Source organism: Arachis ipaensis, chromosome B8 (genome assembly GCF_059453495.1).
Source record: "Arachis ipaensis isolate K30076 ecotype BB chromosome B8, ASM5945349v1, whole genome shotgun sequence".
Lineage (NCBI taxonomy): Eukaryota > Viridiplantae > Streptophyta > Magnoliopsida > Fabales > Fabaceae > Arachis > Arachis ipaensis.
Window position 1 is genome coordinate 4,357,149 of NC_142443.1, and position 144,179 is coordinate 4,501,327.

General features: G+C 31.2%; 7 protein-coding genes and 2 pseudogenes across 21 annotated transcripts; 2 read left to right on the forward strand and 7 right to left on the reverse strand.

Annotated features, from left to right (window-relative positions):
* Nucleotides 1-10,447: 10,447 nt before the first annotated feature.
* LOC107612746 (protein TOPLESS-like) lies at nt 10,448-22,190 on the forward strand (annotated as a pseudogene). Its single transcript, XR_015896438.1, has 9 exons — nt 10,448-10,909; nt 11,010-11,213; nt 17,135-20,224; nt 20,323-20,481; nt 20,567-20,672; nt 20,755-20,850; nt 21,029-21,218; nt 21,303-21,469; nt 21,804-22,190. The product of XR_015896438.1 is annotated as a protein TOPLESS-like (transcript).
* A 10,578-nt stretch (nt 22,191-32,768) lies between these two features.
* LOC107612745 (uncharacterized) lies at nt 32,769-40,803 on the forward strand. 2 transcript variants are annotated; one of them, XM_016314469.3, is made up of 19 exons: nt 32,769-33,134; nt 34,040-34,143; nt 34,280-34,366; nt 34,459-34,534; nt 34,635-34,709; nt 34,796-34,849; nt 35,062-35,121; nt 35,212-35,328; nt 35,750-35,844; nt 35,925-36,133; nt 36,390-36,487; nt 36,710-36,813; nt 36,941-37,106; nt 37,377-37,499; nt 37,757-37,839; nt 38,155-38,296; nt 38,454-38,483; nt 38,792-38,862; nt 39,522-40,803. In XM_016314469.3, exons 1-19 carry the CDS (start codon nt 33,096-33,098, stop codon nt 40,348-40,350), a joined length of 2,562 nt encoding a protein of 853 aa, XP_016169955.1. In that variant the 5' UTR covers nt 32,769-33,095; the 3' UTR covers nt 40,351-40,803. The 2 variants fall into 2 exon arrangements, with proteins under 2 accessions (XP_016169955.1, XP_016169956.1); XM_016314470.3 differs by having other exon boundaries at nt 32,799-33,134; nt 39,525-40,803.
* A 4,727-nt stretch (nt 40,804-45,530) lies between these two features.
* LOC107612526 (auxin response factor 18) lies at nt 45,531-49,604 on the reverse strand. Its single transcript, XM_016314220.3, has 5 exons — nt 49,067-49,604; nt 47,732-48,957; nt 46,472-47,406; nt 46,193-46,258; nt 45,531-45,905 (listed from the first exon to the last, which is right to left on the reverse strand). Exons 2-5 carry the CDS (start codon nt 48,824-48,826, stop codon nt 45,824-45,826), a joined length of 2,178 nt encoding a protein of 725 aa, XP_016169706.1. The 5' UTR covers nt 48,827-48,957; nt 49,067-49,604; the 3' UTR covers nt 45,531-45,823.
* A 10,995-nt stretch (nt 49,605-60,599) lies between these two features.
* On the reverse strand, nt 60,600-64,740 carry LOC107612528 (GATA transcription factor 11). The gene is made up of 3 exons (XM_016314222.3): nt 64,495-64,740; nt 63,775-64,035; nt 60,600-61,821 (listed from the first exon to the last, which is right to left on the reverse strand). The coding sequence occupies exons 1-3, from the start codon at nt 64,501-64,503 to the stop codon at nt 61,111-61,113; spliced, it is 981 nt and encodes a 326-aa protein (XP_016169708.1). The 5' UTR covers nt 64,504-64,740; the 3' UTR covers nt 60,600-61,110.
* Nucleotides 64,741-67,260: 2,520 nt separating this feature from the next.
* LOC107612527 (protein ENHANCED DISEASE RESISTANCE 2) lies at nt 67,261-74,161 on the reverse strand. Of its 4 annotated transcripts, none has more exons than XM_088496318.1 (21): nt 73,602-74,161; nt 73,322-73,396; nt 73,171-73,224; nt 73,022-73,087; nt 72,880-72,941; nt 72,640-72,746; nt 72,474-72,520; nt 72,292-72,392; nt 71,416-71,511; nt 71,234-71,298; nt 71,066-71,137; nt 70,690-70,836; nt 70,224-70,531; nt 69,857-69,902; nt 69,593-69,768; nt 69,139-69,240; nt 68,988-69,038; nt 68,767-68,910; nt 68,269-68,364; nt 67,776-67,877; nt 67,261-67,587 (listed from the first exon to the last, which is right to left on the reverse strand). In XM_088496318.1, exons 1-21 carry the CDS (start codon nt 73,776-73,778, stop codon nt 67,495-67,497), a joined length of 2,187 nt encoding a protein of 728 aa, XP_088352444.1. In that variant the 5' UTR covers nt 73,779-74,161; the 3' UTR covers nt 67,261-67,494. The 4 variants fall into 4 exon arrangements, with proteins under 4 accessions (XP_088352444.1, XP_088352443.1, XP_088352441.1 ...); XM_088496317.1 differs by having other exon boundaries at nt 69,857-69,905; XM_088496315.1 differs by having other exon boundaries at nt 69,857-69,905; nt 73,322-73,411; nt 73,602-73,982.
* A 22,253-nt stretch (nt 74,162-96,414) lies between these two features.
* Nucleotides 96,415-100,244, reverse strand: LOC107614179 (UDP-xylose transporter 1). Of its 4 annotated transcripts, none has more exons than XM_016316412.3 (9): nt 99,965-100,244; nt 99,794-99,874; nt 99,477-99,597; nt 99,004-99,188; nt 98,834-98,901; nt 98,601-98,733; nt 97,981-98,142; nt 97,417-97,689; nt 96,415-96,795 (listed from the first exon to the last, which is right to left on the reverse strand). In XM_016316412.3, the coding sequence occupies exons 3-9, from the start codon at nt 99,595-99,597 to the stop codon at nt 96,685-96,687; spliced, it is 1,053 nt and encodes a 350-aa protein (XP_016171898.1). In that variant the 5' UTR covers nt 99,794-99,874; nt 99,965-100,244; the 3' UTR covers nt 96,415-96,684. The 4 variants fall into 4 exon arrangements, with proteins under 4 accessions (XP_016171898.1, XP_016171897.1, XP_088352476.1 ...); XM_016316411.3 differs by having other exon boundaries at nt 99,477-99,603; XM_088496350.1 differs by lacking the exon at nt 99,794-99,874 and adding an exon at nt 99,713-99,793 and having other exon boundaries at nt 99,956-100,244.
* A 1,211-nt stretch (nt 100,245-101,455) lies between these two features.
* On the reverse strand, nt 101,456-105,829 carry LOC107614461 (uncharacterized). 7 transcript variants are annotated; one of them, XM_016316664.3, is made up of 16 exons: nt 105,709-105,829; nt 105,499-105,548; nt 104,988-105,047; nt 104,829-104,905; nt 104,572-104,664; nt 104,344-104,448; nt 103,803-103,886; nt 103,598-103,713; nt 103,318-103,419; nt 103,122-103,235; nt 102,955-103,011; nt 102,781-102,847; nt 102,566-102,619; nt 102,102-102,176; nt 101,978-102,013; nt 101,456-101,779 (listed from the first exon to the last, which is right to left on the reverse strand). In XM_016316664.3, coding segments are annotated over exons 3-16 (1,083 nt in total). In that variant the 5' UTR covers nt 104,989-105,047; nt 105,499-105,548; nt 105,709-105,829; the 3' UTR covers nt 101,456-101,677. The 7 variants fall into 7 exon arrangements, with proteins under 7 accessions (XP_016172150.1, XP_020964288.1, XP_020964286.1 ...); XM_021108629.2 differs by having other exon boundaries at nt 104,797-104,905; XM_021108627.2 differs by having other exon boundaries at nt 104,797-104,905; nt 104,988-105,197.
* Nucleotides 105,830-108,447: 2,618 nt separating this feature from the next.
* Nucleotides 108,448-115,389, reverse strand: LOC107614344 (cytokinin riboside 5'-monophosphate phosphoribohydrolase LOG1). Its single transcript, XM_016316557.3, has 7 exons — nt 115,149-115,389; nt 114,613-114,710; nt 114,422-114,452; nt 112,276-112,375; nt 109,227-109,297; nt 108,944-109,087; nt 108,448-108,865 (listed from the first exon to the last, which is right to left on the reverse strand). Exons 1-7 carry the CDS (start codon nt 115,278-115,280, stop codon nt 108,806-108,808), a joined length of 636 nt encoding a protein of 211 aa, XP_016172043.1. The 5' UTR covers nt 115,281-115,389; the 3' UTR covers nt 108,448-108,805.
* Nucleotides 115,390-126,627: 11,238 nt separating this feature from the next.
* LOC107610437 (uncharacterized) lies at nt 126,628-130,409 on the reverse strand (annotated as a pseudogene).
* Between the last annotated feature and the right edge of the window lie 13,770 nt (nt 130,410-144,179).

A 144,179-nucleotide genomic window follows, 5' to 3' on the forward strand; every position in this document is an offset into this window, starting at 1 on the left:
TCAAAATTCCTGTCACACATTAAGCCTTTCTTTGGACCGACTTAATGCGCACATGGAAACTTAAACTTCGCAACCTATTTATTACCGCATATATTTTCTATTAATTGGCCAAACAATAACCTTCCTTTGGGCCGACTATTGACCGCATAATTAATAGAAAATAAACAGAAGTGTGCAATGCTTATTATTTGGCCAAACAATAAACTTTCTTTGGGCCGATTATTGTTCGCATAAATAATAAGTATTACTTTATTCTTAATTAGTTATACCCAAACATGTATTTACTATCAATATGTGTACGTAATTCGGCCAAATATAAACCTTCCTTTGGGCTGAACAATATTCGCATGAATTACATAACACCATATTTCTAATATTTTAAATAAATCAATTTTCACAAAAGAGGCTACTTTGACAGCATAATGTTCAATCAATTTATTCTAAAACTAAATCTTTATAAAATAGATGGGTATACTAATCCAAATTGTTACTACTTTCTTTATGTAACAATTAAATAATATTTTTTATTATTCAAATATTATTAATATGTACACATAACTTGGCCAAATATAGATCTTCCTTTGGGTAGATCAATATTCGCATAAGCGACATATACATAATAATTTTTATATCTTATACGGATAATCAATTATCTTTACACCAAATTAATGGCACATACAATTAAATACCAATTGTATAGGGTTACAATAATATACGAAAAAATACATGATAAAAAAAATATCTATTTAATTAACCGTATAAAAAAAATGCAACCAAGACAACATTAACCTCTCAGTAATTATATATTGTATACCGTGAAGATTATATATAGTCCAAATATATACATATATAATAAATGGCCGACGGTAAACATAATGCAATATATATAAATAAAAGCAATCAAAACGGCATGGAGGGGATTCTTTTACATATATAACGTGAATATATACGTATCGATACACGCACATAATCAAGAACAATTTCATTAAGCGTGCATCAATTTCATATATAATGTAAACACGCATATGTATATCTATATTGATCTAATAAAATAAAATCGAATATTTTCGATGATTGAATTATGAATGGCTCTGATACCACTTATTGGAATAAATTAATTTCAATATTCCAGATCCTCCATATTGAATCATTAAAAATATATATCATACTCGAATGCGGAAGCATACCTGAATTCATAAACATAAATCATACGACCGGAAGAGTTTGGATCTTGTGGTTCTTTCGATCTTCCTCAACCAAAGCCTTCTGTATTCCTAGGAGGCTGAATAGCAACTCTTTTGATGGGAAAAGAGTAACAAAGACGGCTTTGGTATATTGGGGACCGAAACCCTGAAGGTCTATTTATATTTGAGCATGTCACCCATTAAACCCTTAAGCCTAAATAAAATAGTATCTAAAGCCCAAAAGATAATATATCTAAAATCCAAAAAGATAATTATCTAAGGAACAAAAGATAATATCCGGTTTTATTCTCATTTAATTTCAAATCAAAAGTAATAATGACTTATTCAATTTGCATTTAAAATAATAAATGAGATCATCATTATATAAGTCATTTAATTTGAAATAGCATAATTTGTGATTATAATTAATATATGTATTGCCCACAAATAAGTTAGGAAATCAAATAATTTTCTAGCAGCATTGTGTCCCCATCACCGCCGCTACTGCCGCCACCAAGTGTTGGTCGCAGCTACTTATGGGTGCTTTTATTTGTTCTCTAGTAAAGGTATTGATTGACTTTTGAGTTCTCATAATTACATTTAAAGATTTTATACAACTATTACAGTTACATATTCCTGATCCTAGACACGAATCTTCTTCTATTTCAGAAGGCTCTGAAGAAGATAGTATATCTAATTGTTGTATAAAATTTTCTGAATTATTAGAAGAATATTCTTTTTCCGTTTTGATTTCTGATTCACTGTCAATTAGTATAGCCGCTAAAGCTTTTCTTACTTCTTCATTACTAATTTTGTTTATTTTTTCTTCTGTTTTGTAGTTATTAGTATAATGACCTGATTTTTTAAACTTCTAATAAACTATTTGTTTCTTGTTACTTTTCTTTTGATTATTCCATTTTTGTTTTTTTCTGTAATTTTCTTTTGGTTTATTTCCTATTGGGTAAGGTTCTTTCGATTGATACTTATACCTATTTCCATAAATTTTTGTATTTCTTCTCTTAATGACTCTATTTTGATTGCTAGGTGCTTTTTCAGTTGTAATGCCATATTGTTGACAAAAGTTTTCTAATTCTCTTTTATTGTTCATATTTTCTTTTCGCATTTTCTCTTGTAATCTAGTGTCAGTACATATTTCTACTCCGGTTTGTACTACTATATTATGTATTTGGCCAAAAATTAGGCCTTCATATGGTATTTGAGTACCGAATAAAGATTGTAGTTTTTGTAAAAAATTTTCTGAAAAGAGTTTGGGTAGGACAGCTATAAATCTTTCTTTCCAAAAAGGGGCCGCTGCATCATCTCTCATCATAACTTTAGATATAAAAACATCTTTATACCATCGGTAGTGAGACATTGCAGGGCATCGTAAGTTCATTAGTTGGTTCCTATTCTATCTTTAAAAATATTTGGGTCTCCTAGAAAGTTTTTTATAATTGTAAAAATTAAGGTTGTTGTGGCGTCTTGTGATTGGTCTTCTGATTTTATACTACTTAAGATTAATTCTCTTTTTGGTATAGTTAAAAAGTTATCCCACCATCCTTTTCATTGCCCCGTGAATCCTTGTGTGATCATGACTGTTGCTTCTCTATCAGTAGCTCGTTTTGCCTTATAAGCAGTTGCTGCCATAGTCATACTACACATTAGATCTAAAATGGGTTGTTTACTTAAACCATCTAAATTCCACTCTACTAATTCGGATTTGGTAAAAATATTTTATACTAGCTGTGTTCTTTCTTCAAGGCTTATGTCAGCCGGGGTTGGTCTTGGATAATAATTTCTTAGCGTTGGATAATACTGATTCTTATGTGTCATTTTGTTAATTTCTATTGTATTAACAGCTATTTTTTCTAGACTTATAGACTTAAGTTTTTCTTTTAACTCATCAATGTCTGCTTCCACATTTGTTCTAAGTTTGATTACATCAGGACGTTGAAACTTATATATAGGTTTTTCTATGGGTTTAAGTTATTCATGTTTATGTTCAATTCTTTCTAACTGGTTTTTCATAATATCTAGGACTGTGTTAGTGTAGTTAAGTTGTTGATGTACCTTTTTAATGTCTCTTTTGTCTACACTTCTTTCTATTCCATTATCTTTATATGGGTGGCTTCTAATTCTAAATTGTGTGCTACCTGTAGTTTTATGGTTTCTCTTTTGGTAGATATTGGGATTCTACAGTTTGCCCTGTACTCGTTTTTCAAGTAGTGGTTGTCTTAGTTAAAGGACAAAATTCTTTTTTGAAATTATGAAAGTAATTTTTTAACCAATAGAAAAAATATAAATTGATTTTATTTTTTATTAAGTAATTATAAAATTCTTTTCTTATTTCTATAATTTTCTTTTCAGAATATCTAGCAAAATACCATTTTCTTAATCTGTATTATATTCTGAATAAAAATCTTGACTAATCCAATTTTTATTAATCTCAAAAGGTTCTTTTATTATAACTCTTAGGATTTGAGAGGTAGTTGGCGAATAATTATTTTCTGTTCCATATAAAGGAGTTGCTATATGTGGTCTATTATTATTTATTCTTATAACTCCATCGTTTATGACGAAATTATCTATATAATGTCTTGATGAAATTTCTTCTTTATTCTGGTAATTTGGTATTCTAATTGAATGAGACCTATTCATTCTTAGTCTAATATTTAGACCTTCTCTAATAATGTCCCTAATTTCTATATTTTCTATTTCAACAATGCTAGGAAATCAAGAGGGTATTAGCAAAAAACCAGCCAAATACCTCTGGATGAATCCAAAATCTTTACGAGTTAATATATATGGATGTTTCTTCTACTAAGTATCAGAATATTTCTTTTTCATACTAAATGGATGTTCTTTTATATATTTTTCGAATTTTTTTGTATTGCAAATGTGAATGTCTCTATTTCTTTAAGAATTTTATATTTTTTTAAATTTTATAGGTATTTAATTATTTTTGCTAAAATATAACTAGATATTTCTTTTGTTAAGTATTAGATTTTTTTTTTTCATATTAAATGAATGTTTTTTTTATATTTCTTTCCAAGAAGATCAATTAGGCATGCATAGTGCTCTAAGGTTAATTGAATTTTACAATCTGCACTCGCTTGTTTGAATACCAGTTGTGCCTCAGTTACAAGACCGGCATGATTACAAGCAGATAATACGGCGAGTAAGGTAATTGTGTCTGACTTCACTTCTCTCTCTTGCATTTCATAAAAAAGTTGCAATGCTTGGTCACCACATCCATGAAGACCGTAGGCACTGATCAAAGTGCTCCATGAAACAGAGTCTCTATTTGGCATTTCTAGGAATATATTAATTGAGCCATCCAGACAACCATATTTGGCATACATATTTATAAGTGCATTTCCTACAGAGATGTGTGAACTAAACCAAAATTTGATGACATAGCCATGGAATGGACAACCATGTTTTAGTGAAGATAAGTTTTTGCGGCTTCGGTAACACATCTGGTTCACAAAAGGGAAGCAGTTCTTGTCGACGGTGGCGAATCCGACGAGCCAGATGTCGGTGATAGTAGAGGAGTAGGTCGCGGTGGGGAGGCGGAGAGGGCCTGACGGTGAGAGAGAGAGGTTTGTGTGTGTGATTCTTGGAGGTGGGTAGGTTAATGTAAGAGAGAAGAGGAAGATTTTTATAGGCTTTAATTAGGTTTACTTAATCAATTTTAAATTTTTTAAATTTTGAATTTAAAAAATTTAAAATTAATTATTAATATAAATTAATGTGGTTTTGTTTAGTTTTTTGCTGGTAACATCTTGATTCCATATACTTTTTCTTTTTATTTTGTCTTCTTCTACTATATCTTCTAAAATCCATTCTTCAGGGATATTCTCCATTAGTTCTTCATGTTGAAATTTTTCAGGTGTTTGAATAAAAGACCTTTGTAAATTAGCATGAATAATAATAGTTTCGTCTTTTGATGATTCTCTTCTAGCCCTAAAGTTATAATTTACCCTTGTAATTTTATAATATATTCTATAAATTACTTCAAAATGATCATATTTTTCATCAATGATGTCTTTAGGTGTTTTAATATATAATTTGAGAGTTTTAGAGGTGTATTCATTTTTAAGACTCATGGAAAAATTTGAATAACAACTAAAAAATACTGGGCATAATGACAAATAATTGACAATTATTTTCTAATATAGCTATTAGTGAGTCTCTAAATTTTTTAAACCTTGTGTCCCGTAATACCATTAAGATAGGTATGTTAATTCCTAGTCTAAAGTTAGGTTTGGCGACTACTTGGATAAGTTCTATATGAATAAAATTATAACCTTTTTGTTGATGCTTTTTTAGTTTTTCTTCCTCTAGTATGTTTATGATGTGATTATTACTAGTTCATGGGTAACTGTACTCTAACATGTGTATTTCATTATCTTTTTATTCCCAAAATGCTTGTCTTTTATAAACTTCGTTTTCGCTTATAAGAGGTACAGACCAGTTATGAAACTTTTCTTCTAATTTTACTGCTTGTAATTCTGAGGATGAACTTGAGAGTTCAGTATCATTATTCCTTATTATTATTAAAGTATTCTTTCCTTTGTTTAATTCAGCTAAAGATCTTAGAATTTCAGCCATTATTTGTTTAAAGACTTATGCTACGGGACCACTCTAACTTACCAATGGTTTTATTGCCTTCAAAGAAGACTTATCACCACGGATGTTCTCTGAACTCTTACCGTTACACTTATCTTTAATAGATTATGGAATGAAGTTCTACAAGGTCTTTAGTTGTTTAACAAAGTTCAGAATAATAATAAAGGTATAAGGATACGAATATATTAAAGAAGTAAGATGTAACAAAGTTTAAAGATTGTAATAAAACCTAGTATAATAACGTAAAAATTTAATCGCAAGTAATTGATTATAAAGGAGCTCCTCATCTTGGATTATATAGTTTGTTTCATATAGATAACAATAAGAACAGAGTTTAATTGATCTTCTCATGGTATTATATTTATATGGTGCTCTCATGAGAAGATATCAGAATCAGGCTTTCACCTGGCTCCTGATACCAACTAATGATAATATCATATTAATAATAAAAATATTTAAATTAATAAGAAATAGAGTACTAAAAAGTATTGTCAATAGGATAATAAAATCTAATAAATCATTATTATTATTATTATTATTATTATTATTATTATTATTATTATTTTATGGACACAAGATTAATTAGTTAACAAATTAAATTTTAATTATTATGTTTTATTTTTTACTCATTTTTATTCATTAGTTATTTTATTTTTTATATTTACAGTAAATATTGAATGTAAAAAAAATAATATTGATTGTTATCTATTTTATTTATTTAGAGTCATAATTAAATTTAATATAATTGTAGCAAGTATCTATAATTAATAATAACATGATACTATAACTTTAAGTTGTATAATATAATAAAAAAGAACATAGTAATTTATATCTGTTTTTTATAGAGCAATAATATTATATATATTTATATATCACTTTTTTTAGTCCTTTCCTATAAATATTGGCACATAATTAATGTAGATAACATATATACTGAGCAAGTATCTCCATTGAATTAATCATAAAGTTTAATAAAAGATAATGGCATAATTTTTACCTAATTGTAGCAACTATCTCCATTAAAAATATTTGGCTAATTATTACTGTGTACAATGTGTGTGTATATATATAAGAAGTAATAGGAAATTGTAACAATTATTTATCATCTAAAAATTCGTACCTCAGATATAGTTTTTTTTTTGTTTATTATTTTTCATACATAATGGCCTATGATTCTATCAACAGTATTAACTATGGTAGATTATGTAATGAAAAAGTTTGAAAAATAAAGGCAAACGTAACGAATAAAGATGGTCTCCGAGTTCTGTTGAAATTTCATAGACACTTAGAAGATAACTGTACGATGAATATGGTATATAGAGAAGTTTTTCAGAACTTATAATGAAAAGATAATAACGAAATCTCTTAATTAAATTTATTAATTTATTAAAATTTATTACTATCAATTTAAAAAATTGACAAATTCTAGGTGGTAATGGATAATACATTCTTATTGTACATTTATAGTTTGAGAATATTAGAATCATCATAAAACTTCATATTATTTTATTCTCCTGATAAACAATTTTATAATTACGTTAATTATATAATTTTGTATACTAACATTGATATAGTATTATTTCAGATATATATTTTGCAGGCATTAAAAGATAGTGTTGAGTTATTATTTAGTGGGTTTAAATTATTTATTGTTTATTGGAGAACTTTCTGTATTAGAATTTTCTAATAATTTGTTGTTCATTTTCAGCTGATTTTGATATGTTCTTACACATATAATAATTTGTTGGTAGATTTAGGTATTACTAGATTATTTATGGTCACATTCAGTATATATGTCTGATTTATTGAAAAAAGTAGATTACTAAAACTAATTAATAACTATTTTAGAGTTAATACAATTAATACTAAATTAAGAAAAAACAAACAATGCATAACTCATTACTTTTTTATTAGTCAATTTATTATAATTTAAATTAATTTTAATAAAACAACTTAAAATTATAATTATAATTTTACCACGTACATGACACGAATAATTACACTTGTTGTCATAATAAAAACCAATTGACAAAAAGAAAGAGACGCATAAAAAAAAAAAGAAAAATAACTTGATTAAATTTATTTACAAAATTAACTTATTCGCTAATCATTTCTCTATATAAAGGAGTACCTGATATTTTTCTTTGTAGAGTTGAACAGCAGAAGCATGAGAAAGAAGTTGATGATGTGAAACTAAATAGGGTTCAGTAGCAGAATCACCAGCACCACAATTTGGATTCACCCATTTTGAACTTCTACCAAGTGTAAAACACACCCCTCACATAGCCACCTTGGCTATATGACCATGGTTCATTCAAAGTGATCCAATGCTTCACTCTATCTCCAAACAGGGGCGGAGCTAGATTAACTTTTAAGGAGGGGCCAAAAAAAACTTTATAATTAATAAAGAATAAAATAAAAATTTTAAGGGGGCTAAACTAAAATTTATGTAAAATACTTTTTATTTTTGATTTTAATCTGACCCGCTCGACTCAACCCTATATGTATGGTAAAATCAACGTGATTCCTACTTCAAGCATTAGATCTCATATCTCAATTAAGAGGAGTCATGGAAAGAACAGGTTCAAAATCGCGATCAATTCCTTTTTCAAATCCTGCGGCAGCTGCGCGAGCTCTTCCCGCGTGCCATAAATGACCTACGAATAGGAAGAATCCTAGAACAAAATGAGAAGTAGCTAACCAACATAACTTGTAAAGAAAACTTGATAGTTGGGGGAGGCCATTGCCCCCCTTAGCTTGTATGTGGCTCTGCCTCTGTCTCCAAATTCCTTAAAGTAAACCTCCGCATAGTCTTGAAAATTATCTCTAAAAAGCTTGTTTTATTATTTTGGGTGAAAATTATAGTACTTACATAATGTTAGGATTTAAGAAGCCACCGTACTCGTCTTCTAGCTAGGGACGAATTTAAAAATATTATTATGAGTGGCCAATAATATATATAATATTAAAAAATTATGTAAAAAATTATATAATGTAAAATGTACTATAAAAATATATCGATAAAGAATATATTTTAAAATACAAAAAATATGTATGTATTTTTTATTAACGAAGTGATTGATTTTTCGTATCATAAAATTTATTTAATTTGTGTTAAATTTTTCAGCAATTTTTTTTAATATAATTAAAAGACAATTAGCAAGAAATTCATCTTTCATTTTGTTTCTGAGTTATTTTTTACAACATTCATAGCTGAAAAAGATCTCTCAGTTGTAATAGTTGAAACATAGAGAATTAATACCAAATGAATCAAGAAGGACGCTCACAAAAAGAAAAAAAAAATCTAATTTATGAAATTTGAAAAATTTTATTTATTTTAAAAATATTAGATTTTTTTTATATTATTATTTATTTTTTAGATATTGAAAATTATTATTATTTAAATTTGATTAAACTTTTATTTATATTAAACTAAATACTAAATAAATTTTTAAAAAATTAAATCATACTTAATAACTTATTACTATTAATTATTTTTTAAAAAAGTTGGGGGCTCGAGGCCTCCACTCATCCCGTAAGTCCGTCTCAGTTTCCAGCCTCCAAAGAAGATCCCAATGAAAAAGAGTTATAAATGATTTTATACCTGTAAAAATATAATTTTATTGAGATTATTATTAATATATCAATCGTTGCAACTTGCAAATATTAAAAAGGTAAGGATTATAAATGATTTTATACCTGTAAAAATATAATTTTATTGAGATTATTATTAATATATCAATCGTTGCAACTTGCAAATATTAAAAAGGTAAGGATGCACGTGTAAAACTTTGGGAATAATAATTAAAATAATTTTTAAAAAATCAAATATTTGTCAATTTTGTCTTTAAAAATTAGCCATGATAAATTGATTCCTGAAAAAATATAATATTATAATATATTGCAAAATGATTATTTTACATATTATTATGTAAGTGATGCAAAAATTAATTTAATTCACAATTGTATTTTTTAAAGACCAATTTAAAATAGTTAATATTTCAAAAACTAAAAGAATACATATTATTTAATCTTTTGAGTAAAGGATATTATTTTGATATTAGCCCTAAAACTTTGGTTATTCTAACCATTTGATAGTAACTCATCAATGAGATTGTTGTAATATTTTGATTCCTTCTTGATTTATGCCTCCACTAAGCTTTCCTTCTGTTCACATTAAATTTATTTAAAATAGTTAATAACATGAAAGATCCAATCAAGTGAAATTAAATGAAACTAGCTAACTCAAGTACATATCATGACTTACTTGGGAGTATTCTGGACCAAGAGATAGAGAATCTGTAAGCATCTAAATTCATATCCTTCATGATCCCAACATCTTCCTGTGTATATATGGACAACATTCAATTTTTTTAATGAAATAATAATAATCAAGGAAAAAATAAACCTATATATATATATAGGAACAAATGTGATGATTTTCTTTTTACTCTATATTTATATCATAGTGTGTTACTTTATATATATATATATGTATGTTGCAATCGATTCATCACTATTATTTTATTTTTTGAATATTCTCCTTAAATTTGCTGTCATTTGGAATTTAATATATTATATATTATATATATCATACCTTGTAGTGGTGATATTCGTCAATTGCAAAATGCATCTCCATTGCTTCTATCTTTTATCCTTTCTGTGTGTTGCATGTAATAATTGTCAGATATGACTTATAATTAAGGGTCCTACTCCACTATTATAATAATAATCAACACACTAGGAGTTTTGTTCAATCTTCTCCAAATCCAAATCGAAGAATCTCTTTCTTCTTAGGAATCGTACCAAATCTACATCAAGTTCTCAATCTTCTCCAGCTGCGTACACCTTCTCCCGGCGCATATTTCCGTATTCAAAGCACTCTTCGCTCCCCGCACCTGCCTCCATTTCTAGGGTTCCGCCTTCTCGAAGCTTCGCCACCGATTCGGAGGCCAGAGACTCCAGTGAGTACGATGTCGTCGTCGTCGGAGCTGGACCTGCTGGCTTATCGGCCGCCATACGCCTCAAGCAGCTCTGCCACCAGAAAGGAGCTGATTTATCGGTGTGTGTGGTGGAGAAAGGTGCTGAAGTAGGTTTGTTCCATGCTACTCTCAGTTTAATTGCTTAATTAACTTTGATGTAATCGTGAACTGTTAATTATTAAGTTAATCTTTATATGTTATATGTAATTAGGTGCTCACATTAAACGGATTTGAACCTCTCCCACAGTGGAAGCAGGAGGAGGTGCATTCTGTTTGTTGAATTTAGTTACAGTTTATGAGTAGTTTTAATTTGTGAATCAACACCCCGTTTTCTTGACAAGCTTTGGTTTCTCACCAAGAATCGTGCTATTGCTCTCCCGTCTCCTTTTCACAACAAAGGCAACTACGTAATAAGGTTTTATGACATTCAATTCATTCCATCCTTTTGCCTTTTATATTTATAAAATCATGGATTCTGTTCTTTCCTTTTTTTTTTTAATGAACTAAATAAGACAAAGATTAAGGGTGTGTTTGGCAAATACGTTAGAGAAGAAAAAGCACGTTTAGACTTTTTGAAAGTTTCAATTTTTGGTTTGACAAATTTTTTATTCATGAATGTAGAAGTGATTTTACATTTAAAATTACGTTTTATATGAACCTCTTCTTCTATTATTTATTATTTTTATTTTTTGTTAATTATTTGTTTGACATTATACATTTTTATACTTGTGATTTTTTTTGTATTATTTTTTTATTATCTTTTATAATATAATTTTTTATCCCATTAAATAAAGTAAATTAAATAAAAAATTAATTATAAATAATAATAATAATAATAATAATAATAATAATAATAATAATAAATTATAGCATATTAAAAAAGAGTACTAAGAGTACTAAAAATATACTATATAAAAACTATCATAATTTTTTTTTTATTTATTTCGATCATTACCAAGGTAAATATTTAATTTTTTTTATTATTCTTAGTACTCTCTAAAATTTACATTTTGTTAGTTTTAATTAAAAATATATTTTATCAACTTTTATATGTTACTTTAATTTAGTAAATAAATATTAATTTTATTATAAAATAAATTAATAATATTTATTCAAATATCTAAAGTAAAATGATAGAATAATATAAAATATTATTTAAATTGATGTCTCTTTTTAATAATTTTTTATCTAAAAGTAATTTTGAGTAGTATAATCTAAACAATATTTATTTTACTATAATCTATTTTTATATAAAATCACGTTAACACAAACTTACTTTTCATCAAAATCAAGTTTACAAAATTAATTTTATCAAACTTCCATTTACAAATTATAATCCAAACACACGTCAGGTACACCATAATAGCAGAAAATCTTCTTAAAGAGACTATGTACGTAACATGAAGTATGAACTTATATACAAGCATCATTTCACTACATAGCTATCAAAAATAAGTTCAGCACAGGTTCCAACAGCATTCTCATCCATTTCACTACATAATAGCTATCAAAATAAATTGAATAAACTATCAAAATAAATTGAAAAATAATTTAAGCTAGACTCAAAAAAATATGAAATTGAGTTTAATCCAAAACCAGCTCAAAAAAATTTATTTGCAAATCAAGAAATTCTGTACATCCAAAAAAATATGAAATTTTGATATGGAAGTAAAATGAGTAATATACTTTAATATTATAATTTTTTATTTTTTTAAAATTGTAGGAGTACACAAATCAAACCATCTGATTTGTATTTAAAAAATTAAAAAAATTCGGAGTACACAAATCGGACCCTCCAATTTATATTTAAAAAGTTGAAAAATTTTTAAAGTATACAAATTGGACCCTAAAATTCGAGAGTACATAAATCGAACCCTCCTATTTGTGTTTAAAAAATTGAAAAAATTTAGAGTACACAAATTGGATGGAGCTCGAGATTCAGATTGAAACCCTAGAGAAAATGAGATGCACAATGGGAAAGATAATGGAGGAGAGAGATGGGAATTTGTTCGGAAAATGGAAGCGAAAGGATAAGATAGGGTTTCTGTGTGTTTGAAGAGAGAGAACATGAGATCTGAATTTTCATAAAAAGAAAGAGAGGAAAAAAAAAAAAGAGAAAACAGATAGGGAAAGCTTCCAACTCAATACATCAAATTCATGGAGTGAAGAAATTGTCCTAAAACTATACCCCAAACTAAACAAAAAAAAAGTAAGAAAGACGACAAAGAGACCGAAACCCAAGAAAGAAGAAAGAAAGAAAACAAAACAACGAGGAAGCCAACGAAGAATGACGACAAAGTGTGTGTTTAGATTATCGTTTGGTATAAAATTGATTTTGTAGAATTGATTTAGATCAAAAGAGAGTTAGTACTAACGTAGTTTATGTTTGATAATTTTTATTCAAAATGAATTATAATAAACTAAATATTGTTTGGAACATTATTCAAAATCACTCTTAGATAAAAATTACAGAAAATGACATCAATTTAAATAATTATTTTATGTTATCTTATAATTTTATTTTAAATATTTAAATAAAATTTAATATTTTTTTAGTATTCTCAATATTTCTTTAGTACTCTAATAAAATTAATAGAATCATAATACAAAATTAAAAAAACTTTCAATTAAGAGGTTCCGGGTTCGAATCTCCTATCTTTGGTAAAAAAAAAAGAACTCATATAAAAGAACAAAAGTTTTATAAAAAACAATAATATGCATAAGAGAGTATTAGAAAAAAGTATTATAAAAAAATAATAAACATATAAATAATGAAGGACATAATTAGTACATATAACATAAATAAACGTGGATTGAAGACAGAAATCACTTCTCCGTTTACCAAGTCAAAACGAAGAAAGACGGCTTTTTTACCCAAATCCCCCCAAAAAAAAGAACGAACAAGTTCATCACCAAATGGTTGAGGGGGAATTCAACTCTAGAGTTGTAGCTCCGGCGTGCCTGGGTCTTCATTGTTCTCGGCAGAGTCTTCAGCCCGAGGGTGTTCATTCTCCTCCTCACTAGAGAAGCAATGTCCAAGAAGCGAGCCCAAGTGTAAGGCGCATCAATGAAGCCACTGGGTAGGCTGAGGACGCCGAAAAATCGGTAGAAGTGGTCCGAAGCGCTACCTAACGCGGTGGCGAGACACCGCAAGTAGAACTCCTACGAAGAGCCCGAAGAAAAACTTCAGTAGGTCTTCATCTTCCATAAACGGCCACGTGAGTGTTATGTTGAAAAAGCCGAGCGGTGATTCCGACGCGCATGGTGATACAGACAACTCTAGCAAGGGATTTCAAAATCAGTAACACTTTCTAAGGATTCGGAGTTGTTGGAGATGATATTAAGATGGTATCTAATGGCTCACAAAAGCAAGCTGTAACTGATTATGGTTGAATAACTATAGTTAATTTATTTACCATATTGAGTTAGGTTTTAGTAAAGTTAATTTTCTAATAGCTATAAATAATGGATAACAATATGTACTCCCTTATACTCAGTGGTTCGTTTTCAATTTTAGGTTTTGTATTTGTTCATATGACAAATCTACTGAGTCTTCTTCTTCCGCCTCAATATTATTTTCTTCACTAAAATCAGATCTAGACCACGATTTCTTCATGGTGCGATGAGCGTGGAAGATCGTGAAAGAGGTGAAGTTTTGGCCACAAATACAGTATTGAGTTAGCATCAATGGCCGACACTCCTTCCGACCTAATGTCGGGGATAAATCACGGGTCACGTGAGAACCAGGAGCTTTCAGCTGGTGAGCTTCGAAATCTAGCTCGCATTCTAAGCCAACTCTCGAGTTTGCAGCCACAGAGCGCTAAATCGAGTACCAATCTGCTTGCGGATCCAGCAAGTGTTTACTTCCTACATCCACGTGAGAATCCTGGAGTTTCTATTGTCCCAATTGTGCTGAATGCTAAGAACTACAATTCCTGGTCAAGAGCTATGAAATTAGCGCTGAAATCAAAGAATAAGATAGGCTTTGTTGATGGAACCATTGTGAAACCAAATAAAAATGATCCTGCATATGTAGCATGGGATAAATGTAATACTTATGTTGTTTCTTGGTTAAGTGCATGTTTGGGCGCCATTATTTTGTTAAAAAAAGATCTTTTTTCAATGAAAAAATATCTTTTTTTTTTTTAACGTGTTTGGCAAATTTCTAGTAGTAAAAGTAAAAGCACTAGTAAAATAAAAAAAAGATCTTTTTTGAGAAGCTGTAATTTACATCTTTTTTTAAAAGATTTTTTTTCCTTAAAAAAAAGATGTTTTTCATGTAATAAATGAACAAAAAAGTACTTTTATACTGTTATACCCAAACATAATTGATAGATAAAAAGACCTTTTTACATGAGATATCCAAACATAAAATTACTTTTACTTCTCTATAAGATCTTTTAAAAAAAGATAACTCAAAAAAAGATCTTTTTTTAAAAGCTCACCCAAACAAGTCCTAAATCTATCATTGAGTGCTGAGATTGCACAGAGTGTTTGAAGCATAGGTATTATCATGGAGACAGATATAGGATTGCTGAATTAGAAGAAGAGATGTATGCTATGAAACAAGGGAATCTAAGCATAACAAATTATTTTACCAAGTTGAAGGCTATTTGGGAAGACATTGACAGTTTCAAACCAGTTCCACAATGCAAGGAATGCTATGAAAAATGTGACTGTGGCTTAGGAACCATGAGAGATTATGGCTTAGGAACCATGAGAGATTATCGAGATGAAACTTATGCAGTGAGATTTTTAAGAGGATTGAATGAACAGTATGGGACTGTGAGATCCCAAATCATGCTGATGAAGCCTCTTCCAGACATCAATGAAATTTTTTCTCTACTTATTCAGCAAGAGAGACAGTTTAATGGATTAGATTTGGAGACTCAGAACTTTACAGCTTTGGCCAATTCAATTCATAATTTCAACAAAAATTCAAGCAATGTTTCTAGAGGAAGAGGACGAGGAACCCGTGGAGGTAGAGGTGGAAGAGGAGGAAGAAATTCAGCACCTAAGACCTGTTCTTATTGTCACAAGTCAGGGCATCTTGTGGATACTTGTTACCACAAACATGGATTTCCACCTCATTTACAGAGGCAGAAATGGCCACGAGAGACTAGCAACGGAGCTATGGCTAATCATATTGTTGCTGGAATTGAAGAGAGCAGTACCAACAATATCAAGCAGGACAAGGAAGCTGATGGTCCATCCCAATTCAATCAGAGTTTGAGAGATGCACTGATTACCTTTCTTCGGCAGGAGTGTGCACAGTCATCTCAAGGAGCAAGTGTGAGAGATGTCAATCAATCAAATGCAGGAAGTGGAGGTATACCTTTAGAGACTTATACACTTTGCATGAGCTCTCATATTGCACGATTATTGTCAGTAAAAACCTTTTTCTCAAATTCTTGGATGCTTGATACAGGAGCTACTGATCATGTATCACACTCATTGCATTTTTTTACAAATTTTAGATATATTAGGCCGACTCTGGTAAAATTACCAGATGGAACACACACAACTGCAACTATAAGTGGAACTGTGGTATTTTCAGCTACATTCTATCTCACGGATGTGCTGTACATACCAAGTTTCAACTTCAATCTTTTATCTATTTCGAAACTTACAAAAGGCCTGCATTGTGAATGTGTTTTTACTGACAAACTTTGTAAGACAAAGAATCGGACCTCTTTGAAGATGATTGGCACAGCTAGAGCAAAACATAGATTATACATGATGGATTTTCCTGCATTAGAGTTAGCACACAAGGACAACATGAAAAATACAACATACAATAGGAGTACTAGGATCCTAGATCCACAAAGTCATAGTGACAAGATTTTACTTTCTTCTAATCTTAGGACAGCAAATTTGGTTACACAAACTTCATGTTTTTCTGTTGAGAATTTATGAAATTTTAGATTGGGTCATGTACCACAAAACAAATTTGATATTATCAAACAAATATATTCTTGTGTGCAGTTTCTTACATCTACTTGCTCTAAACCATGTGATTTTTGCCATTATACCAAGCAAAAACGGTTACCATATACCCTTAGTGAAACAACAAGTTTAAACAGTTTTGATTTAATACATATTGATATCTGGGGGCCAATGTCATTTATTTCTCTACAAGGTTATAAATATTTTTTAACTGTAGTAGATGATAAAACCAGATTTGTATGGATTTATTTCATGAAATTAAAGTCAGAGGCCAGCAGTTTAGTTCAGAATTTTGTTGCTTATGTGAAAACTCAATTTAATTCTCAAGTAAAGATTATTCGAACTGACAATGGTCCTGAGTTTAAACTTGATATTTTTTATAATTCACAGGGTATAGTGCATCAAACATCATGTGTTGAGACACCTCAACAAAATGGTATTGTTGAGCGGAAATACCAACATATTCTCAACATTGCAAGAGCATTAATGTTTCAATCATCCTTGCCAAAAAAATTTTGGAATTTTGCTATTGGTTTAGCTGTTCATTTAATTAATAGACTTTCGACTCCAGTTTTAAAAAATAAAACCCCTTATGCTACCTTATTTGGCAAGGATGCGGACATCAGTAACCTTAAAGTGTTTGGATGCTTGGCTTTTGCTTCAACGTTAATTCATGGACGAAAAAAATTTGATAAACGAACACGAAAGAGTATTTTTCTTGGTTACCCACCTGGCACAAAAGGATATATTTTGTTTGATATTCACACTAGAGAACTATTTTTGTCTCGAAATGTGGAGTTTTATGAACATTATTTTCCTTATAAATCCTTTCATCATGACATGACCAAAAATTTTATAAGTGCTTCTTCTCTACCTATTGCTGATTCTAATTTTAATGAATTTGATCTTTTCACTTATGATTCTTTAGATGCATTTCATCCATCTCATGTAAATATTGATTCTTTTCATGATCCTAGGGACCCTACCTCACTCACTGATTCACATGTAGTTTCTACTAGTCCACCAAATAATGCATCATCTAATTCTCATTCAAATGATAACATGCATTATCAGGATCTTAGAAGATCAATTCGTACACATAAATCACATTCTTATCTTCAAGATTATCATTGTATGTTACTTAGAACAGGAAGCTCTAGTAACCAATCATGTTCTAAGCGATACGGTCTATGTCACATGGTGGATTATGGGAAGCTATCCCCTACCCATAGAGCCTTTTCCCTAGCAATAACCACAACAGTTGAACCGAAGACTTATGAACAAGTTGTGCAACACGAATGCTGGAGAAATGCAATTAGTGCAGAATTGCTTGCTCTTGAGACGAATAAAACTTGGTCTATCACTTCTTTGCCTCTTGGAAAGCGCCTCATTGGATGCAAGTGGGTTTTTAAAGTGAAGTTTCACCCAGATGGTAGTGTTGAACGCCACAAAGCACGTCTTGTGGCTCAAGGTTTTCGTCAAAGAGTTGGCTATGATTACTTTGATACATTCAGTCCGGTTGTAAAAATCACTACTTTATGACTTATTCTTACTCTTGCTGCGGTACATGATTGGAAACTTCACCAATTAGACGTCAATACAGCGTTCTTGCATGGTGAGTTGCAAGAAGAGGTTTATATGAAACCCCCCCCCCCCCAAGGTCTCGATATTCCAAATGGTGTTGTTTGTAAGTTGAATCGTTCTTTATATGGCTTGAAATAAGCAAGCGGTCAATGGAATTTAAGATTAAGTGGTTTTCTTCAGCAACATGGCTTTATCAAGTCTCCTCATGATCACTCTTTGTTCACCAAGCACACTAACCTCGGCTTGGCTATTATTATTGTTTATGTTGATGATCTTGTTTTATCTGGAGATAATCTATTTGAAATTGAAGCTATTAAAAAGGCTCTTGATGCTGAATTTAGTATTAAGGACTTAGGCCGGTTGAAATTTTTTCTTGGAATAGAAGTTGCTCGTAGTTCTGAAGGGATTGCTTTGTATCAACGTAAGTACACTCTTGATTTGCTTGAGGAATACGGTATGTTGGAAGCTACACCTGCTTCAGTTCCTATGCTGTATAATGGGAAACTTTCTAAGGAAAGTGGCACAAGATTACAAGATCCATTACAATATAGAAGACTGCTCGGACGACTCCTATATCTCACCAATACTCGTCCGGATATTGCTTTTGCAGTTGGGAAGCTCAGCCAATTTTTGGATTGTGCAACTGATGACCATTACAAGGCAGCACTACATGTTCTTCGATACATCAAGAAATCTCCTTCTAAGGGTCTTTTCTTCTCTTCAAATAATGATCTCAAATTGACTGGTTATGTTGATTCGGATTGGGCAACTTGTTCCGATACCCGTCGATCAATAACTGGGTATTATTTTTTCTTAGGTTCTTCATTAGTGTCTTGGAAGAGTAAGAAGCAAACAACTGTAGCATGTTCTTCCTCAGAAGCTGAATATCGTGCCATGGCACAAGTAACTCGGGAAGGTCAATGGCTTCTTTATCTTCTTAATGCCTGCCATGTATCTCATCCTCACCCAATCAATCTCTATTGTGACAATCAATCTGCGCTGTACATTGCAGCTAATCCGGTTTTTCACGAAAGAACCAAGCACATTGAAGTAGATTGTCACATTGTTCGTGAAAAGTCTCAAACAGGGGTGCTGCAATTGCTACCTATTAAATCAACTCATCAAACGGCTGATTTACTTACTAAAGCGTTATCACCGGGTGTCTTTGAACCTTTACTTTTCAAGTTGGGCATGCTTGACTTACACGCCCCACTTGAGGGAGGATATTCTGATGATAAGAGGATAAATGTTTCAACAAGCCTTAATTCAAGGGAGGATGATAATAATGTTGCTGAACTTGCAACTAATTCAATCAGTTTCAACTTGAGGGAGGATGTTGGAGATGATATTAAGATGGTATCTAATGGCTCACAAAAGCAAGCTATAACTGATTATGGTTGAATAACTATAGTTAATTTATTTACCATATTGAGTTAGGTTTTAGTAAGGTTAATTTTCTAACAGCTATAAATAGTGGATAACAATATGTACTCCCTTGTACTCAGTGGTTTATTTTCATATGACAAATCTACTGAGTCTTCTTCTTCCGCCTCAATATTATTTTCTTCACTAAAATCAGATCTCGTGAACAAGGTATCGCTGCTGCATGTCTTTATATATATATATATATATATATAAACAAAAAACAAAAAAACAACAAACTAAGACCGCGTATTTCTAAGTGCTACCTTTGGTGGATAATGTTAAGCCCTCCCTCGAGTTTCCTTCTTCTAACCCCCTTACCCTCTTCAAACTAAGTAATCTAATAACCTCTATCCCTAGTACGACAGATATCAAGGTTGATATACACTAATTCAGGCAATGCTATTCTGGCATTAGCTTCAAATGCCATTCATCTGCTTTGGAAGTGGCCGCGAAGTGACCGTAATTCTTCTGGTAAGGTGTGATAATATGTGAAGTTACTTATGCCAACTGATTACTTATGATTTGGGGACTTGGGAATGAATACATGATGTTTACATTTCTTTGTATAGGCCACTGCCAGTGTGCCACCTCAACTATGGCAACCTTCAAGTGGCATCCTGATGACAAATGACATTGCTGTTCCTTGCTTTGCTCTTTCTAAAAATGATTCTTATGTAATGTCAGCATCAGGGGGGAAGATTTCTCTGTTCAATATGATTACTTTTAAGGTGAGCTATAAGTCCTAGTCATTATCGTTATTCAAGACTGTATTTGGCTTGTAACTGATCAATTTCAATCTTGGCCCAAGTGCAGACAATTACTACTTTCATACCTGCACCACCTGCTGCAACCTTTCTTGCTTTCCATCCTCAGGATAACAATATCATTGCTATAGGCATGGATGATTCGTGTAGATGAGGTATGTTTGTTGTTCATAAATTGTTTCTTCCAACTTATGATTTGTGTAATTTGGTGTTTATGCATAGCCTTCTTATTTGCAGGTTAAAAGTAAACTCAAAGGCCACACTAAAAGAATCACAGGTCTTGCTTTCTCTCATGTATTGAATGTCCTAGTTTCTTCTGGGGCAGATGCTCAGGTAATAGTCGTTCAGTGTAGATTTGCCTCCAGAATGTGTTTGATGATTAAATTGCATTAAAGGAACTAGTTTTGGAGATCCAAATAGTTCTCATCAATTAATGGCCTACTTTGAGCTTGATGTTGGCAATGTGATTCTCATTAGTTGTCATATGGGAATTTATTCATCTACTGTGCAGATTTGTGTGTGGAATACTGATGGATGGGAGAAACGGAAGACTAGATTCTTGCAACTTCCTGCTGTGAAGGACTCAACCAGTGCAGGCAGATACACGTGTACAGTTTCATCAGGATCAGATACGCTTCTTGGTTGTACATGAAACGCAGCTTGCAATTTATGAAGCAACAAAACTAGAATGTCTAAAGCAGGTAAATTCATTTAGCTGAGTTTTATATTTACTGCACATATTTATTTAATTGGTCTTTTATCCGATACATTTTGCTAAATTGCAGTGGTTTCCACAAAGTTCTGCTGCACCTGTATCGCATGCAACTTTCTCATGCGATAGTCAGCTCATATACGCCAGCTTCTTAGATGCAACAGTCCGTGTGTTTAGTGCTTCAAACCTCCGATTACGCTGTCGAGTCAATCCTTCTGCATATCTTTCTGTAGGTGTCAGGTAATGCCCTGTTTGATGGATGTTTTATCTAAGTTTGCAAGACATTTCTTTCCTTGCATTATTAATTTGTTTCTCAGTTATAATTTTGTAAATACAGAACATTTTATAGGTACAAATTTCATGTAGAATTGTTTAATTTGTAATCGTTATTCATTCTCTATTGGAAGCAAGCAGCTTGAATGCTTGATACTCCGCTTTTAAGTCCTTCAAAGTCCACAGTAGTTGTATTTCAACCTGTATCATCAGTTACCTCTTTTCAGCTATTCTGTTTTATGGTATAAAGACGATCTGGTTGAGGTCGGTAACATTTTACACTTGTTGTCTGTGCCAGCAGTTCTAACGTGCAACCGCTTGTAATCGCTGCACATCCACAAGAACCAAATCAATTTGCGGTTGGACTTTCAGACGGTGGAGTGCATTTGTTTGAGCCCTGGAGTCTGATGGAAAATGGGGCGTGCCTCCACCCATTGAGAATGGGTCAGCAAGCAATGCAGCAGCTGTCTCAGTTGGTGCTTCTTCAGAAGAAGCTGCCCAGAGATGATCCAAAGTCACAGCCAAATGATGATATTTATAGATGTAGGATATGTTGAGTACTTCCGCCAAGTAACATTGGTTGGTCCATCTCCATCCTAACTTGTTCCTTTTTGTGTAGTCATATTAAGTATAAACTACCGTTGGTTTCTAACTTGGCTAATCTTATCTTCATCTTCTTTATTGCCAACACTGATTTGATAATTTAGCAATAGATTTACACTTGCAAACCCAGATGAATTACAATGATTTTACATGAAAATAAATAAAGATTTGCGCCAAGCAGTGACGACTCGAACAATAAGTCAACAAACATTATGGTATATACATGTAAACGTACGTACAATCAGGATATAATAATCCTAAGTCCCAACTAGTCTTCGGGGCGAAAGCTTATGAGATTCGGTAGATATTTTGATTGAAGTTCCTTAATGTCATTTGCTGTCACCTCTAATGACTGCATTGACAAAGACCTCATTTGGTTGGGTAAAACAAACAACATTAGAACTGCTGGCACAAACAACTAATTTTTGGTTGGGTAAAACAAAAGCAACAAATGCAATGTATGAGATAAAAATTTTGTTTGAAGTTCCGAACTTTTTATTTGGTTAGATATATTAATTTTGGTAATAAGTTAGCCAAGTTAGTTTTACAGATTTAAATTTTTTTTAAAAAAACTTTTGAATTAGTTTTTTTTCTATATAGACGAATAATTTGAGTATTATTTATCAAATAATGAGGCCTAAAGATTATGAATTACTATATTTTTCTTTTTCTTTTCTTGGGATAAAAAATTGTTGCGTATATAAATTAAAGCCATTTTCTTGTATGATAATATCGTTACACAATGCTGCTACGGTACTAGAAGGCTGTAGGGGTACGTGGATGGGAAAACATTATTGTAGTGTGGTGGAGGAGGGAGGCCGAAAAACCTAGTGACGCCGGGTAGCTTAACATAAACGGCACTATAACAATATCTTTCCAGCCACGAGTACAACTTTCTACTACAATTCTAGCAGCATTGTGTCCCATCACCGCCGTTACTGCCGCCACCAAGTCTTGGTCGCAGCTACTTATGGGTGCTTCCTGGATTATGATGTTAACGGGCGTCATATATGATATCATATAGACTAGAAATATGATTACATATATATCAATTATTAAAGTCAATTGAAGACAGATTTATTTAATTTCTTCATATATATGTTTTTGTGCAATTGTATGATGCAAAGTGCAAACAAAAAGCTTGCAAATCGCAAATCAAGCAAAGCGAATGATGCATAACATGAATTTTTTTGTTTCGAAAAATCAAATTAAAATCATATTCCCGCTAAGTTTTATTATTATTATTTTAATATTATTTTATTTTATTTTATTGATCCAAGAGATAGCCACCACCAGGCACAAGCCCACCAAAACATGTGCCCTCCAACCCCTTTTATGCTATGCTGTTTAGTGAGTAGTTCTTTTTTGGCGGTTATTAATTATTGTTTATTAAATCCTGTCCTTTGTTTTTGTTTATTTGTAGCGCGTAGCATATGGCAATTAAAAATTAACACTAGAGTTATATTAGAGTATTTATTAAGAATGTACAAGCATAAACAGTTAACGAAAAAAATAATATATAAAAAATTATTATTTGTTATTGTTCAATGAATTGCTATATGCATAAGACCGAATTTAAACTTCTGATATTTGTTTAAGTGGATAAATGAACTAACCACTAAACTAACTTAACTTGGTTTATGAAAAATTATTTTCTTTAAGATTACTTGTTAATCAAATTCAAATCGATAATATTGGATTCTTATTAGGGCTGCACACGGATCGGATCGGATCGGATATAGCCTAAAATTCTATCTGATCCGCACTGCACTCATCGGATCGGATTGGATATCGAGTATATCCGCATAATTAAAAAAAAAAAACTATTTTAAAATTCTATTTGGCTATTTTTACAAAAAAAATATCTATAAAATTCATTTTTCACCTGTTTAAGCCTATTTACTCCTAAAATATTATCAATAAAAGTTCTCTTGAATAACCAAAAAAAATAATAATAACACAAGATTTAAGTTTAATTATTCTAAACTGAAGTACAACATAAAAAATAAAAAACAAGATATCATAAAATTCATAAAACAACACACTAAAATTCATATCACATTAGGGTTTACTTTCTTAAACTATGCTATTTATATGAGATGTGCGGATATGCGGATTTGCGGATCGGATCCGCGGATATCACTTCTAAATCTGCAATCCGATCCGATGGCTCTGCGGATCAGATAATATCCGCAAAATTCGAATCGAATGCGGATAATTACCGCAGATATACGAATATTATCCGATTCATGTGCAGTCCTAAATTTCTTATCTTTGTCCTAGAAAATTCAACAAATTAATTCCCTGGTTAGGAATAGTAATGGAGTTTCGTGAAACTATTATGATATATATATATATATATATATATATATATATATTAACTATTAAAATTAGTCACCAACATAAATTACAAATTAGAATATAAATATATATTAAAAATAAATTAAAATACATATATATTCATACATAAATATATTGATAATTAATTTTAGTATATAAATAATATTTTTATGGTGAAATTGTGTACTCTATTTCCGTCGCATATCTATTAAAAAAAATGTATCGTATCTTTTTTCTATCTCCATTACAGGTTTTTATTTTTTAGTCATCATAGGAGAACCGAATCTTCACTAATGTCATGGGTATTAAAATTAATCTTCAAAAAAGATTAAAAAAAAAACGTACAAAATAATAAACATAACATTATATAATTTAACATAACATTATTTAAAAAATCAAAATTCATAATCTATTTATTAAATCATGATATTACATGTACAAACATTTTTTATAATTAAGTTTAATTAAATTGGCGCAAATTTAGCAGAAAAAAATGTGTACATACGTCATCACTTTTCCTTTTTCACGTTTTTTGCAACACATAAATTTTTGTTCGAGAGCATAAAATTTTATTGATATAGCAAAAAAAAATTATATATAACACAAAAAAATTTACACATGCACAAATTTATTAATATAGCATAAAATTTTTTGCACATAATACGTAATTTTTTGCTACGAATGTATTTTGTTAGTTGGGCGAGTCAATGTTCTAAGTATGTGATCTTTTAAAAATTTATGTACTGCACATCAAAATTTATATGATATGCACCAAAATTTTTGTGGTTACATCAAATTTTATGTGATGTGTGTATTTCTTTGGTTGAGTGTCAATATTTTAAGCATGTAGTCTTTAAAAAATTTATGATGGATACTAAAATTTTTGTGTTGTGTATCAAATTTTTTGTATTGTACATATTTGGGATAAGTATGGTTTTGGTCCCAAAAATTTTCAGCCAGAGTCGAAATCGTCTCTCGTCTAATTTTCGATTTAGAATCATCCTTAACGTTTTTTTTTTGTATTAAAATCGTCCTTTTTATTTTTTTGGACAAAAATACCCTCACCACTACCAACACAATTACATCCTCTTCCACCACCACCACCAACACTAACACCACCGCCACAACCTCCACCAACAGCACCACCAACACCATCACCAGCACCAGCACCACCAACACCACCACCAACGCCGCCGCCGTCCCCCTCCCCCCTTCCACCTCCCCCTCCCCGCCTCCCCCTTCCCCCCACCCTACGTCCCCTCCCCCTCCCCGTCTTCCCTTCCCCCCACCCCCATCCCCCTCCACCTCCACCTCCACACAGAGAAGCATAAACAGAAAATTAACAAATTCAAGCACAAATTTAACACAAGCAGAAATAGAAAGCAACAAATCAACAAATCAGCAACAATAATATTCCACAACAAATTTCACAAAAAATCTAATTCATAGAATTCACAGAAGAAGAAGAAGAAGAAGCGGCGGGCGGCGGGAAGAAGAAGCGGCGAGCGGCAGCGGGAAGAAGAAGCGGCGGGCGGCGGTGCGGCGGTGGGGTCGGCGGTAAGAAGAAGAAGAAGAAGAACCCTCTCCCCCCCTTTTCTTTCTTTCTCTCCCCACCCACCCCGCTTCTCTGTATCTCCCTTTCTTTCTTTTTTTTTTATTTTATATTTATTTTATTTTAAAATTTTATTTTTTTATTAAAATAGGGGTAGTTTAGGAATTAAGTTAAAAATTTTATTTAAAAGGACGATTTTAATACGAAAAAAAACGTTAAGGATGATTCTAAATAAAAAATTAGATGAGAGACGGTTTCGAATCTGGCTGAAAACTTTTGGGACCAAAACCATACTTATCCCTACATATTTTATTAGTTGGGTGTTAATGTTATGTGTATGTAGTTCTTAAATTTTTTTGTGTTGTATACTAAATTTTTTTGTATCATGCATCAAAATTTATGTGATGTGCATCAAAATTTCTATGTTCTAGTTTTCTTAACATATATAGAAGAAGAAAAAAGACAATAAAAATGATAATAATGATAATAATAAAGGAGGATGGTGAGAAAAAAATAGAAGAAATTAAACAAAAACAATAAAAAAAAAGGTGGTGATAACAATGACAATAATAAAAAAAGAAACATATAAAAAAAAGAAATAACAACTATGACAATAATAAAGGAGGAGAAAGAAAAAAAATAAAAAAAAACAACAGCACCTACTTATGTATACGGGAGAAAAAAAGCGTGTGATAACTTTGTTAAAAAACAACATAAAAAAAATATATTCATTTCAGGGTCAAATAATTTAATATATAAAATTTTTTCAATGTATTATTAATCACATTTTTTTCATAGTATTGTATAAATTTCATATTAACAAAATTAATCGTAACTAAAATTTTAATTTTAAGTTTTTATATTAATAGAATTTTTAAAGAGGCTAACATGATGTGGATTGTGTATTATCTATTATGTATTTCTAATTTTATAATTAAAATGTGTCATATGTTATTCTTTTATTGTAATTGGGATCAATTTTTTCTCTCCAAAATTAAAGAATTTTCTCCTCTTTCTTCTTAATTTTACAACCAAAATGTATCACATGTCACTATCTCATTGCTTGGAATCAAACCTTTCCCTTCAAAATTAAAGAATTCTCCTATCTTCCTTACTAATTTTACAACCAAAATGTGCCACATGTAACTCTCTCATTGCAATTGGAATCAAATTTTTTCCTCCATAAGAAATTCTCCCCTCTTCCTTTCTAATTTTACAACTAAAATGTGCCACATGTCACTTTCTCGTTGTAATTGAAATTAAATATTTCCCTCCTTCTTACTAATTTTACAACCAAAATGTGCCACATGTCACTCCCTCATTGCAATTGAAATCAAATCTTTCCCTCCAAAATTAAAAAGTTCTCATCTCCTCCATCTTCTTTTCTCTATCTCTTTCATTCATTCAACCACTCTATCTCTTTTATATATCATTATCAATACCAATGACTAATTATTAATTTGACAATCAAAATGTGCAACATGACATTTTGAAATATACCTATATTATATATCATATATTACTATCTAATTTAATAACCAAATGTGTCACATGACACTCTCTTATTAAAATTGAGAAAAAATATTTATCTTTAAAATTAATAAATTTCCTTCCTAAATTATTTCATCTACCTTTTTCACTCTATATATATTTTATATTTTATATTAGTAATTTGACAAATAAAAATATGTCATTCAATATTTTTTATTACAATTAAAATAAAATTTTTCTTCTAAAATTAACAAACTCTTACTCTCACTCTCACTCTCACTCTCATTCTTCATCTTTATATTTCTCTCTCTTTTCTCTCATTCTCTATTTTTTCTACCTTTCTGTTTTACAGAAAACAAAATTAACAAAATAATATAATTCAAATAAAAAATATTATTATTATTATATGCATATTTTTTAATTTTTTATTTAGTTTTAAATTTTCATCGCTTATCTTTCTAATCTATATTTTCATTTCTCTTCTTTCAAATATTTATTATATATAATTTGGAGAGAATACTAATGTTATAATTAAAAGTTAGAATCAAGATTCAATTGTTAAAAAAAAATTTTGAGTTAATTTTATAACTAGCAGTATAATTTTTTTATGCTAATATCTAATTATATTTTTATATACATAGAGAGAAAAATATTATTTTTAAATAACAAGTATAAAAATTAATTATTTCTATTTGTGCAACAGACTTAACACCTAATTAAATGTAAAAGTATACATGTTAAATTGTTTCAAAGTTTAGATAATGAATATTAAAATTAATTATTAATAAAAATTAGACTTTTTTATATAAAAATAATAACTAAAAATCTTATTATTTGATTTTTATCTATAGAAAAATTGGTCTTCTTAGCCGAAAATTTTTGTCGACGTACAATTTTTTTTGTAAAAATAGTTTGATTTTATAAATTTTTTGTACTATGCATAATTTATACTGTTAGAATAAAGTAGATCGTAATTTTAAAAAAATTATAGTCCCATAATATTATTACAGATAAAAATATTAATATATTATATTTGTTATACATAAAGTAAAACCGTGCTATCTCTGCTAAGTATATATTTTTTAAAGTAATCATGTTAAATATACATACAAAATTGTTATGAGCACACTTACTATTCTTAATTGACAAAATAAAATAAGATAAGATAAAAGTAAAAGTATGCCTCATATCCATGACATGTTGACAAGACAGAGATGCACAACTCCATCTGGCTTGAAGCTGCGACAAGGACTGGAACTGCCTCCGCTTTTGGACAAGAATGCGTAGCGAGAGAAAGTCTTATCGACCGATAGCGACAGGGTTGACTTAGTGTTTGGTCACTTCCTTGCTTGGCTACCTCAGTAGGCCCTATCGTAGGGGTGAGAAAGCAGAACTCCTAGCTTTTCGAGAAAGGCCCCGGAGAGCAATCAGCGATCTCACTGAATGATAGATAGAGGGTCTCCGGTATCTAGGATGGATGTCAAGTGTTATGATCCTCCATTGCTGCTCGGTAGTGGCCTAAGGATGTTTTCAGTCAATCCTTGCACTACTTTCTAAGGCTTTTACGGCGTGCAGGTGGATGTACTTATAGTATAACTGTCGTTGGAAGGGACTTCTCGTACTTCAGGCACTCCAGGAGCCGATAGACGATACGAACTAGGGATCTCACCAAGAGAGAACAAGCATCCAAAACCATCTATAGGCTGGCAATGGGTAGAATAGGATAGGATACCTTAATCCTATATGCGGGTTGAAAATTTTATTAAAATTCTATGTTATTCTATTCGCGAGTTTAAAATCTCTTAACCCTAACTCTACTTACATCCTACAGTTCTAAATCCTACTCTACTTACAGAAATATCAAATTTTTTTAAAGTAAATATAAAATTTAATCATTTCAAATTTTATATATATTAATAAATGCTTTAAATTACTAAATTAACTAACTAATTTAGTGGTTGGTCACTTAGGTGTGGGTAAGATAAAGTAGGGTACACCCTAAACCAAGGTTGTCAAACTCGCGAGTTTAGGTAAACTCGTGGAGCTGACCTAGACTCGACTCGTAGACTCGTACGAGTTTACCTGTTATACATTTTTTATAAAAAAATATATATATCATTTATAATATATATATTTACTCAGATATAGACATTCAAACTTAACAATTTCAACATCAAAAGTCAAAACACATAATAAATTAACATATTACTATAATTACAAGTTACAACAAGTACTTTAGATCACACATTTAAATCCTTCATAAGTATGTATCTAGTTCAAGTCAACATAAAACACACAATCAAAACTTCATAAGACACAACCAAAAAACAAAAGAAAACAACAAAGCAACAATTAAATGTTCTAATAAAGTCTAAAACTCAAGTCTTCCGGTATCTTCATCTTCCATGGCATCAACATCATCATCTTCACCATCTTCATCAGAAACATAATTTCTTTCAGGCTCAGGTTCAACCAACAAAATCATCATCATCATTCACATGTTCCTCTATCCACATGTTCATCTTATCCCTAAAAATCAACAACCCATATAATAAATTCAGATTCAGATTATATTATCCACTAACTAAATTCAGATTTCAGATTCAGTTGATAAATAACAAATTTAGATTTCAGATTTCAATTGCCAAGTGATGAGTGATCCATTATCAAAGTTGAATTATAATTATTCATAACTAACACTAACTAAACTAACACTAACATTTCAGTAAACCACACATTTTAACCATGAAGCATGAAGCATGAAGCAGCATCATTTTACTAACTTATTAAAGCATGAAGCAGCATCAGTTTAATTTTTTTTCCCATCATATCAAATCTCATTAACCTATTCTGTGTATGATTTAAACTAAACTAAAAAAATTTTAAAAAGTTAATATCAGAAGTTCAAAACCAAAATTGCAGAATTCAGACCAAAATTATTAATATTTGAATTTGTTTAAAAAAATTACCTTGGAGAACAGGAGCAGAATTGAAGCAGATTGGCAATGCAGAACAGGGGCGACAAACAGGGGAGGCCGGGAGGCAAACGCAGTGAAGCAGAAGTAGAATTGGAAGTAGATCGCAGAAGAGGGGCGACGGCCGACAAACGCAGAACAGGGGCGGTGATGAACAGCCTGCCGTGAATCGTCGAGTTCTCCGACGTGGGTGGTGGGCTGGTGTCGGCGATGTAGGCTGTAGCACGAGGAACCTTCACCAGTTCAGGACATCAGGACACAACGATGGGGGGTGGTGGGCTGGTGGGCGATGTCGGCGATATACCACGACTCCACGAGGAAAACTGGTAGTGGTTAGGCGAGGCGACAGGCGAGAGCTGAGGGATCCGTCCGCCCTTTGCGTGGCGGCGCAGACAACGGTGCCGGTGGATGGTGGTGGCCTCAGCGAACGTTGGAGAAGAAGAAGAGAGTGAGGGCTTGGTGGTGGTGGAGAATGAGGGCGCCGTTTTCGAATTAGGGTTACTGGGTTAGTGGTTTGGTTAGCTGTAATTTTTTTTTTTTTGGCCCAAAATGACGCTGTTTTGGCGAAAATGGGCACCCAATTCAAACTCGCTGACTCGCTAGTAAATTCGTGAGTTTGAGCGATTCTGTCCGAATCTAGCTAAGTCTACCAAAAAATAAGTTTATGTCCGAGTCAACTCGATTCCACTACCTAAACTCGTAAATTCGTACGAGTTTACGAGTTAACTCGTGAGTTTGACAACCATGCCCTAAACCCTATCTGCCGGTAGGTTATGTATTGTTAATCCTGTCATCCATGCACCCGCACTTGACTATCACACGAAGCATAATGCCATATGTATTGTCAGATATGATAATTTGGATTTCTTTCTCTAGTTTCTAGGTTAACTATGCTTATATGCTTATGTTCAAATTGTATTTTAATCTAAGTTAAGCCATTAAAAATTCAAAAATTGAATTGATGTGAAAATTAAGCTGAAATCACGTGCTTTTTTCTTTCTTTTTTTTTTTGGACTGGGCATGGGCCAAATCAGGTGCTTTAACTCACTAATGGCGTAGGTCGTAGTCTAGATCAAGATTAATACTAATTGCTAATCCACGTGGATCGGTCACCTTCATAGCTAGTTTTATTTCAAATACTTTTTCAGCTAAATTATTTTTTCTAAACACTCTTTTACTTTATTTTATTTTTTGAACAAATGAAAAGTTTTGTCTATTACAAATTAAATTTTATATTTTTATTCTTTTAAAAATTGGAGATAAATGGGACACTTTTTTCTTAATATCTTTCGAATGTAATTATCAGCTCGTACATTTTTCTTTTCCATACTAAATACTGCAATAAATTTAGCTCAAATTTAAAATTTTGTGTTGTATTTATTACTTCCAAATTAGATCTCGCAACAATTAATTTACTCTAATATTTTTTTTTGGGTATAGAAACACAAACACTCAAGTAATCAAGTTCATTACCAAAGTTAGTAGTAGCATTTCTTAAAATTAAAGAACTCAAACTCTTAGGACAAATATAATGAGAATTTAGCTAATATATTTTTATTAGTATAAATTTTTAATTTTTAATTTTAATAAATATATTAAATGTATTGAAAATTTTTGTAAAACAAAATTACTAACTTTAACATATGTTATTAGAAATGTTAGTTAAATTCAAATAATAATTAAATATTAAGCCATTTTTTTAATTTAAAAGGGGTCAAACTCTACTCCATATGACAATCAATTAAGCTTGAAGACCCATTAATGAAAATAGAATCAAACCAACAATAATATACCGACTCATTTTATGTAGCTTTTTATAACTTCAAGAAATTTAAAATTAAGAATTATTTTTCTAATTTCGAAAGGTTACGCATTATATTAAAGGGAACAGGGTTATGTAGCGTGGGATGATGTTGGCAATTCTAGAGTACATCGTTTGTACTTTAGCGCTTCCGATTATTTCAGTGTTGCAAACCCACCTAAGATTTTTTGTTTTCAATGATTTATTTATTGTTTTAAAAAATGTCATATGTTATGTAAATATTAAAAGATTTAGTCAATACTAAAAATATATATTTATATAAATTATTTTATATAAATAATTCATTTTAGTGCGCATCTAAATAATTATTTTATTTTATTTTCTATTGAGTTTATTATTTTTAATATGTTGTTAGTAAAAAAATTTTTAATATTTATTTTTCTACTAATATTTATAAGATATTTTCGTTAATACTACAATAGATTATATAATTTATATGTTATATTTATATATATGTAAAATATTTTGGTACTGAAGGTGACTAGAAATTAAAATTTTTAATTCCTTAATATCATTGTTATTTTCTTGTCTTCATAAAAAAAATAAAAATTCTTATTTTCTTCTCTCTTTCTTTCTTTCTCTTTTCTTTTGTATGTTTCCCTCTATCGATCTTCACGGCCCTGTTTCTTTTTCGATCCCTCTCCCACAAAATTAGGGTTTACAAAACACACTTTCTTTCTTCCTTTCTTCTTCCCTCTTTCCGCCATCTCCGATTTTATGTCCCCATCACGGAACCCTCTATTTCAGCTATTTCCAGATCCATTCTCCTTCTGCTTCAGCTCAATCTTCTCCTTCTGCTTCTAGACAGACATGTTTTGGAAGCTCGCTTCTCTCTCTTCCTCCTCTCCCGTGAGTTTCCTTTTTTTTTTTTTTTCTCTTTTTTCCCTTTTCGTTTCCTTTCCTTTAATCTTTGGGGTTTATTTTGTTAATTCCAGCTCCGTTCTGCTGATTTTTTACTTTAATTGCGTCAATTATGCTGCATTTAAACTTCGCCTTCAATTATTGTGCCCCCTTTTTCTCCCTTTTCAATGATTTAAGCGTCACATAGCTCCCATCATCCCTTTAGATTAATGTTATTGCTAATTATTTAGCAGTTTTTTTATGGAAGCAATAAATTAATTATATGTTATCTAATAAACTGCGCTAACAGCTCCCTGTTTTATTAATTTCCCGTTGGATGTGGATTGAGTTTAACTGTAATGGGTTTTGCGCTTTTCTGAAATTTGGCATGAATTATGTTGCAGCAGCTGATGATGTTATTTACCACCCTGTTTCCTTTTTTTGTGGAGGATTTCAATTAGAAACTGTAGATGCGTTTAGTCAAATTAATTAATCTTTTTCTATGTAATTGACCACTTTTATGTATTCTCTTATTGCCGAAAGGGCGTGTTTGGAGGTCCTCTACTGTAGGATTTTAATTTGGCTTTGGAACAGTGAGCAATGAAAAACCCTTGAGCATTATAAAGCTAGCTAGCACACTCATTTTACTGGGGAAATTGAGGCCTATTTATTTTTCTAGGACTAGAGTTTGCGCTTTACCCTTTTTGGTAGATTTTTAATTCTGAAACAATTTGTGCCTGCAAACTTGCTTTACATGGTTAGAGTGGACTTCCATTTTTTGAGTCTCGTAATTGGAGGTCCGGCTGTTTAATTGGCAACAGCAAGAGTACCTTAAAGCTTGCGTGCCTTACTTTCTTGTTCTATTACACTCTTTGTAACCCTTGAAGCGAATTTTGTGTTGCCGTTCTGTACAGGTGGAGGCAATATTAGACAAGGAGAATTTCACTTTGGAAGAGCTTCTTGATGAAGAGGAGGTGATCCAAGAATGCAAGGCCTTAAACAGTCGACTCATCAACTTGTATGTCTCATTTCCCTTCCAGAAACAAATTTCATAGTGTTGTACATGTTTTTCATGCTTACCCAATTTTCATGCCCACCATTTTCATATGATTCAACAAAATTAATTGATAATTTGCCATTTCCCTCTTCTTTAGTCTGAGAGATCGAGCTCAGGTTGAACAGTTGTTGCGCTACATTATTGAAGAACCACCAGAAGATGCTGAAAGCAAACGAACCTTCAAGTAAGCAGTAATAGTAGAATTTGTTGCTAAAGTACTTCATAATCACTGCTTAAGCCTTCTTGTTTACATCTGATCATCTTTCTTGTCCTTAGGTTTCCATTCATTTCGTGCGAAATTTTTACATGTGAAATTGATGTCATTTTAAAGACCTTGGTGGAGGAAGAAGAGGTTTCTATTTCATTACATAAATGAAACTTCTATTTGAGTTTGAATTTATGCAGAAATTTATTACTGTATTGATTTTCCTTTCATATTCTTGTACATTCAGCTGATGAACTTATTATTCTCCTTCTTGGAGCCTAATCGTTCTCATAGCACCTTGTTGGCTGGCTACTTTAGCAAGGTATATGTTTGACAAAGTTTCAACTTCGGCTTACAAGGATAAGATTTTTTAGTTGTGGCTTATCTGATTTTTATGCTGTTTTACAGGTGGTTGTTTGTTTAATGATTCGAAAGACAGTGCCACTTATGAATTATGTTCAGGTAAGTAAAACTTTGTAATACTATACTAGTTTGATAATTTATCTTGATATTTAAAATTTAATGTAGTGACAGAAAAGCACAAGCAGATTGTTTACTTGTCAGCTTCTTTATTTAAGGATTTCTTAGTGTGCACCATAATATAATTAATGTATAGTATATGTTGTCTCCTTGTGAAATCATATTTCATTAATGATTCAGAACACTCTTTTCAGGCCCATCAGAATGTTTTTCGCCAACTGGTTGATTTAATTGGAATTACTTCCATTATGGAGGTATACGATTCATCTACTTGTTAGTAATATTAGCAATACCGTGATCTGATGATATGCTGGAATGGAATCTGAGATAAGTTCTTTGCACAGGTTTTGATTCGATTAGTTGGTGCTGATGATCATGTGTATCCCAATTTTATTGATGTGATGCAATGGTTGGCTGACAGCAACCTGCTTGAGATGATTGTAGATAAATTAAGTCCATCTGTAAGTGAAGCATTTATCTGTTTATGTTACTGTAGCCAGCTTTGCTCATTAGCTGTATTAGTGGTGCTAATGCACTTATTTGGCATATATCATAATGTTCACCATGTCAAGAGGAGACTAGTTTGTTAGTTATTGGTATCTATGAGATATTATTTAACCTACTATAAGAAATCATTTTGTACTTTCACTTTTTTAAGTGGTTCATGCCATGAATGAGTTTGTGTGTTGAAGCCTAACTAATGGATCAGAGGACTCTTCAACAAGCTTGATATTGGCCAGAGCAAATCTAGATAGTTTGTGAAAAGTCCAATTTGTTGATATAAACATTTTGCATCATTGTATGCATTTGATATTATAAGCTTTCTTCTGCCTTGTATTTTGTTTGCAACTTATCTGACATCTACTTTTCTATTTGAACCAGTGTTCTCCTGAACTTAATGCTAATGCAGCTGAAACTTTATGTTCAATAACTCGAAATCCCTCATCTACTTTAGCAATTAAACTTTCAAGCCCAAGGTTTGTATTGCAAGGCCTTAATTTTTCTCCTCCCCTAATATGTTCTGAACCTGTGAAATAATATTTCTATTTGTATGCAGTTTTGTTGCAAAAATCTTGGATCATGCATTGGAAGATTCACAGTCAAAGTCTAGCCTTGTTAACTGCCTTTCAGTGTGTATTTCCTTGTTGGATCCCAAAAGATCAGCTATTTCAGCCCCCTTATTTCATTCATTCCGAAGTCAACACATGTATGAGCCACCGATTCCTGTGAACCCCGAGACTGTTGGTGCAATGCTTGCTAAACTTGGTATATCTGAATTCATGTCTTTTGTTATATATAAGGCTATTTAGACCCATCTTGTCAAGAATTTCTGTTTTAAATAATAGTTTCAATTTTTTTATATTCCATCTATTTTAGAACGTTATGGAAGAAAATGAACAATCACATTTCATTTGAAAGGTTATAGGTTTCAAGAATGAAATGGTTGTTAGGGTACAAAATTTATCATTTATTCAAAAAAATCCTTACATCATACCAAAAGTTACGTTTTTCCTGTTGGCAGGTGATTTGCTAAGGCTTTTGAAAGTATCATCTGATGAAAAAATATTGCCTACAACATATGGAGTATTGCGACCTCCACTCGGGAAGCATCGATTAAAGGTTGGTTATTGTGTTCATATTTTGAATTTGATATGCTGGATATCCGCATTAGAACTAGGTTGCAGTTGATCTGTTGAGGTTGAACTCTTGCTCTAATGATCATTTTCACTGTTTCCTCAAAATTTAGACATTTTCGCACAAATGTATTCCTACCCAAGGGTAACACTGATAATTGAACTTTGAAAGTAGTTTCTTTTCTGACCTGTCTGCAATATATTTCAGATCGTTGAGTTTATGGCAGTAATTTTGAAAACTGGAAATGAAGTTGCAGAAAATGAAATGGCCAACTCAGGAACCATTCAAAGAGTTATTGATCTTTTCTTTGAGTAAGCATATTTCATTTTTTTGATAGTTGATGTTTAGAGAAGCCTTGATACCTTGTGTGGATCTTTTAGAAATTGTTTATTGCACTAACGATATTTTATTTGATCTATGTGTGATATACTATTACAGGTATCCATTCAATAACTTACTACACCATCATGTAGAAAGTATCATATTTTCATGTTTGGAGAGCAGAAATGATGCAATTGTTGATCATCTTCTTCACGAGTGTGATTTAATTGGAAGAGTTATTAGTGCGGATAAAGATTCTATTCTCTCTGCTGACAAAAATCTGGTAAATGGAACTTACTGATTGGAGATTGTCTTGGTCATGACTTAATTGTTACTGTTCAAGCCTTATTTATGGAACTCTTCAAAACTTTGGATGCAAGAAACATAATTTGCTTATACTAGATCCTAGTTATCCTGATTTTCTATTGTATTGAATCAAACTGGAAAATGACGCATAGATAAGCTAGAGTGATAATGCCTAGTTGTACACTTAATCTCCATGTTAACTTTAAGCTTATTATTGCCTCTTCATTAAACTGGTGCTATATTGCAGCCTACTGTACCTGCTACCGGGAAACGGGCACCACGCGTGGGAAATATTGGGCATATTACTCGAGTTGCTAACAAGCTTATTCACTTATCACATAATCGAAGCAACATACTTTCATGTCTTCAGGTTGGTTATGTATTTTTTCTTATGTATAGAAAATTCCAGCCTTTTTGCACCGGAACTCCTATTTCTTTCTGATGAGTAGTTAGCCTGTGCATTTTTAAATTATAATTTCCTTATGAAATCATGGACAAGCTAACAATTTGAAGAAATATCTTGCTGCTGCTTCTAAAAAACCATGTGGCTGATCTCATTGATAGAAAGTTGCTTTCTAATATATGTAACTTCCATGGAAATCTTGCAACTTGATTCAACGTCTGCAGGAAAATAATGAGTGGAATGAATGGCAAGCTAAAGTTCTTCAGGAACGTAATGTGGTTGAGAATGTTCATCGGTGGGCTTGTGGGTAAGTTCTGATCATACTCAACCTGTTCTAACACAGTTACTGTTCCGGAGAGGATCAAGATATTTTTGGCATTTAAGAAATTTTGGGTGCTGACTATGATATGCTTAGTAGTACTGTGATCAAAAGTTAGATTTTATTTTTTGAATAAGGGTTCTGGATTGCATATTTCATTGAATGAAAATGAATCATGTCTGTTGTGTTACCTTCATTTTAACTGTTAAAATAAAATTTAACCACTGAAGTGAGGTTATGATTTATGTGTATACTTAGTTATCCTGTAGGTTGATTGACATTTCTTTTTTCCTATATGTGCAGGCGTCCAACTGCTTTACATGATAGGATGAGGGATAGTGATGATGATGACATTCATGACAGGGACTACGACGTTGCAGCTTTAGCAACTAATTTGAATCAGGCTTTTGGATATAAAATTTATGGAACTGAGGATAATGAAGAGGTTTGTAGTTGGCATCCTCCCCTGGGTGCATTCATGTTCCCATTTTTGTGTGTATATATGTCTATTTTCTATTCCTTTTTCCTTTTACAGTGTGCCCAAGGTGGTTTGGGCACTGAACTTAAATGCCAGACTAATTCTTTGATTGGTTTGGTTGCAGGAAAATAACGGCATTGAGCGAGATGATGAGGTAGATATTTTGTTTACTCTTGTTAAGTAATGTATTTCTTACTTTTGAGAACCAGTATTCTGTCTCTTAAAAATGTGTCCATTTGGAGATTGGATGGCTATCTATTTGCTATTCTGGCCCTGCTGGTCTTTTTAGCACAGCTTGCATGTGCTGTAGTTGTTTTACCACTGGATCATTAGTTGCCCTTTGTCATTGTCACCAAGTGATATGGTCATTGTCTTGTGCATACTGCATAAGCACAAACTTCTGTTTACCGTGTACTCTTGTTAAATAATTTGTGGCTAATTTATCTATTGTACAAATTATAGGATGTCTACTTTGATGATGACTCTGCCCAAGTAGTCATATCGTCCCTAAGACTTGGTGAGGATCAAGGAAGGTGAGTCATTTTCATCTTACAGCAATTTTGTTTGGTTGGATCTGATTGTCCTATGGATTAATTGGTGATTATGATATTATTTTTAAGAAGTCTTGTGTGCGCATGTTATATTAAGTTAAAAAATTCTGTTCATTACTGGCATGCTGTGCATATATGTTTCTAGGTTTTCCCATTCACATGGTAACATTGGAACTTCTCTTCTTGATGTGTCTTTGTTACTTTGCCTACCTATGCTGTTCTTTCCCTTCATATACAAAAATTAATATCAGGGAAAGGATAATACAGGTGGACTGTGTAATGACGCTAAATCACATTTCAGAATTCAGAGTTTGGAGCTATACGTGATATTGCTGCAGAGTATAGTTTACTTGGGTCCTATGCATAGTTCTATCTGCATTTGTGCGATTCTGAAATCGTTATTGAAAAAGTTTGACGAAAGGAAGCACATTGCTGTTGCTCAATCTGAAATTATGATCTAATAGCTTCTTTTTTTCAAATTTATACATTCATCGTTTTTCTTTTTCTGAATGGATATGCATCATTGATCATCAATTTATGCTGTCTGTATGTTAATGCAAATGCATGGAAGTCGATTTGCATTTAACTATGATGCAAAAAATTAGAAGTGGATATAACATTTTTTATTTTATTTTTGGCAGTAGTCTGTTCACAAACTCCAATTGGTTTGCATTCCAAGATGACAGAATTGGGGATGCAGCTGGTGGTGCAACATCCTCAGAGATGATGGATGACATAAACCTGAGTGGTGCTACAAATGGTGGCAACAATAGTAGCGATGACGAGGTAGTGGTTGGTGAAGATGAAGAATTAGAAGAAAGCAAAAGTAACGTGGATGGTACATCTAGCTCAAGTATGAACTACTTGAATGGATTAAACGTTAGCAATTCCATGAATGGAAGTGAAGGTGCTTTGAACTTTGATGGTGAAAAGGCAAGTGCATCCCACGATATGGGATTCTTCAGGTTTGAGGCAACGGACAATGAGTTGTTTGGGGACAGACCTGAGTGGGGGGGATGGGGTGAACCTTCCAATATGCAAGTTGTTTGCTCAAGCTCAAGCACAAATCCCTTTGTGGACCACGATGAGACTGATAGCAATCTTTCTACTAAAACTCAAGCGGGCAGCCCTTCTCCTAGTTCCCCTGCCAACGGAGAATCTCTTCCTTCAAATGGATCGCCAGCTACCAATGATTCGATTGAAGAGGGTGTTGACGCAAGTCAAAGATCAGCAGCAGTACCCTCTCTATTTGAAGAGGATGTTGAATTTGTAGGTGTAGAAGTAGAAGGTACCGAGAAAGCTATGGATCAGGCTCTGAAAGAAGGGATAGTGGGGGAAGCAGGGCCATTAAAGAACATGGTTCCTAAAAAGTCAGAAAAGGAGAACTCTGAAGAGGGTGGCCCTGGAATGAAGGAATTTAATGATGCAAATTACTGGAGGGTTGATCAAGAGGTCGCAGTTCTGGAGTGATGGTGGAAATCTGTCTTCAATGTGTATGAAGAGTTTGATCTACACCACTGGACCTCACAAGCAAGGGCGTATGCAGCAATTACTGTACAGTATATTTTTGTTTCAATTATGTCCTGTTGTTTTGTATTTTACCTTTTTTTTTTTACTTGTCATCGCTTATTATTAGATATTAATCCTTGTTAATTATTTGAAGTTTTGCCCTTTCCTGTAAGTGATATATGGGTTCCCACTTCCCCATATTTATCGAATTTCATTTAGTCTGGTCCTGGTTCCATGTTGATTATGATGGTGCTCATATGTTACGATGCTCAAGTGTTTCTTGTAGCTTATAGATTGAAAATGCTTCAATGAGACAAGGACCATATACCCTCCCAATTCTCTTTAATGTAAATTACGAATCAATGTATTTGTAGACACAATATTTATTAGACTGGGTATCTCATTTATTCTTCATATAATTTCTCATTGTTAGGAAATATAAAATCCTGAAAAAAATATAATGGTACTCGAAATGGATCGAATTTCATAGCAATCCACCTATAATATGTAATATTAGGTTAACAATATCAATTAATTCCGCATATTGCTGAATTGTGCTTGTAGGAGGAATAATTTGCTTTTAACAAAATTCGGGCTAGGGACTTTAATTTAATATATTTTTGTTCCTATCATAATCCATGGCTAAATTCAACATACTACAAAACACATGAATCGTTGTCGGCTGCACATTTGAATTATTACATAATTCTGCAAGGCCACAATCCATTACAAGATGCGACAACTGCAGTACATGAAAAGAAATATTGGTTAAATAAACATTGCTCAATACAATAAGGTTGTAATATTAAGTTATTGCTCAGTTTAGCATTTAACCTTTTCTCAACTATGGCATTAAGTTACTTTTTTCTAAGAAAAAAAAATATTGATAAAGTGGCCATTATTCACCCCCAATATTATTATACTACGGTATTTTGTGTAGCTTTTAGTTTATCTTTTTTTCTCACAAGCCATGCACAAAATACTAATTTAAAAGAATAAATAAATCATTTTCATTTTTCAAAAGAAACAACGAAATTGATTATGAAGGAGATGTTTCATAATTTTCGTGAAGGGCTAAGCCAATTTCTCACGAGAAGTTCAATTGTGGTTAATCCATATAAGGTATAATTTCATGGTTGAATTGATGTTTGATGATCAAAATTCAAAGTCATATCCCACTTTTCCACGTAATAGGACTCACGGGACTCCTGAATATTGAATTTAATCTTCACCTCATTTTATAGAAGTATTTCTTAGGTTGTATATTTATTTAATTATTTGTAATTTGGTAAGAAAAACAACTAAAATAAATTGAGAGAGAAAGGGTCCACCGCACGGGTTGGTGGGTCTTGGAGGCCAATTTCACCATATCTCTGTCCCTAACTCGCTATGTATCAAGTTGATAGGAGAAGGCACTTGAGATTCTGATACCATGTCATAAAATCACTCATCTTACAAATTTAAGTTGATATAAAAAAGTAACAAATAATTTTATTCCTAACAAAGTTTTTCCATATTAAAATTCGTCAGCCTAATGTTGTTATTATTATTATTATTAATTATGAAGAGTGAAATGTGGGAGAGGGAAATGGGAAGATGCCACCCTATCCCAATGCAAAGAAAACAAGGTCCAGAAAGTACGCCATGGTGGCTGAAAACAAGGCACTTCAATTCCTTGGAACTAGTTTTCTGTCTTTGGTACCTTGTGAATTGCCATCACTCCCTCATATTTTTACTTCCTATTTCCACACAAACTTTGAATGCATGCCCCCCTTTGACCATTTGACTCATTCTATATTTTTCTTCATTTGCACTTTGGTTAAACCCCAAGCTACATTGTTTTTGCAAACTCACTCACACTGATCCCTCTTTAAATCACATGTATTACAAACTAAATACTTGGAATATGTTATAGTTATAAGAATTAAAATTAATTTACAAATTTACTACCCTTTTTACCCCTTAGATTAGTACAATAATAGTTTTTTTTAATTACTTTATCTGTTTATTCTCTGTCATCACTTATTCTAAGGCTGCTAAGAGTAGTACTAATAAGGGATATGACTGAAAATAAAGATAATAATGTTACATTTTAATCGGAAATACTTATTTGAGAGAATATTTGATTCTAATTTGATTAAAAATACTTGTTTAATAAATAAATATATAGTTTAAATATTTTTGGAGAGTAATTGTGTCACTCTAGAATTGATAATGTCACTCATCTATTGTATATTAATTCCAAATTACACTGAATATAAAATTTTATAAAAATAAAAAATAAAAAAGATGCATAATAATGTTATAAAATACACAAAAAATGACTATTAATTTTGAGAGTGACAAAATCATTCTTTATCCAATATTCAGTATTATAAATGTACAGAAAACATTGATACAACACGCAAAAAGCGTGTTGTTGCAGCTTGACACATGTCCTATACGCATTTTATGTGTTGATTTTTCGCAAAATTCATCCATCTATAATTACACTAAATAATCTCATTTTTAACTCGTATAAAAAAAAATTAGCCGGACAAATATGATGAACCATTAATCTTAAATGAAGATGAAGAAGAAGGAAGAGATGAAATAGGCATTAAAATTGGGAGGAGTCAAATCCCAAAACGCCATTAAGATGAGGAAAAGGCACAAGCATCAAAAAGGCATGCACGTGAAGCTTGTCTGTGAATGTGGTCTTCAAATTCAGGTCTCATCTGTTTAGGTATTGGTCTGGTCCCACTCCCACGTGTGGTTTGTTTAGGACTCTACACCAAAGCACTCTTGTTAAGGTGGTTTTCTTGGGATTGGGTTCCACCCTCTTTGTCCCTACTCTTCTATTCTAACCTCCTTTATTACAAACAATCAAATTTATTTGTGTTTTCAGTTTACAACACCAAACATCACAATTTGCTTCAACTTCAAAACCCATATCATGTTTTCTGCTTTTTCCAGATCCCAACCTCTGAATTCCGAACCCCCTTTTTTTATTTTTTATTTTTTTTATTTGGACTCATGAGATCAATCAATCCTCATCAAAGTCAGCCAACTGATTTGATCGGTAGTCTTCAACATTGATGACATAATAATTGAATAATCCTCCTCCCCATTAATTAATTCACTTAGCCAAATCAAACATACATTGTGAGTTAATAAGGCATTTTTCAATTTCTGGCTGAACTAACAACTTAATTAATTATGCAACTCACCACTCTAAAGAATTGGTTTTGGTCCAAACATATGTTCACACTTTGCACCAAAACCCCAAACCACGTTTGATCAACCAATACCCTAAGATTATGTTTGGTAACTTTTTTTAGAATAAAAATATCTATATCTATACTTTTATATATAATGAGAATATAGGTGAGAGTTACTGTGATATATATATATATATATAATCTATAAAAAAAAGGTTGATTTTGTAATTTAGAGAATTGAACTCATGATGTTTCAGTATAATATACTTACCATCGCAATTAATTTTAAATTTGTTATTATATATTATTCATATCGTGTCCCAAACAAATAAAGATAGGCCCACGAAAAATAAGGGGCCCAATCCATAAAGGAGACCTCTAATTCGTATCTGACCTCTTTAAAGAGATAAAAAGATCAGAAGCACAAATAAAAGTCTAGTTCTATTTGTCCAAACAAGTAAATTGTTTCCGTGAATTTCTCCATATATTTCTAGCTCCTTTTTAAGAAAAAGAAAATGGTCATCCACCAATAAAGATAGAACTACTCTAACAAAAGTGGTTAATGTTCTACTATAAATACCCTGACATTTCTCAAGTATAATTTATGTTCTAATCTACTAAAAAATCTGCCTAAAGCCCTTATTAACTTAAGTATCGGAGTCTCTTGCAAATACTACCCCCACCTCTTCAAGAGGAATTCGGACGGCAGAACCTCGGCGTAGGAACAAGTTGGATGCTGCCCCAAAAAGAGTCTGGATCTCACATCCAGGCCCAAGATCAATGTTTCAGAACATACGTTATTCTATTTAATTAATAAAAAAAATAAATTGATAAACACGTTAGCATTTATTAATAATATATATAAAGTTGTGCAATTTTGACTTTAAAAAAAAAAAGGTACGATGTTTATGTTTCAACATCTCTATATTTGTCTTCTCAAATTTAAATAGTCATCAAAATGTGACCTAATTGATCAACATGCATACTATTGGGTATTGGCATAGGCTAGGTTTAATAACATTTTGAAGCTTTTCTTTGATAATTAGGTTATTAATTGAGTGTACTAGTGATAGAGATGGGGCTAACCTACCATTACTATATGTCTTGCTAGTGAAACCAAACCATGCATATAATGAAGTAAATGAACAATGACGGTGACGGTGATTGTGGGGAGTTCCATGTTCCATTAATTGATTAATAACAAATAATGAGTGTGTGAACAACTTTGAAATTGAAAATGTTTTGAGGAATTAGTCAGAGTGTTACTGTTACGTTTTAATGTCTTGTTTAGGTAGATGGTGCACATATTCTACCCTGAATAAGTAGCTTGCGGGTTGTGCTAATTCTTTACTGAAATTTCCTTACACATAACTCACATAATGATACTTCTAATTTGACAAACAGACAAATCTTTCCTTTTTAACTTTTTTGTCTTTTAATTATTAATGTCAATGTCATTATCCTAAAATAGCAGAGAAGACAAAGTTTCACATTGTTCCACAAACAGTAAAACTATGACAGTAGCCATGCCACTATTTTTCACCTAAAATTTGAAATCAAATCAGCAAAATTTAGAAAGTCAAAATCTTATACCACAAGAAAATATCAATAATCAATTATTATAATAAAAATGCATATACCGGGTATCAATTGGCATTAGTTAGTAAAATTATTTTGTACTAATAGATTTCTTATAAGCTTTGTTACAAATTTTCATCTTTTTTTATAGTCAATTTATCATATATTTTTTTACTATTAAATCATAGATTATGACATTTACAGGATTATTTCTTAGTGTACTCTGTTGAATGTAATCATCATTACGTAATTTCCGCATCATATTTTATAGCTGTAGATGATTAATGCGACTGGTTGAACAAAATGGCGGTTAACAATAAAGAGAAAACATTAAAATCCACTAAGAACAAGCATATAGCCATGTGACAAAAAAAATGGTGGATCTTCAAACTGATGACTTCATTTTTTTTCTTTTTTCGTTTGATCATTAAAACTCAAAAGGTTCCCAATTGTCTTCACATTGATGCAGGAAAATAATGATATTATATATTTGCACATAGAAAAACAAAGACGGCAATGTTGGTGTGAATTTAAAAATGGCTCAGTTCATAATTGGAGCCCCCTCTATATGAAAGTTCGTCCTTCAATTCAACTCGTCAAATACAAAAAAGAGGGTATTAATCTCATTATAGTGAGACAGCAACACCATGTTATTATCAAGCAAATATGCTAAGAGGACCTGTCTTGTTTGATGCATCCAATCCATGTTCACCATTACGAGTACCTGTAATCCATGCCCTGCAATGACACACAACACTCAATGTCACATGCACTTACACATTACATATAATAATAATATAACACAATAATAAGAGTTTAATTTTGATGTCTTGAAAGCGTAACATGCTTTACATCGCATTTCTTTTGGATGATCATTTCCGCGATTAACGTAAAAGAAAGCTATTTTTACTGACATGACATTATGTAATTAGATGCATGTGTAAAACTGTTTTACACTCGCAGGACATCAAAATTAAATTCATATAATATAATATAATCTTTAGTGTTCTCAATAACTCACTCACCTCCTTGCATCCTTGTTGCTTGGATCCGTCAGAATTGTCAATCTTTTTGCTGTCTTCATGAAGTCACTGCAATGTGATGATGCAGAAAAAACATTAAAAACCAATAACATTTACTTATTTATGGTTTCAAAAAAAATATATTCTTTTTATATACATGCATGATGCATCTGATAAAAGAATAAATTCATGCTGGAACTTCATGGAGGTGTCAGATTTTAAGTAAAAAGTAGTAGCTCCACGAAATTAATAAGATGAACAAAGGAATAGTAATATGTATACCTGAAGGGTTCTTCACCAGTTTGCTTGACAGCACCAGTTGCATCACGGTAGAGTACATGACTCAACAACTCAGATCTTTCGATTCCAAACATGTTGCTGAGTCTCCTATACAGTTCATCATAGGAGCTAAGACGTGACAGGTCAAGTGTCCTTCCAACATCTTCTGACTCCATGAACACCTTGCAATGACCAGTATCCAACCCAATTTGCCAAGATAACTCTGTGCTACAAGATGATTTTGATTTACCAGGTGAAAATTGTTGTGAAAGAGGAGATTGAGAGTCATTGAAAAACCACTTCTCTTTGTCTTTGTCTTTGTTCTCATTCTCATCTATTGAAGTTTTCTTGGTACCATTCTGAGGCAACACATCATCATCACCACCAGAAGAAGAAGGCCTTCTGGAGATTTGTTGCTCAGTGAGTATTGGTTGACCAAAAAGCAAAAATTGGTGTCTCTTCACATTATCAGACTTCTCCAAACTCTTATTGTGAGAATTTCCCATGGTTAGCAAGCATGACAAGCTTTCTTTACTCTTGTCATGGCCAGTGAAGTTGCCGCCACTGGGAAACCCCGAATGCAAATCCAGTCGCTGAACATTCGCGGCCGGAATCACCCCCAACTGCAGTTTGTTGTTAAGGTAGAGATCTGAAAGAGATATTCCAATTTGAGCATGCCTGGCTCCCTGTATGCCTGCAGGAGCATTATCAGATGGACAACACAAGGGGCTGCTATGAGGCCCTAGGGGGTTGCCTGAAAACGACGGTATAGGAAATTGAACGTCGAGGGGGAAGTCGGGGTGTTGTGGAAACCGGAGTTTCTTCCTTGGCGGAGAGAAGGGCGATAGATTGATGGCTGGCATGCTTGATACCAATTCAACCAACCATGGGCTTACACGCTTCACATTATGTAACAAATCTGGCTCATCCCAAGTAACCTACAAGTGATTAATCAAACATGACATGATAAGCTTTTCTGCTAGACTAGATTGATCTGAATTAAACTATGGTGGTTTGAATACAATCAAATCAAGCATACAAAACATAAAAATTGACTTAAATTTTGTGTTATATATGTTGACAAGAAGATTTTCCAAACAAAGACCATAAAAGTCAACCATAACAAATCACAAGCACAACTCCAAGGAAAACAGATTAGGAACTTAATTGTTGGAAACATGCTCAGACCAAAAAGAATATCTAGAGTGTCAAATTTTATGCAGTATAATAAGGAATAAGCAACACAGGATGGAAGAGTAGTACCTGAAGAAGTCTCCAAGGGGAATTAGGCCAGCGGATAGGATCAACAACCTGAACAGAAGCAATGGTCCCCATGAACCAGCTGATCCTAGAAGAATCCTCAGTCTCAAAGGCCATCTTGAACCTCATCCCAGTGCTCCATTGTATCCTCATTGCTGCCCTCACAGCCGAAGCCTTGATGCAAAACTCCGGTGTGCTTGCCCTTGGATAATAAACAACTTCAAATGGCTGATTGCTAGCAGCCAGTGTTATAGCCTCCCTCACAGATTCAGGACTTACTTTAGCTTTTCCATTCAAACCACTGCCGCCACCACCGGGACTCGAATTCCCACAACCATTCCTCAACAGCTTGGTCTCCTCTCTCAAGAAGGCAGAGAATGCTCCATAAGAGCCAAGGCCACAACTTCCATTCCCGGAGCTCCATCCCGATGGCGCCTCCGATCCTCCACCTGTTCCCCTCTTGGCACGCCTAATCCCAACACAGAGATCACCATTTTCGGCCCTCAGGAACACAATTGAATCCCCTGCAACCAGTTTCTTCTGGTTGACAAAACTGCTCCACCCTGTTGTGAGCAAGTGCCTCCTCGGTGTGCCCCTATATATGTGCCTGAACTTCCAAACTTCACCATGAACATCCTTGGCGATCACGGTCTGAACCGGCGGCTCTGCGGAGTAATCGAGTCGGGGGAAGATTGTTTCTGCACAGTACCTTGGAACAGAGAACCCCCCACCATTGTTTGCATCGGATTGAGTTAAGGTCTTTGCAAAAGAAGCAGGCTTTTCTGAATTCTCCAAAGCATTGGCATCAAGGACACCGCCATCATCAGAATCAAGCTCTGAATTCCTCAGGGGAACCAAGCTCATCCTTGTAAAGACTTCATCGGTTTCAGGGTCAGCAAGGAATTTCACCTGCGCCACGCGGCAGAGGATGAAGGAAGGAACCCTCAGGGGAGCTCCCAGATCAACGTTAGTTTGTGCATGCTCGGCATGCCCTTGTGGAAAGTAGAAGACTTTGGAGTTCACCGGAGGCATCTGAACCATGCCACCGGCACAAGCATGCCATAGCTGCGGATCCAAGCTCTTCTCAGCTTCCTTCATTTCTTGGCTTGGCAGAAAAACAGAGTGTAGAAACAGGGGAGCACAAAAAGTTGAAGTTTTTTTGGTATGGTGGTTTTGCTATTTCTGGTTCTGATGCTGATTCCGATTCTGATTCTATCCTTCGGTGAATGCTGTGGAAAAATGAGTGAACAATAGGAAGCTAAGTCACTTTCTTCATTGATTTACACAGTGGAAAACCATTGGATTGGAAGTAGGAACATAACAGAGTAAATGTTTTACCTTTCTTAGCAGCAGACAAGTTTGGAGGGTGAAAATTTGCAGCTGAGGGATTTTGATTGATTCCAAAGTTCTTAGCTTAGAATCTTCGAACCCCCAACAAAGATAGGAACTTCAGCTTCCCCTACTCTAACAGAGAACAAAGCGGTTGCACATGAGGTTTCCAAATTCGATCACGTTTTGACCATGCAGGAACATTCAGAGCAAGAACTCAAAGCCACTTTCCTCAAACACGTTGAGATGAAGAAGAAAATAAATCAGAAAAACCAACAAAAGAAAACACTGAAAAGGGACCTAAGAATTGGATTTGTTCTTCTGGCTCACTCAATCACAGTAACCTCTTGCTTCATTCTGAGTTTTCATGAAAGGAAATAGAAAGAAGAAAGAAAGAGACACAACTTTTTGAGTTGCTTACAGAGAGTCACAGAGACATAAACACAAACACATAAGAGGCACAGACACAATCCTAAGGCTATAAACAACAACAGAACCAAACCTATTGGTGAGGCTAGCCAGCCAAACCAAAACAATTTCTCTAATTAATATAAACAAACAAATAATGTATAAATAAATCAACTAGTGGGAAGAGGAAATGGAACTGTTTTGGTCCCATAATTATGACGATATAATAATAAATAATAAAGCAAAGTGGTAATTTCCAAAAATAATAAAGAGAGCATTATGTCAGAAAATATCGCGAGTTAATGAACAAAATTGAAGGCTTTTAAAAAAAAATGTGCGAGTGAACTTTTGCCACTGTTCAGTGCCCACTCTCTGCCTGCAATTACTCGTAAGGTGACAAAATAACGCATTTTCTGGAACTGCCTTTTTAATATTGCAATTAATTTTTTTCATGGTAATAAGCACAAATAAAAAAATTATATATTTAAGTAAGGTTATATTAAGTTGAGTTGTTCTAGATTTCTAGTGATTAACTCACTAATTTGTTTAAATAAGTGTTGAAAATTCGAATTTCGAGTTATACATATAATAATTTATTGGTCAACGATAAACCTCGAATCCCATTTTATATATACATCAACAAATTGGCCGATTACAAACTTTTAAATAAAACTCAAATTTACAATAGATTAATTATTGTCTACTGGATTGAAGAATACAGTAAAATAATAAAAAAATCCAAGGGTGCATTTAAAAGTATAATAATAATTTTCTTAAATTTTTATGTATTTGATATATTGAAAATATAAAAATTTATTTCCGTTAACAAAAATAAATTTAACCTAATATGATTAACAATATACATATCTTTTAAAAAACTATAATTATTAAATATAAAGATAAAAAATACTATAGATGAGATAAATATTTTAAAAATACAAATAATGTGTTTATTTTATTCTAAAATAGAACTAGTTTTACCCCCCTGCCTCGGAATAACATCAATGCTTTCACCCAAGTGACAAAAAAAGAAAAGAACAAATTTTAATTAAAATGCATTGTTGTTAATATAAACAAGTTCTTTTTAGAGTAAATAATAAATAGATTTTAATTTTTTATTTCAAAAATAAATAAATTATTAATTAATTAAAAATATAAAAATATTATTTATTTTTTAAAATATAGAACATTTAAACCTCTTTAAAAGATTAATTTATTTTTTTATATTTTCAATCAATCAAAAAATTATATATTTTTGAATTAAAAAATTAAAGATTTATTTGTTTTATATATATATATATTGTTATTCAATTAAAACATCTCATCACGTCAATTGTTATAATTAACTTTGACTATAATCACGGGAATATCCTATAAATAGAAAAATAATAGATAATAATGTAAAATATATCACAACCAAGATATTGCAAGTGGAGAGGCATGATGCGTGGAATACACGCGCAATAAGGGAGAGTGGGAATGGTGTGGGAGGGAAGTGAGGGCCCGCGAGTGTTTGGTCGGACCATGCTAATAAAAAAGCGGTCCTTAAATTGGTTGGCTTTGGCCCTTTCTTTCACACATTATTTTCTCCACGCGCTCTGCATTTTTTTTTTAAATTAAAAATAAAATTTGAATCTAAAAATTTTAAGTGAGTATAAGAACACTATTCTATTAATTAATATATTTATCAAAATTTAAATTTATATAATTATTTATTTTTTAATGTTAAGATAATATTAGTTATTTTATTACTTCTTTTAATTTAATTAAAATAAATAAATTAACCATTATTTATTTATAATATTTAGGAATATTTTTTAATTTTATATAATATTAAATTAGTTCATCTTCTTAATTTAAATATATTTTATCCTTTTATGTATGCATATTCTCTAATTTTGGCGATGGATAATGTGAGGAGACATGAGGATAAAAAACTTATACAAAGAATTGCACAAAGTAATATATACATGGACAAAGTAATTAATTAATTAAAGAGAAAGACAAAGACAAAATAAAAAATGGGGGGCCATGCTCTTGGTTACGGGACAATAATTCTCTCATAAAACTTATGTTTCGGTTATGAAAGGGAATGGTTTGTTTTTAAGTGATATTTTTTATTATTAATTATGTTTTTTTTGTGGGACTTATATGTTAAAATTCAATTTATTAATTTACAGTAAAAGTCTATGTTGAATATATGATCCGTGAAACTTTTCTGATTGAGATGAATTACTTATTACTCCGTCCCATTGTAAAAGGTGAGTAGTAATAATCAAATTATATCAACAGCCAAATGTATTGTTGTTTTTCCTTCAAATTTGAAATTTTAATTTCCTCCTCCTTTTTTCCCATAAAACAAGGACATGTATATGATTGTAGTTAGGTGAGAATCAAAGCTTTTTTTAATATATATATATTTGACAAATAGTGTTATATATATATGACATGCAATTATAACAATTTTTTTATGATTATTTATATCGTTAATATAAAAAATAATTATTTTTATTAATATAATATTATGTGAGTAAAACGTTTAATACTAAAAATACATTAAAATTAAATTTATATATAATAGTAATCTTAAACCATCATGATGAAGTCCTATTTTTATAAGCGAACTAATGTCTCATGTACTATCCAAAAGGGTCTCAAATAATGAGACTACTATTGTGTTATTTATTTATTGGCAATATATATATATATATATTAGATAAAATAAGGAAGAACATGTCACATGTGAAAGGATACCGGAATGAAGAAGGAAGATGGAAATGTGTTGATATGGTGAAGTTAAAGCTTTTTTTTGAAAAAATGATAAATAGGTCCCGACCTTTTGTTCTGCGGATATTTTTATCTCTAACCATTGAAAAAATACTTTTAAATTTTTAACTTTCACAAAATTTGGATGGACCAGTCCCTGATAGAGGCATTTGGACGGATCAGTCCTGACAGAGGTATTTGGACGGAAGGACTGATCCGTTTAAGTTTTGTGAAGGTCAGGGACTTAAAAGTATTTTTCAATGGTTAGAGACAAAAATATCCGTGAGACAAAAAATCAGGGATCTATTTATCTTTTTCTATTTTTTTTTTTTTTGTCTCATTGCTGACTCTTTTTTTTGGCTGGTAAAACGGTGCCTTCAGGTCATGCAAAGATTTGGCTCTCTAAAACCTCGTTTGGGTATCACAAACCAACGGGACACGGAAAGTTTTTCTTGTTCTTTTCTTGCATTTTATTCTTACGCCCTAATCATCACTTTAATTATACACCAAACAGATATCAACAAAGAACCACTCCCAACAACACTATTTTTCTTTCTTTTTTTGTCATTAAGCCAATCAAATATTCCTACATATATTAATACTTCTTATTCGCTTGGAAGTTACTACAACTACTATACTTTACAAATTATAACTGATATTCCGTGATGACCCTCTTTGATGTATAACTATATTAGATATATATTAAAATTAGTCACTAATATAAAATATATATTATAATATAATATATATTAAAAATAAATTAAATATTTATATATAATTACATATATAAATACATAGTGACTGATGTTGATGTTGATAGTTAATTTTAGTATACATAAAATTATTATACTTTACAAATTAATATATATATATATATATCAATTTTTAAAAGATATACTTTACAAATTAATATATATATATATCAATTTTTAAAAGAATTAAACTTATGAGGACATGGTATACTTTAATTTTGCGAAGAAAATTGAGTAGATGCATATTAATTAAAAGACACTGACACTCAAATTAGCTCAAATAGCATTTTATCAAAGATTTCTTAGAAGTGAAATTCAAAAAGTATCTAACACGTTTCTTTCATAATATTCTTATTATGTGGTCGGTATTGTTACCATTTTAAAATCTTTAGTTACTAGTACGAGGATTAATAGTTATAATAAAAATTATATACTGTATTATCTACTATTATATTATTTAAACGTTTCATATGAGATATATCTCGAATTTAACCGATTTATAATACAATAATTACTGTTAATATTTGATTGAATCATGCTATTTGTATCTTATATTTTATAACAGCGTAAAAGGCTAATTTTTTTTTGTTATGGAAGTAGAAATAGTGATATACTTTAACATTGTAATTTTTTGTGTTTTTTAAAATTGTGAAAAGTATATAAATCGGAGGATCCGATTTCTATACCTCAATTTTTTTAATTTTTTTTCCACAAATCAGACGGTCCGATTTGTGTACCTCTCACAAATCGGAGGTCCAATTTCTGTACTTCAAATTGTTTAATTTTTTTTACTACAAATTGGACGGTCTGATTTGTGTACCTCTACAAATCGGACAATCCAATTTGTGTACCTCTAAAAATTAGACGGTACGATTTCTGTATCTCTAATAAATCAGACGGTCCAATTTCTACTTCTCTAATTAAAGGATTCCATATTTGAGTATAACACCCCAATAATCCACATTTTAAAAAATACCACTACCAATCCAATATTAAAAATAAAAAATTCGCTTAAAAGCATTCATGATAATAAAAAAAATAATTATGATGGAATATTAAAATATATAAATTTGATGGTCTAAAACTAGGCAGAAGGCGACAATAGAAATAGGTAGAAAGAGAAAGCACCGGCAAGTACGATACATAGCCGATTTTAGAGTTGATTGTCAACGCACATACATACACGTATATATATACACACTATATAGAGTACAGTATATATAGTCATATAGGATCATGTATGTAAGGGTTAAAAGGAATAACTATTTGATCTTCTTAGGAATCAATTGGATTGGACTTTGGCCTTAAATACAATCATCTTGTTATGTTAAATCAATATCTTCTCTTCTATTCTATTCCATTCTATCCTATTCTCTATTTGGTTATTAAATAATAAAACTAAATTAAGTTTGATGCGTGCTTTTGTACGAATCTTATGATAGAAAACACACCAACAACAACAACAACGTCGTCGTCATCATCATCAATATGAACGAATATAAAAAAAAGAGGAGAATAATAATATATAATAGTAGTTAGTAGTAGTAGTAGTATTGAATATTGATAACCCAGGCAAGAAGGTGTGGTTTGGAAAAGGATATTGGATTGGTTGGTTAAGAATCAACATTGATACCGACACAAAATGCCGAGACAATTAAGACATGAAGATGAAATGATTGACACATGGAGAAAACGATCATACATAACATACATAGATACATACATGCACAACAATTTTTTTTGTTGGAGAGACAAGAAATTAAATTATATTAAATTAAAAAGAATTGAGAATTGAATAATAATTATGGGGTGGCCCCTCCTGCACCAAATGCAAGCTCATTCTTATCTTATGCTGAAAGGGGGCCATAACTTTCAAAGATGTCCCATTTTTGCCGTCCCAAATTAATTTGTATTGCTATACTGTGCCCATATTCATCCATGCTATCTATGCTCATATGGTAAATAATTGTAAATTTGAACACACTCATGCATTTGGTTTTTTCCCTCTATGGCCTTTGTCCTTTTCTTGCAGTACCATTTTATGATGTGGTCCCTTTCACCATCTCTATATACTCACCTCATTTTCTTCACTATTCTTATGCATCCTCTCTCACTGCCAGAATTTGTCTCCTTCAAATCCCATTTTATTTTTCCTTTAAGACGGATTAAGTTAATTAAGCCATCCAGGGTATGTTGTTGTTAGTTGCTGACATGGTAGGATTGCATGCAAGACCAAATTTCATAGGGCCCTACCCACCATGGCAGGAGGAAAAGGGGTCCCCAGAAATTGACAAAAGAACCCAACTTTTGGCCATATGTTTAAACAAGATGCCTCTATATGAATCTATGATGATCATGATCGACATGAAATTAAAGAATGGACAGCTTGATATAAGAGCATCTTGCGTTAACACAGAGTTTAAAATAAGAGTCGCACTCAAAGAATATAATGAACGTATTAATACGATATTACATTTGTGGTTGTTTTCACTACTTAAATTGATAATCACACGGAGACAATTTAATCGTAATTATCTGACTCTCTTTTATCATCATCATGAATGAGAAAAAAAAAATTAAAAAAAAAAAGAGGAATCTATTTGTCCTGCAGACATTTTTATTTTTGACCATTGAAAAATATTTTTAAATTTCTGATCTTCACAAAACTTGGACAGATCAGTCCCTCCGTCCAAATACCTCCGTTAGGGACTGATCCGTCCAAATGCCTTTGTCAGAGACTGATTCGTCCAAATTTTGTGAAGATTAGGGACTCAAAAATATTTTTCAATGGTCAAAAACAAAAATGTCCGCAAAACAAAAAGTCGGAACTATTTATCATTTTTTCAAAAAAAAAAAGTGAAAATTGAAAAGCGGGTAGGGCAAGGCAAACAAACCCTAAAAAGGGGTCAGTGTCCTCTCCTGTGAGCTGGTCTGGTCTCTGTCTATGAGGCTGGCAATGGTAAGTGATGAAGATGATAAAAGACTAGTAGCTAGCTCCTACTAGCTAGTAGGTGTATAGCTAGGGTAGTACTAGCTTTGAGTGCATGCATCAATTTGATTTTATTTTTACATGTCCAATGTCAACTCCTTCTTCCCTCCACTATTATTTACCAAATGGACCACTCTACCCCCCTCCCTTTGCAGTGAGACTCAGAGTTTATTACAGCAGTGATGAGGCCAATGTTATCTTGTCTTACTAATAATGTTGGTAACTTTGGATTATAATTATTGAAGGAAGGGGATGGTGACAGCTAGAGACAAGTGTAGGCGTTGGTTGAGATTGGACACGTGTCAAGATCAGAGTGGTTGGACACGTTAGCTATGGCAAAAGGAGGGTCCCCACCATGCATCGTGATGATGGATGGGGACACTCCTCTCTCTTAGGAATCTCTGTCGTTGTGTTCTGTTCTCTCTGTTTCTCTCTCACTCTCACGGGTTTAACATCCCCCATTTACACTATTTATATTTACATACCACACCACCTTGCATCTCTGCATCTTATTAATTAATTACTTTATTTTTACAAACATGTGTTCAATCAAACATTTTGGTGAATGCTGCTCCCAAACAAACAAGGAGTGGAGTGCTATCAAGAATTTAAAGAATTTAATATCTCTTAAATTTTAAACTTTAAATTTTTTAATTCTAAATCTTAAGTCCTGCCAACTAATTTTAAATTTTGAATTCGAACTATTATATAAAATACAATAAATAAAGAGTTAAAATTTGTTGAAAAAAATGACATATTTTTCTCTTACAATATATCTAAATGATATTCTTTCTATTTTTAAAATATACACTTTCTCTTTTTACAATAATTAAATAATATACATTTTAGTCTATTTAACTAAAATACTCTTTAATAATAATTATTATAATTATATATAATAGTAATAATAATATAAAATATATATTTATTATTACTATAATAAATTTAATTTATTTTTAATATTTTTATACAAATATTTAATCTAAAATTTTTATATATTTTATGATTAATGATAAAAAAATTAAAAATAAAATAAAATATATAACTATTAATATAATAAATTTTAATTTTTTAAATTTTTTTATTAATCATAAAATATATAAAAAATTTTGAATTAAATATGTTTGTAACAAGTTAAAATATTAAAAATAAACAAAAACTATTACAATAATAATAAGTATATATTTTATATTATTACATCATTTTTTGAAACAATAAAATAATTAGTGTATGTAAAGTTAATTATTAAAAAATATTTTAATCAAATAAATTAAAGTGTATGTTATTTAACTTTTACAGGAGATATGTATATTTTAGAAATAGAAGAAAAGAGAGTATCATCTAAATATCTCGTAGAAGAAAAAAGTATCATTCTCTCTTAATTTAGTTAATAAAGAGTGTATCACTCTTTATTTAATAAATACAGTTTAAAAATGAACAAAATTTTTTTTATATTTAACTAAATTATCTTAATTATCATTTTTATATGTAAATATTATCAAAAAATATATAATCAAATTAATTAAGTAGCTAATTAACTGACATATTCGTTTAAACAAATATCAAGATTTCAAATTTCATAACTTAAATTCACGATAAATTAGTTTAGTCAGAGGATATATTGAAAAATAAAAATAAAATATCAAAAGATATATTAAAACCCTAATTAATTTTATTTATGGTTTAATTTAAAAGATATATGTATGGTACATGGTAAAAGTTTGTTAAGAATTGAATGTAAAATTAGAGATATATAGGAAAGTGGAAAAGTGATAGAATTGTTATCCGAAAGTGAAAGTTGCATTGGATATTGAGAAATGAGAAGTGAGTATATATGGGATGATGCTATAAAGACGGTCGGTGGTTGGCGGGTTGGAATGGAGTCAATAGAAAGCAAGCAACCATCTGCCGCTGCCACCATCAATTCATAATCTCCCCCAATTTCCAAACTCACATGCTGTCATGTTGCTACTTGGATTTAAAATAAATAATCAAATTTACTAATTAGGAGAATTTAGTAACAATAATCTCATCAAGGTTTCATACAACTTTCAAGCTAGGGAAACATATGTTCCCAATTTATAGACTCGTCGAAGATTCAAATAATGTAATGTGGAAATAATAATAATAATAATAATAATATTGCGTTTCTAGTTTCTTGTGATGTATTGGGGACGAGCTACTGAATGCTGTTGGTACTTACTCTTCTTTGGGCTTCGGCCCTCCATTGCAAAAAAAAAAAAAAAAGAACCATGCGATAATTTTTTTAGGTTGGTTTTTTTTATTAACTAATTTAGATTAAACCAAGTTGGGTTGGTGTAGTGGTTAGCTCACTAGTCCGCTTAAGCAAGTGTCGGGGGTTCAAATCCCGCCTTGTGCATGCAGTGGAGCTTAGTACCGCGATGGATTAGTCCTTGGCTTGCCGAGCTAGGAGATACCGTAAGAAACCAAAAAAAAAAAAATAACTTAGATTAGTTGAATAATTACCTCACTTATTTATTAGTTTAAATTTTGTCTTGTGCATACAATAATTTATTAATCAATAACAAATTTTTAAATAGAACTCAAATCTATAAGATACTATGGAAAAAAATAACTTGTTATATTAGTATAATACCTTTATTTCACTGGAACCTTAAAGAATATTTATTTTTTGATAAATTAAAATAAAGAGTAACACAATACTTGACACTGTAAAAGTAAAGAGTGTTTAAAACTTGTAAAAGAAGAAGCGGTAGAACAAAATCCATTAGAGGAAAAAAATACTATATCATATATATAAGGTGTTGTGCAATGCATTTGACAACACCACGTGTCACATTTCAGTCTCAGGAGAGTTAGAATGTCGGATCAGCGGTTAACGTTTGTTCTTGGCTGCTACTTACTTTCGTTTTAATTAGTTAGCCACATTATTTTTCATCTCCAACACCGTTCACTCATTAATTATTCTCTTTTGGTTTTTGTTTTCATGGTTGAGTTTCTAAACTTCTAATTTAGAACTCATTTTCTTGAGTACCCCCAACAAAACATGCTTTGCGGAAAAGGACATCATATATATGAATAAATATAATAATATAGTGGTAGGAGCTTCATTGAATTCAACTAAATTAATAAGTGCTTGACAAGCTACAACCTATTAAAAGCTATGTCTTGGTTTGAATTCAAATTTAATTACGTATGTACTAACCAATGTAACGAGAAATGGGATAAAGATTTCGGTTCCCTTGGTAACTATTATCCTTTAAGAATTGAGTAGGATAATAAGTATAGAAATATAATGAATGGGTAGTGTTGGTGAATGATGTGTAAAAGTAGAATGTTATGGCATGCGTATGGACTAGGGAGGATGGAAAAGGTAGATGTCCATTCACATACACTAGGTTTAATTAATGGCATGTACTTTGATTTCATTTCATTTCTAATACCTAATATATGCTATGCTATTATCCTTAGGTATTAGGGGAATATTCAGTCCTTTTTAGACTTTAGAATCATAGGTTTTTCACATGCATGGTTAGCTATTAGGGTGTGGGGATGCATGGGCGAGTGAGTGAGTGTGAGAGAATAGAATAGTAATGCATGCAAACATCATATCACAGTAATAATTAAGACCAAACTCTATGTATCTATTTTAGAGTGTATATAAATGTAGGTATATAGGACCACTATTAAATCATTCATGGCCATTCCTTTAAAATAAGGCATGTACAAACATGTGGAACAAGTATATCAATAGGGCCAATAAATTCAACAAATTAATTAACCTATTCTATGCTATTGTTTTAATCCTTTTTTCATTTAGCTGATGCCCCTAACCGCCGCTACCTTACCTGTTTGGACTGTTATTATGATAATGCGCCATAATTTGTGCATGTTTGCTGCTTGATAATCTAGATAGTAATACTTTGATTAAGAGTGGATTCCAAGGCTAATAAGTTGATGCATACATAAAATAAGATTTAAAATTTCTAACATTTATTTAATTAGTTCAGTGAACTGACCACTCAATCAACCCAAATTTATTGTTAGAGGGGCACTGTTAATTGTCTTGATTCCTGAACTTGTCACTTGAATAAATTCAAAAACAAAAAAGCATTTAAAGGTGAATTTCATTAGATATGCTTGATGGTGCTAAATTGTTTATTTTTTGTAATCTTGGATAAACAGAAATATTTGGTAATAAAAAAAATTAGTTAAAAATAACCAAAATTTGTAAGTTTTGTAAGTTTGAACCTTTTTTTTTGTCTCCTTTAAGAAAATGTCATTGTGGGCTGCTTTAATGTTTTGGGCCAACTCCAGTTAAAAAACAAGTTACAATGCATACAGTTACAATACATTACGATTCCGTTGAATTATTGTGGAATACCAAAGAAATTACCTTAACAAAAAATCCCTAAGCCATTTAAAAAATTATAAGTGTACATAATGAAGAGGGTAACCAAAAAAAAAAAAAGAAGAGAAAATTAGTATTATTGTTGAGAAAAACGTTACAAAACATCTCATGAATTGTTTTAAAAAAAATTTGAAGCCAGCCCATAGAAAACAAAATGGGCTTTAGGAGGGCCTAACTCTACTAAATTAAACAACTTCAAATAATAACAATAATTAAAAAGAACAGTAGGACCTGCAGCAAAGGAATTAGTGATGGATACTCTTAATAAACCAAAATATATTATAAAATATCAAAAAACCTAGTTCTCATATTTGAGGTTGACTAGGAAAGGCACCATTCCAGCTTGCAGATCCAATGCATGTGGCTTTACCCTGTAAATTTGTGTCATGTTATAATAGCCATGTGATATATCATTGTACTTTGTCCCTACTTTGATCCCTTCAGTTCATGTACCTGTTCTGTTGCTTCCATGTGCAGAAAGAAAGCAATGAAAATACATATTTGGAAATTTATATACCAAATCCTAACCTCAGATAACATGTTCCCTTGAATGCCTAACAAACACTAATCAGTGATCTTGTACTTGTACCCTACTACCTTCTTATTTCACCAAACAATTTACATTAGTAAAACAAATGATGCTAAGGAATATAACATAAGACTAAAAAACCAAATAAATTAAAACAAGGAGGGTTCTGTCTGGGAGGGACTACTTCCCTTCTAATTATAAAATCCAAAGGTAATATTATCCTACAGAATTTCCATGAAGGTTTGACATCGCCGACAATGGATTCCTAAGGCTTGCCTGGATTCCTTTGCTTCTCATCTCTATGACCTTCTTATGACAGTTTGAATGCACTGATGGTACAAAAGTGGGGCTAGCTGCTGGCCGGTATTCGGGGAAGAGGCGACCAGACCTGTATCGAACACCGCAGGCATTGCACAGCGTCTTTGGACCCATCGGTCCCTCTCTCCACTGTGGGGTCTTTGTCACCTCGCAATGCATGCATTTTCTGGTGGGAACTGGCTCCTGTGATGAAGATCTTTTCATGTCATTGTGAACTGAAAGCACAGGGAGATCCTTTTTCCTCTGTTTTTTCGTGTTGTTTAATGATTTCCCGGCATGGTGTGTCCCTAAATTTGATTCCGGGTCAACTTTCATTTCATAAATTTGCCAAGCCGGTGAAGTAGGAACAGAAGGAATCACAAATAGAGGACTGAAGCTCGATGCACGCTGGCGCTTGCTTCGAGCACGCTTTACCGGGATGGCAGGTAGATCAAAGTTGGAATTCTCAGCTGAAGAAGTACTACTGCTTTCAAAAACAGAAACTGGGCTGTAGGTTTGAAGTTGATGCAAATCTTTTCCATTGAGAGATGAATTCTGGTTCAGAATGGTTTTTCCAACATCCAATCCAGCAGTCTCATCCAGCTGTTTTATTGGAGAAACCTCATTACTCTGCAATGTAAAATGATCATCAAACCCAAAAACAGAGAGTTCAAATCAGATGCAACATTAATTATATGATTGATTATCTTGAAATCACAGATCAATTTACCTAAGCACATTTGAAATTAATAAACAAATAAGGAATCTAGGTAATTTCTTCTAACATTTACATCCATATTCCACTCCACAGCCATCCTGTAAGAGGCTGCTACTGTTTGAATGCATCTCGTAGTGTTATCATTTATAAGCTTCTGCTATGGAAAATTGTCATATCAGGGACCAAAGAGCCTTTTTTCACTCAAACTACTAGGTCTGCAAAGTCTTGCCTCTAAAACATGTATGACTACACACTGCAAACTAACTCTTTTTTCATTAAACAGATCCACCGAGGAAAACTTAACCTATAATCACCCAGGAATAGTTGCAGCAGACAGCTTAACAGAGAGAAGTTTAAACAATTTAAATCTATGCAGAGACGCAAGGGGCCAATAATTATGTGTTTATCTGGTCATTGACCAGATAACAACACACAGGAAGATATATCTCTATTCATCCACTTCTTCAAGAACACAAGAAGATATTCTACACATGCTGCCATATATTCATCATCCAAAATGACTAAAACTTCCGCATTTCAAGCACAGTCTAAATACTGTTGCCAGATAATTCTCACTTTCTGAGGGTGACACTCCTAAAATTTAAGGCATGACTACTGAGATTTTCTTGAGTTCTTTTGTGTGTATATAACAGAAAGAAGGGCACCCATTTTTTAGAACCTAATGATTGATAAAGCTTACCATTTATACAACTAAAAATTTACCAGATGATACATTTCCCTCCCTTGTTATTTCTTTCTATATATATATATATATATATATATATATATTTTTTTTTTTTTCTGTGTTTCTTTCTCTTTGTTTTGTTTTAGACCTTCTGGTGCCATCCAAAATACTTTAACTACCAGCTTTGTGTATACCAAGAGGAAAGTTTGGGCAACCTGAATAGAAGACAAAGGAATTTAACTTCCAGCTTCCTCCCTTTCTCTCCCCTTGCCATGCAACTATGCAACCCTGTAAAGTTCCAACTTCGGGTGCATAAAGGCGTGCACTACAGAGTACAAACAGAATAATAGCAGCATCTCTAGGAGATTTTGGATCAGTATCAGATGAAACGAAGTAAATTATTTCAAAACTAAGTAGATATCATTGCTCTTATTATGATCTCCGCTACTGTGAAGAATGAGTAAACGGCAGTAGCAGCAAAGTTTTGAGCCAATTTAGAGTTGCACACTGCAAAGTCAGTACTGCTGGGAGACATTCTAATACTTGTGAAATCAGCTCAGCAGTAGACATTAAATCATGTGCCATGTTCTCCCAATATACCACCTAGGAAGTAAATTTATGAAAACTGAGACTCTAATATTTATTCTTTCACATTTTTTCTCCAATTTCCCTAAACCAAAAACCAAGGTAATTCTACAAGTTCCTTCTCTTACCCATGAAGGAATTACAAGTATCGCCTCTTGCCCATTCTACAAATGAGTGCCATAATTTGTTTTGTCAAATTGGCAAAGTTTCTACACCCACTGTTCCACTTTTCCTTAGAAGTCAAAGCTTTGGCAAAAATTCTAACCATTGAAAGTAAGAGCCGACTAAGTATAATTCTTAATCTTTCCAATCAAACGTTTACAATGAAATTTCAGGACAAATATTTTACAAAAGACATGGATCATATAAAACAAAGTTGTCATCGCCAGTAACACAAATTCAAAAAAAAAAAGCAAGAAATAATCACAATATATCCTTCAACGTCAATGGATTCATATTACTTCAGTTGCACATGATAACAGCATGAATATATTAAGTACATGCAACATAAGTGCATTGTGAAAAAAAGTTACACAGATCAAAAGACATCAAAGTCTGCATTCCATACACCATAATTGCAAATTAAAATACTTACAGAACCAGAGAAACTTCCCCCAAGTTGTGGCTTTTCATTTTGGGTTTTATCACTACAGAGCACAGTCGATGACACCGAAAAAACATCATAACATGGCTCAATGCGTTTAAACTGAGCATCCCAGTCTTCTTCAACAACATTCGGTTCCACATCTTCCAACGGGAAATCTAAAAAGCTGAAGACATCATCAAAAGCCTCGTCGGACAGGCCATTAAAATTCTTCTCGAAAAACCAAGAGTCCTTCATATTATTACCAACATCCTGCTCCACAATATTACAATTCATACAAATGACATCAAATTATAAGCATTATCATGTCTTGCTTTATTACATTATATCATACCTCAAACGAAAAAGTAACAAGACAAAGTTACAAACTATTGATTATCCGTAGAAAATTAGCTACAAATTAAGAACTTATTCTAAAAGCATGGTATAAATGTAAGGGAATGTTATCTTGTCAGGTCCAAATTGGTTCACCTTGAAATTAACCTAGTCACAGTGAGATTATGTGTTTTTTATATTCATAAAAAATACAAAAAGCAAAATAAAACCCAGCTAAAAAGGACAGTCTTTCACATTTGCCATCAATTTGCAGGAAAAAATAATCTATGCCCACATGAAATAATGGAGAGCGCATGCAATATATAGTGATAAAACAGAGGGAGGAAAATAAAAAGAACACAAAATAAGAAGGAAAGGGAGGCGCTTTGAAAGTACCTCAGACATGGTTTTGCTTCAGTGAGGAAATGGAGCACATTGCTCAGTGAATCAGTGATAATGAAAATGGCGACAGAGTCTGAAGATTAATCTGACAGAACGCACAAAAGATCAAAGGGAAATGAGATTCCTTTGAATCTCTTTGTGTCCGAATTTGGTAAATTAGGTTTTGTTTTTGTGCAGTGCTGTGCGATGCTACCATGCGGAACACCTTATCCTGCACCCTCTGTTGCTCTCGTGAGTTAAATAAATATTTCTCTTTCCATCTATATTATTTATTACTAGAAAATGGTGAAATTCATGCATGAAATATTATTTATTTTTTAAATTAGTTATATTAATTATTTTGTTATTTTTGTTTAATGTGCTATATCAACGCATCGTAATAAAAATGACGAAATAATTAATATGACTAATTTAAAATATTTTAAAATTTAATTTGATTAAAAAAAGTTTTAAAATTAATTTAATAATAAATAATTTTTTAGAAATAAATTTGACCATTTATTATTATTATTATTATTATTATTATTATTATTATTATTATTCCATTAAAAAGGCTTTCTCTTTACAAATAATTTCTTTCACTTTCCTTTTCCTGTATCATTCCATCTATTTCAATTTTAAACCTTGATTTATGTTTTTATTTACTTGTCACATTTAATTCTTATATTCACTTTTAATTAATTAGATTTTTCTATGTTGAATGTTGTATATTTAAACAATTCTATATATACATCAAATTACATTTATTTTTAGATAATCATTTATGTTATAGTTATAACTTATAAGACGTTATTATTTTTATTAATGTAGCGATGTATAATTAAACATATTTATAATTTTTTTATTATTAGTAAAATTTTATATAATATATATATTTGCATTTTGTTTTGACCGTTTGGATGGAGCCAAAAGCCATTCTTTATTCCTGCCAATGCTCTTGAAAATGTGTAAATACAGGATTCTACAATGTAGAACCACAAATAAATAAAGAATGAAAATGTGAAGAAACCTAAAAATCTTATTCACTTGTTAACTTAAATAGTTGATCAAGCTAGTAGCTACAAGAAAAATCCTATTTTTTTCATTTTGGTAAAGGAACTTTTCTCCTTACTTTTGGAAAGAAGGCCAATAATTCTTTTTCTCACGCATAATCAAATTAAACCTATATTTCATTTCTTTTAGAAAACTAGTCTTATGATATGATTGATATCTTTGAAATTAACATTTTTTATGATAAACTTTTTCTCTAAAAATGATATAATTAGCTGCCATTTTTTGCTCTTCTACCAATAATATAAAATAGTAGTTATATATATTAGATATGTCAATAAAACAACGTAAATAAGGAGTGGGGAAAATAAATAAATAAATAAAGAAGGTTGGTCAAATGAGGTGGTAAGGGGGTGATGAAGCACGAGATATGGATCTGGGAGGAATTGTTTAAAGCAAGAAAAGGTGGATCTAAATGGAAATTAATATATGTGATTTGAATGAATGTATCTTAGAGAGATTTGTTGGAGTGATTTGAACCAAAAAGAAAAAACCAAAAATTGATTGGAGCGATCACCGACGATCACCACGGGACCAATGAGATTTATTTCATTACCTGTTACGTCCCAATGAGTATGGGTCCTTTCAAATTTAATAATTCCTGGGACTCTTATTTCCACGTGGGACCAGCCCTGTTCTCATTATTATTATTATTATCATTATTATTATTATTATTGTGCAAATGCAACAATTTTACGTGTTTAAGGGCAATAAAAATGCTGACACTTAGTGCACAAAGAAAAGTAATTTGTTCATTGCTTATAATTAAAGGAATTAGTTTTGGGCTTAATGTAATGTAAAAGCGTGTTCATAATTCTAACTAGTGGCAGAATTGCACATCATTTAAGCGAAGGAAAAGTGGAAACTTGAAAATAAAAAAGACACCACAGGGGGAAAGAAAACGTTTTAACCACATAAAAGGAAAAGAAACAGCACCTACGGAAAACAGAACAGAGAGACCAAGATGGGTAGATTTTAGATAGATGGTCGATCTAAATATAAGGAGACATAGTTGTCAGATCTACCATCGAGAAAAATGGATCAAAGGAAATGATTAATTATTTGGAAAAAAGCAGATGAAAGTATAAACTAGCTATTAAGGAACTATAGCACGTGCTTATTTTATTAGATTTGTACTTAACCTAGTGTCACTACTGTCCAATAAAAACCGCGGCTAATATAAGTTCAAAAGTACAAAAATACAATAGTAACGAGGAGTACTGTCATAACTAGTTAGATCTTAATAATTAGAGCATGATCAAGTGACGATGGAAGTAATCAATTAATACTGGCCTAAAGTTTTTTATTTATATTATTTTCTCATTTTTCTCAAATGCTTCGTGGCACCGACATAGAATAGCGGTGAAAATATGTGACCTCGGGCACACGGAGATGAAATAGAAAAAAGCATGTACTTTATCTTGTCTGATATCTTTATCAAGTGAGGTATACACACCCAACTGCTATCTGTTAACAACTATTGGCGAAGTCGTTTTCTTGCACAAGAAGCATTCTCGTTCACTACTAGTTGTAGCATAGTCTATTTTTTGAAATAGAATGGAATGAATTATTAATGTTAAAAACACCATTATGAATGTTTAAGTATTTTGGCAATCATGAACTGAATTGCTTCTGCTCTTTTCTTTCAGTCTCTCTTTGCAAGGGCAACAGTAGAATAATGACTTATTTTAAATTTTACATGTACATTCATTTCTACCGAACCAATGCTACTTTATTATTTCAAAAAGATTAATCCTACTACATATTCATCCTCCTCCTAACAATGCTCACAGTTCCAGAACTGGTTCAGAGAATTAAATTGATTGAATAAAAAATAATGACTTGTTGAAGTAAATTTATGGAGGCAAAGAATCTAGAATTTCAATTATCTACATTTGCAACTTGGAAGTTTCCTCCTCCACAATGTACGAGTCTCATCGGAAATCATGGTTTCAGTGGAACTGATTTTGAAGCATCCAGATGGTTAAGCCGGACGGTACCAAGAAGAAATTCAGGGAGCTCTTCCCGAGTATTTCCCTGAAACAGGATGCATGTCACACCTATTAGCACAAAGGCATATAAGAAACTGATCTGATAACCACCCAACGGCATTGTTCTGAAGATGATTCAAATACGAGAATTTAGGAGTTTTTTAATGATATGGTATTTCAATTTTTTTTCACAAAACTTAATTTAAAGAAAGAAAAAGAACAAGATCATTCTACCTGTACTAAAAAGGCCATCTCAATAACCAGATGACTGAGGTACCCAAGGACAAGACTCACCACACCTCTTGCGACAGTTGATGATCCAATATCAATCCCAAGCTGCAATGGATATCATGATTTCAAGATGAGCACTAGTTAAAAGTTTGATCACTTCTATGCATGATGCACACATCCACATAGCCTCTATTATTTCTTGAATTCCTACCATTTTTTTCAGTAAATTACACAAATATCCCCTGATATTAAGTGATATTACATATGATACTCCTTAATTTGTAAGAGTATACACAAACCTTTTCCTGATATTTAAGTAATATTACTCCTAATACTCTTACTCTTGAATTTATAAAATGTGAGGGAGTTTAAATCGATGGATGTCGTGTAGTATGATTTAACCTAAGATATAGCAACCAAAGATCATATGCTAATTGTTTTAACTTTCTAAATTAGTCACAAACCATGTACTCTCCATTAGTTATGCAAAATTTACCTCCAAATAGTTCTTCCCCTGAAAATAGTGGATTTCCAATGCTTGACCAACTAGGCATGCCTTCTTCCCTACACTCTGCTTTACAATCCATGAACCCTGAAACAAAACTTGTGTAACTCTTAGTCTCTTACTATCCATGGATTAAACAAATGGAAAAATAATAGAGTTTTTGCCTCCTTGAAGAGGACCTTATCGACATAGCTATCGCTGATCACAGATTAAAAAGGAACATTACTCAGAGACAAGTGATTGGTTGAAAAAGAAAATTAGGAAAAGGCACGTTCACATTTTAAAAAATGTTTCTACAAAATCTGCACGGGGTCAAGAAATGCCTAGGGTCAAATGCAAGCTGCAATGTGAGAGGATTCTAACCCAATGCATTATTTGAGATAATCTTAATTTTGGATTTAAAAGAGAGATTCTTATACCATTTACTTATTTTGTGTATTTTGGGTTGTACAACTAGAGTTAATTGTGCCCAGCAATTACTATACTAACCTTAGATATATATGGTATAAGTTTAAATCTCGAATTTCTGAAGGCATCATCACCCTTTATAAAACTCTCTAGCAAGGGAGCATCTTCCACAGGGGTATTCATCATATAGTATAGTGCAAGGCTATATGTAGTAGAACCTGGAACCTGGATCATAGAAACACCTAAATAAGCGTTATGAAAATATTTATGTTAGTAAACATAAGCACAACCTACTAACTAACCTGAATGTTTATAATGAAGAAGAACTCAGGCCCACCCTGTGCTGCATATTTCTGCAAGTATATACTTCATGTTTAGTTGATAATCAATGACAATGACAAATCATAATGAACATTCAAGAAATGAAGACCACAAGAATGGAAATCAAGCAACCTGCACAATGCTCCCAGGACGGCCGGCAAGATCATCTTCCCTTCTATCAGATCTCAGCCAATCTGCAGCAACCAATTGCATCAAGGTTCCCTTTGCTTTAACCTAGTGATAAAAAAAAAGCCAACCAAAGAATAAACATGAAAACTAAGCATGTCATACCACTTCGGAAATTTTGAAAGGACTGCAGATGTTTGGCTTGATTAGTAATTACATCACTAGCAAAAAACCTAACACCTAAATCTAACTGCTATTTATTCGGTAGATTAGGAGTTAGTGTATTTCAACACATACTGTAGGAGGGAAAGACAATATCTAATGCTTGATCAGCCCATAATAGATTGTTGAAGTAATGGAAAATAGAAAAAGGTGAAAGCAAGGAACTGCCAAAACAGCTTTTCCCACTTTATGTTTTGTTGATAACATCATGTAAGTGATAAGGAGTTGTTGCTTATACCTTCTTGCCGTCAACTAGATAATTTTCTCCACGAATCAGGAATGTAGAAGGATCTGTTTCTGTCAAACTGCAAGGTAAAGTACAAGTAGGATCTTTTGGAAGAGTGGATCCATAGGCACATGAGATACTCTCTTCCCTGGCCATCTCATGCAAGTCTACATAACCCCTCTTCTGAACTGTAGTGGATTTGTTTGTAGTCATTGTTAATCAAAGAATAATTAAACCTGGATAATGCGATATAACACCAAAGACAAAACTAAGTACCTGCAAGGTCATGCAATCTTCTCACGAAACTAGCTGCAGTTGATAACTTCTGGTTTTTCCAGTAGAATATGTTAAAAGGAGAAAAGCCGCAAATGAGATGAGCAACCCAGCATCATAAAAAGTGTTTATGACATACAAAGTTAAAATTTCTCAAACACAGCCCTGCCTGTATGCGCATCTCTTGGAATGTCATGGGTGGTGGTGAACCCAATGGGTTTTGACAAGATAAACGCTAAATTGCTGGACTATATGGAAAATGCATATTAAAACATACTTAAATAGTAGCATACACCCCCGGCCCTTGAAAGCTTCCCTTGGAATGTCGTAAGTGTCAATTATTAAACAAACTATTTCAAACAGCTTTTACCTGAGTCTTTTGGTGACTACATTCGGCCATCCATTCATTTTCTGGCTCATCACAGTCCGATGGTTCTAGAACATCGTAAAACTTGTCATCTGCATCATTCATACTAACAAGGCTTGCACGCTCTTCTTGTGTTTGATCTACTTCTTCATCAAAGTTATCATTAGCGTCCTCATCTCCAGCCTGAATTTCGGTATCAGAGCTTATTTCTCCTCCATTTAGACGAAGCCCACTTTTTCTTATCAATTCTCCAGATGAATAATCAGAAGGAGGACAATTTCCTAGCTTAGCTTTCAATAACTCCCGTAATGCTGCAAATAATAAGTTAATATGAACTTTAATACTAATGTTCCAATTAACTACGCTAATATCTATTATCTGGTGACATAAAATAAATGTAGACACCTAGGTAAGGATATAATACTAAGTTATGTCCACTAGTATAAACTTATTTGCAAAATAAGACTACCAGCAACTCTGCCAAGCATTTTAATCGTAATGGAACGTGCTGAAGAAGGTTTAATATAAGATCTCCATGACTTCCAATCAATAGCAAGCATATGCTTTACAACCGATTGCTTTCCTTTGTTCACTGGTGATACAACATAACCTCCACCTACAAGTGAATGTAAGTTGTCACATTCAGCTACTTGTATACATAACTTTTCCTATAGATACCATACCAACAACTTCCAGAATTAAGATAACAGAAAAAGAAAACAATTATATGATTCTAGATTTCCAATATTAAGTTATATAATATCCGATTTGCTATAGAGTACCAAACAGGCTAATAGAATAGATTTGAAGAATAGGCTATATCAACAGTTTTCAGCATACATTACTTTTAAGGCAGGCACGAACGTAGCCATTTTGAGGAGGACACTTTTTGTGAAACACAGAGTGGTAAAGAATAACTGCAACAAGGAGAGTCAAAGAAGTTACTTTTATTAAGAATGTAAAACCATGTGAGCTTTTCATGAGCATATATATTTTCAACAAATCACTATTACCATAGGTTCCATCATCTTCTCTCCTCCAATAGCGTCGCAACAAGAGATCTCTCCGTTTCATTCCCCTAAAAAAAAGTGACAGCCAACAACAAAAATATTACTATAGAAAGAGCATGTAGGATGATATTACCTAAAAACAAGTAGTGATACATGATCAGCACTGAAAGCTTATTGGGTCTTACCAAGGCAACCAATCACTATATAGCTGTTTGTGAATAATGTCAGTGTGACCATCTAGGTGTTCGACTACACTCCCCTTGTAGAAACAGAAATCCCATCTGCAAGTTAATGTTTATTGATAATAGCAACAAACATGGTTAGTAGAATTGTGCCAAAATTTCCGCACACAGTACACTAAGCTATTATATCTCTACGACATAATATTTAGTTTGCATATTGAATTCCTAAAGTTAATATATACAACTCACATTCCCACAAACTACTTTTTCCAAACAAGGCACTCCCTTCCACCTTTCCCCAACACCGCGATTATTGACCATAAAACTAAATAATCATATGCTCGGTGTCCAGGTAAATTGCACGATGTGAACTTGATATGGGTTTTGGTGAGTGAGACTTACAGATAGAATCTCAAACACTTACACAAATATCACACTTCACGTGGTTTAGGAAGAGCAACATGGGAAAGTCCCTTTGGAGAGTGACAAACTTAAAAGATAGAAGCTGGAGCAATTTCACACATTTCACTTCCCAACTCTTGGGAGAATAACATGGGAAAGACCGTTTGGAAGTTTAAATTTATGCTATGTTATCTTATTTTTTACTATAACAGTTCATCTTTTATCCAATCCAAATAATAACATTGATGTATTAATTTTTTGTGATGTATTAATTTTATGTATCAAATTAACAATACTATGTTATGTTGCACAGTGTAATGCTATACAAAACAATTGAGACATATGCAACATCCCTAAGCTAAGATGTCAGAATAACAATTCAAAGCTGCTTCCTAACAGATATCCAAGCATCAAATAAGGAGATATCTTTGGGTTAATACAACAATGCAACTGGTGGATGTGCATTAATGCACTTACTCTGATCTTGAAGGACCAAGAGACATAAGAGTCTGGAAAACGGCTTCTGAAGTTCCATCAACTACTCCAACTGCCATTATTGCTGGGTGATCATCCCATTTCTAGAGATAGGAACATATTCAAGAACTCAAAAGTCTAACATAATTTTATACCAAAAGTTACACGGGAAACAATCTGCAAACCTTTGCAACCGAATCTCTGTCCTTTGCTTCCTTGAATAGTCGTAAACCTACATTGCACCCATAAAAACATATGTATTATATTTTGCTAGCTCTTGTGCTTCAGTAAAATATCCAAAAAAAATTAAAAAAGAATTCCTAACTCAAACAACAGACACTGAAGTACTACCATTCTGGCAACCAAAGATTGTCCAGGGTGAAGGGGCAATAACGTCAAAAGAAGAAGCTGTCCAGTCTACAGAATTTGGGTGACATCTACTAGAAGATCCACTTAGTCTGTAAGCCAGGTCCCATTAAAAGAAATCAGTATGATGTAGCACAAAATTGTAATTAAGATAACTCATAATTCTATTTTATTTTATTCAGCACAAATTATTTAAGCATCATATGAAAATTTATGTTGCTTTACCTAAAGGATTGCCATCTCCTCTTAGAACAACCTATAGCCTCATCTCCAGTATCAGGGGCACCCTACACAAGTTCGTAGCAAGAGCTTCTTCCATGGGTAAAACAGTTCCTTTGTATGCTAAAAAAATTTCAGATGTTTGTACCTTCAAAGATGCTTCATGAATAGACTGAATCCACCTGGCTGCTTCTTCAGGACGGCTTGCTCCTAACTACAAATTCACGTTTCGTAATTGAAACAAAAGCGAAACATCAAACAAGAAGTTGTATCTGAAAACCAAAATAACGACCTCACCTTTAATCGATCATTGTGATTTGAAGAATTATACAGTGTGAACATGAAGAACACCTGCAACAACACGTGCAAACAAACAAAATCAGCATTCCGGTGGTTTTGAACACATTAAAATTGAAGGCCTAAAAACAAATTAAAGGAGTACACATACTTTTCTGTTAATGCTCTCCCTCCCGTTATCCATCACACGAATGCAGGAATCTACAATAGCACTTCTAACGGGATCCTGCCAATACAAAAACTATATAAATGTTCATATACAGAAAAAGGCTTACGTCAGCATTCAGGAACTAACAAATAAATGAATAAAATAGATTCATGAAATCATTCAGTTCAATAGCATAACAAAATCGAGAGTAACTTAATACGAATGGAAGGAACTGAAAAATTGATATTAACTCTTAAGAAAGTAGTGGTCCTATGGAACGAACCTGGTTGGCGGAGGATTTGAAGCTGCGGAGGTTGTTACCGTCGAGAACGAAGTATCGCTTCCGTGAGAATTGGAGTCCAATACGGTTGGAGCGTATGAGATACAACCATCCTTCCATTCTTCCTCCGGCGGCGGCGGCATCTCCGTCAGTGGTAGTGGCACTACTGGTACTTGCCATAGCTGAGAAGCTGAGGCAGCAACCAACTCCGATCCCTCGTCTCTGACTGTGTCTGACTCGCACTATTCTCTAATCATTTTAGATACAGCTGTCAATTTATTTCAAATTAAAAATAAATTAAAAAAGTGAAAAGGAAAATGGAGATCGTGAAGTAGTGGTGGTGGGAAGTTAGAAGTAACAGAAAAGTATGCAGTGTGTGTTGTTGCATCGGAATTGCGGAATTTCCATTATATGTGGGTGGCGTGTGTTTTTCTCTCTCTTGGCTCTGCTGTGCTGTGAGCCTGTGACTTGAGACCAACTCAATTCCTTTCAACTTTCTTCCTCTCTCAAAAGACAAAGATTGCCTCTCACGTTACTACTTACTAATACTATTTTTATTTCACACTTTTTTTCTTTTATCTCTCTACTTTAACTTACATCATTTATGAGGACTAAAACGTAATTCAAGATATATTATATATTACTAATTTTATAATTAAAATATGACACATATTATTATTTTTATTATAATTAAAATTATTTTTTTTTAAACTAAATAATTCTCTTTTTTTTTATTTTTTCATTTTTTCACTCATTTTATTTTTTTTATATATCATTATCAATAATTAATTATAAATTTAACAATTAAAATATATAATATAATATTTTTTAATTACATTAAAATTAAATTAAAATTAAAATATTAAAATTAAAATATAACTATATTATATATTATATTTATATATTACTAACTAATTTAATAACTAAAATATATCGCATGACACTTTTTTATTAAAATTTAGGAAAAATATTTTTCTCTAAAATTAATAAACATCCTTCTTACATTCTTTTATCTACCTCTCTCTTTTTTTTTCTATTTCTTTCTATTCTTTTCACTCTATATATAATTTATAATTTATATTTTATACTAGTAATTTGACAAATCAAAATATGTTACCAGATTTTTTTCATTATAATTAAAATAAAATTTTTTCTTAGTTTTTAAAATTAACAAACTCCTTCTCTCATTTTTCTTCTTTATCTTTCTCTCTCTTTTCTCTCATGTTATATTTTTCTCTATCTTTCTATTTTACAAAAAATAAAATTAACAATATAATATAATTTAAATAAAAAATATTATTATATATTTTTTTATTTAATTTTAAATTGTTACTACGTATCTTTTTATTCTGTTTTTTTACTCGGTTGTTCTTAAATATTTATTACATATAATTTAGAAAAAATACTAATGTTGTGATTAAAAATTAGAATCAAAATTATTTATTTTAAAAAAATAAATTTGAGTTAATTTTATAACTATTAATATCAATTTTTTTATGCTAATACCTAATTATATTTTTATATATAGAGGGAAAAATATTATTTTTAAATAGACATAAAAATTAATTATTTCTATTTGTGCAACAGACTTAACACCTAATCAAATATAAAAGTATACAAGTTAAATTCTTTCAAATTTTAAATAACGAAAATTGAAATTAATTGTTAGTAAAAAATTAAACTCTTTCATATGAAAATAGTAACTAAAAAATTTATTATTTAATTTTTTATTTACAGAAATCTTGGTCTTTTTAGTCGACGAAAACTTTGTCATTTACAACCTTTTTATAAAAGTAGTTTAATATTATAAATTTTTTGTATTATAATCTATAGTGTCATGGCCAATGTAGTTTTAAAATATTTAGATTCTCGTAATATTATTATGGATAAAAATACTAGTTAGGATTCTGTCTTGTTTATAATTGTGGTCATTGCGACTACTTGTGAGCCTTTATAAACCACCTCAACCAAATGTTATTGCTGGTGGTGGCAACATATATCCTATTTGTGGGTATTTAATATGATTGAGTAGGATTATCAATTCGATTCGTTGCAGTAGGGTTGAATGTGGATTGAATTTAATTTTGCCTAATCAATTCACACTTTATATATGTATAAATAAAAAAATATTTAACTACTAAACTAAAATTATTATTTGATAATTTAATATTATTATTTATATAAAACTCAATTATATTTAGTAATATATAAATACCCACTTATAACACAACTCTAACTTCTTCACTCACATCACTTAGTGGCCAGCCCTAATTTTTCCTCTCCGGACTCCATTTCTCTATGCTTCTCAACCAAAAATTTGTGCTCCTCTCCGACTACTCTCCTTGTTAGTACTCCGTGTCCGTGTTCGCATTGAGTGTCGTATTTGCGTTTATAGACTAGTGATAGTGTTGTTACTGTAAATGGAATGTTCATAGACTTTCAATAATTTTATTTGTATTTATGTTATTAATTTAAGTAAAAAAATTTATGTAAAATTAAACATTTGATAATTATATTATTTATATTAAATTTTTAATTTGTATGTTTATTAGGTTATATAATAATATTATATTTTTTTGTTAACTCAGATAAAATTGAGTATCGCAAATGAATAGAGTTAGAATTAGCACATTCTCAATCCACAGATAAAATTAAAGTTAGATCAAAATTCTATCCTAGTCTACTCATTACTACCCTCATTGTCCACCTTTTTATCCCTATGTCTCTTTCTTTCTTTCCATTATACCCCTGCTTCTCTGCTATACTTCATATTTAACTATTATTATAGTAAATAGCTATTTATTCAATTATATCAACCTTTTTATTATTATTTATATAATATTTTTAAAAAATAATTATTTTTATTCATGTAACTATACGTAAAACATTTATTTATATTTTAATACAGCAAAATCAAATTATTATTTTAATTCTTCTCAATATTTTTCACACAATAAATACTTTTCATTACAATTTACTTTAATTTTGATATATTTGAACATGAATCTAATTATATATTACAAAAATCACTTCATTTTATAAGGATTTAATTAGAAAATTGTGTAAATATTTTATATGTGTGTATATTTATAAAATTAAACTCGTTAATTAATAGTATAGAATATAGATTGTGTCTTATCATAAACCACATAAAAAATAAAATAAAATAAAAATTGGAAGATATTAATCAAGTTGGCAATAAGACGCGTCGCCCATGTTATATGTAGAGGTTTAGTCACACACTTAATATATACAGAGGACAAAACTTGCTGTAAGATATGGCCACTTCTGTCGTTGATGGCTGCCTTAACTCATTTATATTTGGGAAAGTACGAGGAGCCAATGGAATATTTGTACAATGTGTACAATGGAGGATTAGGGAGTATTAGAGATATAATAATTAGTGTTATTTTTTGTTATCAGTTAAAATTTTTTGGGATGAGTGGTATCATGACATGGTATTAGAGCTCTGGATGGTGAATCCCAAAATCAATTTAAGCTTTTGGAAAGATGTTTATTATTCATAGTACTCGGATGATTATTCTAGATAGTATGGAGAATGTTCATTTTGTAATTCAACAGCCCATTATACACATTATATAAATAATCCATTGGCTTCTTAGCAGGATTCTTTATATTTTGATCTAATTTGATTTATCAATTTCAACCCATAATATATGAAATCACACCAAACTTCTTGTCTTCATCACACCATTTTAATTAACCATTAACACTACAATAACTATATATATAACCACCAAAACCATAATAACTACATAAGCCACTCTAATATATATGTATAAGAAAATCATTTGTTGTAGATTCTTATGTATATCTACAACAAATAAACATTTATAAGATAATTAACTTACAAATTATGGATTAAAAAATTACATACATATGTGTGTGTGTCTAAAAATATATAAAATGGATATAAAAGGTTGAAAGGAATATTCCAAGAGAACAATAATAAAGCATAATCCGTCTATATTAAATTTGAGTTTATTATTCAAGCAGGCATAAAAGCAGAAATAGTGATACAATAAAATTTAGCATTATCTCTTTTTCTAAAAAAAAAAAAAGAAAAGAAAATAACATAAATAATCATCATATTTACAATTAAGAAAAATAAGGAAAAAATTTGAGGATAAAACTTGTTAAGAACCTAAGATCCAATGGTGTAGATTTGGGACCATTTAAATTTATCGTTGTCATTTAGTTTTGATATAAAATTTAGTAGTAGCTAGCATGGTGAATGGGACCTGCTGGATAACCTAACACACATGTATATGCTTTTGTATGTATATTCTTCTTAAGATGCCTAATCCCACTTCCTCACAAATAATATATATATTAAGAATAATAAAAAATAAAAATAGATTTTACATAATCCAATATATATATATATGCACGCTCATGAAAAATTGATGATCAAAATAATTTTGTATATTTATGTATATTATTTTTTATTTTTAATATATATTTTATATAAATAATTGATTAATAATTGATATATATTTTTATACACACGTAATATATAATATATAGTTGATCTCTATTACTGATGATGATAGGACTGAATGTGATTATTATGGAGTGTGACTAATTATGCCATATATGCGTTGCTACCTTTTTATTGGGTCAATTTCAGTAATCCATCATATCCCTATATATGTTTAAAGTATTTTACGTAATTATATGCTTAGAGTGATTCAAAAGGTGTTTCAATGCATCCTGGTGCATGCAAGGATTTAAGGTTAAGAATACATCTTAAATAATTATTTTATATATATATATTCACATAGGAATTATCTTTTACGTTAATTTTCATAAAAGTTAAGGATATATAAACTAAAATGTAAGATTTGAAAGGAAAAAAAAAGGGTTATATTTTATTAGTGGCGGGTGGAGTTGTTGGAAGATGAGAGGAGTCCAAGAATTGGAAAAAGAAAATGAATTGATTGGATTGAATCAAATTTTTGTTGGTGGTATATATACAAGCACAAAACAGTAAGTGAATTCTAATTAAATATAATAAATCTAACTAACGATAGTGAATAACCTAGCTTATACTGATATCTCCCATCAAGGTGGAGCATAGATATCATGTATGTTCAGTTTGGCTATCAAAAATCTGAACTGAGGCAAAAGAAGTGTCTTTGTTAAAATATCTGTTACTTGATGCTTGTTGGAGATGTGCACGAGTTTCACTGTACCGGATGCTATCTTCTCACGAATGAAATGGTAATTCATTTCGAAATGCTTAAACCGCTCATGTAAAGCAGAGTTAGTGACCATGTGAATTGTTGAAATATTGTCACAGAAAAGTATGGCTGAATCGAGATCGATGTGAAAAAACTTTAGCAATCCAAGCAGCTACACAATTTCATAAGATGCATTCGCGATAGCCCTGTATTCAGCTTCTGTGGAACTTCTGGAGACTACTGCTTGTTTGTTGCTCTTCCAGAATACTAGAGAATCACTAAGGAAGGCACAGTAACCAGTTGTGGAACGTCTTGTATCAAGGCAGCTTCCCCAATTAGCATCAGCGTAAACAGATAGATTGAATTTGTTTGTTGCTGAAAATAAAATGCCTTGTGTCGGAGCCGACTTAAGGTACCGAAGAATTTGGTGAACTGCATTAAGATAAGGGACACGAGGGTCAGACATGAACTATGCTAGTTTGGTGACAGCAAAGGCTACGTCTGGTCGGGAGATTGTTAGGTAATCTGCCAATGAGTCTGCGATAAGCAGACAAGTCAGCCAAGGTCTCCCCTTCACCTGCGCGAAGCATCAAATTTGTATCCATGGGAAAGGAAGCAGGTTTGCAACCCAAGAAATTGGTGTCCTCTAGTAGTGAAAGGGTGTATTTACGTTGGGACAAAAAAATTCCCTTGCTGGATTTCGCCAACTCCAAACCAAGGAATAATTTTAAGTCACCGAGAACTTTGAGCTTCAAGACTGCCTTCAGTTTCGCTTCAACTCTTTTGATGTTGTCATTGTCGGGTCCAGCTATGATGATGTCATCGACATAGACCAAGAGGACAATGGTTGACAGACCGTCACCAAATGAAAATAGGGAGTAATCACTTTTACACTGTGAATCCATGCTAGAGTAGTGTTGTACAGAATTTAGTGAACCATTGATGTGAGGCTTGCCTCAAACCATAGAGTGATTTCATTAATTTGCACACTAAACCCTGATTTCTCTGTGGATGCCCAAGTGGGACTTCCATGTAAACCTCTTCGAATAATTCTCCATTAAGAAAAGCGTTGTTTATGTCCAGTTGCAGAAGATTCCAATTCTTCGCGGCTGCTATGCTTAAGAGAACCCTGATTGTGGTAATATTCGCCACCAAACTAAAAGTGTCTTTGAAATCGATCCCTGTCTACTATGTATAGCCTTTTGCAACCAAACGGGCCATATTATACCTATCGAGAGAGCCATCAGTTTTTAATTTTGCCTTGTGTACCTATTTGCAGCCGATAGTGTGTTTGTCGGGTGGTAGAGGGACTAGTTGCCAAGTGTTGTTCGTCTCTAAAGCTGTGAGTTCTTCAGTTATAGCTTGTCTCCACTGCTCATGTCTTACGGCCTGATGATAGAAATGTGGTTTAGGTATTTTTGGTCACATTGGCAATGGTGACTTAATAAGCATGGTTAAGTATGTGGTGACTAAGGTAGTTGGAAATTGGTTATGGAGTGTTGGTGTGATGCTGGACATAGTCTCGAAGATAGTGAGGGGTTTGATGGGGTCTGGTGGACCTTCTAAGAGGTTGGGGGGCTCAGGACCAGGTATGGCACTATTTTGGCACGGAGGTGGTAAGGTTTCAGTAGTTGTATTTTCTAGGAGTGGTTGCACATAAGGGGTGGGGTCTGGATCCGAAGTAGGTATTGGGAGCAATGTGTCATTGAATAGATCATAATTAAGGTCAGGGTTTAATTTGTTGGTGAATGGAAGAATGGATTCATGGAAAACAACGTCTCTAGATACGAAAAGTTGTTTTTATTTTAAATTGTATAGTTTGTATCCCTTGTAACCTATTGGGTAGCCAATGAACACTAATGGGTCAGCTCGAGCATTAAATTTCGGTCTTCCATTTAAATTAGTAGCTGCATATGCCAGGCAGCCAAAGACCCTTAACCTCTCATATGTCGGTTGTTTATTGAACAAGATCTCGAATGGTGACTTGAAGTTGAGCAGTTTCGATGGTGTCCTATTAATCAGAAATACTGTTGTGGCGACACACTCTCCCCACAACCAGATAGGGGCCTTGGATTGGAAATAGAGTGCTCTAGCTACATTAAGGATGTGCTGGTGCTTCCTTTTAATCAATGCGTTCTGCTGAGGCCTGTATGGGCAAGAGAACTGGTGGAAGACTCCCATTTCATGCAAGAAGTCAGTAATGGCCAATTCTTTTGCATTGTCCGATCAGATGCATTTGATCTTGGTATTGAATTGAGTTTCAATTAATGTATAAAACTGTATGAGGTAACCTGCAGCTTCACTTTTGTTATGCAAAAAATAAATCCAGTAAAATCTTGTGCAGTCATCAACAATACTAAAAAAAAATTGTAACCATTATATGTTGGCACATGGTAATGTCCCCAAACATCACAATGAACTAAATCAAATGCATTCGGATACATGTTGTTATGTGACTCAAAAGGAAGCTTTTAGAATTTTGCTAAAGGACAAATTGAACAAACAGAATTGGAAAAGAATTTATTGAACGGGGATAAACTTTGTAAGATTTTATTAGATGCATGGCCTAATCTAAAATGCCAAAGCTCAGATTGACAGAAATTGACTTTAACAATGTCAGGTATTGGAACCTAAACTGGTGCAGTGATCTTGGAAGTTGGCTTAGGTTTCAGGATGTAAAGTCCATTGCTTAAGTCACCCTTCCCAATCTTCCCCAGTGAACTGGGGTCCTGAATGTCAAAGAAGTTGTGGCCAAATGTGATTGTGATTTGTGTGTTTCTTAGAAAAGAGGAAATTGATAGTAGATTAACAGAAAATTCAGGTACATATAGAACATTATTCAATGTGATTTTATGACTGACAATCACGATACCTACATAATTTGCTGTGAAAACAGAATTATTTGGGAGGGTTACTGAAAAATGTTTAGAGGTATAAAAATTGGAAAAGAGGTTCAAGTCACATGCTATGTGAATTGTCGCTCCACTGTCAAGGATCCAACAATTTTGAGACATTTGATTTCTTGAAACTGATGAGTTGAGGACTATACATGCAAGTGTGGCCACATTAGTGGAATCAGCTACTGGTAAATCTTGGATCTGCTGATTGCTGAGTAACGCAATCAATTGCTGTATCTGGTTCTGGTCCAGGTTTAGTGTGAACTGTGCCTCTGAGGCTGCAACATGATGAATTGATGGCTTTGTTCCATGTCCTCTGCCATACCCAGGAGGGAAGCCATGGATCTTGTAGCATTTTTTCACTGTGTGGCCAAGCAATCCACAGTAGGAGCACATAGACCTGTTCTTCTTCTGTTGTCCCCTGCCTCGTCCAAGGAGCAGTTGTTGAGGTTGATTATTCTTTGCCAAGAAAGCTACCTGATTTGAGGAGGAGGAAGCGCCAATTGACCTGTGCCTCTCTTCTTGAACTACAAGAGAGAGAACCTTGTTGATGGATGGTAGAGATTCCATAAGCAGAATTTGAGCACGAATTTGTGCAAAAGATTCATCAAGATCCATGAGAAAATGTACGTATTCAGATTGAAGAAAGTCGTGCATTGAGCAGGCATCACCGCAATTACATAGCACTGGACGATAGGAACTGAACTCTTTCCACAGCATTTTGATCCTGGTGAAATACTGAGACACAGTCATGGCACCTTGGTTTAGGTTCATGAGTTCCCTTTTTAGCTCGAAAATTCTAGGTTCGTTACCATGTTCGAATCTTTCTTTGAGATCATGCCAAAGTTCCTCAGCAGAATTTGCATAAACCAGTGAGGTTGCAATTTCCTTTGAAACTGAATTAAGGATCCAAGTGCTCACTACATCATTGACACATTACCAATTTTCAAATTGATCAGGATCTGCAGCTGGATCTGGCCTTGGAATTGTGCCGCTGATAAATCTAAGCTTTCTCTTGGCATTTAGGGCTTTCTTCATGGCGCGATGCCAAGAGTGGTAGTTTTCCTCAGTGAGTTGTTGCTGAGTGACGAGGATCAAACCCGGTTGATCTGCCGTGGAGAGTGTAAATGGATCTGCCATTGTAGGATCAATGAATCTTGGGGTAGAAAGATTCAGAACGTCTTCTCTAAACTCGTTGATCGGAGCTTCTTGCTTTCACTATAGACAATCACAAATTAGTAAAGTAATCAAGCTCTCATCAAACTCTATTGTGTGAGTTTATGAGAAGAGGAAAGAAATAAAAAGGAGAAGGAAAGTTCCAGAAGCAGGGGCGGAGCTTAGTTAAGACAAGGGGGGCCATGACCCCCAAACTTTTGGTAAAAAAATTAGTAATACTTCTTCAAAAAATAAAAAATTAGTTCAGTTGGCTCAAATACTTTGCTATGGCTTAAAATATCAAAGTTCAATCTTCATCTTTTGCTTTTATTGTACAATAATTTTTAGTTTTAAATATTTAAAGCATGTTGGATTTGGACTTAACTGAGTGTATTCGCATTTCGCAGCTCTCTATTTAATAAGCAACACTTTCTCTACCTTTGAGTTCAAATATAAAAAATTAGGTATTTTTTATTTATGTAATTTAATATTATTTTACATTTTACATTTTATATTTCACTGTTTATTTAATTTAATTTTTTATATGATAAAAAATATTAGAATATTCAATAAGTATTGATATTATTGTATTTGTATAAATTGATAAAAAAAATTCAATAAATATTATAAATTTTAATATTTGTCATTCTAATTTCTTTTTTACATATTTTACAGGATATATATTCAAATTTTTATATAAAATAATTATGAAAAATCAAAGAATTGATAATTTTTTAAGAGGAAGGCTAATATTCAAGAAGGAGAACATATAACTTTTACAATATCAATACCTGTACATAGTTCTTCTACTTTAATGAATCACGAAGAAAGTGAGATACAATCTCAAAAAATTCAAAGAGTTGTATCTGATGAGTTTGACCTTAATTTTTTGGAACGAGACCCTGGAAAACGGCTTTAAATTTGGCAATATCACCCAAATCAAATAGACGAGGTTAGACAAGCTTATTTTAAATGGGGTCCATATCAAAAGCATCTTGACAATTATCTTCTATCCGACCTCCCAAAATTTTGTTTCAAGCTCTGCCACTGTCCAGAAGAGAATGAAATTTGTGGAAGAATGTAGAAGAAAATGTCTTCTAGTACCATGTTAAAAGATGAGAAGGATCAAAGAATTGGGAAAAAAAAATAAATTGATTGTATTAAATCAAATTCTTGCTGGTGGTATATATACAAACACAAAACAAGAAGTAAATTCTAATTAAATATAATTACTCTAACTAACTGTAGTGAATAACCTAACTTATGCTGATACGAGTACATTTTATTCAAATTATCTAAAAAAATGACAAATTAAATTACATACATATAGCGATAGAGAAAAAAAAAATTAATCTTTGTATAAAATTATTTTGCATTGGATAAATTTATTTATTATAGGAGTATAGTGTAGCTAATAAGTTTGAGGGCCCCCTAATGTATATATTTATTATTTAATTTGCAAAATGTTAAATAATGGTGTTCTGATCTACTCAATTTATTGCATGAGAAAATGAGAGTTATATGCATGCATGCATGCCTCTTCCATCATTCTTCTACCATACGTCTTCCTTAATTATATCTTAACTCTTGCACCTACCAATTACTATTCGGATTGAAAAGGTGTTCTAATATAAGGAAACATTCAAAGCTACTTGCATGTAAAAAAAAATCAAGTATACATCAAATATCTATCACCCACTTATGTATTCATGTTAGTTCATAAATATACCCATCATTAATTATATCGTCGTTATTTAATTTAATAATTAATATACTGTATTTTGACAATTTGACCTTTTTTTTGGTCGACATACAATATATATATATACTTTTTGCTGGCATCAAACCGTCGATATTTTTTTGTTAGGAAAAGACAAGTCTCTTCTATATCCAACTCAAATTTAATTTACTAATTTAGTATTAGTTACTACTAGATAGATGTTTTATTAACATATATAATATTAATACCAACAACATCTTTTTTTTTCCCTCATTTTTTTAGAAGTTAGTCCAGCAACGTTACATAATCAAAAAATATTATTATTTTAGAATAATATTTAACTAATAATAATTTATACACATAAAATATATAATTTATATTCACATATTTATTAAAATTTGCATACAATTGGAGATAATATTCAATTTGGTCCCTGAACTTGCGTGCAAGCTACAATTTAGTCCTTAAAGTTTCAATTGCTTTTATTTAGTCCTCAAACTTTGTGATCATAACTCATATTAGTCCTTGAAACAATTTTCAACGTACAAACGTTAACGGAACACTGTCGTGAACAGTCGGATACCACACTAAACCTTGTAAAATGATGTCATTTTAGTTTTGTCACTCAAATAACCCAAAAACAACATCGTAAATAGTGTTTATTAAAATTTTACCTTACAAAATAAGTGATATGATACCGTTTTTGAACTATTTAAATGCCAAAACCAAAACTATATCATTTTACAAGTTTTTAACGTGACATCTGATAGTCTATAACAACGCTCCATTAACGTTTTTATACTAAAAATCGTCTCAGGGACTAATATGAGATACGTTTATAAATTTTGGGGACTAAATAGAGGCAATTAAAATCTCAAAGACTAAATTGAGACTCATGTGTAAATTTAGGGATCAAATTGAGTATTAACTCCATACGATTGTTAATTTATTTATTAAAAAAATTTAACATTTATACAGACCAAATATCCACCAAAATTATTGAAATTTACTAACTCCCAAGAATTTCTGTTCAAATAAATCATGTATTCGCCAATTTTGATTCCCAATTAGGGATAATACCTGAAACTTATGGAAGTTTTTATGTATAGTACTACTATTCAAAGAGAAATAATGGTCTAACCTATGCAACTCGGTGACCTATTGCTATTATTATATTCCCCACTTTCAAACTTTTATTTTTCTTCTTATGGTTTCCTTTGTCTTCTCATAGTGTATGTTCAGAACAAAATGCTTTATAAAATCTATCGTTAATTTTATGTCGTGATGAAATTAATTTATCGGAACTGATTAATTTTAAAGGGGGGCTTAATTAGACCAATTCAAGAGCCTTGATCGTTGCAACTTGTTGGAAAGAGGCTGAAAAAGGTTTTAATAAGTATGGGTCTTTTGGTGGCGGATAGAACTACCACACTAACACTACTCAATTTAATTATTATAAAATAATGATAAAATTAAAGAATACCTGAAAGTAACATTTAATCAAAAAATAAGATTAAGCTATCTTATATTATAAAGACAAGTGTTAAGATTATAAATTAAAAAAAACTAAAAATATAAAATTTAAATTTTTAATATATTTATTTTAAAAAAATTTAAAATTTTTATTAGTAATAATTTTATTGTGTGTTGTTAGAATATATGTTAGCTAAATTTTTAAAAATAATACTAAAATTATATAAATATGGTGTTATTTTTTTTATTAGAGGGTCTAACTAACTCACTCTAAAAATTAAAGATAAAATGGTGAGAGATGACTACTAATGCAAACATATAATAACTAAATACCAATTAAAAAACCAATTAAAAAAAATAGACTGCTTGATATTTAATTATAAACTAAGAGATTATAACTGCTTGATATTTAATTATAAACTAAGAGATTATATGAGATGCGAAACTTATAATAATACTTCTCCTCTTAGGCTCTTACTAATTATATTGGTATTGGTCAAAATGCATTTCATTATATTATATATATTAGTACAAAATTAATTGGGTTAGGTTTGGATTGAATTGAAGGATGGAGGATGCTAGTGAAGGTAATAACTCGTGGTGTTAAGTTTGAATAATGGAGTCAATATTACAATGAAGAACGTAATTTGAACGTCGGAGTGTCTTTGTAGATGTCTGTTATCATCATTTCTCTTAAAGTCGATGTATATATCTTTTATTTCAGGCGAAAGAGAACTTAATTTCTGAATAAGACGAACTATACCTCAAGCCCGACTTATCACAAAAAGAATATTTGGCGCCCATCGTGGGACTGGATTTACTTAATCCCACTATCATCTTTTTTTTTTTTGTCTAATTACCTACACTCTTTTGTCGGTTTTAATCAATGGCAGAAAAGCAAAATAATTCACTTCCTGAACTCTCTACTATAGTCAAACTATTAGTGATCAAGGAATCACTGAAAGCAGAAGTACAAAAGTTAACCGAACTTTTGAACCAAAACAAACAAGATGATGAGGAGGACCAGAGAAATTATGGTAACAGTGACAGCGGTGATGACCACACCTCAGGAATAATGACCATGGTAATAGTCACTCCAAACACATCAACAAAGGAAATAAATTTTGCCAAATGCTCTGGTAATATTATCTAATGGCACATAATTCTAGCTACATATAAAACATTTTTGGTTCCCATGTTTTCATTAAAAACTTTGAATTAGCACAATTATGCAAGCATTTGATCAAATAAATTGATTTTATTATTTCTGATGTATACCAAAAGTCGAAAAATCATATATGATTCAAACAATCAAAGCCAATTTACAATGAATTTCTCTCGTTGTCATTTACATTGTTATTGCTATAATTACTATTTTGCTTTTCAATCGCCTTTTAACTGCTCGGCGTTAATCCATGCTGTTTTATCCACATTTCTTTGTTTTCATTCTCTCCAATTATTTGTTCTCGGAATAATAGGATTCAGCTTTAGCTTTAACTGACGAATTCAAAACATGTGTTTGCAATTCTCTGTACAAAAAGAAAAATTTGAAATTAATTCAAAAAATAATCGAAAGACGAATAGCCGAAACAAATCAAATCAATAAGACATTATACCACGATAATACAATGCGTACACATAACCTAACCTGCTTATATAATTCTTTTATTTTAATTTTTAATATGACATGACCTCTTATAAGGTATACACTACTCTATATACTTGAACTGCTTCACTTTTATGTATCTTACTATTTCATATACTAACATTGGACATGCTATATTTTGTTGTAAAATATTTAGTCTGTATTTCATTTTTGATTGACCCTCTTTAAGTATATCTGGTACTATTTTTTCTACCATACATTTCTGCACAAAGTTTTATATACATGATAATACAATCACGCTGATAAAAAGAAATTCAGGCAGTGCTATAGACCATCTCATCAAAACAACTCCAGCAACAGTACTGTCATATGCGGATTATAACTTGGACAATTTACACCTTCTAACATAACTTAACTCCAAAATCAATGTATAAGACTAGCCTAAAGATGCATTACAGATAAGCTCATAAGTCGAAACACGGTGATGTTCGCTTCTTTTATTAATAATCTTTATTCTTTTACTTTCAATCTTTTCTATTAAAATTCATTTATCATTATTTCTGATTGATCTATAAGTTATCTCATACACGATAAAAATAAATTACTCTACTACGAATCTTCAAAATCACATACATTCAGCTCACCGAATCTCCAACTGAGATATATTTCCTCATAAAAAACGCTAATGTTACTAAATTATCTGCAACTAATTTTTTCAGTACCGGAACAGACTTACAATTCAAACGATAAAATCCTAAAAGAAAATTACAAATCAGTCAAACTGCTCAGACTTATCAAATAAATACCGTGATCCAATATTCAAGCTCAATTCTTACCAAATTACAATTCGGCTTTTAAACAAATTGCGACTCTTACTCCTCTATTATCTAATAAACAATTTCAGATACTATCCACAAACATGCATCCCAACAAATTCAAACAAATATCTAAATACATCTACTGATTCAGTGATCGATTATCAATAAATATTCAAACCGCAAACAAGTGACTTAATCAACTAATCAAAATCGAGCTATACTTCAGTTTTCAAAGGTATAAGCTACTAAGCTATCTATCATTTCAAACAAACCGACATCTATAAGTCGGAATCATTTCAAAACAACCCAACACCTATAAGTCAGAATAATTTCAAACAAACCACAAACTCCCATGCATATCGGCATCACCTACGCTACTCCCAATTCCAAACCAACCTATTACGTCAGTCCACCAATTTGCCAAATAACTCGGCAGCAACTAACACTACTTATTTGACCTATCAATAACGACCCTTATCAATTACTACTAGTCATACTTGTCCAATCTTACAAATTCAAAAACAACACATACTACTTAGCCTATCTTGTATAATTACTTATAGACATTTGCCAAACCTGGTCAACATTTACCTCTTTTTCTCATCAATATTTCTACTCCTTACAAGTCAAAAACAATTTTTTTAATCAAACTATTCCAAAGCATCAACTGGCATATAGAATAATTATCATGCAAATCACGCAACCTCAATCAACCTACAAATAAAAACAACAATCTCACAATACTCAGACATCATCTGCAGTGAATCTATAGACATATCGAAGCAAAAGCATCACATATATAAAGCAAACGAGTTCACCCAACAACATTGGGTACCAATTCATCAAAAACACAAACAGTTATCAACAAAACCAAATCCAAACATAAACTTACAAACATTGTTCAACTAAAACATACAATTCCAATCTTTTCAAACTATTAAGGGGTGGCCATATTATCATCCTGACTCTTCTGTTCTACATCATCATTAACCAGTCTCCCATTGCAAACCACCTTACATGGGTCTATAATAGAAAAATCAACTGTTGGTGCAATAAACCTAACCTATTTAGAGGCTCTGTCAAATCCTTCATCCAACATTTCAAAGCCATAGCTATCTTCTTCCTCTTCTGCATTTTTCTTTTCCAATGTCAATTTAGTAATTCTAACCTCAAACTCGGTTCTTTTGGTTTCAAAGAGTTTTTCTTTTCTTTCCAGAAGTCCAACTTCATCCTTCATGCTCTTTAACTCCTCATCTTTCAAGATAAGCTCTTTCCAAGCATTCTACAATTCCTTTCCTTTTCAATTCTATCTTGAACAAGTTTGTTCAGCTCCTCTCTATCCACTACAACACTCCTATGTTTCAACTCACAGGTCCGACCTATGCATATAAGTCGAGCCCCTATGACCTACTTCACAACAAAAACTAAATTAGCAAATTCATTTTTCAATCACACAAATACAATCAAACTATCTATATACCTGCAAGTACTGATCCAGGACCACATCACCAATACCACTTATAAAATCCACATCAGAAGGAGCTTGTGCATGCTCCTCAGACAACCTGGCAAATGGATAATGATCACTCCAAAGAGAGCTCGTATCCTCAACCCCTTTGAAGGTATGCAACGCTTTCTGATTAGCAATATAGGACTCAACCTCCTCCAACGTGGGCTCTTTCACCAATTGCCCACCCCCTCCACAAGATCTATCATATCTTGCTTGCTACCTCCAACACCAACTTCTCTTTTTTTAACGCTAATCACTTTTTCCTTGGTTGCTCCACCTCGGTACCTCCTTCAATACGAATAGTGCTAGCTGACCCTTCTCTCTCTGAATTTCTTGCTTTGAAAAAGGCACACAAACTGTTCGGAGTAACTTTTGGGACTTTCTCACCTACAAATATGAAACACAAACGTTTAACAGAAATATTCATACCATATCAGCACTATACAAACACAAAATTACTTATATAATCAGCTAAAGCCTCTCTATCAAATTCGTATCCCAATAGTTCAACCACTGATAACAATCTATGAGAAGACACTCCCTCAACTAGAAAATCCACAATTATCCCTTCCTTACTATCCATATAACCCATTCCTAAGATCTGCCTTCGTCGCGGATCCCAGTATAACGAAAATCTCTCAATCAATATTTCATCTATATAAAAGGGAAAGCTATCTTCGAGGACCTAACCTTTAAAAACATTTTATTGAATCCTTTGAAAGAGGATTTAAAGGCGCAAAATATTGCTCGGTCAGGGCTCCCACTAAGAGTTACCCAAACCAATCTTTTCACTCCTATCGACTGAAATAGAACAAAAAACACCTCCAATGAAGGTTCTACTTCCAAAAACTCCATCAAAATCTCAAATTCCCAAACAAACACCCATGCATTTGGGTGTAGTTGAGACGGGGCACACTTCAACTGAGTAAGCACACCATGCTCAAACTCAATAAAGAAAAATTTCATATTCAATTCAACTAAGACATATGAATATATGAAGAAAAACTCAAAACTCTCTCCTCAATGGAACACACAATCAAACATGGTGCATGGCAAAAAATCAATCTTTATATCCATGCATTCTCTAATCCAACAAGTTATCCCCAATTGAGCCACACTATCATCATCAAACACTGACACACGCTTCTTCACTAGCTTAGACACCCAACCAAACGGATCATTCATATCCCATATGAACTCCTCCTCAACTATGATATCTTCATTATCTCTTTTTTTTTCCTTTATTATTTTCTTTTACCATCCCCATTTTTCAATCCAGAGGCTACTACATAGAGCCCACACATGCTATAGAAGAAGACAAGGAAAGAACAATAAAATAGACTAACCTCTATTCTCCATTCTCAAAATCACACGACTTAAACAATAACACCAAATGATTTCACATACTATATGTGTCCTTTTTCAAAAAAAGCCCTAACCCACGTTCTATCCATCCTTTACCACAATTAAGCGATCAACAATCATGATTACATACTCTTTACTTTCAGATTCCATCATAATCATTCATTCAAATTCCATTTTCATCAAAATCACAAACGGGTCCTTATAACCTTGGTAACCGAAAAAATAACTGTAGGTCATAATTACCTCTATCACCTCTTTTAATACCTATATTAAATATTATCCTTTTTTATTTTATTTATTTCATTCCAATTAATTACTCATTCCATGTACTCAAATCAATCGACAATTATAAGTTGGATTCAATCCAAACAGCTCGACACTTATACATCAGCGTAATTCCAATCAAATTTGCATCTATAATCGGGAAAAGCAAACAGATATATACCAACACTTTTTTAAAGAAATATTTTATTCTCCATGCCATTAAATCAAACTCTGGAACTTTTTCTCACTATTTAACCATTATTTCTAATAATTTCTTTTACTTTATTATTCACCTAAAGCTATTCCTAAGCATGACTATCATTTTTCAACATACAACAAGTTCAACTTGGGGACTACTACTATTACAAATACTATTCTAAACTATGAGTACAATCACTATTTCGAACTATATTTACTATCACCATTCGGATTTATAATGTATTGAAAAATATCATAGGTTGAACCTGGGGCTGTGATCCGGTAGTTATAACCAGGTCCAACAATGCTTATAAATCGGAATCCAAAGTTAATACCAAACTTGGCTTATCTTCAATTAAAAAGAATCTTGCTGATAACGACCCACTCAAAAACAAACTCAAATGATGACCGAAAGATCAAGAAATATTTTAACTTCTCTGAAAATGTAACATTCTATAAATACCGAACCCCAACTATGTAAAAAGTACGCTAATCACTCTGAGTAACATTATACTCATCTTCTATTCTTACTAACTTAAGCGTTAGAGTGTTTTTGTAGGTGTCCACCAGCCGCCACTACTGTTTCTCTTGAAGCCAACGTATACCTCGTCCATTTTAGGCGAAAGAGAACTCAATCCTTAAAAAGGACGAAATATACCTTAAACCCGGCTTATCACAACAGGAACACCTTGTAATTTATATAATTATATATTATATTATATATGGAGCATATATAACTTAATATTGGAAGGTTAGTTGGTCTACCTACAAAGAAAAAATTATGCAAATAAAAGAAGATAACTAGTACCAGACACTATATTTTAGTTTGAAAATATGATTTAATTGCGGATCAAAATTTTATGTATTAAATCATAAATGTTAACTTATATTACATTTGAAAATCAATGAAACGTCTTCTGGAATAATACACTTTATTAATTCGAAAATCATAGAAACGCCTAATTTGAAACTTGAATAGAAGTTTTTCTGATAGAGTTTTAAAAAAAGATAAGATAATCTTAACATATTTTAAATGCTTAACTATTAAATAAGACTTGATAGCTAGTTTTTGTTTCAAAATAATCCATGTAAGCTGGAAAATTATAACTTGCCAACTTGGTACTCAATTTATTCTCAATCACACAGAATTAGTGTTGATCACAATTAGTTTAGTGACAAATAATCTACTTAATCTAATACAACAAGAATATTCTGTGAGCATTCATCAATCAAATTATTCTCAGTCCATGAACTAACCCACACGAATAAAATTCAATAAAGCACCCGTTATTAACTTATTATATTCAACCATTGATAATTGAAATTCTTTTGGAAAGCGGTGGAACTCCGATTGTTATTTATTTATTTATTTTGGGGAACAGAGGAACTCCATTATAACCTCCAATACAATTGGTTTGTCTTAAAGAAAAAAAAAATTCGGAGGTCCCAAACACAAGACAACATGTGAATTTTTTTTCTACATTATAATGTCTCGAAAAACTATCTTTTTTTTTTTCCGGTTACTTGCGATATCCTTTGGCCTAATTAGTTATTGTACACAAGATGAGATTTAAACTCTCTAATATTCTTGACCAAAAAAAAAACTCTCTAATATTTGTTTAAATAGATTAATGAATTAATTATTAAATCAACCTAACTTAATTTTAAAAATATTTTTTTTAATTTAAAAAATAAATCTGTTTTGTTTTCATCAGATAAATTAGACAATTTCCAATCCTATATATTATAAGTACAACATTATATATTCATTAATTCGAACCCAAATATAACATTAAAAAACATATAATTTACCACTTGAGTTAGACATCAGCTACAAGAATAAATCTTTAAAAATGCAGGATCAATAATTGTTTAGATCTTGGTGGGCTGATCCAGGGGGCCCATTAAAATTCCATTTCTAAGATGGAATTCAAAAAGGATTCCGACCAAAACAAAAAAAAGTTCTAACGTTAGATAATTAAGATTTTCATTGTTGGGCAACCAAAAAAAAAAGAATTTTTTATTGTTTAGATTTTAGAATTGTCCTACCAAAAGAAAAAATAAAGATTTTAGAATTGTAGAATTAGTTTAGAATTTCGTTTTGTAATGATAAATCCATGAATGAATGTATGAGGTTAGGCCTTCAACTTTTAATCAATCAAATCAGTTGAGGAAAAAAAAAGAAAAAAGAAACTAGCTTGACCGAAATAAGATTTTAAAAAATAAAAAAACGAATGATTATATTTATTATAGCTAAATTACAGTCACCAAAAATTTCTAACAAATTAATAATAAATCTAAATTCTCATTTATTACAATAAAAATAAAAGAAATTCTTTAGCCATATCCTTATAAGATTATAACTTTTTTTTATATTTGACCACTGGAGTGAATTTTTCAAAAATAACTCAAATAGTGTGTTATATGTTGTTGTGAGTTTTTATAAAATATTAATAATATTTTATCTTTACATAACCAAAAAAAATTATTACAAAATGTCAGTGGTATTTTTTCTTTACATAATTGAAATTTTTTTTTACAATACGTCAGTAATGAGTTGTGCTATTAGTCTATTACTATTAAAATGACCAAATATTCTCGTGTTTTACATAAAAATTTTGAATATGTAAAAAAGCTCAGCCTATAAAATTAACCTTGAAATTTGTTGAATTATTATTATAGTGTTGGCTTCCAAAAAAAATAGGTGGAGATGGAGGAGGCAAGGTTGAAGACAAATGAAGGAACGGTTGAGTTTAGAAAACTTTAAGTTCATTGTGATGATCATGTTAAAAATATTAGAAATTATTAATTTGTCTTTAAAGTTTTAAATTATTTAGTTAATAATTTTGTTTTGTGTGTAGATCTTGGTCATTGGCCATAAAACAATTTAAAGTCCAAATATGTTAAGAAAATATATTTAGCTTTGCACAAATATTCTACATGACATATAGCTGAATTATTCATATGTTCCAGAAAATTATTGAGCAAGTCCAATTAATCTTTGTTACAAGATCAACAAGGCTTAGTCCGAAAATTGGAAGAAGAAAGAAAGCAATGATGTATGTTTTCCTCGGTTAACCACTCCCCTTTTGGATGGAATTCAAATTTAATTAACATCGGTTTAATTGCATTGGTAACTAAAAAGAAAAAGTTGAAATTGATTTGATTGCTTTTATTGTCACACACGTTACTATGCATAGAGGATAGGAAATGAATTTTAATTTCTTTCTTTACTTTCATTGAAAGCTTTTCTCCCTTCTCTCTCTTCACTTCGGTCATTTCAATGTCAGAGAAGAAGATATTAGAAGCAAGTAATCAGAAGAAGAAAACAAAAGCTAGGAAGAAAGCAAGCGGCCAAGGTGATGATGGTCCTTGCAAAAGGAAGATCTACAGCATGGCGTGATTGAGATCTTTACCACTAATGGAAAGATGTGGTAAAGAAGCCTCAAGATCTCTATGCCTAAAAATGGTAGCAATCTGATTCGGTCAAAGAAGAAGATCCTTATGGTATGGCTCGTTTCTACTTTTTGTTCATCTATCACAGAAAGTAGCTACTGTAGCTACGTGAAGGAGAAAGCAAAAATGGAACAGATGGAGCTGTCAATGATCAATCAAGCGTTTATCAAGGGTCAGAAATCCTTTTTGGGAACTAAGTCAAGATGGAAGGCTCAAATTGATGAAGTTTGATGAGAAGAGATGAGAGAGAGGTAATTGTATGTTGGTTTTTGCTTTCGGTTCCCTCTCTCTTCTCTTTGTTCGAACCGATTTTGGTGTTGAAGAAGAAGAAGTTGGCTCGATTGAACCGTTTCAACCTTGGAAGCTTCCCCTTCTATAATAAGGGTGAACGGTCAAGGCTTGAAACAAGGAGAGTAAGTACAAAATTCTCATAGCTACCCAAACTAACAGAAGTTCTTTTCCTTCAATGTGTTACATTTTATTTTCTTTTCTTTAGTTTTGTCTGTCTGAGTCTCATGGTGAAAAAGGCAAACAGTGTGAGGTTTGTAAGAAAAAGTCAGTGAGTGGTAAAAGACAGATGGTACAAAATTAAAAAGGCATAGGTGTCTTAGAGGTCCTTTGTACATCTATGTGTTGTGTATCATGATTATGTGGGAATTTCCTTACAAGTTGGGTTAGCACTTAGCAGTTGAAAGCTTGGTAGGTGACCAAGTCAAGTTCAGTATTGGGTAGATTCTGGACTTGTTTCGGATAGGAAAGGGTAGTTCTTAGGGAAGAATTGGTGTCTGTAATCAGTTGATTATAGTGAAATTCCATCATTGTTGTGATGGAGACTGGACGTAGGCTGCATTGCACTTAGCAGTTGAATCAGGATACTTCTTGGTGTAATTCTCTCTCTCTTCTACTCCATCTCTATTTCTGTTGCGAATGAAACAAAATTAAAAAATATCTCCTGACTAGTTACGAGACAAAAATAAAATGTCTTATGTCTGATTATGAGACAAAACGCAGAAAAATCTCTTGAAACTAATTTAAAAGGCAGAAAGTGATACTCAAAAAAATGTGTCTAAGATTCAACCCCTCTTTTAGCCACTGATTACCGTCAGGAACAAACAAACAACAAAAGATAAAAGTGACTACAAACCAAAAGTGGTAATTGGTAACATTTTTTGAGTAATATTATTAAAAAGAATGGAAGTTTTATAGAAAAGAAAAAAGGAATACAATTTCAAGTAGGCTATATTTCCTGTAGTTTAACATACACATTGCTGGCAATTGAAGGAAATAATGCACTGACTTAAAGTTACAGAAAACTTATTAAACAAAATTTGATTTACACTGAATATTAAAGAGCCCTATATATTGAAAGAACCCCGAGATACAATAAGAAATCTTAAATGACACAGAGCCAAATTCTTTTTTAAATAGATGACTCTTTGTTTAATTTCTTAGCCTCATGATGATTTTCCTCTTCTTGATGACCAGTATTGTTTTTCCCAACCAAAAGGGGTGTGTTATCTTTGTCCTTAACCTGTGAAAAATAATTAATTAAAACAAAAAAGAAAAAGAAAAAATAAATTGTTATAAACTTCTAGATATTATACAGCATGACAAGAAGAAAGAGCCAACAAAATTTCATAAACATGCAAAAAAATTTCTAATACCAAGATGCAATTTGTAAAAAAAAAAAAAAACTCAAGATAAAATTTATCAAAATTTTTGTCAATAAAAACAAAAAACGTTATCTTTTTTTTTAAGTTTAATTACTTTGTTGGTCCCTATAATTTCGCGAAATTTTCAATTAGGTCCCTATACTTTTTTTCTTTTTAATTGAGTCCTTACAACAATTTTTTTTTAATTGGGTATCTACACTTTTTTTTCCTTTTATTTAGGTCCCTATACCAATTCTTTTTTTTAGTTGGGTCCTATAAAATTAAGCCAATTACTATTAAGAAAGATTTAATTGAAAAAAAAATTAGTGTAGGGACTCAATTAAAAAGAAAAAAAAATATAATAACCTAATTGAAAATTTCACGAAATTATAGGGACTAACAGAGTAATTAAACTTTTTTTTTATTATCTCAGTATCTTTGTATTTTGTGGCATAAAACAATTACCAAACGCCGTATCATATGAAGATCATAACAAGTACCTGAGAGGATAATGGAAGATCTCCTGATTGTTTCTTTTTGTTCTCTTCAGTGCAGAAATAAGAGTACAATCCCATACCAAAAATGGCAACAAGTATTCCAACGATGTTCCTTCCAGTGAATGGATCATGGAGCAATGTGTAGCCAAATCCTAGAACAAGACAAGTCTTGAGGTGGCCAAGAACTTGGTACGTTACAGGAGATGTTTTTCCAATAACTAGGAATGTGCTGAAGTTCACAGAAACAGCTATCAAGCATGATAGCACAATGAATGCCTGAAATTTTGTTAACAAAGTAAATTCACCTTAGAATATATAAGTCACACTTTCATATTAAAATTCCGAAAATGTTTGGTAACCAAAGAAAATCAGCAAAAAACAGCCATAACTTGCTTTATTTAGCATTCATTAATTGTTGCGATAATTAATTAATGCTAAATAAGATAAGTTTATGCTATTTTTTTTTGGTCTCTAGTAAAAAAGTTAACAGACGATGATTTCTATCTGATTTAATCATTTTAGAATATCGAATTGCGCATCTTAAAAACAATTGGATTTAATGATCACCAATACTATAGGAGAATATTTGTATGCAAAGACATTTTGCTTGGTGAGGAGCTGATCCACTACAGGGCCTGAAACAAAAAGAATTGCTGCTTGGAATGGAGCAGATTGGTATAGCAACTGTGTGGAAGATACATTCAGCTTCTTCTGTATTGTGTTTGTAAGCTAAATTAAGCACAAAGTTAAGGATCCAAATTAAATAGGTTAAATTACACAGTTGGTCCCTACATTTTTAGTGAAATTGCAAATTAGTCCATACACTTTAAAAGTTTGTAATTGAGTCCCTAAAAAGAATTAAAATTTGTAATTTAGTCCCCGCCGGTCAAAAAGTGTTCATTTAATAGAATATTCTCAGAATATATTGAGAATATTCTGTTAAAATAAAGAATATACTGAGAATATTCTGTTAAATCAAACACTTTTTTGAACGATAGGGACTAAATTGCAAATTTTAATTCTCTTTAGGGATCTAATTACAAACTTTTAAAGTATAGGGACTAATTTGTAATTTTACTGAAAGTGTAGGGACCAACTGTGTAATTTAACCAATTAAATATCATAGTAATTAATCAATAACAATAATAATTACAATTATGTTCTAGAAAGAGAGCATTGAAGGATACAATTTGTCCAACACATGTAGTTATGATTGCTAGAAGGGAAAGAATGGATCCAACAAAATTGAGCTGAAGGTCTGTGATAGAAGCAATGCCAACTCCAACAAGTAATAGGAATAGAGAGAACTTTATTTTCTGGCTGCACAATGTTATCATAAGGTTTTGCAGTAAGTAAATTAAGCATTAATTACCCTTTAATTTCCAAATTCAATTATTTTGTTACTATTAGTATTTAGTACCTGAACTGTTTCTTTAGGAAAACAGTTTCTAGTAGCACTGTGAATGGTATTATTGCCAGTTTTGTCATCTGCAACACATTATCATATTTTTAGTGTTTATGAACTTTAACTTAATATTATTATTGACTTATGGTATTAATTAATACATTGAGATAATTAAATTAATTAACCTGGTAGAATCCAATGGAATTGAAGCCAAGGCTCAAATTGAGAAATCCAATGGAGATGCCATTTAGAATGCCAAAGAGCATGACTGTCTTCATGTCAATGGATTTGCTCACAAATAGATTCAAGCGTTGAGCCACATGAAGGGTGCAAAATGTCACCATCAAATGCCAACTAGTAAGTGTTGTGGCTGTCATAAATTGAAAAAATTAATCAAATTCGTCGTTTTAGTATCTCATAAGATGTCTTATAATATTTAGAATCTTGATTTAACTCTTAAAATATTTTGATATTACGATTTTGAATGAGTCATTCCAGTCTATGATATTTCTACTACTACTAGGTCAATTTACGTAAAATCTCAATTTTTTATCTACTTAGACATTATGTCAGATTTAATTGTACACATTAAAATATACACTTGATATTTATTAACTATTTATATATTATCAAGACAGAAAAAGATAATGAAAATCACCGAAACGGAAGCCAAGATTGCTCATCAAGGCTTTGTTGCATATGACAATGGAGACAGATGAAGCCACTGAGAGAAATAGTGCACCAATAACACCCAATTGGAAGCTTGACATCTCTCCCATCTTTTTCTACCAATAAAATTTCCATGATTCTTAGTTCAGGACTTAGTACATAACATAATCTTATCTAATATGATGAAAAAGAAATGAAATCCACAAAAGTATTAACTTCAAATACCTATTATATACTATTGGTCACTTAAAAAGCATAAGAATAGTCATCAAGAAGAATGTGTCCTTTTCCTCTATGGTCACGTACCTTATATAGTATTTGATTAAGAGGATTATACAATATAGATTGAGATCGACCTAGGAGCTATTATATGTTGTAATATGATACCTGAAAGTGATCATCACAATAAGAGAAGGAAAAAGAAAATGTTCTTATATATATATAAATATAGTTATTTTCATAATATACATTACATACCTTAACTTAGGAAATGTAGAAATGACTATAGAATGTGTTCGTAAAGGGCTTCCACAACTCCAATAAGCCACTCAAGTTGTAAGGTTAAGATGAGAGAGCTCTATTATAGATATATTCTAAGATACAAAGAGAAATTGGAGGGTACAAGCTTGTATGGGAATGCTTATGCACATTTTTTGTGGCTTTATTTAATTTGGATGGTTCGGTTGGTGCCTAATTAACGCCGTTAACTTCTTGGTGCTGGCGGGAGTTTAACGGCAATTTGAAGCAATATAGTCAAGTAGTCAACACATTGCATTACAAACATGTTCCCCTTAATAAAGAAAAAAACCACGATTTGTGACATTCATTTATTTTAAATTACTAAAATGCCCTTGGTGTATTCACAAGAATGTTATGTCACGGTTTTTATTCTTTGGTCCAAAAGCAGCAAAAAAGAGCACAGAGCGAGAATCGACCGATGAGATGTTAAAATCAAAAGGGCGTTTTTGGTCCAATTAGTTGCTACATTTTGTCCCAGTGCCACATATTAAGGGTTTTCATGGAACAAAATACTAAACAAGTCTTGACTCACAAGTCAGGAAGGTGAATGAAACCAACGTTTCGTTTTATTAAGTGAGGTGTCTGTCGTTTCAAGCAACACTCTCCAACTCCATTCCAACAGACTTCAACCTCACTCCTAATTAGCTAATTACAAAAGAGGATTTAATAAAATAAAATAGAATAAAACAGTGTTTTTCTTATTTCTTCTTCAATTTCCTTGGATGCATGTTTCTAAACTGTCTGGATTTCATCGCATATGAGCATCATATAAATCATTGCATTCAATCTCTTTCTTTTTTTAAAATTTCCACTATGCGTAACTTTATGAGAATAGTAATAATAATAATACTAATAAAATAAGGAAAACTTTGGCATCGCATATAAGGTACCAACTTTTAACTGCAATCTCTACCTACTTTTGATAAGGCAACACGATTCTCTCTCTCTCCCTCAACAATGGCAGGCAGAAAATCATTGTTTGAAAAAGAAAAGAGTATTTTCCTCAGTTTTTCACGATCTCTTGTCTTTCAATTCAAACGTCTTTCATGATTTCTCATTGGTCGTCTATCTATGATTTATAGTTGTCCTTTTACCATCTTTTTTAGGTGCGTATCATTTTCCTCAGAATAAATAAATTTAAGAATATCGTATTAAGGAATCATGCCATGCTATAATCATTCATATTCACAGCTCATATCTTTGACGACTCCTATCGTTGGATAAGATTCAAAATCTGTCTCTCCAAACACTAGTTAGTAACAACTGAAAATTTCCGACAATTGTTTTCTGTTCTTCAACGACCGTTCACCATTCCAATTCCCATCAAAATCACAGAACAACGAGTGCCTCAAACCTAAGCTATCAGTGAAAAGAGGATACCCTCTCTTGTCACAACTATTTTAGCCCTTTACCATTACTAGAACCTACAATTTGTGTACTCGGGGAAAATGCTGAATCGTGCTTACCTTTCTTTTACTTTTTGTAACTAGAGTAGAGATGCGTGTCAAAAATGCAAGGATATTATCATATTAAAGAACACAAGCTCAGAAAATACACCTAGCACCTGGGCCTGGGAAAACAAACTAATACACAAGAAAATCCTAAGTGTGCGTAATAGTAAAACATGTACAGTGGGAAGGCAGAGGAGGGGCTGCGGCATAGGCACATTCGTTAACCTTTTCGATAGTTGTTGAGTCCTTCAATATACGACTTATCAGCATCATTCATGCGAGCTTGAAACTCAGCCCATTCATTTCTGCATCTGGTTCTCACCTGAAAGGGTCATCACACCAAAAGAATCAAACTATGGCTCGTAATGTTCATATCATCTGTTTGGCAAACAGCAAAATATACATATGCATCTGGTTGTTGCTCTAATAAGACCTAAAAGATAAGGTAACGTGAAATGGAAGATGTAAATGCAAAGGACTGTTTGATTAGAGTGAACGGTGAAATTCACATATCACATACCGCATCCCATGGTTCTTGTCCATTGTCAGCCTCTCCCTGAAAGGTTATACATTCACATCTCAGAAAAATTATTTCTCGAAAATTCTCTCTCTCGGAAAAATTAAGCTACTGGATGATGACTAACCTGTAGTCCGAGAGAAGGAATTACTTGATGAACAATCCATTGTGAATCAACTACACCAATTTTTTCATGCGCAGGCTACAGAAACAGTACAAACTAGGTTCGATTAGAGCATACCATACTCGAGTAATTTCATTCTAGCCATGAGATGTAACCTGATATTTAGCACAAGATATACAGGTCTCCACATAATATAAACCCTTCAAATATTATATTGGTTAACACGAAAGAAGTCAAAAGCTCTTTTAAGAAGCAAAAAAACTGTAGGCTTAGGGCCACAGAAGAAGGCTCGCTGACTTGCTCACTCACTCTATATCATTCCTAATTCAATACTACTCTCAATAATTAGGTCAAGTACTGGAGTCAAAGCCCAAGCTCAAACCCACTAACAATATGTAAATACGCATGGTTTCAAAGTCCTAGCATTAGGAACGAGTAAAAATAAATAGATAATGGAATCTGCTTACCTCTACACATCTTCTGAGAGAAAAATCCAATCCCCATCCATGCACTAGATCATTCTACAAGTAAACATAGTTGGGAAGTTCATCAGGGTAATTTATTGGTTTGCATGCATGGGAAAAACAAAAAATCACCTATTCGTTAGCTATAACCAACATATTTTATGCAAAAGAAATTACCAAAAGTAAAATATGTGATAAGAAATAAAATAAATAAATACCTGAATCATATGCCAAACACATCGCCATGCTTCCCGAGAAAAGACAGGAGCCATAATTTCCACAAATCTAAAAGAACAAAATAAATGATAACGTTATCTAAGTAGAAAAAGAACATGACAATGCAATTACAATATAAGAATTAACTTTCAACCAAGGAGAAAGAGAGAACATACGCAGCACAAGGAGGCAAATGTGGATCACTACACCAACCTGGTTTCTCTTCAGTAACCCTATTCACCAATACATAATTAAACGTGTTAAGAACATAATTGAAAGTCACAATGAAGTACCTCATTACATAAGTGGTTAAAGGTAGAAAACAGAAAGGATAAAGGAATACATGTGAACTTCACTATCCCCTCTCCTTTTTGTCATCTCCCATGTCAATCCGTTATTGGGCTCAAGACCAGGTTGAGAGATCTCCAAACCATGTTTTTTGATTATGTTAATAAACCTAGGTGAATAGATGCATCTAATTAACAAGGGGGAAAATTGCATATAATGTCAAATTTGAGCAGATTGAAAAGATGGAATACTCGTCTGGGTTGAAGTGTTCCACTCCAAGATCTTCATCCCAGATAAAAATATATTCAAAAGCTGATACTATATCAGGATGCAAAAACCTTTTAGCATACCACCTACAATACATCAAGAAAGAAGCAACTAATATGAACTCAAGGAGTCAATGAATAATAATCTCTCTCTCTCTCTCTATATATATATATGTGTGTGTGTGTGTGTGTGTGTGTGTGTGTGTTAAAAAGCTTACGGATTAATTTAAATAAAATAACAATAGGAAAAATGGAAAGTATATACCATTTTGTTTGTTTCATTACACTAACATGGATTGCATTCTTTGACCACTCATACTGATCCCATTCACTAGTCCGACCATCATAATGAAAGAGCAAAATTGCAAAATCATCAGAAAACTACAAAACAATTTGATAGTAAGTACATTTGAATAAAGTATAAAAGGGTAAATAAATTCACATAAATAAGCACAGTCCATCTCTGTAACCTTATTGACTGCAGCATTGATATTATGCCTCTGATCATAACCAACAGTAAATGTCACCAAATACTTTGGCTTTTTCTCCAGATCCTGCAGAATTTGGTGTTTCATTGCAAGCTTAGTGAATAAGATACCAGGGAAACAGATGTATTAATATGTAAGCACTATCTGTATAAGCTAACCAACATATTCAAGCAAACCTCCTCATACACTCGCACGTAATGATCTCATTCATATGATTCATAGGAGTTACTTCTTGACAGAATTGAGATAAGTCTACATCTACACCACCCATATGGGCACTCTAAGCATGCACCAGGGGGAAATAATTTTGATTTTGTTTTCCTATATCATTTGCAACATAGATTAAGTGAAGGAAAAATTGCTAAACATGTCGGCATGGCTCTCTGTTCACCACCCATAGACAACAAATGCACATGTGTGTGTAAGAGGGAGACAGAGAAAGAGAGAGAGAGAGGGGGGGGGGGGGGGGGGAGGGGATTCACAGATATTTTCATGCATAGTAAATAACTGCTTCATAGCATACCTCACTTGGGTCGCCCCATAGTCTGCGCAAATACAAATCAGATTCTGATACAATAATTCCTGGAGGTAGTAATTCTGCACCGCGAGGGTTTGATGGAACATATATCTATAGAAGTAGCATTTGTGAAAAAATAAAATAAAAGTAATAGATAAACTTGCAGCCATTTATGTTTCAGATAATATAAGTGCATTCCTATGCAAGTATCTAAAGAATAAGCATAGAACTTACCTTAAATAAACTAACTGACCCTAAGGCTTCAGGATTTACATTTCCAGAAGATCCTACTTCAAAAGAATTCTCCACATTTGAAAGTAAGCTAATCTGCATAATGTAACAGGAGAAAAACAAGAAAGAAAAAAAGGGGAAAAAAAAGAGAAGATGGAAAAAAGGAAAATAAAAAAGGATTACACATGTCTGATGCAAAGAAAAAATAATAACAGTTACAAATATTACCTTAGTCAAATGCAAGGATGAAAGTGAAATACCAATAAAAAATCCAACAGCAACTCCCATAGTTGCTGTGGCAATAATCCTGGCACCCTCATTTGATCTTTTAACTGCACTGCAGCAGAAATAATAAACTAATTTCAGCATTTTTGGCTTAGTGAACACCAAAAAACGAGTACCAAAAAAAGTGTTCTTACTTGCGATGCATGATTCTCATCCACTTATTGTCTCTGTTAATCAAATCAAGATATTTTCACCTGAGAGAGGTAATTATACAGACTATGAAGCAAATATATGATCCTTCAACAACAAAAAGAGTGATCCCCGCATGAGCCACAAACAGCATAGTCGCCGGAATCAGTGCGCATTTTAGTTATATGCATGCATACAACTATCTATCCTTCCATCTGAGTGAAGACAACAATGGATGCATATCATGTGACTTATACAAAATAAAAATGTAATAAAAATTTGCATATTAGTGATAACATGTTAGAGATACAGAGAGTCAGAGAGTAACTACTTCCAAAGTTAAAAAACTTAACAGTGATAGAAAAAAGATAGTAGCATGTTGTTTATTACATTAACGAGTAACAGATTAACCATTTCTTGCTCCGATACTCCAATAACACAAAAAACTGCCACTATCATCGTGAACTTCTAAACGACGCAAAAAACGAAACTAACGCTGCGTTTTAAGTAAATTACCACGTCGAGAAGCAAACTGTGCGATTTCACAGCGACATTGCATCACTGATCTGCATTTCAAAACCTAAACGGTAAAACGAATACAACACAACACCGAAAATTTTCAGAGCTTCCACAAAACGCAAGCTAAACGCGAGCACCAGAATTGATTTGGTGGGGAAAAAAATGAAGTTATAGCTACGACGAGAGAACGCATAAGCAGAGACTTACAGAATCGATTTCAGGTGAAAATCGCGTTTGCATTCTTCTTCTTCTTCTTCTTCGATTCTCGATCGTGTTTAAGAGAAGAACTAGCGGAAGCTTTTATATGAATAGCACCGTTCTTGCCACGGCGAGACTCAAATTTTCCATTGTACGAATTTATAGTATGACTAAACTGCCCCTGCTTTGATTTTTCAACTTTTTTTACTTTTCTTTTGAAAAGGAATAATATAATGACCTATGGGATCGTGCCATGTCGTAGAAAACTGACACGTGTGAAAGTTATTGCATGAATTTGATTCTGACCGGTCAACTCTTATGTTATATTATAATAAACCACATACATATTTGTCAATATTATTCATTTTCATTACTATATGAATTCATAGTTCTTACTTTAATAATGATATCACGACTCAAGTGACACGTCTTTTATTAACATTGAATAATTGAATGAAAAAATTACCATAATTTCCAGTCTTAAACAGCGACTCGTGGGATATTAAAAGAATGTAAATTTATTAGCATTGAATAATGGTTCATCTTAGTCACTTTATCATTAATTAGTCTATTAGAGTTAGAGTTTAATTAATATATGTCCATATAATAAACTTATTATTAATAAAAAAAATTTAATTTTAACATGCCCTAAAAGTATAAAATAGATACACTCTTAAAGTTAACCTAGGAAATATAGGTGATGAGTTATATACATAAGGCCAAAGTGAGTGATTATTAAAGTTCTCTCGCCCTGCATCATAGAGATGGCAACTCTAAATCTTTTAATTACTAAAACCGTTGTTTTTTTATAACGCTCAACAATTTTAGTTGATGGGGGGCCTTCATGATTGATAATTATATATGTCATGCAATATTTGTTTAATTTAGGCTCCTTCATGCAGTTTTGATGTGTGACATAACATTTGATATGCCAACCTATTCACTATGATCGCTTTGTGAGCAGATGCGAAGTACCGAAGCTGTGGAGGTTTTGAGCAACAACACTTTGTCACACTTATGGATGAATTTGGCAATCAATCACATTTTAGTATTTTACCCAACCCCAATAATCTTTATGTTATTAGTTTGGTTATATATGGCACAACATTTTTATTAAAATTTGGCCAATATTTAATCAATAAAAAAATGAGTAATTCAACACTATTAAATATAATCTTACATTATTAAAAATATTAATAATAACTAATTAATAGTTATAAATTACAAAATTTACTAATCTCTAATACTCCTCTTATGAAATAGCGCTTATACCTTTCTTTTAATATTAACGGTATACCTTTTTATTTTGGTTATTCATGAATCAAAAATTAATTAATAAATTACTGTATATATAAAATAAAATTTAAATTTTGATGTCTATTTAAGTAAATAAGTGAATTCATCATTAATTTAAGTGCAACTCCAATGGGCGGATCTTGAAGTTCTATTTATGACAAAAGCAGAAAGGCACCATTGGAGGGGATAAGGAATGAGTTCCTCCACGGGTCTCAAGGTGAGGGAGTCTCTCTAAGCAGGGACTCAAATCAACCAATAATAACTTGCCACTTAGCAAGTTATTATAAAAAAAATAATAATATAAAATTTGAAATAATTAAATAATTATATTAAATAATTATATTTTTATTTAATTAATAATTTATATTAATTATTTAAATAATTAAATCATAATTAATTAGATTAAATAATTAAATTTTTATTTAATTAATGATTTATATTAATTATTTATATCATAATTAATATTGAATATTATTTATATTATTATATTAAATTATAATTAATTAAATTTACTTATATTAAAAAATAAATTTAATTTTTACACTTTACAAAATAATTTTTAGTTGAGTTGGTTATTTTTATTTTTAAAATTTAAAATGCTAACGATATTATTAAAATTAGCAGTTGTAAATACAAAATTATAAATTAGTGTAATTTCGAATTATATATTGTGTATTATTGTTATATATGAATTTATTTAATATTAATATCTTTTAATAGTGAATTATTTTTAAATTTATAAATTTAAATAATATTATTGAAAAAAATTAATTATATGTATTTTAATTAATTAATTAAGTGGGACCACAATAGAAACTAAAGTTAATTCCTTCTAATGGAAAAAAGAGATACTTTAAGTTTTTATTTACTGTTTATGACGTAAAAGCTAATGTGGAGTTACTTTTTGTAACAAGTGAACCATAAATAGAGATTGAGATGAATTTTCTACTGGAGATGTCTAAACTCCCCATTTAGGCTTATTATTTATTGAGACTTGAGTTTGATGTTGACAATAAGTGCTGTTTATTAGGTACTTAAGAATTAGGTAGTGATGTTGACATTCTTTTTGTTTTTGGTCTGAGTGGTGATAATTGATTGTTGGCATTAGGTTTTCTTTGTTTTTTTTTTCTTTACTTACATTAGATTTAAATTCTTTTTTTTTTGTCAGAATTAGATTTAAATTCTTATCAATCAACCATGTCTCTCTTTTTTTTGGAGTATTGAATTGTCTTTTTTTTCCTTGATTTGTTAAGCCCATTTAGTTTCTTCTTAGATGTTGTATAATGTTTGGGCTTTGTCCGATTTACCCACAAGATCAACAATGTTAATTATAATTCTTCCTTATTATCTTCTGAATTAACTCCAATTTGGCTTGAATATTATGTGTAAGTTTTACTTGTAATCCAACAATAGCTATGATCTATTGAAACTAAAAAATTGAAGAAATAGGAGAAAAAGAAAACAGAGATATTACAAAGCTAATTTCTACACAAATTCTCTGAGCTCTATCTGCTCAATGCCTCTATTTTTGTAATAAAAACATTGATTGGGGTCTGAAAAATACCCAACTTTCTTCACAATTGAACAGAGAGTAGTACTAGTACTGGTTAATTAACCTTAATAGTTAGAATTAGGTCAATTAACCCTGTACTTTTACACTAAACAAAATACTATATTATATAAGAGCACAAAGAATCCTCTGGCTTTCAGGAAACTCTGGTCATCTACCATAATAATATATAGTCTTTTTTTTTTTTTAATATTATAACTATGTGACTAAACTGCCCTCTACACCAATTTTCCATCCTCTTCAGATCCCACTTTCCCAGCTTAGCTTAGAGGCAACTCTTTCATGTTGTGGGAAATATTCCTATAAGAATGTAACACCAAATGTCATTATTAACAGTATAATTATTAATTAGGAGTTTGTAATTATTTAATTAAGTACCTCCATGTTTTTGACAAGGTCTTTTGGTGTTGGGGCAGACACAATTATATGGCGAGCTTTGGGGCTGATGAACCCTTCCTCCACAGCTTTGTCAATGAATGATAAGAATGAATTGTAGTATCCATCAACATTCAGCAACCCCACCTTCCAAACACAAAACATTTCCATCATTATCATTTCACTCAATTTCTATGCATAATTAATTAACATGGAATACTTTTAAGTAAAAAAAATATATATGTATAGTTGTTTATAAACGCATGAATTTTGATAGAATGTTTACCGGTTTATCATGGATGCCAAGTTGAGCCCAGGTTATGACCTCAAGAAGCTCCTCAAGTGTGCCATAGCCACCTTCATGCACATAACATAACATGACATACATAACATAATTACATAACATCATTATTAAAAAACATAAAAAAGGGACAACAATGACAAGTGGAATTTTTTTTATTATTCACGGTATCCTTCTACCTCACAAGTCAATGACTAATTCGTCGTGAATTTAAACTCTATTTAAGAGTCTGCTATTGGCCAATGAAATTACTGCATGCACAAAGTATGATTCGAAATCTCCAATATTTATTTATAGCGTTTGTTTTGAGGTATTGAGACAAAGACTGAGACACAGTATTATGTTTGTTAGTTCAGAAACTGATACTAAAATTTATGTCTCTATCTCAAAAATTTCAATATTTCAGTACCTCCAAAAAATAGAGACACAGGAGACTAAAATTTTTAAAAATTGAGACTGAAACTTTAATAACATTTTATACCTAAAATACCTTCATTTCAATTAATTAATTCCAATTTTACCATTTGTGCAAATTAAATTAGAGTTTCATTCTTGTTTCAATTTCTGTTTCCCATTTTACACCAAACAGAATACTGAGATTTATTTAAATATCTGTCTCTCAGTCTCAGTCTTTCTGTTTCTGTCTCTCCACCAAACGCTATCTTAAAGACGAGTGAACTGACCACTCACTAATCCCTTTCTAGTTTCAGTTTAAAAGAAAAAAGAAAAACATAAAAAAGTGGGTTTGGACTTTGGATCCTGTTAGAGGGGGACAGATCATGGGCCACTTGTTTCTTTGGGCCTATTGGGGGTAAGCTACCAACTAGGTTTTTAGTGAATCATGTGCCAAACCGAACCAAAAAAAAAAAAAAAAAAAAAAAAAAAATTCTCATTGATCCCCGCTTTACTAGATAAACAAAAAAGAATTAAAAAAAAAAAAAACTTGCCCAATTGGATGTAAATTGAACTCGTGTTTATATATGATATTCTAATTATACGATATTATTTTGTGACTGCTCTATTAGATTTGGATATAAAACATTAAAACCACACACATCAAAAAAGGAAAAAAAAGGACAGAGATATATCAACGAGACCGACAGGGATGTGGTAAGGATTAAACTTCATAACTAGCTAACAATCAATTTTTAATTTCGTTGGAGTTCACCTTTTGATGAGAAAAATTAGTCATAAAATCTATACATATATGTCGTTCCTTAGGTTCAAATCCGACACATGACGTTTAAGTAACTCAAGATTCCTTACATTACATATATTATTAAGAATTTAGTTTGGTACTTGCTTTATAAAATTTGACCTCATCTCAGAATTTTTGTCATGTAGTAATATAGAAATTGATAAGGTGCATCACGTAAGTTCAAAATTCTATTAAGAGACAACGTACGTGGTTTTGTCCCAGACATGTCTAGACTCCACCCGTGGAAGAAATTGTATTATTATTATATTATCAATTTAATTATTTTCAGACACTTATTAAGTTTCTAATAGCACAGCTAAATGATTTGCAAACTGAAACGTCACATGTGAAAAAAACTTGTGGCGTGTATCACTTTGAGGAAACAGTAATGTTATACAAAACACTATTATTCATAGCCATAAATGGACGTAGCTACTAGCTAGGGTTTAGGGCTATAGAAAATGTTCTTAATGTATAGTTGTGCTCTTTTAACCTTTTAAAGCAACTCTACCCAATTATAATAAGAAAAGAAAGCAACATCACTAAACTCTTTTAAAGATGATGGCATCTTTTGATGTTTATATTGTTTGTTGTTTCGTATATTAGCATGTGTTATCTCATCTTGTAATGGTCCATGTTAATTAATATAAGAGGGGTGTTAGTGGCAATAAATTTTATTATTTGTAGTCATTAATTGATAATTATTGGTGTTTTTAATTAATCGTGTAAGATTTTATCTAATCGTAATAAATTACTCACTTTTTTTTTACTGATTAAGTGCGGACTAAATTTTAATAAAAATATTGGCCCTCTAAACTTTTTCTTAATATATAATATTGAAAAATTAACGAAAATCGCATTTTCATAGTCAAATGATCAAGTCCCCTCATTTTTATTTTAATTTTTTAAGAATTTCCATATATTATCAACGTATAAAGCGAAGTTCGAATTTATGAAAATGGAACTGGCGGCAATTGATTCAATAGAGTTAAAAGTTTAAAATTTAAAAGTTCAATTAAATTTTAATTAGAGTTAAACTGGATACAATAAAATAATATATTTACGTATAAAAATATTTTTTAATAATTTTTTTGTATTTTATTATTTTGCTAAAAAATCATACTAGTGCGATTAATAGATTATTTGAACGATTTTTTTTAATTTTTTAACCAATTTGTTGACAACTTTTTTTTTTTTATCTTAATTGGACTAATTTGATGTTCGATTTTTGGTTAACTCAGTTAAACTACTTGATTTGGTCGGATTCTCAAAATTATCGTACTCAAATTTTTATAAACAACTAATTATTTATTATATCAATCAAAATAACTAATTTTTAAATATAATACTTAAAAATAATCTATAAATATAAAGTTTGTCAACAATTTTAAAAATATTCCTAAATTTTATTTTACTTTAGTTATATTTTTGAAGTTTTCGATTTGCATTAAATATTTTCCTAACAGTTAAATATTTAGAAAATTTAAAACCAATTCAGTAATAATGCATGACAACTAGGCTTGATTTATTTATATTGAAGATTATTCTTGTGAAATTGTTGTTGAATTAATCTTAAATTTTTTAAAAAATTAATATTTAATACAAATAAAAAAATTTTAAGATAAAATAAATTTAAAAATATTTTTAAAATTTTTAACAAATTTTAAAGATAAAAAATATATTTGACCTCTTTTTATACTCTTTCTATATGGAAATTAAACTATTTTAAAAGAATGTTAATCATTTTCATGGAATTGAATTTGACTAAATAGAAAAGTATGTTAGAGAAGAAATGAAGATTGGTGGAAGCATGAGGTTAATATAACTTGTACGAACCAGGTAATGCAATAAAGGCATCAGAATGCTTAGCCATCTCTGCTTTCCTTTGATGCATGTCTGCAACTGCCTTCACTTCCCCCACTGTTTCTCCAGTAAGCTGCACCCCAAATCAATAATAATCCAAATTAGAAAAAATAATATATATATCAACAGATTTTGAGCATGTAATGCATGGTCAATGGAGTAGTAGTAGTAGTAGTAGTAGCATTAGGTAGGGGAATAGTAGAGGTGTTAAATAAATGCAATGATGATTGTTGCAGCATTGTGGGCTCAATTTGTAATCATTTTACCGCTTCTTACTCCTTGGGAGAACCATGTCTTCCTTACATTAATTTACGGTCCATAATATTTATAACCAATGCAATGAAGTAAATAATAATTTAATTTTTGAATAAATTATCATTTGTATTCGTACAAATGTACTCATATAAGAATAAAACGACAATTGTAATCACAGAAGATGGTCTTTGTGTGCTAAAAGTACCCAGACGTTGGTTACGTAATTGGTCTGTTAGGGTACTTTTGGCACACATAAGCTATCTTTTGTGGTTATAATTGTCGTTTTATTCTTATATAGATACATTTATCAGCATCTGTATCTTTCATGGGTATAAATAGTAATTTATTCTTTAATTTTAATATCATTTTTAATATAAAACTGTTTTATATGTATATCTAAATCTAATCACATAATATTATATTAATAAAAATAATTATTTTTTATTAGTTGTATGAATAATTATCTAAAAAAATAATTATAATTATACGATTGTGTAATTCTGTTGGTACATTAAAATTATTAAACTCATAAAATAATATCATAAAAAATGGTATAAATTATCTAAGGAATTATTTACTTTAAATAGTTTAGTCCAACTAATCCAATATTCTATCAGTATACACTCTTGCTTGCTTATAAAATTTAGCATAATAATAAGTGTTTGATGTAATAATCCCTTTTTTTTGGGGTTAATTTGTGGGAGTGAATATATGTATATAAAAGAAGAAATGATGGGATATAAGAATGTAAAGAGATATATGGAATTTGAGGGAAGGACAAAAATGGTGCAGAAGGGAAAGACCCCAGATTGCCAGGTGTATTGATGGATAAGTTTGAAGACAGCACCAAATTGTGAGCAAAATACAATACACATGAATACAATGTGATGAAACAAAATACTCCTAACTTTATATGAACCGTACATGAATAAAAAAAAGGACAAATGTGTTATGACTCGGATAAAATTGGGATAACAAAAGTATGGCTGCAATTCACTTTAAATGTTGAAAAATTTTCAAAGTATTTTAAAATTGTGAATATTTCAATAATTTTAGTTATTAATCTTAAGGGTATATATATTTTAGGATAAATTATAAAAAATATACTCAAATTATTTTGTTATTGACAAAAATAGTCTTCAATTTTATTATAAAAAAAAACACTTACAAATTATTTAAAAACACGATAAACATGCACATTCGTGAACTAAAACGTTTTACGTTAGAAAAAAAAAGAGGTGACAAATAGAATTTTTTATGTAGTAAGTGAGACTATGACATTAACAAATAAATTTATATTTTATTTTTAATGAAATAGGGTCTAATCACGATTGAATATTTTGATACGTTTTTAAATTATTTAAATATATTTGGATATATGAGAAGAAGATCGACAGAATACACAGTCAGGAAGGTAGATGAAATGGAAAATGGACAAGGGATGAAAGACAGAAGAAGATCTAAGAAGACTATCCATGAAGTGGTCAAATGAGATTTACATGTAAATGGTCTCTCTGTAGATATGATACATAACAACACTCAATAGTATCGTTTGATTATGTAACCAATCCTATCTAATAGGACAAGACTTTGTTATTTTATTGTTGTTTGTATTTTTATTGATAATAAAATTTAAAAATATTTTATCAATATTAAAATATTTTAAGTACATTTTTGGTGATTTATTGATTGAGAACAATGATCAAAATTAGGATATCTGAAATGCTTAAAATATTCCTTAGATATTAGGCTACTAATATAGTACTATTAAGTCCAAGACATTGGAACTTAGATAAAATTAATGTAAGATAATTCTGTGTGTTTGCAATGATGAATATGCTTCCATAACAGTCCTTAACATTACCTCTCTTGGCATAAGTGTCTTGGGAATAACTCTGCAGAGAAAAAACAAGTTACTGAGATGAACAATTATATATAGAGAGAGAAATGTCATATCATATATCATATCATCATATCATATGATCATATCACATATTAAATTAGCTTAGCTAGCACCAATGGGAATGAATAATAATCATGATGATGCTCTCTCACCCAATTACATGGCGACCACCATCATAAACAGCCTGAGAAATCAATCCCATCAAACCAATGCTGCCTCCTCCATAAACCAGATCAATATTTCTTGACACCTATTAATTCATTAACAAACCAAATATTACAGAACTAATTAATGCTCTGTATGTATGTGTTCATGAGAATTAGAAACTAAACTAGAAATGATGGGACATAATGCATCAAGGAACAGAGAGAACCCCAAAACAGAGGATCCAAATTGACTACGGTAAAAACTCAACTGCAGTTAATTTCATATGAAGTTAATAATTAAAAACGGTTAAATAATAATTTAGTCAAAGATATCAAATCACTTAATCCTAGCAAGCACAACAGTAAAAAGAAATAAACTTGGAGGATCAAATCAAAACAAACATTAGAAAACAAATTAAAACAGGACAAAGATTAAATCAAAGTAAAGACAAGTAGTGTTCCAGAGAAACAGCAGAATTAAACTCCTTAAAAGAGAAAAAGGATTAGAAATGGAAGATGCATTTTATTATTATGATTATTACCAATTCTCTTCCAAGTTCAATGGCAGCATCCTTGTAACTAGCTTTGTTACCAGGGCTGCTACCACAAAACACACAAATCCTCTTGAATTTTGATTGCTTCTTCTTCATATCTTCTGTTCCTTGTCTCTCCATCTCTCTCTCTCTCTATATATATATATATAGATATGTTGTGTCTCTGCAAGGTTTCAAAATGAATGAAGACGAAAAGAGGTTAGTGTTGATGGTGTATGAGCTTGGGTTTATGCTATCTTATATATAGAGAGAAATAGATTGAGAGGGAGTAGACTATTTTTAACCCTTAAAAAGTTTAATTTTTTCATAAAATAACTCTCTAAAGAAAGAAATTATATTTTGGTCTTCCGAAGATAAATTCAATTTGATAAAAAGTAATCTTTTATAAGCAATAAATGACTCATAATTTTTTCTGATTTTTTTTATAGAACAATTAAAAAATTATTCAAACAATAAATACAAAAAACTGAGAAAATTTGATTTTAATTTTTTTTTCAGTTCCTTTTACTTTTTGCATTCACTTAAAAAATTGTCAAAACATTTTATTTAATATAAAATTACTAAATTTAGTAGATAGAAACAATTTATTTTTCTGAACTGACTATAAAAAGTCATATTTAAATCTAATTTTTATATTTTTTTAGTGTCTTTTTATATTTAGTATATTTTGTTAAACTAAAATTATTTGTAAAGACAAAAATAATTTTTCTAAACAAATTATTTTATTAAAAATTAATTTTTTAAGAACAAAATAATAACACTTAATTCACGGTGAATTCTACACATTTTAATATTTTTATCCAAATTTTTATACTATTAAAATTATGATTTAAGACTTTAAAATTTAAAGCGTTCAATAACTTGCTGGTATACTATCTTAACTTGTATAAGATACCAAAATAATTGTAGAAAAGTTAACTGTATTGTATAAAAGATTTTTATGGAATAAAAAGATGGTAAAAAATAAGAAATAGTATAAGCTCCGAAAAAATTAGATAAATTGAAAATTGGAGATACAGTGATTCGAAATAGAGCGTTTTTATTTAAATAGTGATGGTATTTTTCAAAAGAGAATTGTCCATTATAAAAGAAAAATGTATGCTCTTGTAATAATTTAAAGTTTAATGTGATATTATCTAATTAGATACTATCTGCAAAGAAAGTTTATGAAAAAATATTTGTTAATTACAAAATGATTAATGACTTGTCTATGGAGGTAAATAAAAGATGGAAAAAAATTCGATTATGAAAAAATAATTGGCTGCAATGTGATTTGTTGAAAGAAAATATTTAAAAGTTTTTTTCAATTTGTCAAACTAAAAATGATCTTTCATACGAAATTGTAGATTTTAGAATGAGTTAGAATGGATATAGAACTTCCAATAGACCAAAAAAAGTTATATCAATGAAAGTTGGAACCAACGAATTAGTTTTATGATATCTTAAGACTAGTTAAATTAATAATAGACAAAGAGGATATAATTGTATACAAGTATGATAAAGTAAGTATATTTTTTACTAACTCAACTCCTTTGTACTGGTTTTACAGGCAAAAAATCTTTTAAATGATATAACAAGTTACAACTTTACAAGAACTATTTAGAGAGGTTTGATTCCTCCAAAAATTTAGCTATTTGTTTGATTTGTTTTGATTGACAGGATAAATACTAAGAAGAGATTGAATAGATTTGGATTTATTGATCAAAAGGATAATATATGTGTCTTATATAAAAAAGATGTTAAATATATTCATCACTTATTTTTAGACTGTAAATTTATTTAACAAATATGGTACATTTAGTTACTCGAGATAGGTAAATTATTATCTATTTTAAGCATATTAAACAACATTTTAAAAATTGGATAAGAATATCTAATAAAAAGGAAAAGTGAAAAAAATAATTCATAGAATTTTTTACGGTCATTTAGAATATTTAAATGGAAAGAGACAGAGGAATATTTTAGAAAGAAGAATGAATTGTTGCGGTAATTATTAATAAATTTTTTGTGAGTTATAAGAAGTGAAATAGTGTAAATTTTTTTTATGGTCGATAACAATTTTAAAAATAATAATGTGATGGACTTTTGTTAGTCCTATTTTTTTATTTATTCTGTTTTCTTTTACTCTACTTACTATATTGAACTTTATTGTTAAAAAAAATAAATATTAGCTAAATATAACAAAAAATAATCAATTTTATTAGTCATATGATATTGCTATATATATTTATATATACAAAAATTAATTAAATATTTAACTAAATTTCATTATTTAATTAAACAACGAGTGATATTTTAAATAAAAAAAATTAATCTTAACGTCATACATACTATATTATGAATCTATTAATCTAAAAATTTAAACAATTATATAAAAATACATAAAATTAAATAGTAAGTGTTGATGTATTATACTTATTATGCATAATTTTTCTGAATATTTTATAAACATGTAATAATAATTTCTCGTATATGTATACCTAGAGATGAAGGGAAACTTGGCTACTCGTGGGTGTGCATTACTACTTTATTACTATATGGTCCCCCTCCTATGCATAAAAGTATAACATAATGATAGTAAAACCATATATATATATACCCACAACCACAACACAGACATTACACAATCGGTGGTCCTATATCAAGATTATTATGTTTTTTTGCCTCTTTTATCCATAGAGGAATTCTTGGGAGTTTATCTTCCAAGTTATTATTGGATAACTTTTTGAGTTGCAATAAGAAAATTAAAATACAGGTTGAATTGTTGAAGAGAACAATAGGTGATGGGTCCATGAAAAATGTGAAACTACTTAACAATTTGAATTATTGTAAAAATTAAATGACATCATTAATCAAAGCAAGTGATATCATAATCATCCTATGGTCTAAAAATTAGAGAGTATATATATAAAGAGTATATAATTTAGATAGTTTTTGGAAGAGAGATAAAAATCGAGAGATTGAGATTAATAAAAACAGAAAATTGAGAGACAAAAAGACGGAAATAAGTTTCAGTATTGTGTTTGGTATAAAATAGGAGACAAAGACCGAAATAAAAATAAAATTCTAATTTAATTTGAACAAAGAATAAAATTAAAATTAATTAATTGAAATAAGAATATTTTAGGTATAAAATGTTATTTAAGTTTTAGTTTTTATTTTTAAAAACTTTAATTTCCTGTATTCTCATTTTTTGAAAATACTGAAACACTAAAATTTTAATATTAATATTACACTAATAAATATAATACTGAGTCTTAATCTATATTCTAGTACCTTAAAACAAACCTACGTGTGTTACTTCAATTCTATGGGCCGTCCGGTTATTATCTAATTGTCCAACACCTAATATTAGCTTTATTGGGTCTTATTGATTATTAGTCCAATTAGGTATAGGTCAATTCCAATAGATAAAATGCATGAGAAACAATAATAATTTTATTTTGAAGATGAGAATGTTAAATTATAAATAGGATTTATCTATCAAGTCACTCATTAAGCTTTTCAATAATATAATTAAAAATAGTATTACAGATTTTTAACATCTTAATTACAATATTTTTTTTTTAAAATCTCTTCACTATGAAATTTCTAATACTTTACTTAAAGATTTCAACCCATGTATGTCCTAGACAATTAATTAAACCTAAATAAATAAAACACAATATACCTTTTCCTTGATCCGATTGAAATGAACAATTATATTCGTCTCATTAATTTGATTGTCCCCCCGTGATGCGAAATTTCATTATAACTAATAATAATAAGACCAAAAAAAACTTTGAATGACTCTAGCAAGTACCACCGAATCGGCTAATGACCATGATTTCAATGACTAATGACACCACCAAGCCGCTAATAAGGATAACCTAGAATTCAATAAATGAAAATTCCTTGGCATTTGATTTGATGTTATGCTTAATTTGTGAGGTGAAAACTCAGGTGCAATCGACTATACGTAAAGTTGATAGTTGAGAGACGTTAGATAAAAATTTAGTCAAATCGGCCAAATTATCTAACACCTCTCAGCTATCAACTTTACATAAAATCGACTGCACCTGAATTTTCACCAATTTATGATTAGGGGAGGCATGGAATTGCCCTTGCCGGCCCGGCTAGTAAGATTAGAGATGCAACTTGGTGTACGTAAGGCAGAGAAAAGTTGACCATGCATTTCGTAATCATTCTTCCAATTTCGGAAAAAGCCTTGTGAGCAATAATTTATCTTCTTAAATCATCATCTCCATGTAATCATGTTGCCTTTTTTTTTTAATAAAAAAAAATTCATATGTTATATAATATAGCGTTCTAATTTGGTTCAAGTGAGAGTTAATAATCTTTGGAATTGAATGAACGGAAATTTTCTGTTGACAACGACTTATTCCACATGAAATAAGTTACTTTAATGATTAAGTCACACGAACTTCAAGAGGTGTAAAGAATAAGGAGTAAGAAAATGTTACATATATAAAAAAAATAACTACTAAATCAATCGTATTTGTAAATAAATATATATATTATTTAATTTATTTTTAAAAATATATTTTATATTTTAATATATATTTTATACGTATAACAAATTTAATACTTATTTTTTATGTAAATGTAACATAATTAATAAAAACTAAAAAACTAGCATTACATAGTTTAAAGGGATTTAGATTCTCTAAATTTTGAATTTTACTTTAGAGGATAAAGTATGACCATTTATTTTTAAATAGTTTCTCTTTCATATTTACTTTTGGTCCCACTTATGAAATAAATGGTGAGAGATCATATTTTACATTCTAAAATGAGAATTCAAAATTTAGAAGATCCAAATCCAGTTTAAAGAATCAAAGTAAATTTTTTTTTTATATTTATATTATATCTTTTTAGATATAAGAAGAATTTTTACTCACTAATGAACTATATAACTCAAACGATATAATTTCTTCTCTTTACTTAGAAGTTTTGGGTTCAAGTCTCACTCCTAACTTTAGATATAGTAATTTTGTTTACAAAAAGTGAAACAAAAAGATTGATGAGTTATTTTTTATATTTAAATATTTTTTTAATATTAAAAATGAGAGAAAAATAAAACAAATTTTGAGGAGAGCATGTATGATTACTCTAAATGTAATAGATTTAGAATCTTTTAATCCTTAACACAGAGTTTGGGACAGACTGTTTGTAATGATCTCGTGAAGGCCTTTAATTCCCGCTCCACCGTCCTTAATTACTTGTTTGAAAAATTTAATTTGTCAATTATTCTATTTAAACCACATAGGTATCTTCATCTGGGGTTGACTTGTAAAATCTTTTTTTATCACATTCGCTTCGTTTTTGGCATCCAACTAATCTTGTCACCCACCAACTCTTGTAATTTATCTTTTTCTTTTAGGATCGAATTGTAGATCTATCGGACAATTAAAAAAACTCGAATATTATATATAAAATACTTTTTTTAAAAAAATTTAAACTAATAAAAAAAAATACATGAAGATTATATCTCTAACAATATTATCTTTTCAAACACTTCTTATTATACATGTGTGTGCATCATGTGATATCTCATACCATAGGTTAAAATGATGCGTATTGTTTTAAGGTATAAAATATCTTCATTCTTATTATAACTATTCTAAGAAAATCGAATGCATTCATATGAAAACCTAATTAACTATTCTAAGGTTTAAACCGATAAGGTTCTGAATGAAATTCTATTGGCCATATCAATATATACAATCGTGTTCCAATCCGATTATTTCTTGTTGTATATTATAATGAGAAATATTAAGGAAACAATACTTTTTTTTTATCAATATATATTAGTCAATATTTTATTTTTTTACGATTAAAATTTAAAGTTTAAAATTTAGTACTTAATATTTAAAATAAAACCATTAATTAAAAATAATAAATTTTGTTGATAATGTAGCATTACTTAAATATATATATGTAGATATGTAGATAGATTATATAGTGTTTTATTGATGGGGTTTAGGTATCCTTTTAAGGTATATAAATGATAATTTGATGATAATTATATCATTTTAATTCAACTAAGTCACGTAATCATTGGCATACTTAAAAAGGTACTAAAACCCTTCAAAATATTTATTTATTTATTTTCGTGGATTGTCTCTATATGTATGTGTTGTACCTCCTATATATATTGCCTTTCCAGTTTCACTGCTTTAATTTGCTGCCAGTACTTAATTGTTTGCATGCGGTGAATATTTAAATTAAAATTGATTATTATGTGACTTAGCCCTAAATAATAGACGATAATAGTAAATTTCCAAAGATTAATTTGTTTTAATTTTGTTTGTTACCATCACTTGATGGTTGCCAAAAGGAAACTTTTCACATGCATGCCATAGCTAGTAGGGTTAATAAAATCAAAATATAATATAGAATTATAGATAGACGGAATGAATACACATATATTGATTCCAGCTGACTAGGCCTTAGGCTCTAAAAATTAAAAAAAACTAGCTTTTGACTAAATAATAATAATAATAATAATAATAATAATAATAATAATAATAATAATAATAAGATTTAATTATTTGTTGGTTTTGTGAAATTTTTAATTAGATCCTTATACTTTTTTTCTTTTTAATTAGGTTCTTACACTAATTTTTTTTTCAATTAGATCCTTCTTAGTAGTAATTGCTTTAATTTTATAGGGACCCAACTAAAAAAAAATTTGGTGCAGGGACCCAAATAAAAGGAAAAAATAGTGTAGGGACTCAATTAAAAAAATTGGTACAAGGATTCAATTAAAAAGAAAAAAAGTGCAGGGACCTAATTAAAAATTTTGCGAAACTGTAGGGAGCAATTGAATAATAATAATAATAATAATAATAATAATAATAATAATAATAATAATAATAATAATAATAATAATAATAAGTATTGAAAACTAGTTAATTTTTAATTAGTTAACACTAGCTAACTAACTTTTTATTCTTAAATTATTCTTGAAACTCTCATTTTTTGAAAAGTTTAGAATATATAATTTAAAATTTAGTGTTTAAATAAGATTTAAAATAAAAAATAATTTTTAAATAACTTATATACATATAAATTAGTTGAAAAAAGCTTTAACTCCCTAATTAAACTCATTCTATATTAAATTTTTAGTGAATAGAGAAAAGACTTTAAAATACAAAACTACTATTCCTACACAAAAATCAGTAACTAAAACAAGTCACCAATATATTTATATATAAATGTGTATGAATTAATTTATTTTTAATATGTATTTATATTTTAACATGTATTTTATACTAATGACTGATTTTAATGAGTAATTATAATGTACACTTAGCATAATTGTTTCAAATATATGGGATCAAAATTTTGAAACATTTTTCTTGTTATAAGTACTTTACTCAATTAATTCCCACAAATATATATATATACAAAAAATAAGTTTATACCTATTTCTTTTCCTCTTTAGCATTACACTCGTGCTATATATATATATATATATATACAAAAAATAAGTTTATACCTATTTCTTTTCCTCTTTAGCATTACACTCGTGCTAGAAAACTTTTTCCACAAAATCTAAAAGTTTCAGAGATGGGTATTTAATTTTAATTTTAACCTATTGGTGGGTAAGAATGGTTAATTATTAAAAGCTAAAAATAATTTTGATGGTTTTAGTGAATTGATCCGTGCAATAATAGATGTTCCGCACTCCACAGAAGCATATAAAAAAACGACAAAATAGTGAACTAAAACGCACTAGACTACACTGACACCGATGTTGCTTTGATCTAGAACCAAAACTATAGGTACATATGAATAAGCATGTGCCAATATTCTCTCCCATTATGAAGAAAAATGAAAGGACTTTAGGAGTTAGGACCCTTTAATTTGGGCACATATTATGTAAATATAATTAATAAGGATTTAATTAAATAAGCATTATACTCCAAGACCAATAAGAAATGGACAACAAGAAGTCCGTATGATATCATTGGTCTCACCAAATTTAGAAAGCGTTTAATCTGTAAGAAGCTTTTAGGGTTTGAGACTTGCCCTTTATGTCTCCCTCATATCTAACAATCAACCAAATTCTTTTATTATTATTGACTATGGTAATCAATTAGCTAAGAGGAATGAGGGGCTGTGTTGTGTTGTGCCTCTCTTTCTTCTTAAGATTAGATGTGTGTGACAGATGTTGGCAAACAATCTCATTAGCTTTTTTGTTTCCTTTATCCTTTAATTTGTTGTGGGAAAGCATTACACTAGGAATTGATGAAATTTTGTCATTCATCAATAATGTGACCATTTTGTTTAATATAATTAGTAGACTAGGCATTGTTGGTCAAAATAATGATACTGATTGTGTGTTGTGTAAAAAAAATTTTGAGAATGATTACTATTTATTTTTGGATTATGAGTTTATTTGACAGATGTGGTGTGTTTGATTGTTTGCTTATAAAAAATTATGCCTGTTTCATGAACAATTAAATAACACTTCGAGAGTTAGACAGAGACTCCTACTAAAAAGGATGAACACAATAGGTGGTTGATTGATTTTTGTGTTATTATCTGAAATATTTGGCTGGAAATGAATAATAGGATATTCAGAAATCAAGAAGCAGGTGTTGCGGAAGTTATCAACAAGTCGATTAAGAGTTATAAAGAGTGGACTGATTTTGATCTTTCTAGTTGTTGATGGTAATGCTGGAGATGACTACAGTTTAATGTTCTGTTTTGTTACCTAATAATTTTGTATTTTCTAACTGCTCTGTTAGAAATAAGAGACTAAACTGGAGAAAGGATTTGTGTATTATTGAATGTAATCAAGTTGTCTATTCAATTTGTGTCGAATGATACAATATAAAGGGTATTTATAGGTACTAACAGAATCGTAATAATAAAGACATAATCTCCTATAATAAATATTCAGATATACTAAATAATTTTAATTGATCATAATTGATCCTAATTATATTCTAACATGCTCCACCTTATTGTGTTGAGTTTTTGATTAAAAAAAATATATAATTAGTAGACTTTTCATTTAGATTAGAATTAAAACAAGTTGTTGTCGTTTAATTTGTTGTTGTATGTCGTTTAACTAATGTACACAGCACAGCCCCTCATTCCTTTGAGCTAATTTATTACCGTGGTCAATAATAAAAAAAATTTGGTTGATTGTTAGATATGATCGAGGAAGACATAAAGGGTATAGTCACGACTCCAAAAAGCTTCTTGCAGATTAAACGCTTTCTAAATTTGGTGAGACCAACGATATCATGTGAATTTTTTGTTGTCTATTTCTTATTGGTCTTGGAGTATATTGGTTATTTAATTAAATGTTAATTTTATTTACAATTACGTGGCGAAATGAAAGGGTCCTAACTCCTAAGGTCCTTTCATTTTTCTTAAATTCAGTGTTTTTTGCATTTTAAATGTAAAGATAATCATTTACTTTAAGTTAGTGTGATGAGTGGCCGATTGCTCTAAGATAATCATTTTCTTATTTATTTCAAAGCATATATATAACAATGGTAATTAGAAAATAGCTTACGTATATGGCAAGTATTATTACACTTGATTGTTATAGACTGAAATTACTGGTAAATATGATTGGAGAAGAAATTCAAGTTCTCATTTTGTATTGTGTCAATGTATTTGTCCAAAATCTTTCATGATATTGTTACAATTAAGTAGGTTGTAGCCAATCCATGCACATTGCTAAACCCTGTTTGCAGCACTTAGTGAGAAAATGGAGTCACTTCGTCTCCTCCCTTAGTCAATAATTTTGAGGAATATCGTTGTTGCCCTTTGATGCAAAAGTGAATGGGCAAAAATAATAATTAAAACCATGACATTATTAGCTTATAGAGTTAATATTCAAATTAGTCTCTAAAATTTAATTTTCGACTCAATTTAGTCTTCTAATTTTCAATTGGCCCAAATTGTATTGGTTAAGTTTAAGTTGATTTTGGGTATATAAATGATGACAAATATTCATTTGGGTTGAAAGCCCAATATTATTTAATGTGTGTTTTATTGTGGCAGGCTCATAACTCTTCTCACTGTCAAACAATGAAACTGGTCTATCCACTTGGTTATTCAAGAAATTAAATAAGTCCAAGACTAGCTTATGCTTCAGCCATGTAAAAGAGCCAATGCTCCTCATAGCACCGTTCAGCAAAATAAATGGTTATGTATTTGCTAAAAGCAAATGAGGATAGCTGGACAAAAGCAAAGACAGGTGTGGCTCTGTAAAAGCAAGAAATGACACTAGGACACCCACTAACTCAAGGACATCAGCAGAGCACCACTCTGGATCGTGGTTGAGCAAAACACAAACGAGCAAAGAGCAGTAGCAGCGGGAAAATGGAGCAAAATGAAAAAGGAGAGCTTGCTAAGGAAGAAAGAAAAACAAAGGACAACAGAGGTAGTGGTCGAGCTCCTCGGATAGCAGAGGTAGTGGAGCATGATGAAGAAAGGACTGCATGCCAGCAGTGACAGTTCCAACAAGCAGCTGGTACAAGGAAATGGAAGAGGCAAAATTGAAGGCAAGCTGAAGATATATAAGAAGTTTCATTCTATCATTTCAAAGCAAGAAAAAAAGAGCACACACTCAGAGCACCATCTCTAACACAGAGCTAGAATTTTTTTCTTCTACTCAAGCTTAATTTCTGATCTTTGTATTATGCATGTCTTGTGTCATTTTCTGTTTTGAAAAGGCTAATATTGAGAAGTTGAAAAGCCAAGAGAAAAAAGGCATGAGTGATGCAGAATACGCACTGATTTCTGATGTATTGAGTTGTTGAACTAGGATTAGTTCCCCTTTGCCAAGTTGGGTGAGCACTTGGTGAGTCTGAATCTGTTTTGATTCCCCTCCTTAGTTGGGTCAGCACTATGGGAAGCTAAGCTTTGGTGTAGAAAGCTTAGGGGTAGATACTAGTTGAATTAGGGAGTAATTCAATAGTATTGGTGTATGTAATCTGAGAATTCTAGTGAAAATTTCACCATGGTTTGTGGTGGAGACTGGACATAGGATTCATTGCACGTTGAATCCAAACCAAGATACATGCTGGCCTTCATCTTCTAATCCCTACTCTTTACTTATTCTGCACGAGATAAAATGAAAAAATCTCCTGCAACTCGAGCAACAGCTGAAACAGAGTTTGAAACTTTAAGTTTTAAGCCAACTTGATTCAACCCCCCCTTCTCAAGTTCAACTAGATCCATCAGTATCCTAAAACTTTAAGACGTGACTCAAATTAGCCCCTCCGTCCTTTTTCATTACCGAAAAAATGACGTGACACGATTAAATGATGTCGTTTTACTATATTTACACCTAATTAAACAATGTCGTTCTACCCTCCTCTTCTTTTTTCTCCTCTTCCTCAATGTCTGAACCTCCCACCACCCCATTTCCACTACCATCAATCATACCTTCCCAACCCCACCACCCTCACCACTATCACTACCACCCTCCTCCTCAACTCTCTAATGTATAACTAAATTGCTCAACAATCCTCTATAACCCGATCTTGTTTATTGTCAAATACGACATCTTCAACTCCGAAATTCTCCCGAAAGTTCACTCCTCAATGCATATTCAACAGAAGTCCCTTCGTCACAAGCATTACTATCCTAGTCATAACCGCAATACCAGCTAAAATGCTACGTCGTTCACCATTTCTATTGTTCCTCTTCTCACGCTCAAAAACAAACACAGTTCCAGAGGTATTATTAACATGATTGTTGTTGTTGTCTCTGAAACAAAAAAACTCCAATTTCATCTCTTGCCAACTGAAAAAATACTATTTTGTTGAAGAAAAAATGATGGAATTGGGGTTTAAAATGGAGGAAGAAAGAGGAAAGAGGGACATAAAAAGAGAAAAGGTTAAAGCTGGCAGAAAACACCAAAGGAGAGTGGCAAGGGCCCCCATCAGCCCCAACCCATATTTCAAGGAAAGAGAGAATGGGAGGGAAGTTGTGGCGGTCGATGTGGCGGTGGGGGAGTAAGTGAGCTTAAGAGATGGGCCTAACAAAAAGTTGGTGGAGAGAGAGAAACAAAAGTCAGAACTCGAGGCGGTTGTGGAGGAGGAGACGGTGATAGTAGTAGAAATATGGTTGAAGATGGTATTGGATAACTTGGCCATTATGTGGTAGTGATTTTCATCGTGACTCTAAAATTTGAGAAATAGCTTTATAGTTGAGTGAGTGATAATGTCTCAACTGAACAAGAGGGGGAAAAGGTGAGGAAGAGGAGGGTGGTGGGTTGGAAAAGTATGATTGAAGGTGGTAACAATAGGGTGGTGGAAGGTTTAGACATTGAGAAAGGAAAAAAATGGGAAGGAATAAAACGACATCGTTTAGAATGCAAATAACAAAACAAAGTCATTTAATTGTGCCACGTCATTTCTTTGATGATGGAAATAAATGAAGTGGCCAACTTGAATCACGTCTTAAATTTTTAGAGTATAATTTGAATCAATTAAAAATTAAAAAATTAAATTAAATCGAAAATCAAATGACAAAAATTATTTTAAATATTAACTCTTAATTGATACCTAACTTAGAACATTTTCATTTCGTAGTTAAGAAACTTCACATTTTTCTTGCTCTCATAATCTAGGTGCCAATAAATGTGGTGTAAACTTGGACAAGAGATACATAGATTCCTACCTCCCTAGAGCTTCCTAGCTTAATTAGACACTCATGGATATGCATGATATATATAGCTAGCCAACAACCTTGGTTTATGCTTTGGAAGTTAAAATATATATGTGAAACCTACATCTTTGTTATGACAACTGAAAAGAAAAATATTTAATAATTTTTGGTTGAAAAATATAGTATCACTGTGCTTTGTGTTTAATTTGCATCTAATTCATGAAATTACTTCTTTTAAAAATTTAAATTAATAAGAAAATAAACATATCAATCACAACTCTTCGTGCAAGAATTTTTTTGGGGTTTGCGTGAATTTATTACATATATTTTTTTCTTTTTTTCATCTTATACTATTTTTTTTTCTTGAGAAATAACAGGAATCTAACTCTAAATTTTTTATCCATAATTCTAATATTATATTATAAAATCGTATTTTTTAAAAGTTTAAAATAATAAAAAGAGACATATCAATACTTATATCTCCATCAAATATAAAAATCTCATTTGGAATTATTCTATGTTTTATATGGGCTGCGCTTCATTCTTTTTTTTATTTTAGATGATTTTATTTTCTCATCACTTGCGTACTTTTAGTGGCATATATAGTTGAATAAATTAAGATACATTATTGTTAAGATCAACATGAACTTAGTAATTTGATCAACATTATAAGGTTAGGAGGTGCATGGCATGAGTGGCATAGCACACTAAGCTACTTTAATAATAATAATGGATGAATTGGAATGACAATCGACCACACTAGAATCCCTCTGAAATTTTATTGGAATCCATGTGAAGAAGTCAAGAAAGCAATGAAATTGATTCCATCAATCTGGACATGGTTGCGAAAAAGAAAAGGAGAGGCCTAGCCTTTTCATTAAAAATATTTCGAGAATTTGCGATAAACCCTTAAATGGAGTTCAATACTGCGACGGATTAATCTTTGACCTGTTGGGTTGGAGGATAACGTGGGAAACCAAAAAAAAATATTTCGAGAATTTGATTCGATGTGTTAATGGTGTAAAAAAATGCGAATGTTAATACGTTTTGAAAAAATAAAAGAGTGTAGTGTTTTTATAAATCTTAAACTTTAAATTTTGAATTTTAAATTATAAATTATAAATTATAAATTTTAAATTTAAATTATTGATATAAAATATAATAAATAAATATTAAAATTTGTTTAATTAATAAGAAGTCAAGAAGTGCAATAGTTTTTATTTACTAAGGATGGAGTATTTAAAAATGAGTTGTGAAAAAAGTTATGTTATCATGTGATATAAGTAAATTGATTTTTAGATGAGAGATCATTTAAAAAAATGTGATTATAGGTAGGTAGGAATATCAGATAACTTTATTCAATTAATCTCCAAGTTCACACCATGACTAGTATTTGCTAAAAGCCTAAAAGTATATGAGAAAGGGGTAGAAGAGGAAAACAAAACAATAATAATATAGTATTAAAAAAATTGGAACTCTTGCGAAATGAAAAATAAACAGGTACACATTCCTCCAAGGGCATATTTAAGCACACACAGGGGAGGAAGAAATAATGAAGGCATGATTGAAAAGGAGAGTTTTATATATATATATATATATATATATAATTTAAAGAAAAATAATAGTATATTTTTAGAATGTTAGTGTCATAAAATTATTCATTCTAAAAATTTAAGTTGATAGGAGAAGATAACATTAATGGTTATATTCATAACATTTTTTTCAAACAAGAGTTTTTTTTTTTTTTTTTTTTTTTGCATAGGTTTATTTTTCTTTTTATTTGTTTTATGCTGTTTTTTTTTACTTTTGGAGAATTCTAGATTTTTTGGACACAGAATTTTGATATTATGTCATGAAACTACCAATCTCAAAAATTTAAGCGATAGAAAAAGGTAACATTAATGATTATATCCCTAACGGTTAAAAAATTATTTTTGATCTAATATTACTTATTTGATTAAAAAATCTTATTAATTAAGGTATTTATAAATAATATTAAAAATTATCCAAAAAACAAAAAAAAAAGAAAGAAAAGAAACTCAGGTTTAACCGAAATTATATTTTAACAGACTTTAAATTAGTCAATTTTAAATAATAATCAATACTGGTGTCGAAAAATAATATATCAAATTTTTAAAATGGTATATTTAGATAGAATATTCTTTAAAGAGGTTATTCCCTTGAATGATAGGTGGTATTATTGTTTACGTTTTTCTCTAGCTAGCTAGGTATAGTTTTTTTCTTTTTTTTTTTTCTTTTTTTTTTTTATGACTAGCTAGGTATAGTTTGAGTATGCCTATTCTGTACTTTGTTTTGCGTTATATATGTGCTCACTTTCCTACTTTGTGGGATCTGGGTGAGATTCTTGAAGGGAGCAAAAATTATTGTTATTATATAATGGAAAAGTAAAGTAGACAATTAAAATATTAAATAATTTGAAAAATGAATATATCATATGTTCAATTTATTATGTGTGCAGATAGTTATTCTAATATTAAGATTTAGGTGAGTAATTTAAAATGTAGTGTATTTTATTTAAATTGGACCAATTTTAGAATCCATTATTCATATTGTTCAAAAAAATCATTAATTACCTAGCATAACCTTTATATAATATATTTAGTTATTAATTTAATTTTTTTAGTTTAATAATTTAATAACATATTTTTAGTTGACGTTTTTAAATATTATTGATTAAAAATAATAAATTCTATTAATTTTTTAACATTTTTCGTGTATTATTATTGGTTGCTATATAACAAGATTATTTTAGTAATTAAGTTAACTAAATTAATTTAATAACTTAAAAATTAATAATAAATAATTTTAATTAAAAAAATTTAATCACATTTAGTTATAAAAATAACTCATTCACTTAGCTTCTCTTGTAATATAACGTGCGCATCACACACACAGTTTTGTTGGAGGGGCCATCTTATTCAATTTCAACATCAAAACAATGCTTCTAACGCTCAATAAACTAATGCTACATACTGATGAACATGGTGGGAGAAGAAAAGTTGCCTACGCAATTTGTAGTGTTTTAACTTATTTTCTTATTTCTCATTGGGTCTTTATTTGTAAAGACAATATATACTTTTGCCTTTAATATATATAATTTCCTTACTCTTTTCTCTTTATCTGCACTTTTCAAGTAAGCGAAATGTTAGCCTTAAAACAAAAATCAAAGGAAAAAAAAGTACATCAATTTGGCGGAAAATAAATTTTAAAGTGATTTTGGTAATCTGTGATGGCTTTATTTTTAAAAAGGTTAAATTATATAATTGATTCTTATATTTTTATTGAAATTACAAATTGGTCTTTACACTTTTAGAATTTATAATTAGGTCCTGTACAAAATATAATTTTTCTCAATGACGTTTACTGTAAAAAAAAAAAAACACATTTACCATAATATCCTCATCTCCCTTTTCTTCCTCTTTCTCTCTTCACCGTTTCTGTTCTTCTTCTTCCATTACCACCCTGAGCCACCACCGCCAAAGTCCAGCTGCAACGCCGCTACGAACCTCCTCTGCTTCCCAGACCTTGGAGCTTTGCTCGAGAAGCACGACAAGGACGCCAACTTTGCCGGCTATGGGGACAAGAACTTTACCAACTACGGAATGAGTCGACCCGGTGGTTCCGACGCATTCAAGAAGTACTCCGACGACACCAACATCCCAATCAATGACTTCCGCCGCTACGGTTGCAACTTCGCCGGCCATTCCAAGAGTTTCAGCAGCTACGCCAGTTTAGCATATATTATTATATTGTGTTATGAGTTAGTCCCACATTGCTCGAGTCATGAAAGTTTTTCCTCCCCTACTAGTATAAATATGCGTATGTACCCCTTTTGTTTATGAGTTGAATTGATTGAGTTATATATTGAAATAAGCTGTGTGCTTATTTTCCTCTAGGCTCTTTGAGTAAGAGGTGCATCCTTGACTTAGCCAACCAAGGTGGGTTCTTGGCAATTTTCACCATAGTGGGGTTGTTAACCTCGCCAAGATTGGTGGCCCAAGCAACGTCTCGGCGTCACTTTGGTATCAGAGCAAGGTCAGTCCTCGACTTGCTCCAGTAAAATTTTATTTGGTTTGTGGGTACGGTCTTTAGTGCGGTTCTCTTGCTGTTGGTACGAGTCGTCGTCAGTACGGATTGTCTGCTGCGAAGTTCCGGGTAATATTGTTCTTTTCTCTTCTTTTGGTGTCTTTTTTATTGGTGATTATCATTCATTCCCATCATGATTGGTGCATTCCCATCATCATTGTGCATCATCATAACATCGACACCAAGCATCAACTTCATTGCATAGTAGTAAAAGATGGCTCGTAGAACTACTCAAGAGATTGAAATGGAGGAGTTACGCCGTCAAGTTAAGGAGTTGCAAGAGCAACTTGCAAAACATGAAGTTGCTCAAAATAATAATGGCAGGCAGGGTGATGACAGTTCTTCTAGCAAAGAAGATAATGCAAATCTATTTCATTATTCTTCTTCGTCTGAAGATTTGTCCACACGACGAGCACGACACAACATGACTCACAAAGTTAAAGACTTATGAATAAATTTGAAGGGAGACTCCAACGAGATGATTTCATCGACTGGATTTGCACAGTGGAAAGAGTGTTCGAGTTAAAAGACATTCCAGATGACAAGCGCGTAAAGCTTGTAGCAATCAAGTTGAAGAAGCATGCGTCAGTTTGGTGGGAGAATCTCAAGCGTCAGCGAGAAAGAGAAGGAAGAAGAAAGATTAAGACATGAGATAAAATACGTCGTGAGCTCAAGCGCAAGTTCCTTCCTGAACATTACAGGCAAGACACCTTCATCAAATTTCATAATTTGAGGCAAAAGTCGTTATCTGTGGAAGAATATACAATGGACTTCGAAGAACTGCTTATGAAGTGTGACATTCAAGAGCCTGAAGAACAAACAATTGCTCGTTATCTTGGAGGACTGAACACAGAAATTTCTGATGTTGTTCAGCTGCAACCATATTGGACCTTGGATGATGTCATTAGGCTGTCATTAAAGATTGAAAAGCAAAGAACACAAAGAAATAACACTCAGTCACCGAAGGACAAAGAAGTCATCCTTGATGTCCAACAATAAGTGAAGACATGATTTTTTAAAGGCAACAAGGAGCATGGATCATCAGGTAGGAAATGCTTCAAATGTCAAGGTTTTGGGCATATTCCTGCTGATTGTCCAAACCGAAGGGTTATCACTCTTGTCGAGGAAGAGGTTAATAAAGAACCAATTCAGGAGCAAGAGGAGGAAGATGAGGTTGACTATGCTATTGAAGAAGTTCCACCCGATTGTGGAGAAGCTTTAGTAGTTTGTCGAAACTTGAATACTGCAAGGGTAATAGAAGACGAGAGTTGGCGACGCCACAACATCTTTCACACAAGATGCACTGTTGAAGAGAAGGTTTGCAAGGTCATCATAGACAGCGAAAGTTGTGAAAATGTTGTTTCAAATTATATGGTAGACAAACTGAAGCTTCCAACCGAGTTACATCATCATCCTTACAAATTGCATTGGTTAAAAAAGGAGAATGAAGTTAAAGTAACAAGGCGATGTTGTGTCCAATTTTCTATGGGAAGTAAATACAAGGATAGAGTATGGTGTGACGTCATCCCAATGGACGCGTGTCATTTACTGTTAGGACGTCCTTGGCAATATGATCGTTGAGCTATTCATGATGGTTTCAAAAATACATACTCCTTTATCAAAGATGGCAAGAAGATCGTATTAACTCCGTTACAACATGTAAATGGTCAAAAGAATCAAGCTTAGCTATGCCTTTTCACATCTTTCAAATGCACTCACCAATTGAATCTTTCGCCAATACAAGATGAGCCGTTTTTAACCCAGGGAGGATAATGCAGGACCCCTTTCCAACCCAGGGCGAATAATGCGGGAGCATGTATCTTTATGTTTGTGTCGTTAATTAAAGTAGTCTAGTTTAGCATATATTATTATATTGTGTTATGAGTTAGTCCCACATCGTCCGAGTTATAAAAGTTCTGCATCCCCTAGTAGTATAAATATGCGTATGTACCCAACAATGTTGTTGACCAATCCTTCCACACCTACAGCTCCAGCGCTGTAGGACCAGTGTCAATGTCCCTAACCTTGGGTTCACATCCTATTCTGACCAACGCCGGCAACAACATGTTCAAAGGATATGGTGTGGACATGAACAACCCAACCAACACTTTCTCGAACTACGCCAGCGGCAGAAACGACATCGTCGAGAGCTTCACCACCTACAGAGAGCAATCCAATGTGGGTGCAGATTCTTTCACCTCTTAAGCTAAAGGCACGAATGCCGCCAAAGTGGAGTTCAGCAACAATGGGAGGGGGAGTAGCAGTTGGGGGTGCTGTTTTGGAAAGTGAAAAAGTAAGAGTGAGAGAGCACGAGAGGGGAGGGGTGGGTTCAAATGGCCTAGGGAGTTTTTGGTCATTTTCAAATAGTTAAATTATACCGTTGGTTACTATACTTTCACTAAAATTTCAAATTAGACCCTACTGTCGAACACGTGCAAGTCACATGTTTAAGATAGCGAATATGCTGACGAATATTCTATTAAATCAAATGTTATTTGAACAGTGGGGACTAAATTACAAAATTTAATTTTGTTTAGGGACCTAATTACAAACGTTTAAAGTGTAGGGACTAATTTTCAATTTCAATAAAAATATAGAGACCAACTATATAATTTAACTTTTTTGAAATAGTAAAAGTGTTTGTATAGTTTTTTTAGTGTATATTTTTTTTGTTATTTTATTCTCCTATTTGAGATGTGAATATTTGTTTTGTAATATTTGTAAGCATTGTGGGTTGTTTGTCTCTTTTTTTAAGGTAGTGTTTAGTTAGTGAGTGTGTCAACATAAGATAGAGACACGTTAACTGCTGACACATGTTTTTCTATTTAGTTATTAAGATACAAAAATTTTGAAGAACACGTTGGTACTGTTGGAGATGATACTAAGCTGGTATCTAATGGCTCACAAAAGCAAGTTGTAACTAATTATGGTTGAATAATTTTTTGATAGTATTCATTTTTGTAACTTTAGTTAGAATGATAGAAAAGTTCGTTTTCGTTAGAGCTTAAAGCTAGCAATAGTAATTACCTCATAACCATATTTAATTTATTTACCATATTGAGTTAGGTTTTAGTAAGGTTAATTTTCTAATAGCTATAAATAGTGGATAACAATATGTACTCTAAAGTACTCTGTGGTTTTTCTTTCAATTTTAGGTTTTGTATTTGTTCATATGGCAAATTTACTTTCTTTGAGTCTTCTTCTTCCACTTCAATCTTATTTTCTTCAATAAAATCAGATCCAAATCACGATTATATCATGGTGCGGTGAGCGTGGAGGATCGTGAAAGAGGTGAAGTTTTTTTATACAAATAGAGCATTGATGCTAATCAATGGTCAACACTCCTTCTAACCTAATGTCGAGGTCACATGAGAGCTTTCAGCTTCAAAATCTAGCTCGCATTATAAGCCAACTATCGAGTTTGCAGCCACAATCGAGTACCAATTTACTTGTAGATCCAGCAAGTGTTTATTTCCTACACCTAACTTTAGGCAATTCAGTTCATAATTTCAACAATAATCCAAGCAGTGTTTTTAGAGAAAGAGGACGAGAAACTCGTGAAAATAGAGGTGGAAGGAATTCAGCACCTAAGACCTGTTCTTATTGTTACAAGGCAGGGCATCTTGTGGATACTTGTTACCACAAACATGGATTTACACCTCATCTACAAAGGCAGAAATGGCCACGAGAAACTAGTAACGGAGTTATGACTAATCATCTTGCTGCTGGAATTGAAGAGAGCAGCACCCACAATGTCAACCAGGACAAAGAAGCTGATGGTCAATCCCAATTCAATCAGAGTTTGAGAGATGCACTGCTTACCTTTCTTCGACAGGAGTGTGCACAGTTTTTTCAAGGAGCAAATGTGAGAGATGTCAGTCAATCAAATGCAGGGGGTGGAGGTATACTTTGAGAGACTTATAAACTTTGCATGAGCTCTCATATTGCACGATTTTTGTCAATAATTTTTTTTCTCAAATTCTTGGGTGCTTGATACAGGAGCTACTGATCATGTATCACACTCATTGCATCTTTTTACAAATTTTAGACATATAAGACCAATTCTGGTAAAATTACCAGATAGAACACACACTACTGCAACTATAAGTGGAACTATGGTATTTTCAGCTACATTCTATCTCATGGATGTGCTGTACATACCAAGTTTTAACTTCAATCTTTTATCTATTTCCAAACTTACAAAAGGCTTGCATTGCAAATGTGTTTTTACTGACAAACTTTGTGAGATACAGAATCGGTCCTCTTTGAAGATGATTGGCACAACTAGAGCAAAGCATGGATTATACATGCTAGATTTTCCTGCATTAGAGTTAGCACATAAGGACAACATGAAAAATACAACATATAATAGGAGTATTAGAATTCTAGACATGCAAAGTCATAGTGACAAAATTTTACTTTCTTCTAATCTTAGGACAGCAAATTTGGTTACACAAACTTTAAATTTTTCTATTGAGAATTTATGGCATTTTAGATTGGGTCATGTACACCAAAGCAAATTTGATATTATCAAACAAATATATTCTTGTGTGCAGTTTCCTGTATCTACTTGCTCTAAACCATGTGATTTTTGCCATTATGCCAAACAGAAACGGTTACCATATACCCTTAGTGAAACAACAAGTTTAAACTGTTTTGATTTAATACATATCGATATGTCACTTATTTTTCTACAAGGTTATAAATAATTTTTAACTGTAGTAGATGATAAAACCAGATTTGTATGGATTTATTTCATGAAATTAAAGTCAAAAGCCAGCATTTTGGTCCAGAATTTTGTTGCCTATGTGAAAACACATTTTAATTCTCATGTATAGATTATTCGAACTGACAATGGTCCTGAGTTTAAATTTGATGTTTTTTTATAATTCACAGGTATAGTGCATCAAACATCGTATTGAGACGCCTCAACAAAATGGTATTGTTGAGCAGAAACACCAACATATTCTTAACATTGCAAGAGCATTAATGTTTCAATCGTCCTTGCCAAAATTTTTTTAGAATTTCGCTATTGGTTTAGCTGTTCATTTAATTAATAGACTTTCCACTCCAGTTTTAAAACATAAAACCCCTTATGCTACCTTATTTGGTAAGGATGCAAACATTAGTCACCTTAAAGTGTTTGGATGCTTGGCTTTTGCTTCGACGTTAACTCATGGAAGAAAGAAATTTGATAAACGAGCAAGAAAGAGTATTTTTCTTGGCTACCCAACTGGCCCAAAAGGATATATTCTGTTTGATATTCACATTAGAGAACTATTTTTGTCTCGAAATGTGAATTTTTATGAACATTATTTTTCTTATAAATCTTTTCATGATGACATGCTCACAAAATCCATAAGTGCCTCTTCTCTACCTATTGTTGATTCTAATTTTTATGGATTTGATCTTTTTACTTATGATTCCTTAAATGTATTTCATCCATCTCATGCAACTACTGATTCTTTTCATGAGCCTAGTAACCATACATCACTCACTGATTCACATGTAGTCTCTACTAGTCCACCAAATAGTGCATTATCTAATTCTCATTCAAATGATAACATGCATAATCAGGATCTTAGACAACTAACTCGTACACGTAAACCACATTCTTATCTTCAAGATTATCATTGTATGTTACTTAGAACAGGAAGCTCTAGTAACCAATCATGTTTCAAGCGGTACGGTCTATCTCATATGGTAGATTATGGGAAGTTGTCCCCTATCCATAGAGCCTTTTCCCTAGCAATAACCACAACAATTGAGTCAAAGACTTATGAACAAGCTGTGTGGCACGAATGCTGGAGAAATGCAATTAGTGCAGAATTGCTCGCTCTTGAGAAGAATAAGACTTGGTCTATTACTTCTTTGCCTATTGAAAAGTGTATCATTGGATGCGGGTAGATTTTTAAAGTGAAGTTTAATCCAGATGGTAGTGTTGAACGCCACAAAGCACGTTTGGTGGCTCAAGATTTTCGTCAACGAGTTGGCTATGATTACTTTGATACATTCAGTTCGGTTGTAAAAATCACCACTTTACGACTTATTCTTACTCTTGCTGCTGTCCATGGCTGAAAACTTCACCAATTAGACGTTAATACAGTATTCTTGCATGGTGAGTTGCAAGAAGAGGCTTATATGAAACCTCCCCCGATGTTTCAAATGGTGTTGTTTGTAAGTTGAATTGTTCTTTATATGGCTTGAAACAGGCAAGCCATCAATGGAATTTAAGATTAAATGATTTTCTTCAACAACATGGTTTTATCAAGTCTCCTCATGATCACTCTCTGTTCATCAAGCACACTAAGCTTGGCTTGGATATTGTTATTGTTTATGTTGATGATCTTGTTTTATCTGGAGATAATCTATTTGAAATCGAAGATATTAAAAGGGCTCTTGATGCTGAATTTAGTATTAAAGACTTAGTCCGGTTGAAATATTTTTTTGGAATGAAAGTTGCTCGTAGTTCCAAAGGAATTGCTTTGTATCAACGTAAGTACACTCTTGATTTGCTTGAGGAATATGGTATGTTGGAAGTTAAACCTGCTTTAGTTCCTATGCTGTATAATGGAAAACTTTCTAAAGAGAATGGCACAAGATTAACAGATCTATTACAGTATAGAAGACTGCTCAGACGATTCCTATATCTCACCAATACTCGTCCGGACATTGCTTTTGTAGTTGGGAAGCTCAGCCAATTTTTGGATTGTGCAACTAATGACCATTACAAGGCAACATTACATGTTCTTTGATACATCAAGAAATCTCCTTCTAAGGGTCTTTTATTCTCTTCAAATAATGATCTCAAATTGACTGGTTATGTTGATTCGAATTGGGCAACTTGTTCTGATACTCGTCGATCAATAACTGGGTATTTTTTTTTCTAGGTTCTTTATTAGTGTCTTGAAAGAGTAAGAAGCAAACAACTGTAGCATGTTCTTCCTTAGAAGCTGAATATCGTGCCATGGCACAAGCAACTCGAGAAGGTTAATGGCTTCTTTATCTTCTTAATGACTGCCATGTATCTCATCCTCAGCCAATCAATCTCTATTGTAACAATCAATCTGCATTGTATATTGCAGCTAATCCGGTCTTTCACGAAAGAACCAAGCACATTGAAGTAGATTGTCACATTGTTCGTGAAAAGTCTCAAACAGGGGTACTGAAATTGCTACCTATTAAATCAGCTCATCAAACGGCTGATTTACTTACTAAAGCATTATCACCGGGTGTCTTTGAACCTTTACTTTTCAAGTTGGGCATGCTTGACTTACACGTCCCACTTGAGGGAGGATATTTTGTGGATGATAAGAGGTCAAGTCTTAATTCAAGGAAAGATGATAATAATGTTGCTGAACTTGTAACTAATTCAATCAGTTTCAACTTGAGGGAGGATGTTGGAGATGATATTAAGCTGGTATTTAATGGCTCACAAAAGCAAGCTGTATAACTGATTATGGTTGAATAATTTTTTGATAGTATTCATTTTTGTAACTTTAGTTAGAATGATAGAAAAGTTTGTTTTGGTTATAGGCTGAAGCTAGCAATAGTAATTACCTCATAACCATAGTTAATTTATTTAGCATATTGAGTTTGGTTTTAGTAAGGTTAATTTTCTAATAGCTATAAATAGTGGATAACAATATGTACTCTAATGTACTTTGTGGTTTTTTTTTTAATTTTAGGTTTTGCATTTGTTCATATGGCAAATTCACTTTCTCTGAGTCTTCTTCTTCCACTTCAATCTTATTTTCTTCAATAAAATCATATCCAGATCACGATTTTATCAGGTACATAGATTGATACAGATTACATGTATTCAGTGTACCTCTAATAAGTTGAGACATAAAAATTAATATTTAAACACGAATTATTTTGATAGTTTTACTCTTGTTTTATTTTTATATTTTTACTTTTGTCTTCTCCTCTCATCCATCTTCAGATCTTTTCATCTCTTCTCTCCTTCCTTCTCCCCCGTTTTAACTTTTGCCTCTTCTCTTTCCGTTACCAACCAACCTCCTCTGCTGCCAGAAAGACATTGAAGTGCCTCTGTCACTGTGTCACCTTCTGGCTTTGACGTTGACATGTCACGTCTTCATATTCACCTCCATCTTATCTTCATTGTCATCTTCCTTTTCTTCTTTCTCCTCAACCTTTCTTTAATTTTTTTTGCCGCTTCCTCCTCGTAATCTCCTTCTCTGCCTTCTTCCAAATCTTCACATCTGCAACTTGTGTCTCTACCCTGTCGTAGTAAGTTCTATTTTTTTATTTTTTATTATTAATCTGTACTTTTAAGAAAAATTATAATCTGAATGTTATAGACAATTTCTTTCCATTGGTTCCTACACTGTAATCGTTATGAATGAAGATATAAAAAAAATCAGTGTAATAGTTGATGAAAAAATATAGATAGTAGTGATGGTGAATATTATTGACTTTTTAAAATTTTCTGTATTTTATGTATGTTCTTTTCCAAACATAAAATATGTATACATGTATTTTATTTTTATGTCTATATAGTCTATGTCTTATGCTATACACTAAATAAATGAAGCCTAAGGGTTGAGATCAATCTTTAAGAGTAACACCCTCTATAATTGTTTTGTTTTTTGTTTTTTTTTTTACCAAACGATCTCTTAGATGAGTATAGAGAGACTATGTCATTTGAGTTTTAACTCATTGGCAACATCCTCTATAATTGTTAGCCAATACTTTAAACTAATATTTTATTTTTATATTATTAAAATTTAAAATTAATAAATTATTAATAAAAATAATAAATTTTATTAGTTATATAATAGAAAAAATTTCACTTTTCTTTTTTAAGAGATGCTAAAATGATACTCCTCTCCCCTCTATTTATAAAATGTACATTCTCCTCCCCTATAACTTTTAAAAAACCTTCTCTTTAGTCTATTTTAAATTTTTTGTGTTAACTAATATTAACTTTATCCATTTTTTAAAAAAATTATTTTTTACAAAAATATCTTTTAACAAAAATTTTATTTTTTTTTGTCATTAAATTTTGCTTACCAAAATATCCTTTAATAAACTATTTTTTTATTGGTTAAATGGTATTTTTACCAAAATATTTTTTAAAAAATTTAATAATTAAATTATTTTTTCTAAGAAATCTTTCAATAATTTTTAATTATTAAATTATGATTTTACTAAAAAAATTTTAAAAAAATATAATTATATTTTATTATTAATTTTTCGATATCAATATATATTATTTTAATATTAAATAAAAAAAATATTGATAAGATTATTTTTCGATATTAATATATATTAATTGTTATACATATTAACAGTGGTAAGTTTTTTTTTTATTTAATGTTAAAACAATATATATTGATATCGAAAAACTAATAGTAAAATATAAAAATAATTGTTAACAAAAATTTTGGTAAAATCACAATTTAATAATTAAAAAATTATTGAGGGATATCTTAAAAAATAATTTAATCATTAATTTTTTTAAAAATATTTTGGTAAAAATACAATTTAAATCAATAAAAAAATAAATTATTAAAGAGTATTTTCTTAAGCAAAATTTAATGACAAAAAATAAATTTTTTACTAAAAAATATTTTTGTAAAAAATAATTTATTTTTTCTTAAAAATTGATAAAATCAACATTAGTTAACACAAAAAATTTAAAATGAATTAAAAAAAAAATTTAAAAGTTATAAAAAAAAAGAATATACATTTTAGTATTTTACAAATAAAAAAATTATCATATTAACATCTATAAGAAGAAAAAAGTAAAATTTTCTCTATATAATATGGCTATTCAAATAAATCTTCCATTCTTCATTCTCTTTTTATTCCTTGTATTGATGTCTGTGGACTTCAAGATGTGTTTGTCTAATGTATACACTGAAGGGGAAGATTCAAAATAGAGGGCTAAAAATATATCTTTGAGTTATTACCGGTATAAATTATTATCGAATTATACACATAAAATTTGAGGATAAATAAACAAATTAAGTGACAATTAGTTTATTTGAAGCTTAATGAAAATTATTAGAGAAAATAACTCTTTTTATAAAATGTTAAATGATATTTTTTATCACACCTTCTTATTTATAAAATATACATTTTTTCTTTACATAAAATTTTCTATATAAAACCTTTTATAAGTAAAATTAAATTAATTCGTGAATGATTTTACTATAATAATCTAAAATTAGTAGTTTAGTTTACCAAAAAGAAAATTTAATTACAAAATGAAACAATAGTAATAAATTGTAATTTCGCGATACTCTCGAATAATTGTTCATTTAAAAAATAACTAAAGAAACTCAATATTCCTAGAGTTTAGCATAAATAAATTTTAAAAATATAAAAAATAGAGATATTATACATATAAGTCTTTTTGTAATTAAGTCTAAAAAAAAAATACATATATGCATCACCACTTTTCTTTTCTATGCTTTTTTAGCATAAATTTTTTTATTGGAGAGCATAAAAATTTATTGACATAGTACAAAAATTTTTGCACAAAGCACAAACTTATCGATATATCATAGAAATTTTTGTATATAACACATAAATTTTTGCTAGTAATATAATTTGTTAATTGGGTGAGTCAATGTTCTTGACAAGTGATTCTTCAAAAATTTGTGCTGTACATAAAAAATTTTTGTGTTGTATATATTTTGTTAGTTAAATATCAATATTTGAAACATATATATAGTTCTTCAAAAATTTATGTTGGTCACCAAAATTTTTGTATTATATACCAAATGTTTTGTGATGTGTACTAAAATTTCTGTACTGTGCATATATGGTCTTTTAAAAATTTTTGTATGCATCAAAATTTTCTATGCTGTGAATCAAAATTTGTGTTATAATTTTCTAAATACATATAGAAAAAGACGATAAAAAAGACGACGACAATAATGTTTCTAAACATATATAAAAGAAGACAATAAAAAAACGATAATGATAATGATGATAATGACACACGAAAGAATAAAAAGAAAAAAAAATAAACAAAAAAAGAAAAAAACGAAGAAAAAAAAGACAACAACAACGTCGACAAACGATAATAAAAAAAGAAAAAAAAAACCAGCAGCTATGACAATACATATATACATACGTTCTAAAAAAATACACTGTGGCTTGATTAAATACTTAATTAAAAAAGTTTGAACGCCTAATTTTTTTTCAATAAATTTGACCAGATCTCTCTACTTAACATGGTGAAACTTTTCTTCATAACTAATAAAACCTCATCAGCATAATTTAATTATTTTTAAAATTAAATTAAACTTAATTACAACTTACTTTGTTATACATGTACGTTACATTATATTGTATTTACATGTTGATGATGCAAATGACCGCAAATTAATTTTATTCATTCGTGTAGGACGCGGATATGGAGAGCAGGAAAGTTTTATCGAGCTATGGTGTCAGGAACACAGTAATTGGACTCTGCGAATTGTTTATGGAAACTCGGACCCTTCGATTTTTTGGTCCAAAAACGGACCATCCGATTTACGCTTGTCCAAACCACGCGTCGTTGAATGCTTGCTCCCTACAAACGGTGCCCCTTTAACATTACCAAACCGAGTCATTGCATGCGTACCAACCGAATTCACTTTTCCTTCCTTCCCCACCCAACATACAGAACTCCATCTTCTTCTTCCCTCAACGTTTTGAGCTTCTGCTGTTTGAGAAAAAAAAAAAAGCTAAAATGTCAAGGAAATCAAAATCTAGAAATGTTGATCGTCCGGAACTTCACATTGTAAAATATTTGAGCTATTCTGATTATGTAAGTTTTTTTTGAAATCTTTTTTATGTTTTCAGATTTTTATTTTTTATTTTTAGAAATTTAATTATATTTATAGTTGTTAGGATATTTATGGTTGTTAGGAGTTGATCTGAAGAACATATATATGAATTAGTGTATAGATTTATTGATAGAAATTTAAAAATAAATGTTTAAATAAGGTGTAAGTGTAGTTGGTTCTTGTTTAGAGTTGTTTGTAATATAATAGATTATTAAAAAAATTAGTTTTTAAAAAAATTTGGAATAATTTTAGAAGTTATGGTTAATTGTAGAAATTTAGGAATATATGTTTAAATAATAGTTAGAAATATATATGTTTAAATGTAGTTAATTGTTGTTTAGATTCTTTTTTAATAACAGAATAGAAGTAAAAAAATTAATATTAGAATTTTTTGTAATAATATTAGAAATTATAGTTGTTAACTGTAATTAAATTCAAAAATTTAGAAATATATATT

Bases quoted from the DNA above. Each gene is read 5' to 3' on its own strand.
- LOC107612745 (XM_016314469.3), top strand. From the start codon at position 33,096: ATGTTTTGGAAGCTCGCTTCTCTCTCTTCCTCCTCTCCC. The intron at 36,134-36,389 runs GTATATCTGAAT...TCCTGTTGGCAG, and splicing joins TGCAATGCTTGCTAAACTTG to GTGATTTGCTAAGGCTTTTG. The intron at 38,484-38,791 runs GTAGATATTTTG...TACAAATTATAG, and splicing joins GCATTGAGCGAGATGATGAG to GATGTCTACTTTGATGATGA.
- LOC107612526 (XM_016314220.3), bottom strand. From the start codon at position 48,826: ATGAAGGAAGCTGAGAAGAGCTTGGATCCGCAGCTATGGCATGCTTGT. The intron at 47,407-47,731 runs GTACTACTCTTC...AATCACTTGTAG, and splicing joins CCCCTTGGAGACTTCTTCAG to GTTACTTGGGATGAGCCAGA. The intron at 45,906-46,192 runs GTGAGTGAGTTA...GTGTCATTGCAG, and splicing joins AGCAACAAGGATGCAAGGAG to GGCATGGATTACAGGTACTC.
- LOC107612528 (XM_016314222.3), bottom strand. The intron at 61,822-63,774 runs GTAAGTATTTTA...TTTACATTGCAG, and splicing joins GGGGAAGTTTCTCTGGTTCT to AGTAATGAGGTTTCTCCAAT.
- LOC107612527 (XM_088496315.1), bottom strand. From the start codon at position 73,778: ATGGCAAGTACCAGTAGTGCCACTACCACTGACGGAGATGCCGCCGCC. The intron at 68,911-68,987 runs GTTAGTTAGTAG...TCTATGATCCAG, and splicing joins TCTTCATTATAAACATTCAG to GTTCCAGGTTCTACTACATA. The intron at 68,365-68,766 runs GTTAGTATAGTA...GTTTTGTTTCAG, and splicing joins TTATACCATATATATCTAAG to GGTTCATGGATTGTAAAGCA.
- LOC107614179 (XM_016316412.3), bottom strand. From the start codon at position 99,597: ATGGGAGAGATGTCAAGCTTCCAATTGGGTGTTATTGGTGCACTATTT. The intron at 98,902-99,003 runs GTTAATTAATTT...AATGTGTTGCAG, and splicing joins ATTCCATTGGATTCTACCAG to ATGACAAAACTGGCAATAAT. The intron at 97,690-97,980 runs GTGATCATTAAA...ACAAAATTTCAG, and splicing joins AATATTCTCCTATAGTATTG to GCATTCATTGTGCTATCATG.
- LOC107614461 (XM_021108629.2), bottom strand. From the start codon at position 105,007: ATGAGAATCATGCATCGCAA. The intron at 104,665-104,796 runs GTAATATTTGTA...TACATTATGCAG, and splicing joins CATCCTTGCATTTGACTAAG to ATTAGCTTACTTTCAAATGT. The intron at 103,420-103,597 runs GTATATACTTTC...GATGTATTGTAG, and splicing joins GTAATGAAACAAACAAAATG to GTGGTATGCTAAAAGGTTTT.
- LOC107614344 (XM_016316557.3), bottom strand. From the start codon at position 115,280: ATGGAGAGACAAGGAACAGAAGATATGAAGAAGAAGCAATCAAAATTC. The intron at 114,453-114,612 runs GTGAGAGAGCAT...TTTTCTCTGCAG, and splicing joins GGTGGTCGCCATGTAATTGG to AGTTATTCCCAAGACACTTA. The intron at 112,376-114,421 runs GTAATGTTAAGG...TTTGGGGTGCAG, and splicing joins AGACACTTATGCCAAGAGAG to CTTACTGGAGAAACAGTGGG.